Below are 144,179 nucleotides of genomic sequence, written 5' to 3'. Positions count from 1 at the left end.
TTTAAGTTTGAGAATAATTTTAGGGGACAAAATACAGCACCAAAAAGGTAAAACCCACATTGTCTGGCATCAAATAAAAAATTATCAGAAATGCAAGAAAACAGGAAAATAGGACCAGTAATGAGCAGAAAAGTCATTCAACAGAAACAGACCAGAAAATGGCATGTGATCAAATGATTAGACAAGAACATAATATCTATTATAACCATATTCCATATGTTCAAGTAACAAGAGGAAAGATTGAACATGTTAAGTAGACATATGAAAGATATAAAATAAATCAAACTCCTAGTAATGTAAATTACAGGTCTGAGATTAAAAATACACTGGATGGGCTATATAGTATATTAGACACTGCAGAAGAAAAGAACAGTGCTACAGGTTGAGCTGTGTTCCCCCTGAATCCATATGTTGAAGTTTTAACCACCATTACTTCAGAATATGACCTTATTTGGAAACAGGGTCACTGCAGATGTAATTAGGTAAGATGAAGACATTAGGGTGGATCCTAATGCAATATGACTGGTATCATTATAAAAAGGGGAAATTTTGACATAGAGGTACATACACAGGGAGAACAACAGGTGAAGATGAGGGCAGAGATTGGAATGATGATTTCACAAGCCAAGGAATGACAAAGATTGCCAGAAAATCACGAGAATCTAGTTGAGAGACATGGGATAGGTTCTCTCTCTCACAGTTCTCAGAAGGATCCAATGCTGCTAACATTCTGTTGTTTAAGCCATCCAATTTGTGGTACTTTGTTATGGCTGCCTTAGCAAACTAAAACTACCAGTAACCTTGAAGACATTGGAATAATAACTATCCAAATCAAATGCAAAAAGAAAACATTAATCAAAAGAAAGCTAGAGGGCTTCCGTGGTGGCGCAGTGGTTGAGAGTCCGCCTGCTGATGCAGGGAACGCGGGTTCAAGCCCTAGTCCGGGAGGATCCCACGTGCCGCGGAGCGGCTGGGCCCGTGCGTCCGGAGCCTGTGCTCCGCAGCGGGAGAGGCCATGGCAGTGAGAGGCCCGCGTACCGCAAAAAGAAAAAAGAAAGCTAGAATACCTACATTAATATCAGATATAGTAGGTTTCAGAGGCAAGAATATCACCAGGCAAAATGAGGAAAATTATAAACTGAAAAAGGGACATTCCACTAAGGGAACATAAAAGTTTAAATATTTAGGCAAGCAAAAAAGCAGAGCTTCAAAATCCACAATGTAAGAAATGACAAAACTGCAAGGAGAAATAGACAAACACATAATTATAGTCAGATATTCCAAGACCCTTCTTTCAATAATTGATAAAAGAGACAGGAAATCAACAAAATATACAGACTTGAACAAAAATATCAAACCACTAGATCTATTTGAATTTTATGAAACTTTCACCCCCAAAACAGCAGAACACAGTCTTTCCAAGTGCACACACAACACTTACCAAGATAGGACCATATACAGGATCATAAAATGAGTCTGAACAAAAATAAAATTATTCAAGTCATACAAAATATGTTCTCTGTACACCGCGGAATTAAATTAGGAGTCAATACCAGAAAAATGTCTAGGAAATTCCCAAATAATTCAATAGTAAATAACACACTTCTAAAGAGTACATGGGTCAAGAAAGTAATGAAAGGAAATTAAAAAGTATTTTGAACTGAATGAGAATGAAAATACAATCTTATCAAAATTTGGCAGATGGCTGCTTTAGCAATTTTTAGAGGTAAATTTATAGCACTAAAATTCCTATATTAGAAAAGAATTGTCTTAATGCAATGGCCTCAGCTTCTACATTTAGAAACTAAGATAAAAGAGCAAATTAAATTCAATCCAAAAAGAATAAAAGAAATAATAAAATAGAAAACAAAAAAAATTTTGAAAAATCAATTAAATGAAAGTTCTTTGAAAAGATCAATACAGGCATACCTCGGAGATATTGCAGGTTCAGTCTCAGAATACTGCAATAAAGTGAATATCTCAAAAAAGTGAGTCACACTAATTTTTTGCTTTCCCAGTGCATATAAAAGTCATATTTACACTATACTGTAGTCTATGAAGTGTGCAACAGCGTTATGCCTTTTTAAAAATACATACCTTGATTAAAAAGTACTTTACTGCTAAAAAATACTAATCATCATCTGAGTGTTCTGTGAGTCATAATAGTGACATCAAAGATCACTGATCACAGATCATCATAACAAATAGTGAAAAAGTTTGAAATGCTACAGTAATTACCAAAATGTGACACAGAGACACAAAGTGAGCAAATGCTGTTGGAAAAATGGCACCAATGGATGTGCTCAACGCAGGGTTGCCACAAACCTTCAATTTGTAAAAAGTGCAATCTCTGCAAAGAAAATAAAATGAGGTATGCCTGTTTAATTGATGAACCTCTAGCCAGACCAATCTAGAGAAAAACAGATATTTGGAGTGATGGAGATTGCATCACTAAAGGTTCTATGGATACCAAACAAATAATAATTGAATGTTATGAACAATATTTTGCCAGTAAACTCAGAAACTTAAATGAAATGATAAATACCTGCAAAACAGAAGCTATGAAAGCTCACGCAAAAATAAATAACCTGAATAGCACTATATCTATAAAAAGAAATGGGAGTGTTAGATAAAACCTTCATACAAAGAAAATTCCTGCAAAAGTCTTCTCATGGGAATTCTAACAAGTATCAAAAAAGTAAATAATACAAATTTTACACAAACGCATCCAGAAAATTTACAGGGAAAAAATGTTTCCTCATCATATAAGTCCAACATTGCCTTGATACAAAAACCAGACAACAGCATTACAAGAAAACTGCAGACCAATGTCCCTCACAAACATAAATTCAAAGTCCTAACCAATTTTCAAATAAATTATACAATATACAAAATACATAATATACCATGACCAGGTGAATTTTATGTAGTGTTGGGTGAACGTTAGAAAAATAATCAATGTTATTCACCAATTAATATACTATAAAAGATATGATCATTTCCATAGATGCAGAAAAAGCACTTGAAAAAACCCAACATCCACTCCTGATATTAGAACTAGAAAAGGACTTCCCCCATCTGATAAAAGACATCTATAAAAAAACTGAAACTAACATGAAAATGAGGAAATGCTTTCCCTCTAAAACAGGGAAAAGATAAAGATATTAAAGCTGACCACTTCTTTTCTACATTATATTAGAGGTTCTAGTCAATGTAATAAGGGAAGAAAAATAAATAAAAGCCATCCATAATGAAAAGGAAGGAGCAACACTGTTTTTTAACAGGCAGCAGTATCACCTAAGTAGAAAACATTTTAAAATCTACAAAAAACTTCTAGAATGAGTAAGTGAGCTTGGCAATGTTGTGGAATATAAGATCAATATACAATAATCAATGGTAGGGCTTCCCTGGTTGCGCAGTGGTTAAGAATCCACCTGCCAATGTAGGGGACACGGGTTCGAGCCCTGGTCCAGGAAGATCCCACATGCCGTGGAGCAACTAAGCCCATGCACCACAACCACTGAGCCTGCGCTCTAGAGCCCGCGAGCCACAACTACTGAAGCCCGCGTACCTACAGCCCGTGCTCCACAACAATAGAAGCCACCACAATGAGAAGCCCGCACACCACAACGAAGAGTAGCCCCCGCTCACCACAACTAGAGAAAGCCCACACACAGCAATGAAGACCCAACACAGCCAAAAAAATAAATTAAATAAAATTAATTAATTGTTAAAAATCAATGGTATTTCTATGTGTTAATAATGAAAATTAGAAACCAATAACACTAACATAAAAATATGAAATACATAGGAATAAACTTAAAAGATATACAAGAACTGTGTATGGTAGAAACAAAATATTGTGGAGAGAAATTAAAGAAAACTTAAATAAATTGAGATGCATATCATATGCATGGGTTGGAAGACTCAATATCGTTATGATTTCATTCCTCCCCAAAATTATCTACAGAGTCAGTGCAATCTCAATCAAAATCTCAGCAGTCTTTTTCAAAACAAACAAACAAGCTAATTCTAAAAGTTATATGAAAATTCAAAAGACCTAGAATATTCATTAAAACTTTTAAAAAGAAGACCAAAATTGGACAACTAACACTATCTGATTTACAGAGTTATTGTAAAGCTATGGTAACCAAGATGGTTTAGTATTGACATTAAGATATACACATACATCAGTGCGACAGAATATAGAGTCCAGAAATTGACCCACACAAAATGGTCAGTTGATTTTGACAAAGTCCCAAAGATAATCCAGTGGAGAAAGGATAGTCTTTTCAACAGATAACACTAGAAAAACTAGATATCCATATGCAAAACAATAATAATAGTCTATAATAAAGAACTGTAATCTATACCTTGCACCATGTACAAACATTTACTCAAAGTGGATCACAGACCTAGATGTAAAACATCCAACATAAAATTTCTGGAAGAAAGTGTAGGGGAACATCTTTGTGAATCTATTTTTGGCAAAGATTTCTTAAATATAACACAAAAGGCCTGAAATATAAAATAAAAAATCAATAACTTACACTTCATGGCAAAAAAATTTTTCTTCCAAAGTCACTGTTAAGAGAACAAAAAGGCAAGTAGCAGACTTGAGAAACTATTTGCAAAGATCCCAGAGAGTTCCCTCACTCCTTTGCCATGTGAAGACAGAGCAAAAAGGCACCAGCTATGAACCAGGAAGTGGGCCCTCACCAGCCACAACACCAGATCTGCTGGTGTCATGATCTTGAACTTCTCAGTCTTCAAATCTGTCAGAAAAAAATTTCTGTTGTGTATAAGCTACTCAGTCTATGGTATTTTGTGGGGTTTTTCTATCATTTTTTTTTGTTTTAAAGTTATTGATTTTTCAGAAAAAATGTCAGCACTTGGGCTAATACCATCATTTAATGACTACTTTTATAACTTTGCTATATAGCATATTTTCAAAATGCTTTTAAATTTTGTTATAGCAGCCTCAACAGACCACAACTCTGTAAATGTATTTTGTAGACATTATTAAACACCATAATCAGTTGGCTTCAAGTAAGGGAGATTATTTTAGATTATCTGGGTGGGAATGATTCAGCCAATTGCAAGGCCTTAATAGCAGAACTGATGCTTTCTTAAAGAAGGAAATTTGGGGCTTCCCTGGTGGCGCAGTGGTTGAGAGTCCGCTTGCCGATGCAGGGGACATAGGTTCATGCCCCGGTCCGGGAAGATCCCACATGCCGCTGAGCGGCTGGGCCCATGAGCCATGGCCGCTGAGCCTGCGCGTCCGGAGCCTGTGCTCTGCAACGGGAGAGGCCACAACACTGAGAGGCCCGCGTACCATGAAAAAAAAAGAAGGATATTTGCCTAAATAGTACCATCAACTCAACCCTGAGAGCTGCAGACTGACCTCCCTGATGGCTTGCCTTATGGATTTCGGATGTGCCTAGCAAGCCCCCAAAATCAAGCAAGCCAATTTCTTCTAATAAATTTCTTAGACTGATAGATTATAGATACATAGATAGATGACAGATATATAAATACATAGATACATAGACATATAGATGAATATAGATATATCCTATCCTACTAGTTCTGATTTTCTGGTTGAAACCTGACTTGTGCATTCAAAAGTAGGGTAGAGAAATAAAGAAATAGAAACTTAAAAAGAACTAAATAAAAATTCTGCAGATGAAAAGAACAATAACTGAAAATTTTTTAAATTACCAGAGGGGCTTAAAACAGATTTGAATTATTTACACTGGTTCCATATAAAAAGAAAATGTGAATAGAGCTATAAAAAAGGAAAGAGATTGAATTAGTAATCAAAAACCTTTCCACAAAGAAAAGCTCAAATACAGATGACTTCACTGATGAATTCTACCAAACTTTTAAGAAGAATTAACATCATTCTTAACAAACTTTTCCCAAAAATATGAGGATGAATTACATCCCAACTCATTCAGTAGGGCCAGTATTATCCTAAATCCAAAATCAGACAAAGCTCTCACAAGAAAATAAAACCACAGACCACTAACTCTCATGGATATACAAGCAAAAGTCCTTAACAAAATATTTTCAAACTAATACAGCAACATTTGAAAATGATTATACAATATGACCAAGTCAGATTTAACCAAGGAATGCAAGGTTGGTTTTCACATGTGAAAATTAATCAATGTAATATGCTATATTAACAGAATAAAGTTCCCAAACCACATCTCAATAGACACAGAAAAGGCATTTTGCAATCCAGTACCCCTTCATGATAAAAATACTCAAAGACTAAGACATTTTTCCAAAGAGGAAATGCAGATGACCAACAGGCACATGAAAAGATGCTCAACACTGCTAACTGTCAGAGAAATGCAAATCAAAACCGCAATGAGATATCCCCTCACACCTGTCAGAATGGTTATCATCCAAAAGAACACAAACAACAAATGTTAGTGATCATTCGGAGAAGACAGAACACTCGTACACTGTTGTAGGAATGTAAATTGGTACAGCCACTGTGGAAACAGTATGAAGTTTCCACAAAAAACTAAAAATAGAACTACCATATGACCCAGCAATTCCACTCCTGGGTATATATCCAAAAAAAACCAAAACACTAATTTGAAAAGATACATGCACCCCAATATTCATAGCTGCATTATTTACAATTGCCAAGATATGGAAACAACCTAAGTGTTCTTCAACAGATGAATGGATAAAGGAGATATATATATATATATATACACATACACATATATATGTATACACACACAATGGAATACTACTCAGCCATAAAAAAGAATAAAGTTTTGCCATTTGCAGCAACATAGATGGACCTGGAAGGCATTATGCTAAGTGAAATAAGTCAAACAGAGAAAGACAAATACTGTATGATATCACTTATATGTGGACTCTAAAAAATACAACAAACTAATTAATATAACAAAAAAGAAGCAGACTCACAGATATAGAGAACAAACTAGTGGTTACCAGTGGGGAGAAGGAAGTGCAGAGGGGCAATATAGCAGTAGGGGGTTAAGAGGTATAAACTATTATGTATAAAATAAGCTACAAGGATATATTGCACAACATGGGGAATATAGCCAATATTTTATAATAACTATAAATGGAGTATAACCTTTAAAAATTGTGAATCACTGTATTTTATACCTGTAACTTATATAATATTGTATATCAACTATACTTCTATTTTAAAAAATGAGTCTTTTGCATCCAGTATCTCATGGCTAGATTGTGTGAATATTTCCCTTAAGAAAGAATGGGGAGTGGGAAAGTGATGCAATAATTAAATATGTCCCATATATACAGTTATTATATATAATTATTGTTATGTTTTAATTTACTCTTTGATAAGCCTAAGATTCCACTCACTCCCCATCGGTTTACTTCTGAGTTACCAGTATACTGGATATTTGAATAGTTCTGATCTGTTTATTTAATATTAATCACTTCATTTAATGCAATATACTATATATATTCCTGCTGAATTTATGTCCAATTTTAACAATAATTTGTTCACTTCTTTATCATCAAGTAATCAATATTTTGAGAAAAACAGAATTAAGATATTTAAGTCAACTACTGGGACTAAGTATTCTAAGTATTTTAAGTGGATACTTTCATTCTCTCCAAAAAGAGTTTGTTCCAGAAATCACAACGACAAATAAACACAATTTTTTTTCATTTCTTCAATGTTGTACATTGCTGGCATTTATTTGATTCTCTTACAAAGAAATCATTGAGGGAAACTACCATACACTATTAAGTTATGTATATTTTTAACAGATAAATGTACCTATAGACTACATGGAGAGAAACAAACACCAAAAATACTCTAAAACAGTAAAATCTCCCCTCAGTAAAATGCATTCTTAGCATTAAAAAAACAAAAAATAAAAAAGAGCCCAAAAAAACCCCAAACAGAATGGATTTTTAAAATCCATGTAAATAAACTGTATCCTCCCTAATATCTTCACTTATACTGTAAGACTATGACAAGTAATTTCAAAATCTACAATACCATATTGTAAAGCAACTATACTCCAATAAAATTTTTTTAAATCTACATTACATTAAAGAAATCAAACAATTCAGCCTGTCTTTTTTTATCATCACTGTAAATATACTTACAAATAGATTTGAAGATACTTCCCAGATGTTTTTCATGTGATGCTTTTTTCAGACACAGAAAGCAAATGAGCATTTTCACAGAAAACTTGTTTTTTAATAAGTCGGTGGCTGATTGTGCAGGTGTCTGAATGAATTTCAAGAGGCTCCCAGCATTCCTCAGGGCTTGTCCTCCTTGGGATATATTGTAGGATACAAGCACAGGACTGGGGCCTCTGACTCCCATTTCAATACCAAAAATTGAAAGAGCCCCTCTGATTTTCCTAGGGCCAGACACACAAGGACTTAGGCTATAAAAAAAAATCCCAAATGATCCAACTGTGATTGCTATTTTTGTCAGAACCAGCACTCAGTAATGCTCAGAATGTTTTGTCCTCCAAATTTTAATAGGCAATGTTTCTCCTAGACAAAGCCTAAGAATACTTTTTATATAAAGCTTGCGTAGAGATTTATAAATTACCCACACAAAGCTGTTTCAATATTTTGGAAGATAATGATGTATTATAACAATTATATTGAATTCACAGTAATTTCTGAGTGATGGGGGGTCTTATCTCATTCATTCCAGTCACCACATTTTACAGATTTTACATCCCAGAAAAGAAATGACTTCAGGCAATTCATATGGCCAAATAGTGAGAGAACTAATAGTAGAAACCAGGTCTCCTGCCCACATTCCCACTAACCCCATATCCCTTGATCTTTCCACTATATCACTCCATCTACTGTTGAGTTCAAAGTAGAAAAAAATGGCTGAAACGTGCCCAAAATAGTTTCTTAATTTTTGAACTAATTATTCAATTTAAGCCTCGGAAGAGTATAAGAAGGGGGGCATTTTATTTTATAGTTAATAAACTAAAATATTTTTTCTTCTTAAGTAGAAAACAAGTTGACAAGTCTTGTGCACAGTATCATTTTCAAGCATATCCCTGACTGAAAAAAAAAAATTGAAAGGAACATAACACTGACAGTTACATGAAGCATATGACAAGTTGGTAAATGCTTTTGATCCTACCAGCAGGAAGGAAAATGGAGTAGATAACCTCCATAAAACTGTAGAATTATTCAGCCACACCCCTCCACCCCGGGAACCTGCTTTCTAGATGCAAACAGAAAAGGAAATCAAAATAAAGCAAGCAGTTCATCCATGTATAACTAAGCTGAAAATATATGGTATATGGTACTGTAGGTGAGTGTCAAGTGTGAAGTCAATCACCACAACAAGAGAGCCAGCTAACTAAATCAGGGAGAAAAATGGGATGAGGGAAAGGTCTTGAATAGCACTTTGGGCTATAATAGACTATGTGAGGTTATATACAAGTTCACAGAGACAAATATAATCTTCTCCACAGTGGAAAGCAGTGCCTTACTATAGTCCATTCAAATAAGACCTGGGGATTTTAGTTGACAGTTAATATGAATTGATTAGCAATTTAAGAAAAACTAATGTGATCTTAGGCACATACATTGAAATATGATATCCATAATAGGAGAAAGTCTAGTTCCACTCTGTTCAGCACAGTCTTGGGTAAATTCCTTAACTTCCATGTGCCTCGGTATCCTCACTGGCCAAATGAGGAAAAAAATGCTTAACTCCTAGTATTGTTGTAAGGATTAAATGAATTAATACATGTAAAATGCTTGGCATAGTACTTGATGCTCAATAAGGGTCACCTTCTATTATTATGAGCATCATTATATATTATTATTATTATTCAGTACATTCTAAAGTACTGAATTCAGTGACACATTTTTTTTAAAAAAAAGGTAAAAAAAGATAAACTAGGAATTGTTCAGTAAAAAGTAGTCAAGAAGGTGGAGGGAAAAAAACCTTACAACCACATCAAATAAGGATCATACGGGAACCAGCACGTTTAACGTGGAGAAAAAATGACTTGGAGTATTGTAGAAACTGTCACCACATATCAGAAAGGCTGGCATGTGGAAGAGGAAGCAAATTTGTTCTGAGTCTCAAGACAGTGGGTAGAAACTACAGGGAGACAAGATCTGGTTTAATACCAGAAAAACCGTTCTAATCAACACAACTGTCCACAGATGGAGCGGACCACCTCAAGAGGTAGAGTTCAAGCATTAGTTGTATGCTTGTTTGGCTAGGATTTTCAAGACAGAGTTTACATATCAGATGGTTAGGTAGGCCTAAACGACAGCTAAAATTCAGTTCTTTCCAGACAGGAGGTTCTGTTATTCCATGTCAGTTCTCCAGATATATTTTGGTGGACAAGCTAGTCCAGTGATATGCAGCCCAAAAATTCTCTGAGTGAAGAGGATTCCCACTATCATACCACTAGTAACACTCTACAATGCAACACTGAGACCGTGGTTAACCAGATGCTTAGAACTGCAGAATGTGATCATCCACATGGGGAAAAAACCATAAATATATGAAAAGCTGCTCGAGCTCTCCAAAGTCACAAAAATGCATATTTAAAACTGTTATTCAATTGTTAGTGTTATTAAAGTTTAATGATATTAAGGGCTGGCAATGGATATAGAGAAATAGGAACCCTCATGCACTGCTGGTGGGAATATAAATTGGTATCCCTCAGTATCTGTCTTATTAGAACACTCACAAAAAGCAAATATAGACAGGGTTGTGTATAGCAGCCTTGTTTGTCATAATGAAAAACTATAAGATATCCAGATATCCATCAAAATGTTATGGACTAATAAAATATGGTACACTGAGACCATGGACAAGTTTAAAAGAAGGAAGTAGATCTACATGCACTAACTTGGAAAATCTACAAGACTCATAGTTAAATGATAAAAGTAAGCTGCACAACAATGCATACCATATGAGACAATTTAAGTTCAAAATACCCAAAAAGACAAAAAGCAAATAAAATATTTCTATAGAAACATCCATATTTATGTAAATGCATAGAAAATTTCCTAAAGGATATACATTAAACTGATGGGAAAGGAAAAGGCATTAACTCAGTGGTCAAAGGTACTTTAGTTTAATATGTAATGCTTGGAATTTTTACAATGAGAATTTTTCATGGTTTGCTTATCTAATTAAAAATAAATATTTAAGTTGGAAAATAAGAGAAAACTAGGGCTGGTAACGACATTAGAACTCATTGATCTAGCTAATTCATTTTACAAATGAAGAAAATTGAGGCTTAGAGTTGCTAATCAATTTGTTCAAAGCCCTACAGGTATTTAATGGTAGAGTCAGAACTACAGAACATTCCTGTAATAAAAACACATAGGCTTTGAGTCAAGAAGTCTGGATCTGGGTCCTAACTCTACATATTAGGTATATGACCATGGGAAGCACACTTGATATGATTCTTAGTTTCCTCTGCTGTACACTGAGGGCTGTTTATTCAGGATTCATTCAGTTACAAGGAACAGAAGCCCAACTTAAACTAATGGAGACACAAGGGAAATAAGTCGTCTTGAAAAGAGAAGAGTGGGGCAGACCTCAGGCATCACTGCATTCAGGCACGCAAATAATGTCCTCAAGACCATTTGTATCCTTCTCCAGTCATTGCTATTCATGTGTTCATTTGTCCCCTCCCACTGCAGAGCCATGTGGTTCAGGTGAGATTGCCAATCGCAGTACCTTGCATCCCTCTGTGTATTAGGGAGGGGATATTTCCCCAAACAAAAAGAGTTGCTACAATGAAAAAAATGGGGAAGAAATTTGAATGGGTATAAACAAAAAAGATCAACTGCTTAATCACCTTATGGTATTGATGAAAGGAGCAAAAAAGAAAATTTAAGAGATGGTATTGCACACTGCATAGTGCTATGCAAACAAGGAAAATTATTGAACCATGTGTCTAAACTCCTGGCAGCCTATAATTTCCACCCTTCCATGTTGTATCTTTGTTTTAGAACTCTGGTAAAGTATCATTACTGATATGCTCACTATGGTCCTCTTTCTCCCCAGTGTTTCTGTCATATGTTCCCTACTTGGTCAACGTTCCATAATAGCCATTGTATTTCTATTAAAGTAGTTAGAAAATGTTCACTATAAAAATGTTCTTACTTCCAACTTTGGAAGTAGAGGAGCAAAGACTGCAAATTTTGTAGATATTAGCAACAACATTGAGAGAAGTTACCAGACTGCAGCTTTAGTTCTAAAATAACGACACCGAGGAAAATATTCTTAAAGCTGTACCTTCTCCTGTCTTTGCTGCTCCTGTGATTAGAGAGGCCATACTGTTTATAATCCCACTCCAGTATCACTATAGCTTCCACTATCTGGAGGGAATGTCACGAACAATTCTCATCATACACAATAAACACAAATGTCTTCAAACTTCTCCAAGAAGAAAGCCCATAAAAACCTAGGAGTCTTTTTTTTCTTCTTTCCATGTGTGCCCTGAACACTAGCAAAGTTTTTAGGCATTCATGTATATTTTCCAAGTCATTCCCATCTTACCTGATGTTCCTCAGCTCCCTACATTTTAAGGGAACACAAGGAAGGAGACAGAGCCCTAAACTAAAGTCTCTTTATAACCTTGACAGCTCTTGAACGTTTCAAACACTGTCACTTTCTCCAGGCACATTCTAGCATTTTAAACTGTTAGTGCCAGTCACTATTGGGATAGCATGTTGAAAATGCGACAAGAAATTGACGATAACTCAAAAGAAAGCAACCAGAATGATAGAAAGTTCAAAGCTAACATGTTAACTTTAATTTCTTAACCTCAGCCTCATTTCCCATTTTCTGATACTTCTTCCCCTCCCAATTTAAAAATAATTTTCTAGTGCTTACCTGGTCAGTCAACAATGGCTATAACAGGAATGAGAAAAAATTGTACTCCTGCACCGTACAAAGCTCTTATACCCCAACAGCTCACTGATTTTCATAGTAAGATTCAATGACTTAGTGAGGCAGGGAATATTGTTCCTATTTTGAGATGAGGAAGTTGAGGCTCATATAGATGAAGTGACTTGTGCAAAGTCACAGGGGTAGTAAATGCAAGGGCCATACCTTGGCTCCCGAACTAATACTATTCCTATGACATCATCATGCCATTCAACAAACATCTGAGCGTCCACTGTGCACAAAACATTGTGAAGAATAAATGGTATAGAATATATGACGAATTTCCATATATTCCTTAGCACCTAAGCAGACAGAGTTTAAATAATGGAATGTTCTGAAAAGTTAGCAAAGGAAACCTTGGTTTATCTTATTCACCACAGCATGTCCAGCACCTACAATATGCCTGACATACAGCAGGTGCTCAATAAATATTTACAAAGTATATGAATAAATTAATGAACAAGAAATCATATAAAGGTCAAAGTAACAATAAATATAAATTTACAGTGTCAAGCATATAAGTGCTTGGGAGACTGTCATTCTTCAAAATCTTCCTTAAAATAGACTATGCAGTATAACACTTAAAAAGATTAGACATGAGGTTCTAGAGAATGCCACTTAAGATCTGTGGGACCTTGGGAAAGTTATTTAATCTCTTGAAAAATTCATACCTTAATTCGGCAGATATTTACTGAGTCTATCATGTGACACACTGTCAGAGATTAATAATAATAGGCTCAAAGAGTTGTTATGCTGATAAAATGAAAGAAGACATAAAGTAACTAGCACATAGTAAGAACTAGATATATGGTAGATTTTACTTTTATTATCATATCTTCCAGTATTCACTTTTGGGAAATACCTTAGACAAACGCTGAGGTGACAGAATGAGAATACTGTGTTTTCCCAATTGCAGTGCAAAATAAACAAAAATCCATGATCAAAAAGCCAACATAGATTTGCACTTGGATCCAACAAACCAGTTATACTGGTATAGGCTGGGGGTTATCTGACCTGGCAACGGCCACCAGTATTGGAGGAGACGGAATTATTACAACAGCATGTTGTAGGTAAAAGGAATCAATCATTTCTAGGAGGAAAAGTTTGGCAGGAACTGGAGATATTTAGGTTGGAGAAGAGAAGACTGGAGTGTGGAAGTGGGGAGACAGTAGAGACCACAGAACAGATGGCATGTGAGCTGTTTCCAAGGGCATTAAGGGGGAAAGGACCTAAAGTTGTTCACGATTACCCCCAAGGAGGGCAGATCTAGGTGGCAGCTTCAGGGAGGGAAAGTTGGATTCATAAAATATGAAGTGACTGACTTTTAAGCAGACATATTAGGGAAAAGGCAGGCCACAAGGGAGATCAGAGTGGCCCACCAAGTCAATATAAAGGAGTCAGATGTCCTTTGTCTTAATTTGGAGTCAGTGGCTTGAGGTGGGGAGGAGGTGTGGAAAGTCCCTTGAAAGCAGCTTGAGTAGGAAATAGCTTAATGATGATACTCATGATGCCTCACACACACCGCAGTACACAGTTTTCTGCATATTTACATGTATCTTCTCATTCAGCCTATAGCAAAATAGCTACATTGTAAATACTGTTTAACATTAAATGTAATTGCTGCACAAATCTGCTTTTATAAGCAGCCCATAACAACGATTCAGTTATTCTCTTTCACTGATCCATTAATCCTTCACTTCTCCACCAGGAGAGCAGACAGGTAAAAGTTTTTTCTATGCATTGCTAAATCTTATCTGAGCATCTCTTTCCTTGGGACTAGGTGCATCAAAAAAGCACCTGTAGAAAATTAACAGCTTTAGAAAACTGTAGGGGAAATAAAATTTGAAGGAGAGATAAGATAAAGTCTCCTAATAATGAGGAGCATGTCATAAACAAGCTAAATCAATAATCCTCATTAATTAATGAGAAAGGGCAAATGCCAGTTTAAAACACAGCAGGAAAACTTGCTTTTAAAATGGCTGTCAAGCGTTATTTTACTTCAAAAGATGTTCATGATATCAAAAGAGCCATGGGCTATATATGACACTCAATGAGAAGCTAAGAACAATTTATTGAAAAGGTATTTTGGTGAAAAGAAAAATCTCAGATTACTCACATTCTAAAGGCATCTTTCCCAAAACTCTTTGATTCTACTGATATATAAAGAATTGACCTTGATAATAGTAACATTACATGTTAAATCCAAATAAGTCCTCAAGATTCCAACTTGGAATCTTATGCTAGAAATCACCATATCAAATGCATACATTATTCTTGAGTGTATTCTTTATAGGCAAAAATAAGACTAAAAAAATAAAACTGAATATGCAAATCTCCTGGCGTCAATAAAATGTCTTAAGATTATGAGATACTAAGGAAGTGGCCTTGTGCGTAGTACCACACATCATATAAAGATGAAGAATTCATGTGAACCTCCCTTGAGGAGTGCTCGTGTAATGTGAAACTGGCATATATTGACAACTGGTATATTACGGTGAGTTTCATAATAGAAGTACAGTGAACTTATATCTGTCAAATGCTACGTGAAGGTAAAGTCAAATTATGAACCAGTAATTGCAAAGATAAGTTGATGAAGATGTTGACAAGATACATTGTGCAAAGAAATATGGAATATCACATTAGCAAAGAAAAACCATATGTAGAGGTTAAAGTCAAGCATGAACACTTTTACATTTTAGCATTGACATCCCACTTACTTAAGGGAAATCAAGTGACTAACTTTCTTAAAAATTGTATCAACCATACAGTTGTTAGATTTGGAATATTTAAGAAGACAAATGTCACACAGTTGCTGGAATCTCTATTAAACACATTTCAAAAATATAAAATAGAATCCTCTTTGCTTTCAGTCATGGATCATTTGTCTAATGAGGATCATCATTAAAGATGGATGGTTGTCACATTACATGAACTACCAAGAGAACCAAAAGAACGCTTGAACAGTCCGAGAACAGATTCTGAAACAGAAACCTAAGATATAGCTACTGGCAGTTATTCAAAAGAATATCTTGTCATTTAAGCCTTATTTGATTTTTCTGGATGTAACTTTATTACTCTCAGTAACCATTATACCCATTTCACTTGAACCACGAGCGACTGTTGATGCGTAGTGCTTATGAGAATTGGCTTTGGAATCAACAATCTTAGGCTCCAGTCCAGACTCAGGTATCTATCACCTATGTGACCTGTGGAAAAAACACTAGTTCTCAGAGCTGCATCTCCTCATATTTGTTTTCTGGATGTTTTATAGTTTGTTTGTTCCTTAATTCCTCTCTTGCTGCCTTAGCTTGTGAATTGAATATTTTCCATAGTGGTATGCTTGGATTCCCTTCTAGTTATCTTTTGTGACTCTACTGTTGGGTTTTGCTTTGTGGTTACCATGTGGCTTAACCATAATTTCTCAAAGAGTAATAACAAGGAATGACTATGAACATCAGAATCTAAGCTGAGGGATGAGAATGGAGTGGCAAGGAAACTGGGGGGGGGGGGGGGGGGGGGTGTTACCTTAGGTAAAGTGATGAATTGCTAGATGTAAAACCGAAAGTACAACCCATAAAAGAAGAAAATTGATAGGTTGAATTTTATTAAAACTTAAAAGTTCTGCTTATGAAAGACACCTTAAGGGCATAAAAAGATAAACCACAAACTGGAAGAAAATATCTACAAAACGCCTACCTGATAATACATATTTGATAAAAAACTTTTATCCAAAATATATAGTGAACTCTTAAAACTCAAGGATAAGAAAACAAATAAGCTAATAATGAGCTAAATATCACAATGGATACCGCATCAAAAAAATAAGCATATGAAAAGATACTGAACACAATTTTTCATTAGGAAAATGTAAATTACAATAATGAAGTCCCACTACACACCTACTAGAATGGATAAAATCTAAACACTTACATTACCAGTTGCTGGAGAGGATATGGAGCAACAGGAACCGTCATACCTTGCTGATGTGAATGCAAAATGGTACTGTCACTTTGGAAGATAGTTTGGCAGTCGCTTACAAAGCTAAACATAATTTTACGATATGATCCAGTAATTGTGGCCCTAGATATTTACTCAATTGATTTGAAAACCTATGTTCACACAAAAACTTGAATGTGAATGTTCATAGCAGCTGTATTCATACTCACCCAAAACTGAAAACAAACATGATGTCCTTTAATCGGTAAATGGATAGAAAAAAAATACTATGGCATATTGATGCAATGAAATGCTATTCTGTAATAAAAAGAAATGAGCTACCAAGTCGTGAAAAGATACAGAAGAACCTTGAAAGCATACTGGTAAATGAAAGAAGCCAGTCAGAAAGGCTACATACTGTACGATTCAAATTATATGACATTCTGGGAAAGGCAAAATTATAGGGAAAGTAAAAAAATCTGTGGTTGCCAGAAGTTTGTGGGGGGGCAAAAGGGAAGGTTTAATGGCTGAAGCACAGGATTTTTTTAAGGGTGGTGAATCTATTCTGTATGATACTGTATTTATGAACACATGACACTATGCATTTGTGAAAACCCATGTAACTTTACAGCACAAAGAGTGTACACTAATGTATGCAAATTAAAAAAAAATCATTTATGAAACTGAGGGCTCCTAGGATGGAATGATGCAGACAGTGACAAAAAATCATCTAATTGTATTACAAGAGTATGAAACAACTTCACTGAAGGGGATGGGAGAAAAGATACTGACCTAAGTAACTTTGGAAATGAGTGGATACCGTATGACTAAAGGCAAAAGAAACTGTACATAAAAGTGCTGTACTTTAGTTGGTAAAGTCATTTCCCATGGGGGTACAGGTCAATAATGTGAAACCACCAAACATGTATACTGGAAATGAACAATTTTAGTAAATGTAATGTGGGGTCCAGGATGGGCTCCTGGAAAAGAAAAAGGACACTAAGTAACAAACAAAAAATCTGAATAAAGTATGGACTTTAGTTAGTAATAATGTATCAATATTGGCTCATTAATTGTAAAAACTGTACCATACTGTGGACAAAAAATGTCACCTGCCATTTCAGTAAACAAAGGATGTTGCCTGCCATTCCAGTAAACAACAAATATTGCCAGCCATCAAGCCATCAAGCCATCAGCTAGAGCAGGCCCCATCCACGGTACTCCCTGAGGGGAATTCAGGATGGAGAAAAACAGGATAGTTAAGGTGCATATCAAAGGAATGATTTCAATAAGCCCAGACTCTTGAGATGTCTGTTTTTGTGATTAGCAGTAATCTTTTGATGTTCGACTACAGGCCGTTTTTTTTTTTTCAGCTCCTATATATCCTGGCTCCTCCCTTACCTCTTTAGAACAGTCCCTCAGAGCTATCTGAGAGGCTGTATCCTGGGCTTAAGTCCTCCATAAGTCCACCAAATAAAACATAATTCTCAACTTTTAGGTCACGCATTTTTTTTCACTCGACAATACTAATCTCAAATGTTAATAAAAGGAAATGAAACTGGTTATGTGGAATATAAGAACTTGGTTATGTTGTCAGAGGTTTTCTGTTTATCTAAAATGATCCTAAAATTAAATATTTATATGAAAAAGATATCTGAGGTCTAGCCCAGACAACCTAATCAGAGTTTTCAGAGTGGGAATCTCCATGTTAACAGTCGCTCCTAGGTGAGTCTTATGCATACTGAAATTTGAGAACCACTACTCAAAATTTATACATAACTCCCAAGGATGATGGCGAACAACTGTAAATGAAAATACTACTTTTTTGTGGAGGAATTACTTGCACTAAGAGAAAAAGGAGAGAACTGGCTTGGTTGTCATTCCTGCAGGCAAGGGTCTGGGAACTTCACATGCCAAAAAGTCAGAAGTTTAAGCCAAAACCGTGGTACGGGACAAGAAGTCCGGAAATGTGATGTTCATAGAGCAGAAAGTACAGTGCACTGTGTTCAGTGTGTGCTAGAGCAAAGATAGTCTAGAACACTCCATTCTTGTGGACCTGTGGCACAAGCCCAGACAGTTGGCTTTCTGTTTTGTAATGCAAATGACTGACTTAAGCTTTGGTTGCTGAGGCATCCCTCCACTTCAAAGAGGCATCTCTTTCAAAGATACCTATATCAAATAAACACATTGCCCATTGCCACCCACATGACTAGATAAAGAGCCAGGCTGCCCTCATCCCCCAACACCCCTATTCCCTCAGCACACCACCCAACCTCCACAAGGCTCCTTTGTTTGAGAGATCTTGGTTGATTTAGATTAACTGACGATTTGGGTCTCTTGTTTTTTCTCTTCAGCTTTAAGTTCCCACTCTTATGTTTAAAACTCACCAATAAAGAGTGAGCCCAAGAAACTGCAGGCCCTCATCCTCAACCCCAATAAAAGCAGCACCCTAGGTTCACACTTTTTCTCTCTCCACTCCTGACCTCGCTGTGTGGCCCCAGGTGTGCCATGTAATTTCCAGGACCTGTAAGTTATAAGCCTTTTTTTTTTTTTCCAGTTTCCTGATGGTTACTGTTGAAGGCATCTTGCAATGATAATAAGAACTTCAAGGGCTGGTCCAGCAATGACAGCGGCTATCCATAGGCTGACACCAGCACACAACAGGGCCACATCTTTAGGGCAGGGCTATCACAGCCTAAACCAGAAGTTCTTAATCTGCAATTGTTACCAAACACAAGTTCATGTGCCCCATGCACGGTGAGGCCAAAGAAACCAAAACGTCAGAGCTTGGAGCAGAGAAAGGTTTATTTCAGGGCCAAGCAAGGAGAATGGGTGGCTCACACTCAATAACCCCAAACTCCCTGATGGTTTTGGGGAAGAAGTTTTATAGGCAAAATTTGGGGTGAGGGCTGTAGGGCATGTGACTTTCTTCTTAGTGGTGAGGTAACAGGGCGGTACTCCAGTAATCTTGTGCTCAGCCTGAAGTTAACCACCCTCCACCTGGGTGGGGCCTTAGTTCCTACAGAAGAACTCAAAGCTATTGTTATGTATATCCCTTGAGCAGGAACCAGGATCCTGCCTTAAGGGCTGCACTATTGTTTCTCGATTGCTCCTCTTTTGATTCTGCATTCCCTTACCTCCCTGATTAATAACTGTTTAAATCTGCCCTTTGGTACTCTGGGAAGGTCTAGGAGGCTGAAGCCTTTATCCTGAAAATAATAAATGGGGGACCCGGAAAAGCTTTTGTACCCAGGAGGGCTCCACGGGATCCTGCTCTGTTTTAGAGCCTACAAATATACTTCAGGAGGATCATCAATAACTTGAAAATTTCTGCAAATTTAACGTTTATGTCCATACACTGATTTTACTTAAGGACAAAGTCCTTACATTTCATCAGATCCTCAAAAAACCCCATTACTGTCACGATAGTTAAGAACCACTGGTCTATTGTGTGTCCTGAGTAGTGCAGTTAAGACAACATGAAGATCTTTAGTCAACAATAGGATGCATCCTCCTGCTATGTGCATTCTACCTTTGTGGAAACTCTAGGTAATATCTGAGACCATCAAATCTATACCAGACATTCCTCTGCCATTACAGGTATTTACTATGCATATAACAGAAATAAAAATAAATCAGACAGGAAAAACTATCTGTCAAAAATGTTCACTAAAAATGCAATACATTCTTTCGTTATGAAAAACCATTTAATGTTTCATTAATTTCCTTGGTCCTTATAAGCATAATGATCCTCACCTTCCCAGAAAGTTAATATAAATGATTATGAGGTTCTGGGCTTTGTTTTGCACTTTCAGAGCTAGACAATGGATACCACAGATGCTGGTGGGAATGTAAATCAACAAACCCTTTAAAAAACAATTTGACAGTATGTGTCAAGAACCTGAAAAAAAAAATGGTCTTCTCTGCTGGGCATCTATCCTAAGGGCTGGTTATGTTTATCACCAAATTATTGGCTACTATTTTTTAAAAAACAGAAAAAATAAAAGAAATAACTTCACTTAATAACAGAATATTTACAAAAACTGATAGATCCACTTGATGGAAACATATGCAGTCATTAAAATGTTTAAAAAGCATTTACAAGCATTAAGAAAAGAAAAAGGCAGATACAAATTTATATATAATACATCATTATAATTACGTAAGAATTATACATAATAAAAAGACTGGAAGGATATATACCAAGAATATTTATGAGTTGTCTTTTTAGTTTTTTGTACTTTCCAAAATGTTCTAGAGTCAGCATGTGATTATGGCTAAAGTTTAAATAGATTGACTGATTAACTGCCTTCCCTCAGGGCCACCACCACGATAATGGAGAGCCTAAGAGCTTACCAGGAGACTTGACTGAGGAAGTATTTTAGTGATACTGCTGATTGTATAAGACTTTTACGGACAAACCACCACTGAACCCCTTTTGTATCATGGGAACAATGTTGAGAACAATATTGGTTTGATTGTCTAGTTGCACTTTACTCTTATTGTTCCTGAATGTTAACTGGTTTAGCATTTTGTCAAGCAGGCTAACAGACTCTGCTGGTAAGGGACAATGGGCCCAGATAGATTGACAGAGTTTGTAATTTACCCAGACGGCAAAAGTAAGACCAACAGGGTGCCAGCTTCATGCATCAGTTGACTTACATGACAACACCAAATCAAAGACAACCACGTGAAAGACAACGTAACCAGTAGGTTGCTTGGTTGCTGAGGAGCCCATCCAGACTTCAGCTAAGCAGTCTTGTAGTCTGCAGCTGTGATTTAAGAAGAAGGGCATGAGGTGGAAAGTCCCATGCCTCCCAGCAGCCTCTCACAAGACAGGGAGTCAAATGAGAAATGCCAAGGCATTTCACCAAGATCTAGGCCAGTCTGTGTTTGAGTCTTGCCTATGTGGGCTATATGGAGCCATTCAAGGTTGTCAGAATGCCAGCATGGAACTACTGCCCTACATATTTGTCCTACCCTCTTTCACTCTTAAAAGTGCCCCTGGTTTAGACAATCACCACACAATTATACAATCACCACACATACCTAAAGAGGATAATCATCTACCTCTTTTCCACAAAACACAAAATATTGCACACATAAATACGCTTACTTATAGGCAGGGAGTAAGAAAAAATGGAAGAGTGAAAGCCCACCTCTAATTTATTTGTTAATGTGGTTTTTAGAACTTAACAAAAATGATTCTGAGGTTTACACACAATAACAGATGGACAAAGTTAGCTAAGCAAAGCAAAAAAAGGGACTCATATTAATATGTATTATAGAGACACAGTAATCAAACAGTTTAACACTGATAAAGGATTAGGTAGATAAACAATTGGAACAGAATGGAGAAATCAAGAGACAGAGCTACATTTCTATGTTTACACACGGGAGTATATATGAAACTGCACAACAAATAGGTACAGAATGATGGATTCCTTAAGTAAATGGTATTGAAACAATTGGCTAAGTGTTTGAAAAGAGAGGGATTAGGTCCCTGCCTCACACCAAATAGCAAAATCAATTTCAAGAAGATTAAAGAGATAAATGTAAAAAGAAAAATGATAAAAGAAGTATAAAAGATAAGTTGGGTAAGCACTTTTTTATCTGATCAGGCATGGTCCTGCAACCCATGAAATAAAGGCAACATCATAAAGGAAAAAAAACCTGAAAGGTGTGGCTATGTAAATATGAAAAAAAGTATGTCAGAATAATACTAATGGCCACTTCACAGCATTATTATTCCCATTTGTCAGATGAGAGAACTGAGACTCAGAAAGGTTAAATTACTACAACCCTAGTACCATGGCACCAATGTGAGGTATAGCAATATGTCTCTAAGTAAACAGCATGTCCTAATTTGTCCGTGAGTGCAGAGATCATATCTTCTCCAGGGGTCCCCAGGTATCTGAATTCATGCTTCTCCTACAACTCTATAAGAGAGCTTAGTTAATGACCTTAGGTGACTGAGGTCTTAATTAAAATTCCGGAAAGGTTTGCTACAGCCAAGATGTGTCCCATAGAGAATCTGTGGGAAAAAGAAGCAATAAACACATGCAGTTTTTTTTGTTGGCCTAAAGATGGGTTATGACCTAAACTCAAAGCAAAAGGTTTATTTCTAGTCTTGATCTTATGTTGCTGATCTCACTCATGTAGGTTAATGCTACTAATGTCATTACAAATTACAAGGAAAAAATTTAGCAGCAAAGAAATTACCCAGGACATTCTGGGAGGAAAGTTTACTTTTGTCAAGTTTAAGCGCATCATCTGATATTACTCCTTTGCAAAGACAAACAATTGAATCTCAAAGCAAAAGATTATGGCCTCGAAGAAATGACTAGGCTAACTTCAGGTGTATTCACAAAACACTTTCTTCTAAGCAGTGAAACCTGAGCAACTTGGAGATAAATACATAGAATATTATAATATTTTCTAACAAGAAAAACAAATTTGCAAGTGCAGGCTGTCTTTTTCATAAACTACAATGTCAAACTGCTTTTGAAAACTCTTAGGGGTCAGAGTCCTTCTCAACGAAATGGCTCTGGCTTCAAGACACTTAGAAGTATGAAGAATACAAGCTAGAAAGGCCTTTAAAGACCAGCTGATACAACTTTATTTTGCAAATAGAGATACTAAGGTCAAGATTTTGAAAACCAGTAAGAAAAAGATGAATACATCATTACAACATCATCAAAGAACATGAATAAGAAATTCCTCCAAAAATAAATAGTAATGCAAAATAAACAAGGTCTACAAACTCCCTATTTTCTAAGTAATCCAAGCTAAAATAATAGGCAATATTTAACATTTATTGAGCACTTTCTATCTGCTAGGCACTAATTGCTTATTTAATCCTCACAGTGACATATGAAATAGGTACTATTTTCATCCACATGTATACATGATCCTTGAGGTTGGCCTACTTGGCCTATGGGGAGACAAATAAGGTTGTCAGGGTCCAGTGTGGAGCTGCTTCACCACACAGTTGTTGTGCCTCTGTTCACTCTCCAAAATATCCTGGTTTGGATACTCACCACCCTTCTTATTCCAACCTCTAAGTGTAGGAGTGTCCTATGGTTTTAAATATCTTCATGTCTCAAATGTTACCCCCCAGAGAGAACTTTCCTGAATACCCAATATAAAGCAGGTCATCCTGTTATTGCTTATCAAAGTACCATACCTATTCTTTCATAGCATTAACCACATCCTACAATTAGTCATTTGTTTAATCATTTGTTATCTGTGCCCTGTTCCTCGTTGTGTGGTGAACTCTTTCACAGGATAGAAAACATCTCAGTTACCTATCATATCATATGTGGTGATATGACATACCTGTCACCACACACAGTGTGACAAACAATAGCAGCTTAAAATAACTTTTCTCAGATTTCAGTGCCTCCATGCTATTCAGTATGTCATGGATGGACAACAGGAGTTTGTATTTAAAAAAAAAAAAAAAGGATCCCAGTGACTCTGATGCAGGTGCTTTGCAAATTACCCTTTGAGAAACACAGGTATAAGAGATTGAATTTATTTAAATTAATACCTCTTTATTCATTCTAAATTTATTGCGGGTCTACAGTGTGCCAGACATTATGGTAGGTACTAAGCCAAAGAATCATTTGATAAGCCCTCATGAAGGCTGGAAAAGGAAATAAATCTTACTAATACAAAGGAAGAAAACACCATAAATCACATAAAGCAGAAAAGACAATGGGATAAAGAGCCCAGAAGGACACAGAAAAGTTTTCTAAGACTTTGGTTTTACTGGTAACATAATGTCTAGTCAAAAAGTGAGAAACCGCTTTAATATTTATATTTCACAGCAGGTTTCATGGACTTTCCTAAGTAATGATTATGTCTTGGGAGGCTTTATTTGGACACTGGGCGATTATAATACCATGTGTACTTCAAAATAAATGCTTTCAAACTCTACAGGATGCAGAAAAATCATGTTGATAAAAAGCAGCTTTTAAAATGTCCTATTTGGGCTTCCCTGGTGGCGCAGTGGTTGAGAGTCCGCCTGCCGATGCAGGGGACACGGGTTCGTGCCCCGGTCCGGGAGGATCCCACATGCCGCGGAGCGGCTGGGCCCGTGAGCCACACCTACTGAGCCTGCGCGTCTGGAGCCTGTGCTCCGCAGCAAGAAAGGCCGCGATAGTGAGAGGCCTGCGCACCGTGATGAAGAGTGGCCCCCCGCTTGCCACGACTAAAGAAAGCCCTCGCACAGAAACGAAGACCCAACCCAGCAAAAATAAATTAATTAATAAACTCCTACCCCCAACATCTAAAAAAAAAAAAAAAAAAAAAAAAAAAAATGTCCTATTTCAGTGGGTGATACCTTAGTGTCTTATCCTTTAGAATGCCCCCTCTTATTTCCTCACTCATTGGAGAGTGCAATTTTCCACACACGTGGTGTTCAATGTCTTTTTTTAGGTAAGGAAAACTCAAGAAACTATAAAATTTACACCCAAATTAAGGCCATTAAAACAAGTGGATTTGTAACATAAAAACTGTAAGGCATCACAGTCAGAAATAAGCAATTATAGGACTTGACTTTTATCCATGGTTCCCAACATGTTCTTCCTTTGAATTCTAAATAATCTTGAGAGGTTTTTTTTAAAATTATTATTTCTCATAACTTCCTCTTCTATGCAGTGCTATTTAGAGAAAAATGATAAAATTTTGAGCTATTAATATAATTTGGTCATTCATTCACTTATTCAACAAATACTCATGGAACCCCAAATATGCCCTGTCTTAGGAGCTAGGCATACAATAACAAACAAAACAGACAGAAATCCATACCCTCATGGAGTTTCCATTCAAGTGTATGGTAAGTAGGTACAGTAAGTAAAGCACAATTTGAGTGCTACAGAGAGAAGCAGGGAATGTGCACAGTATTGCAGGTAGTAGCATTCAAATTATAAAAAGGATGGTCAGGGAAGACATAACTGAGAGGTGACATTTGAGAAGATTCTTGAACGAGGTTAGGGAGACAGACATGCAGATGTCTGGGCAAGGGCCATTCCAGGCAAAATGAAGCAAATGCAAATACATCCTGGTGGGAGCATGTTTGGCAAATTCAAGGAAAAGCAAGGAGATCAGTGTAAGTGTAGTGGTGGGCCAAGGGGAGTCATAGGAGAAGTTAGGGAGGTGGGCAGGAGTAGATCATGAGGACCTTATGGTAAAGCTTTTACCCTGGTGGAGAGAGGAATCACTAGTTTTGAATAGGGAAATAGCATACTCCTTTAGAAATATCACTGTGGCTGCTGTGTGGGGAACAGAGTGCAGACAATCAAATGTGGAAGCAGGGAGTCAAGTTAAGAAGATCTTGCTATAATCCAGGCTAGAAATTGTATCTTGGACCGGAGTGGTAGTAATGGGAGTGATGAATAATGAATGCATACAGAGTCTAAGGACTGACCCCTAGAGTCGTTCAAAGTTCAGAATTGGGAAAGTGGAGGAGGGGTTCATCAAAGGACACTGAGAAGGAGAAACCAGTGAGCCATGAGGAAAATCAAGAGATTACAATATCCTTGAAACAAAGTGAAGATATTGTATCAAGGAGGAGGAGGTGATTAATTATATCAAATACTGCTTGTAAGTCAAGTTACACGAAGACTGAGAATGGGCTTTGAGATTTAGCAACATGGATGAGATTGGTAACTGTATTAGGCTGCTAGCGCTGCCATAACAAAATACCACTGACTGGGTGGCTTAAACAACAGAGATTTATTTGCTCACAGTTCTGGAGGCTACAGTCCATGATCAAGGTGCTGGCAGGTTTGGTTTCTTCTGAGGTCTCTCTCCTTGGCTTGCAGACTCTTGCTGTGTCCTCACATGGCCTTTCCTCTGTGAGCACGTGACCCTGTTGTCTCTCTCTGTGTTCTAATCTCCTTTTCTTATAAGGACACCAGTCCTATTGGATTAGGGCCCACCCTAATGAACTCATGTTAATTTAATTACCTCTGTAAAGCCCCTATCTCCAAATAAGGTCACATTCTGAGGTGTTGGGGTTTAGGACTTCAACATGTGAATTTGGGGAGACTATTCAGTCCACAACAGCAACCTTTATAAAAGCAATTGTGTACAGAGTGGTAGGATTGAAATCCTTAAGAACAAGTGGAGAAGAATAGAGGACAGCAAGTGTAGACTACTCTTTAAAGGGTTCTTGCTATAAAGGGGAAGGAGAAGTGGGGCAACAGCCAGAGAGGGAAATGAAATCAAGAGAGGTATTATGTTTTGTTCTATCAGAATGGGAGAAACATTAGTAGGTTATGTTTATGAGAACGATCCAGGGAAAAAACAATGATATGGGAAAGGAAGAAGAGAATTGCAAGAGGGATATCCTGGAGTTGGTGAGCAGGGGTGGGATTAAGTGCAATGGCTTTAGCTGTTCATCCATAGGAACAGGAATGAAGGCTGAGCGTATGGGTACAGAAGCTGGTTGATGGGAAAATGTGGTGATAGTAGCTTGAGGAAAATTTCTTTTGATTATCTTATCTCTATTTTCTCAGTTAAACAGGAAGCAAGTGGAGGGAGTGGACATTTCATTTTTGTAAAGGGAGAAGGCACAAAATAGTCATCTAGAGTGTTAATGGAACTGGCAAATGCAGCATAATTACCAGGCAGCTTCAAGGATCCACTTGAAGCTGGTGATCTTGAGTTTAAACTGAGACCACTCAGCAAGATTGCATGAGTTTCTCCAACCATGTTTGATTTAACAAGGCTTGGGATTTTATCAAATGAGTATGATTAACAAGAGAGAGGCAACATAATGGACTGTGGACACTAAGACACTAAGCCCAATGTGGATGGAAGTGAGAATATGTTCATGGCAGCAGTGGGGTGGGAGGTCCCAGTGGGATAAGATAGTTGTTGTTATCAGGATATCAGAGGGAACGAGTTGGTGGTCAAGTCGGATGCTTGACACTGACGTTATGGAGGGGTTGCAGTTATTGATAATAACAAGATAAGATATGGCCATAGGAACAAGTAGCTAAGTTGGTAAAGAAAATAAAACTTAAGAACAGGTCATGAAACTGAGAGGCCAGGTTGTGGGAAAGGTCACATACGTGAATACTGAAATCACCAAGGATTTAAACAATTGACAAGGGTGATAGTGTGTGATGAGGTAAAATGTCTTTAATGACTGAGAGGAGTAAACTGGAAGTCAGTAGATGACTATAATATAGAGGAGTGTATTAGCCAGGGTTCTCCAGAGAAATAGAACCAGGAGGATTTAAAGAAATTTATTATAAAGAATTGGATCACAAGATTATGAGGTTAACAAGTACCAAGACTTGGAGTCAGCAAACTAGGGGCCCAGAAGAGCCAATGGTGTAGTTCCAGTCTCAGTTTGGAGGCCTGAGAACCAGAAGATCTGATGATATGATTTTCAGTTCAAGTCCAAAGGCAGGGGGAAAAACAAACAAACAAAAAAACAATGTGCCAGCTCAAAGGCAGTTAGGCAGGAGGAATTCCCTCTTATTCGAGGAAAGTCAGCTTTTTGTTCTATTCAGGCCTTCAACTGATTGAATGAGACCCACCCAGATTAGGGAGAGCAATCTGCTTTACTCAGTCTATCAATTTTAATGCTAAACTCATCTAAAAGCACCTTCACAGACATAGCCAGAATAATGTTTGAACAAATATCTGGGCATCCTGTGACCCAGTCAAATTAACACATAAAATTAACCATCACAAGGTGTAACAGGAGATATCTAAAACAATGACATAAAATTCATAAGCTGGGAGAAGGAGGAAGAGAGAATATCAGCAAGGAGAAGCAATAAAAATACCTATCCTAACTCCAGGGTCAATAGTAATTGGGGTGTGTTAGAGAAAAAAAAACCTACCATTTAAAAAGGCTACAATGAGAGTCATTAGGGTAGAGCCAGATTTCATTTAGAAAAAGGAGGTAAAGGAAATATTAAGAGAAGTTACTGAAAATAAATAGGACTTTGCTGAACACTGACTCTGATTTCTAGAGTGAAAAGTAGATGTTTTTCAAGAGTTGAGAAATAGGTTTAAAAAAAAAAAAGATGTACACGGCAAATATGGAGATAGGGAGACCTGGGATACCTGTGGACCTGACATCAAAAGATAAAAGGACAAGCAGAGATTAGTCCTAATGGCTCCAAATGAAAATAGTGGAGGGACTCTGACCACTGCTGGCTGGAGAGGACGGGCGGTGGTTTTGTCTGAGAGCAGGGCTGTTCGGTTTTATTCTGCTCTTCATATTTTTCCCCCAGTATGGGGATTTCATCCCTTAATATTTATTTTTTTGCTATGGATTTTTATGAAAAAAATCCAGCATCTGATAAACTGTTATAATAGGCTCTTGCTTTATGCAATAAACTGTCATGCTGCTTAGAACATAATTTCTCTGAGGACAGAGTCTACACGGTGAACATTCACTTTAAAACTAGTTTATCCTATAGAATCTCTTAACTTTTCTATCAATGATTTTATGTTGGCTGGTTTGTGCCAATGGGGATAACCTGTTACACTGCTTCAATGTACCCCTTGTCTATTCAACTTATCATTAGACCTATCTATCTCTTCAGGCCTTTGAGAGAGCTCCAACAATTCCAGCTCCTCCAGGAAGCCACAACTGGGAAAAGGAAGGCAAATACCCTGGTCCAACTCAGTCTGACCACAGAAGTCCATTACCCACAGGCTGAACGGTACCCCCCTCAAATTCATGCCTATATTCTAATTCCTGGAAACTGTGAACATTACTTTATTTGTGAAAGAGGTATTTGCAGATGTAATCAAGCTAAGGGTCTTGAGATGAGGAGATCATTTTGGCTTATGGGAGCTATCCCTAAATCCAATGACAAGTGTCCTTGTAAGAGTGAGGCTGAGGGAGATTTGACAGACAGAAGAGGAGAAGGCAGAATGACTATAGAGGCAGCGATTAGAGTGATACAAGCCACTATAAGCTGGAAAAGAGAAAAACAACAGACTCTCTCCTTGAGCCTCTGATGAGAGCGCAGCCCTGCATACACCTTAATTTCAGACATCTGGACTCAAAAACTGTGAGGGAACAAATTTACGCTATTTTAAGTAACCAAGTTTGTAGTAATTTGTTTCAATAGCCACAAGAAACTTAGACACTCACCCTTCAAATGTCACCCCTCTCTTAAATATACTCACTCCTCTATTATATGTTTATTTGATGCATGTGATTATTCAAACAGAGTCATAGTGTGGTGGTGCCTTTGGGATCACGTAGAGCTGAGTTTGAATCCTGGCTCACAAAATCTGGGCAAGATTTTATATCTCACTGAACCTCAATTTCCTGTTAAATAAGAATAAAATTATTTTGAAAAATCGTGATAAAGGTTAGAGATCATGTTATGCATAATGTACACATTCAGAAATGTTATTATATTCAGTACTCCATGGGACCACATTAGTGATGTCTAACACTAAAATGTCCAAGGGATTGATAACCATATCTACATAAGCAAGTCCACCCAAGACCCAGGACACATCCCCCCTTCTTGCCAACTACTTCCATCTACACTCTCCTTTATCAATATTTCTTAACAAGAGCAAGAACCCAGGGATTCTAAATTCTAATCTTAATTTTGAGGCATGCTTGTGAGGGTAATTCTGGGAACTTCCAATGGTCTTTATCTTCCTCAATTTCAGTGTCTCCAAAAAGACTTACTATGCCTCCTGAGATACACAAAGATCTATAAGCAAATAAAAGACCATAAACATTTTCACCCTTGATGTGAACTGTGTCATCATAGGGCCATTAACAGCACTGACACTGGACATCATTCAGTTACTTTTTGCAAAAAAGAATCATGTATCCCAGGGATTTAAAAGCTACTTCAGCAGCAGTCAAATCATTGTGTCAGCAAAACCAAGGCCATATATTTTATGTCTTCTTTCCAGAGGTATCTCTGCAAGAGAAATTCTCCCATAGTGTATAGCCCGATGTACAGCCAGAAACGAAATGGGTTTCAGTATATTGTTATCTTTTTCAAGTACATCTGTAGGTGTTTTTAAAGTATCGAACTCATAATTGACAATGGCCTACCAGTCAATGATTTTGAGGAGTTTACTTACATCCTATGAGCATTTTTCAAATTCTATCTAGCAATACCTTGATAAAAGAAGATATCAAGATATTATTCTGAGATGACTACCATGGAGGGAATTTTCCAGTTTTATGTTAGCTTCAGAACTACATGTCCGTGAAACTGTCTTTCTCAGAGTCAGGGCTCTGGTATTGGTATTATTAGAGAAAGGGCAAAGTAAAGCTCAATAAATAGATACTCTCTTCCCTCTTCTCTCTTTAACTCCTAAAAATGTGTTGGCTGCCCTGCAACTGATCAAAACATTTCCCTCAGGTTTTCTGGAATAATCCAATTTAAGTGCTAAAGGAGTATAAGGGAAGGGCAAGATTGAGTCTGTTGTGTGTATGTATGTGTTCAAGGGAAGTAGGCTGAGACCTACTTCACTGAGGAAGTAAACATTTGAAACAAAGGACCAACTGCCATAGAGCAAAATGTCATGCAAATGCTAGATATTGAATAAATATTTCTATCACAATTTCCAATTGGAAATTTAAAAATTACTACCAACGATTTTTATGTTTTCCATGTGCAATTCTGCTAAAAGAAAGTTTAGAAACGACCAAAAATTAATATATACAATGCTTAAAAGACAAGAACACTTAAAGTAGTCTCTCAAATTCCATTGAGTCATTCGTATGTATGAGGGTAGCTACCGTCCCACAGGCAGTTATACCAAGCTCACCACAGAGTGGAATGTTGCATCCAGAATTCTTTTTATTGCACCTTTAGTAATTTTTGACCTAAATATGTATAGGCTGAGTGTACTCACACAAACTACTTTAACTGCTCCATGGCTGACTGAAAAGGGGGGAAGTATACAAAAAAAGAAAAGGACTTGGAAATAGGAGGTATATAAGAAGAAAAGCAACTTCACAATAGTCAACTACTGCATGTAGATAAACATGGCTCCTCTGCTGATATTTTTAAAAACCCTTATCTTTTTTCTCCAAAAGTGTCCTTTAACCTCAAACTTAAATCAGTGACATTTCCTGATTTCCCCAGGGTGGCAACATGAATCCAGTGTTTTCAATGATAATGAATTTTTTTTCAAATACACTTATATCTCCAACAGAGCATAAGACTTTAATGCTACCATTGACAATAAAGTGATATGGAACGCAGAAGCTGTGTACATCATTAGTAAACCTCAGAAACTTTTCTACTCCCAGTTGTCCTTGCTTACTACTTTTCTTCGGTAAATTAAATAAGGAGATAACGATGGCTCATAAGGTGCTGAAAACACTTTACAACAAGAGCTCCATGTCATCTTTCTTTCGCAGAAAGGCTTACTTTGCTTAGGGCATGCTCATTGCAGTCTCCCTCTTTGTTGTATTTATTAAAGTAATGATGTCTGAATTTTCTGATTTCCCTCAGCCTCTGATTATCTCATGCACCAACCTCTTTCACAATGCTTGTTTAAAGTCACTCATTCATTCACTCGTCCATTTATACAACAAATATTTGCTAGTGCTCAAGACTGTTCTAGGTACTAATGATACAGTGGAGAATGAGACAAGCAAGAACCATGCATGACCTCACAGAGCTTTCATTCTAAGAGGAGACGATAAAAAAATTACGTAAGTGATTCTTTTACAAATGCTCCAAGGGAAAAGTACAGCATAGTGAGAGTTTATAACAGAGTAAACTGGTGTTGTTCAGGAAGCAGAGGCATTAGCCATATAAGGCCACTCTGGGAAAATTACATTTAAGGTAAGATCAGAAGATTGTTGGAGTTAGCTAGATAAAGAGACGTGGGAAAAATTGTCCAAGGAAGAGAAACAGCACGTGGATGTCCTTCTGGAAGGAAAAATTTTGGCAGTCTTAAAATTAAAGAAAGTCATTCAAGCTGGAGCTCAGAGTGAAGAATAGAAAGGGAAAGATGAATTAAGAGAGGAGGTGGGGGGGAGTGCAGGCAGATTGTACACAGCCATGGCAAAGAGTTTGGATTTGACACAATATTCAAGGCACCCCTTGAATTAGATAAAATAAAGATAGTTGGGCTAACTAACTTGCTAGAACTCTTTGTACCCATTGATCTGAAGATAAATGCACATCAAAATGAAAATGCTTCGTATTGCCAAAATGTGTATGTTTATATCGATATACTATTGAGTTTATTGATTATAACATATTGAATTATATTATTTTACACTTATATTTTCCCATTCCTAGCTACTTTAATACAAGTACTCAAGTTTAAGGTACAAGAGATGATGCACCATGCTCATCCCTGGAATTTCGATACATTGTAGAAAGTATCTGACATCACATTAAATCTGTTCTTACAGATATTTGGAATTTTTGTTTGCTTTAGTTTTTCTTTTTAATAGGCCTATCTTCAAAATGGCTGATAACTTAAAGCCAATCTAATCTCTACATTAGGTAGGTATGTAAATGGAGGATATACTATAAATGAAAGCATGTTCCACAAATCATAATTACTCTGTATGCCGAAAGCCTATTTGAATTTTATGAATCAATGGTTAAGGTAGTCTTATCCCATGATGTCCTCTAAAGGATATGTGTGTCGGGGTGAGAGAGAGAGAGAGAGAGAGAGAGAGAGAGCGAGCAGGTGATTATCTAAATGGACATACACATATTACTGCCTTCCATCACCAAGGATTCTACTTGTAGTGAGACCCGGTAGTGTCACAGTATGACAAAAATAGATTCAAAACCAAATTTTTTTTCCCTACTGAACATACATGTAAATTAATTGTGAGTTAAAATGTTTGGCCAACTGTTGACATAAAGACAGTGAACTACATTTCAGGGAAGCACTATGGAATGAACAGAGTATATTATGAAAACAGTAGATCGAGTTTAAGTCCTTCTATGGCTCCTCACTAAATGTGTGGATTGGGCGAGCCACTTAATGCTTCTGTGCCTCAGTTTTCTAATCCATAAAATGAATATAACATATTCAGAAATTTGAAGTGAAGGTCAAACTATATAATATAAAAATACTTATTAAATATTTTATTAAACTATTAACTATTATCAAATATTAACTATAATTAACTATTAAACTTATAATAAACTATTTATTAAACAGAGTACTTTCAAATATCACCTATTTTTTGCCACTGGAGCATTCTGATGCACTAACTTTGCAGTGACTAATTCGTTCAAATAGATTTTTAATTGAAACTGTATATGAAAATCTTACTGTTACTTAAATTGTTCCAGAGTGCAGTAAAAGGAAAACTTTCATTTTGTTAATGAAGGAAGTATAATATTGATACATAAACCTGATAAAAACACAAATAGGAAAACTACAGACCAATCTCATGAATATCAATGAAAGATTTTGAATTATATTAGCAAGCAGATTCCAACTACACATTAAAAATAAAGAGATATAGGAATTTCCTGGCAGTCCAGTGGTTTGGACTTGGCGCTTACATTGCCAGGGGCCCAGGTTCAATCCCTGGTCAGGGAACTAAGATCCCACAAGCAGCATGGTGCAGCCAAAACCTTAAAAATAAAAATAAATAAATAAATAAAAATAAAGAGATATTATGACCAAATGGGATTTGTTCCAGAAATGCAGGGATTGTTTTATATTAAAAAATTCATTATCCACCATTTTAATAAATCTAAGTAAACCAAAACAAGATATTCTCCATAGATACTGAAAACAGGCTGTACAAAATTCAGCACTGCTATGTAACATCTCTCTCTCTCTCCCACTCTCTCTCACACATACACACACACACACACACACAACACAAATATATATGTTTTTATATATACGTGGATACAGAAACATTTAGGAACACTGTCACTAAGGAGAAGAACAAGGGAAGGATTTCCACTACCTTCAGTACAATTTCATGACAAGAGAAAATGATTGGAGGTATGAGAATTGGAAAAGAAGTTTTGCACATAATATAATATCTGGAAAACACAAAGAAAATCTACAGATAAACACAAGGTCACATGGAAATGTAGTATATGATAATCATATCACATAACTGAGAATAAGAGCCATTTGCAAGAAAAAATTAAATTGGATACATCAGACACCATAATAAACACCAAATACGAAAGAAATGTAAATGTTCAAAAACTGAATCCACAGAAATATTAAAAGAAAACATTGGGGGAGATTCCTGTATAACTGGATATGGGGAAAGAAAGTCTTCTAAATATAACTCAAAATCTAGAAGCAATAAAAGACTAATGATTCTGTCTACATAAGAATGCGAAATTTTGGAAAAAAATAAATAAATATCATGAAAAGGTAAAAGACAAATGAAAAACTGGAATAAAATCCATGTGACTTATAAACAAAGGGCTATTCCCCAAGTACATAAAGAGCTTTTAAATAATGAGAGAAGGGGCTTCCCTGGTGGCGCAGTTGTTGAGAGTACGTCTGCCGATGCAGGGGACGTGGGTTCGTGCCCCGGTCCGGGAGGATCCCACATGCCATGGAGCGGCTGGGCCCGTGAGCCATGGCCGCTGAGCCTGCACGTCCTGAGCCTGTGCTCCGCAACGGCAGAAGCTGCAACAGTGAGAGGCCCGTGTACCGAAAAAAAAAAAAGGAGAGAAAAAGGAGAAAAACAAGATAGAAAAAAATGGTCAAAATACATGAACAGATAATCTATAGAAAAGAGAAATTAAAACAGCCCTCAACATATAAAAAAATACGTCACTCATAATCAGAGATATACAAGTTAAAACTACACTGAGATACCATTAAAAAATATCTATCAGATAGTCAAAAATTCAAAATAGCCCTTATCCTGATAATGCTACAGGACAAGAGGCAGTCTCATCCATTTCTGGTGGGTGTGTAAAATGCCAAAAACATTTTGGGAGGGAATTTAGGAACATCTAACAGACTACATATGTTCTTACCCTATGATCTAGCAATCCTTTTCCTAGGCACCTACTGTAAAGGTATATCTCCACAAATATAAAACAAAATATGCACATTGTTATTAATGGTGAATCTTAATTTTGTAATAACAAAATATCTCCCGTACATAGGACCATACATAGGAGAATTCTGAATAACTACGGCAAATCCACAGAGTTAATTATGCTGCTGCACAAAAATGAGGAAGGTAACTCTGAGTTGACAGAGTTACTTCTGAATTTACAATTAAGTGAAAAAAGCAAGTGCAAAGCAATGGATGCAGAAAACTTCCTAACTTATTTTATGAGGCCTAACTTAGAAAACTTCCCAAGTCATTCTTAAACCAAAACCAGAAAAAGAGGTCACAAGAAAAAAATTACATGCCATTATTCCTGATGAGTATAGACAAAAATCCTCAACAAAATACTAGCAAACCAAACCTATCAACGTAAACAGGATTATATTACATGACCAAATGTGATTTTTTTCCAGGAAGGCAAGGTTGACTCAACATATAAAAATCAGTCAATATTAATAGAATAAAAGAAAAAAACAGAAACCACATGATCATCTCAATAAACACAGAGAGAGCACTTGACAAAATCCAACATCCTTTCAAGATAAAAAAACACTCAACAAACTAGGAGTAGAAGGCAGTTTTCTCAACTTGATAAAGGGCATCTATGAAAAGCCCACAGCTAACCTCATACTTAATAGTGAAAGAATGAAAGTGCTCCCTCTAAGATCAAGAAAAGGATGTCTGCTCATGACACTTCTATTCAGTATCGTACTAGAGGCTCTAGCCAGAGAAATAAAGCAAAAATGAATGAATGAAGGATAAAAAGAAAGAAAGACAAGAAATAAAATGCATCCAGATTGGAAAGGAAGAAGTAAAACTATCTATTTCTAGATGACATGATCTAGGATATAGGGAATCCTAAGCAATCCACAAAGCAAAATATTAGAGCTAATAAACAAGTACACCAAGGTTGTATTTGTATGATATCAATAAACAAAAATCAAGTGTACAATTGATCCTTGAACAATGCAAGAGTTGGGGGTTCAACCCCTAAGCAGTCGAAAATCCATTTATAACTTTATAGTTGGGCCTCTGTATGCATGGTTCCACACCCACAGACTCAACCAAGTTCAGATATTGTAGTACTGTAGTACATATTTACTGAAAACAATCCATGTATAAGTGGACCCATGCAGTTCAAACCCATGTTGTTCAAGGGTCAACTGTATTTCTATACACTAACAACAAGCAACCTGAAAAAAAATTTTTTTAATTCAATTTAGAATAATAGCAAAAAGAATAAGAAACTAAGAAATAAATTTAACAAAATAAATGGAAGACATATAATAAAAACAATAAAACATCACTGTAACATATTAAAGAAGACCTAAATAAATGGAAAGATATCCCATGTTCACTGAGTAGAAGACTTATTATTAAGATGACAATACACCCCAAATTAATACAGATTCAGTACAATCCCTATCAAACGCCAATTGTCTTTTTTGAAGAAATGCACAATCTGAGCCTAAGGTTCATACTAAAATGCAAGGGACCCAGGATAGCCAAAAACTGCTGAAAGAAAAAAGTTGGAGAACTCATGCTCTTCAATTTCAAAATTTACTACAAAACTACTATAATCAAGACAGTTTGATACTGGCACAAGTATAGATACATAGCTCAACAGAAAAGAATTGAGACTGCAGAAATAAATCTATACATCTATGGACAACTGATTTTTGATTAAGGGTGCCAAGACAATTCAATGGGGTTAAAATAATATTCCTTTCAACAAATGGTGCTGGGACACTGGAAAGCCACATGCAAAAGAATTAATTTAAACCACTACCTCACACCATATATAAACATTAACTCAAAATGGACCAAAGACCAAAATGAAACATCTAAAACTTAAAACTCTGAGAATGATGAAAACATAGAGGTAAAACATAAAAACCATGAAAACGTAGGTGTTAATTGTTGTGACTCTGGGTTAGGAAATGGTTTCTTAAATACAACACCAAAAGCACAACTAGCCAAAGAGAAAATATATAAATTGGACTTAATCAAAATTAAACACATTTGTTCATCAAAGGATACTATCCAAAAAGTGAAAAGGCAACCCATCAAATGGGAGAAAATATTTGTAAATCATACATCCAATAATAATTAGGTCTAGTATCTAGAATACATAAGGAACTCTTATAGCTCAACAATAAAAAGATAGCCCAATCATAACTCAATAAAAAGATAATTTTTAAAAAGAGTAATCCAGACATAAATGTTATGTTACGGAATTTAAGTACTTTCTGAAGATATGGGGATCACAGAAGGATTCTGAATAGAAAAAAGTGGCAAGGTTTATGTTTCAAAAAAGCAACACTAACAGCAATGAAAAGAGCAGATTAGAAGGAAGAGAGCCCATAAGAAGAAAAGTCATCTAGGAGTCCATTCAAATAAACCTGGCAAGCAACGAGGGTTTTACTAAGGAAATTACTGCCAAAAAGAAAGGGACACAATGAAGAGGTATTATAGGAATGACCTATTTCTAACTGCACTGACCAGACTTACTACTGAAATAATAGCTTGAGTATAGGTTGTTTTCATTGATAAAACAGAGTTTTATCATCAATTGTTTAGAAGAATTGAAGTAACATAACAGATTCACAAAACCAATTATGTTTATTTTATAACAAACTGTGAATAAGTTTATGGTTCCTACAACATGAATTACTGTTTCCAAAAGAGAACTATTTTATAATGGTACCAACAGTTGCTTTTCATTTTCACCAAAACCTATCCAGAATAAGTACTAATTCTATGTTTTAAATTACATTAGTACTCATTGTAATAAATCTGCACAATACAGAGTAAAAGAGCAAAAATTTTCTTTCATACTACTCCCGTCTAGGGTAAACATTGTTAAAATTTTGTCATTTATCTTTCTGTTCTTCTTGCCTTTTGTACATATATGTCGACACATACACACATGCATACACATATAGGTTTTAAAATATTTGTAAATATCATCATACTCTACATGTATTTATGAATTACTTTTATGCTTAACAATTCCTATTGGAACTTCCCCTCAAAAATACAAAGAAAATATTATTTTTACCTCTGTGAAGTAGCTCATATCAGGATGTACTTTATCATTGTTTAAGTCTATCTCCTTTGATGGACATTTAGGTTTTGGGGGGACTTTGGGGGGAGGTTGCTTTAAAAAAATGAGCAATCCCAGAATCTTTCTCAAATCTCATACTGTTTCCTGTAAGTACTCCAGCGTTTGTGCAAAATGGAGATAAAATTATAGAGGTTCAGAGTTGGAGTGGACAGTGACAGTTGCTCATTTTAAGGGCTACTTTGTTATTAAATGAGAAAAGAACCTGCAGAGTGGCCCACTAATGAAAATACTTCAGATTATAAATGAGGAAACAAAGGTCCATGGAAGATAGGCAACCTGAACAAGGCATTACTTCCAAAAGGCAGCATGAAACTGTAAAAAGAGCACTGGACTTGGGGTGAGAATTCTGGCCCAGATTCTGACATTTTTACCATGGACAGGTCCTGGAGCATCTCAGAGACTTAATATCCCAATTTGTAAAATGTAAATAAAAATATCTCTTCACTGAGTTGGCGTGAGTCCCAAATAAGAAACTGAATATGAAAGTGACTTTTAAAGTGTCAAATGCTGTTCACATGTCAATTAATTCTTAATATTCAACATTTTAATGTGTTGACCACACTTCCTCCTGACACTCCAAATCCCCCAATATCAGTGTCTTTCTACCAAAACCCACAACACTACCATAACAGCCAATCTTACACTCTTATTTTACTAAATAATATCTATTGAAGAAAAGAAGAATGGTGTTAACATTTATTGACTACCAGATAAGATACTAGGCAGTTTTTTCTTATACTAGTCCTAAGATATAATTATTCCCATGATATAGGTATAGAAGTTTAGAATCACAGAAGTCAAGTAAGCTGTCTGGGCTTCGCAGAGCAAATCTAAGGCAAAGCCACAACAGGGGCCACCAGCCTTTCTGATCCCCAACACATTCTCACTGAACTCAAACTTTGTGCAAGGAACAATCCGTTCTCAACTCACAACAAGCCGAACTTTCCATATGTGCTTTTCTATCTCTTCTAAGGCCCATTTTCTGATACTAATTTCACCCTCCTTACTTTTTATTCCAATGAACAACAGATTTTTTTCTTTTTTCCCATATACATATTGATGGGATCTCCTACATATGTGGTACCTCTTCTCCACAGATGACTAAAACCATTCCATTTTTCTTCTTGTTACACGGGGGATAAAAAGTTGTTCCAAAAATTGAGAATAAAATTGATCTTATTTTTTGAAACACACACACAGCTGTAGTGAGAAAGTATTCTAAGTCATTAATATTTCATTTTTTACTTTTCAGGTTCTTCCACCCCCAGAGTTGAATCTTATTCAATCCCTCTCAAAGGTTAGCTCAGCGCTTCTCAAGGATACAGATTATCCCAGGCGATTAAGACATCAGAACTACTGAGCAGCAGGGGCGAATACAGAAAGTACAGAACGCTGACTCTGAAAATAATGTCGGAAATCATCTAGGTACATTCAGGTACAGTGAAAACATGAGAGTGCTATTGAAATGTTTAAAAAAGGGAGTGGGGAGTCAGATCTGTCTCGTTTCAGGAAAATGGGAAGTATGCAATGTACAAGTCACTAACACTGAGTTATTTCTGCCAGAGAAAATGCTGTTGGGACTGGACTGAAAGAGACAAGAAAGGCTGACTTGTAACTTCTTTACTGAGGAAGAGCAGCATTACTAGGAAGGAAGCAAGATACTGAAAGGTTCCTAGAAGCACTTCCATAGGAGGGAAGGAACAGGAAAGAAAATGGCAAATAACACTCTCTAGCAAAATACTGCCAAGGAAGAGATGTGACTTATATCACCATCATATCATAACATAGCACATATCACCATCATATCATAATATCATAGCACACTGCCATCAACTTAAAAAAAATAAAGGATCCATAGCTGCACAACAAGAGAACAAATAAGAAATACGTGATTCAGGAATATGCACGAGTCAATAGAAGCTAAAGCATGAGCTGGCAGCACTTGGCAAAGAAGTGGGAAACAACAAACCTGTCACCAAACTGAAGCCAAACTAGAAACAACACGAAGAATGACAGATACTTCTGAAATCATTGTAAAGGACAGAGAGAACAGGATTGATAAAAGTAAAGAGAATAAAGTGGAAATGAAGAAAACATTAAGAAAAGTCTGAGAAAATTTAAAATACAGAGGCCAGGTAAAGGAGAGTCAACATAAATAAATATCAGTATATATTATACATATTTAAAGAAATGATTATGAAAACTTTGAAGAAGGGAATCAGGTCTCGAATCTACATGTTAAATGGTCACACCAGTTTCCACAAAAAAATGACAAAAAATGAATAACAATTAGATATACCCTGTTGAAATATAAAGAAAAAAATTCTCTGAGAAATCAACAAAAGTATCAAATCAGTTATGGATGAAAAATATTAGGATGGCCTCAGACTTCTACAAAATAACATTCAATGCTAAAAAGATAGTGGAGCAATGAAAGAAAAGAACCTCTACCCATAACAAAACTGTTATTCACCATCGAAACCTCAGACGATATATTTCCCAGGAGTTTTACGGGGATTTTTTTCCTTTTGAAGAAACAACTAAAAATGGAAAAAGAAACTAGCTAACAAACACTGAATGAAAATTGGACAAGGTAGTTATTATTAAATTCATTTGTCTGATATATTAAAATTGAAACACATGCAGGGATTATGTTCAGGGGGAAAAACATGTAACTGTTACAAACACTGACAACACAGAAACAATGTAACTTACAAAGCTGATAGGGAAATAGTATTAGTGTATATGTTGAGTTCCTCATCTTTCATGGCTGAGAGTCAAAATAGATCACTCGTATCTGAAAAATAATAGAGGTATATACACGATTTAAAGGTATAAACACTAAGAGAAAGAATATAACCAAATAAATTGGGGAGCACAGAAATGGGAGGATACTGGAAAAAATGGAAATATATTAAACATTTTCACAACAGCCTGAAATATCAATACCATAAAGAAAATAAAAAGACCAATGATAGACTGGGCATAAATATTTGCAACATAAGGGATTCCCTGGCAGTCCAGTGGTTAGGACTCCATGCTTCCACTGCAGGGGGTGCGGGTTCATCCCTGGTCTGGGAACTAAGACCCCACATGCCGTACGGCATGGCCAAAAAATTAAAATAAGTAAATATTTGCAATAAATATCACAGATCCCTAATACATAAAGAGCCTCTAGGGCTTCCCTGGTGGCGCAGTGGTTGAGGGTCCGCCTGCCGATGCAGAGGACGCGGGTTCGTGCCCCGGTCCGGGAAGATCCCACATGCCGCGGAGCGGCTGGGCCCGTGAGCCGTGGCCGCTGAGCCTGCGCGTCCGGAGCCTGTGCTCCGCAACGGGAGAGGCCACAACAGTGAGAGGCCCGCGTACCGCAAAAAAAAAAAAAAATCCGGAATATAGGAAATTCCATAGGACAAATGACCTGGTTTCCTCAACAAATAATTTGTAGGGGAAAAAGGATGGAGGGCAATTGTTTTTAGTTAAAAGAAGGTTTTAGAGATATATAAACCAAAAGCAGTGTGTCAACATTTTTGAAACCTAATTCAAACAAATAATTAAAAACACAATTTTAAGACACTGGGGATATTTGAATATGGATTGAGTATTAAATATTAAGGAGTCATCGTATTTTAGTACATACGATGATGATATTATGGATTGTTTTTAAAGCCTTATCTGTTAGAGAAACATACTGAAATATTAAAGGGTGAATTAATATGATATCTGGGATTTGCGTTTAAATATTCCATAAAAATTATAAGAAAGAAAAGGGATAGGTGAAGCAAAAATGTTGGTAAGTTTTGAACCTGGAGATGGGTCTATGAGGGCTCACTGTATTATTCTCCCTACTTATGAACATGTTAAAATTTTGTGTACATTCAAATGAGCAGCTCTAAAAGTCCTGTATGGCAGTGCAATTATCTGTGTCTAGAGAACAAATAAATCAGAAATATCCCAATTACTTCAGTTACCACTGAAATATAATTCCCTTTGATTTCTTTTACTGGTATGATTTTTTTTAAGTAACAATTTTAAATGAGGCATATAAACAGTCTTGTGACAGTTTTTTATCTTGAGCTGACTGGTTGACTCTGAACTGACTGGTCATTTGAACTGACTGTATAGGGACTTTGGCTAAAATAGAATTATATTATTGCAATTCTGTGCATGAAATCCTTTGTCATTTAGGGCAGGGGAAGAGAAGATACGAAAATATTGTGGAATAATCATAAGAAAAATTAATTTGTTATTGATCGTAGCTCAGATACCAGGAGGTACACAAATGTTGCAGCATCTCACCACCACTCCCCCACCCAACTAATCCGGGGCAGGGCTTTTGCTCCTCCAACAAATCTTGCTCTGCTGTTAATAAATACTTCAAGCAAGCTATTACCCATCACAGGCTAACTGCATTTTTTTTTAAGTCTCTGGACAATAGAATATTTGAAGATAAATGAACAAATCCTAACAGAGGCATTTCAGACAGGAGGGAAAAAAACGCAAGGGGGATGATCAGAAGTAAGAAGTAGGGGGTCACCAGCACTGTCGAAGGACACCAAACATAGTTGATTGTATCTACCTTTAGGACTAAGTGGGCATAAGACTGTAGGGAATATACTTGAACTACTGAGTAATGCAAACTACCAGACACTTTTAATGCTACTTTAGCAAAATTCATATTTCAAAGCAAATAATATATATACTTCATACAATTACCCCACGTTGATCATATATCAAAGAAAACATTCTCAGGACCTTGAATTGATACCCTTTTATTAGCTTTAAGTGCTTTAAGAACTTTAAAAATTGTTTAAATTCATTTGTTAAAAAATAAATATCCACTAATTTTAACAACACATCTCCCTCTACTTCCAAACTGCTGAGGTTTTCACTATGTTGTAATAGCAGAAAATAACCAAACACAATGTGCATCATGTACCTCTAGCTTAACATATCATCCGGCAAAACACAGCAACACAGAATTAATGGATGGCACTACTTACCTATTCAAGTGATTAGAGAAATCCAAACATACATTGGAAGATTTAATAGGATTAAATGATTATGACCTTCAATATGATTAATTTCATTTCATTAATAGCACAATTTCAGTGACCGTTTCAAGTCCAGTGTGATGGGAATTCAAGAGTCTGAAGTTCATATTTGCTATTTCAACATTTTCACCTACTTTTAATAGTTTTCATTTGAGTGGTGATTTTATCTTCAGATATGCTTATTTACTTCTCCAATTCTCTTCTGCTATGCCTTATGCCACTATCTCACTACCATGAATTCCTCCCGTGGTGGTAAAGCCCTTGCCACTATCTGTGCTTTTACTGCAGAATCTGCCAAGGTAGCCAGGTTCTTAACACTGTCCTTCCCTGCAGCTCACAGTATAAACCGCTCTTCCATGATACATGAAGGACATTAACACACACACACACGCACACACACACACACACACACACACACACACACACAGAGTCAGCTCAGGCATGTGCATACAAGCCCAGGACATGTACGTTTCAGATTCCAGAAGCTCCTGGCCTAGCTGTCATGAGTGCTACTCAGGTGCTGCATTGGCATCTTCACTGACCAGAAACCCCTTCCTTCTGCACAGAGCATGCACACACTTGGTTTGGTGGTGGGGAGTAGATCTCATCTATTCATGCCTTCAACTTTCACCTTGGAAAGGTCACTCTCAAATCTAATCACAGTCTAGATTCTCTTTCTGGACCTTACCTGTAGCAAGGTATCCCAATTCTGGCCCAAGGCACCATAAAAGCAACAAACTGGAATGACCATGAGGGCAAGAACCACTTTTCTTTGACCACCATATCTCTAACTCCTCTAAGTCTACCTGGACCACTGATTATTTCGAATGACTGATATTTGGTCTCAGGGGGTCTCACCTAGCTTTCAGCACTTGCCCACTACTTCCCCAGATCCACCCCCAGTATGGACCTCAACCTCCTTTGCTACATCATATCTACCCCTGTCCCACCCTCCAGAAACAACTTTCCTAGACTGGAAAAATGACTCCTGCTCTGGACTTTGCCTGTTCACTTAGTAAACCGGCTTTCTATCTGACTTCATGTCAGATCCCAAAGAGTAAATGAGGTCTTGTCATGCTCTCATTTCCACTCTTCCTGAGCCTGCTCTGCTCCTATTGACTCCTGACATTTTCCTAAGGCCAAGGTCATAGCAAGAGACCTGTTTCTGGAATGATGCTTCGGTTCCCAGGCCTGGGAGTAAGAGCCCATGTTTACTGAGTGCTCATCACGCAGCAGGGACAGTTCAAAATACCTCATGGGTGCAATCTCATTGAATCACACCTCTTGAAGTACCCGGTATGATGACCAGTATCTCATTTAACCCACAATGTGAGGTTTACGTCACAATACAAATAAAAGAATACCCAGACTCAAAAGGTCTTAATCAACAAGAAAATTTATTACCTAAATTAATTAGAGGTTCTAAGGTAGAGCTGGCTCCAGACGTGGTACAATAAAGACATGGGGGCAGATAGAGATAAGAATGAGAACTCGGAACCTCCCAAATGCTCCTGACAGCTCCTGGCTGGCAGAGATAGGCCCCACAAATCCCCTAACTGAGCTTCCCTGATTTAACATTTCAGTGACTTAACCTGGGGTAACTGCCTCACAAAGGTATGCAGATTCTTCTCAGCACTCACCCCACTCCCTTAGTGCCTCCGAGCAATCCAGGCCCACAAAGAAATCTCAGCATAGCTCAGATAGCAGTATAAGATCTAGTTCAGGAGATAGCCAGGCATATTGTCAATTTCTACAGGCAGGAATCTGGGGCACATAGATGGGTGGGGATTCTAAGGGTATCTGCCCAAGGAAGATGAAATGTTCAAATCAGGCTCCGTTTATTACGGGTGCATTTACCCAGGATCTAGGATTTAATGTTAGCTCAAGCACCTCAAAGGGGTATTAAAACAATGTGCTACGTTGTTAAATGAAGCCTGAACTCAACAGCACCCCACAGGCACTAAGGGTTAAGGGGCAGAACTTGCCGTGCTGAGGAAGAACCCAAAAGCTCAGGAAGACAGGAATATTGTGTGTCCTGATTTATGCCTGCTGTCCCAGTCTAATAATTAATAGTGTCCCCTTTAAGCTCTCTCAAAAGTGTCCCAGTTTGGGATGGTGCGCCACCTGCTCAGCCACTCCTTACACATGTCATCTTGGAAGCCCCAGAGGACACTCCCTTCACCAGGGCTGCAAGAAATGCTTTGGTGAGGGGAGTACCAGATTCCCCATAAAGCCCTATGTTAGCTGTCCTCTGTAGCCTACACATGACAGTGGGGAATACTGGGATTGAACTAGGTTCCCTGATATCAATGAGAATATGGGAGTCAGGGTGAGTAGCAGAGGCCAATGACAGCCCTTAACCATTAAAAGAGACTCTTTTTTCGTAGTGCTTGATATTTATTGAAAAGAATGCAAATGCTTTTTCCAGGTAGTACTGAGGAGCTGGGCTGAGTGCCTGCTTTTGTTTGTATTGTTTTGTTTTTAGTATTTTTGTCCAAATGCACACATCTGTGGGACTGCTGCAATTTTGAAAGATAAATGACAGTTGTGCAAAACTGGTGCATAGGAGAAATGTCAACAATTTGGCTGCCAGGCACAACAGGCTCCTGCAGCAATCTGGTGGGGCAGGAGAAGACCTTGGGCGTTAGCAGGGAACTAACCAGCTTGAAAGATTAGCCCCTTGGGGGAAGGTGGTGAGCAGTCCAAACCAGTGTCCCAGGAGGTGTAGCCAACTAAGGCATCTTCTAGGCTGCTACTTATCTCCAAAGGCCTGGTCTGTCGCTGTAATGTGGTGGAGGGTGCTTAGGTGGCAGCGTAGGTCTCTGGGCAAAATGTAGGCCTGACAGTTGGCAGGGCTGTGCGGCACAGCTGTGCGTCGTCCAGTTGGTAACAGGGGCCTGGCCTAGAGTTGGGGCTCAGAACACAGTTCAAGTCAGCAGGAGAGGGTCCTGGGGCTGGCCAAGTGGGAGGCAGCGCACTTCAGAGAGAGGCCCAGGCCTCAGCAGCCGGTAACTGGAGCACTATCCCCGGAACAAAGACAAGCACTACGGGGGGGAGGGGGGGAGGAGGAAGACAACCAGAGGCAGGGGTAGGGAAGGGGATCGGAGCGCTAGGGGAGCGCGGCGGCTCCGGGCGGGGCAAGGCGGGGAGGGGGGAGGTGGCGGCGTGCAGGGCCCTCCCCCTAGGCCCGAGGGTCTCCGGGCCTAGTAATCATCTACTTCATCTTCGTCGTCGTCTTCTTCGTCGTCATCCCAGCCAAAACACTGTTTCATCTCATCGAGGAAGGCCCGGTAATCACCTAGGATGGGGCTATCCATCTCAATGTAGGGCACCACCCACTCCTCGGCTTCCCCGATGAGCAGGCTGATTAGGAATGCCACCTTCATGGCGTCGTTGCAAAATCGGTTCTCGTTGACAAGCATGTAAGACGCCGTCTGCACGATAAACTCGGGGAGCCGGGAGCTCTCGCCGTCAAAAGTTTCGGGGAAGGGCACCGGACAGCTCGGCGGACGTACCTGGCGCAGTAGGGTGGCCCTCTCGCACACCAGCAGCCGCAGCTGTTCCATGAGCTGGCTGTTCTCGATGCTCAAGGCGCGGTGCCGCATCAGGAGCGCATGCAGCAGCAGCACCAGCTCGTCCACCATGGCGAACAGCTCGCAAGTGCAGGGCAGAGTTCAGCTCGGCTCGGCTCGCCTAAGGTGCGCACAGAGGCCTCGCAGGAAGTGCGTGTCCGTGGAGGCGCGCGGTGGCTAGGGGCGAGGGGCGGTGCGCGCAGGGGTCCCGGCGGCGACGCAAGCTCCGCCCACACAGCCGCTCTGACGGCCGGCGCGCCGGCGCCGCCCGGTTAGAGGGAGGCGGGCGCCCGGGAAGGCTGGGGGCGGGACCGGGGTGGCGCGGGTTGGGTCACGGGCTGCGAGCATGTAGGTCTCCAGGCCAGTGGATAAGGGCGGTGGGCAGAGACCCAGTCCTGGATGTGAGCCCGGCCTTAGCCAGGACTGAGCGAGCGCTAAAGACCCATCTCTGAGAGGCTCAACCTGCTCAAGTTTAAAGGATCAACCACCCTTCAACCCAGCCGACTCATACAATCCAGTGTTTTTGGTGGGTCTGTGGCCACCAGATTCCGTTTGCGTGGTTTTCACACATTTTTTGCTTATTTAAATCTCCCTCACCCAAAGAACTATTAGCAATGCTGGCTGCACCACGGGAGTCACATCCTTCAAGAGTTATGAAAGATCCTCAGGGGTCCTGTCCTTGTTTTTTTCCTTTAACATCTTTATTGGAGTATAATTGCTTTACAGTGTTAGATTCTGCTTTATAAAAAGTGAAGCAGCTGTATGTATACATATATCCCCATATCCCCTCCCTCTTGCATCTCCCTCCCACCCTCCCTATCCCACCCCTCTAGGTGGTCACAAAGCACCGAGCTGATCTCCCTGTGCTATGCGGCTGCTTCCCACTAGCTATCTATTTTACATTTGGTAGTGTATATATATCCATGCCACTCTCTCACTTCGTCCCAGCTTACCCTTCCCTCTCCCCGTGTCCTCAAGTCCATTCTCTGCATCTGCGTCTTTATTCCTGTCCTGCCCCTAGGTTCGTCAGAACCATTTTTTTGGGGGGGATTCCATATATGTAGGGGTCCTGTCTTTCATGACAAAACAATATTTAAACAGGGATTCCTCTTTAGTTGGAAAATAATATTGTGTACCTCTATCCTTTTGTTTAAAATTATTTTTGTAAATAGCAAAGTGTAAAAAGTTCTGCAAAATTTAGCATCCTATCTTTGACTCTATTTCCTGTCCTAATGTTAGTGTTCCTTGACTACTGGGTATTATTCTTTGCTTAACAATGAGCACTTGTGTTTTTAAAATGGTTTTATTTTTCTACTTTGAATGTTATTATTCAAATAGTTGACAAATGAGTCGGAATGAGAACCTTAGGGCCAACACATTCTGTTGGCTCTCCTTTTAAAATATATCCCGGGGCTTCCCTGGTGCCGCAGTGGTTGAGAGTCCGCCTGCCGATGCAGGGGACGCGGGTTCGTGCCCCGGCCCGGGAAGATCCCACATGCCGCGGAGCGGCTGGGCCCGTGAGCCGTGGCCGCTGAGCCTGCGCGTCCGGAGCCTGTGCTCCACAACCGGAGAGGCCACAACAGTGAGAGGCCTGCGTACCGCAAAAAAAAATAAAAATAATATAAAATAAAATATATCCCAGATTGAATCACTTCTTGTTACTTCTACCACTACCACCCTGCTCCCAGCCCTCCTTTCTGACAGACTGTTGCAACTAATCACTTGGCTTCCTCTCTTCTCTTCCTATAGTGTATATATTCCCCAGAGTAGGCGCAGGAATCCTTTAAAACAAAAGTTAGATCACTTCACTCCTCTACTCAAAACCCTCCAATAGTTTTCCCCTCTCACTCAAAATAAAAACCAAAGTCTTGGTAATGGCCTAGTAGGCCCTGCCTCATCTCCTATGCCTCCTCCCAGTTTCTGCTCTGCTCTAATCACATTGTCCTCCTTGCTGATTCTCACACACATCAAGTAGCTCTGTCCTCAGGATCTTTGTACTTTCTATCCTTTCTGCCTTGCAAGGCTCTCTCCTCATTTAACTTCCTGACTCCTTCTCCCACTGTTTTCCAAGAGGACTTTCCTAACGACCTCATCTATCAGAGCACCCCACTATCTGCCAGTAATCTCTAACCCCTTACCTTGCTTCATTCCTCTACATAGCATTTATCATACCAGCAGCCATCATACCATACAGCACTTTGTTTATTGGTCTGCCTCCACTTTAGAATGTAAGTCTATGTGGACAGAGACTTTGCTTTGTTGGTTGCTCTATCCCTAATGCAAGAAAAGTGCCTGGCCCATGGTAGAAGCTCCATAAATATTTGGTGGATGAAAGAATCTCACAGGGTACAGATGTTAAGGTAAAAATTAGAAGTGGTGGCTGCACAAAGTGTTCAGAAATATTCTTCAAATTGTCCAGTATGTTCTATCTCCGATCATGAATAGTTTCCATTGTAATAAATGGCAAAATAAAATTTTTTAACCCTACTCAGTTCTTTTACAATAGAATTGAATGGGCATCCATGGAAATGAGAAGCTGAGAAAGAGGAGAGAAACAAGGCCAAGGTCCAAGTAGGGAGAGGAGGGGGATCGCAGTGCTGGAGGGTGAGCAGGGCAAAGAACAGGTAGGAGGGAATATGAACCCTTGGACTATCCTGGGATATGAGCTCCCCCACTGGTTGAGAAGGCCCTAGAGGCCAAGCAGGGACCCTCTCTCATTCATCCTTTCATCTTCTACATCTGAAAGCACTTACTAGGTGCTCCATAAATGTTCAGTGGCTGGAATGAAGAAGGGACAGGAAATGTCAGAGGTAGGCTTCTGGCCATCCTGCTCATTCACAGCTCAGGGTAGAAGGTGGACTTGCCTGGGGCAGCGGTGCAAGTATCCATCTCTACTTACCAGGTCTAGACCCTAATCCAGGAGGAGATGTCCAGAGTTCTACTCCGAGGAACACACATTCTATGGCAGGCACTAGATCTGGCGATTGACGTGGGCTGCCTCATTGACCCTTGCACAAGGACCATATATGGGGATGGGCACTCTGGGAGCCTGAGACCCAGGAGTTAAAGGCTAGCCTAAACCCAGGAGAGCAATATGTTGGTGATACGTTAGATACCACAGTCTCAGCTTCTCTGACTCTGATGCCCATGCGTTTCCGTTGAAAATTATTATGCACTGTACTTCTGTGAATCAAGGTCTGATGGGGACCCAGAGATGATTAGGCCCGTGCTGCCCTAGTCCTCTTCATACAACCCCATGACAGAGGGAGTCAGGGAGGAAACCACAGGAAGCAACCACTAGTATTATCTCTGAGGGGCCTCTGAGTTCCTAGACAACAAGAAATGCCCAGGCCAGAACTGGCCACAGAGCTGAGCAGCGATTTTGTGAGGTGCTTCCCAACTTGGAGGGAGGGAAAAGAGACAGGCAGTTCATCAGTGACTCACAAGGGAAGCAGTCAGGAAGAGGTGAGCAGTATCACTATATAAATTATATAGAATTGCAATGTTCATGTTAACCAGCTTTGCAGTGCCCAGGAGGCTCTCCCACCAAGGTCTAGGCCTGCCAGCCCTTCCTTGCCCATTCACCCTGCTTATGACTGTATGTTGCCTTCCTTATTCCCCTTTCTCCTCTAAAGTGACCCTTGAATGTTCCTTTACAGCTGTGTGAAGATGCTGGCGGCAGAGATAAGTACACCATGTGACTTATCTCAGACTCAGAAACTTTATCAGAATAGCTCTGGCCCAGAACGTCCCGAGGGGGGCTTCAAACCCCACTCTTTGGCATGAGCACGGGCCCAAGGCCAAGGGAGTGATCCCTGGTGCCTATCACTTCTACCACCTTCCAAGCTCCAAATCCTGCCCTGGTATACACCTAGCAGCAAGACTGTAAGATTCCCTTGAAATAAACATGAAAACGTCCCTAGATTTTTCATCTTCCAGAGGAATGTGTACAGATTGCGAAAACCATCCTGACACTTGAATATGCAGCCAGGAGCAGAAAACAGCTTTGAAGGGGATGTTTGTGAGAGGGTCAGATGGATGTCACTACGATCTGGGCCTCTGCCCTAGACCCCGCCCCCTCCTTCTTCTTAAGCAGGTGCACCTGGGGCTATGTTTGACAGTAACCACATCTAGAGGGCTACGGAGACCTCTAGCCTGAAGAGAGAAATAAGAAGGTACAGCTTTCTTCCTCGTATATTCATCCTCTCCAGCTTACCGAAGTGCCCTGAAACATTTTTACATGTTTATTTAAGTACTGAAAAAAATATATTCTTATGTTAAAAGAAATTAAATAATACTGGCATGTTGAAATAAAAAGGAAACATCCCCAATAGCTTTCGTTCTCCCTACAGATCTCACTTAACAGGATTGTTGAAAATCCAAACTTTGGTTTGCCTCCTTCCATTGTATGTGTGTGTGTGCGTGTGTGTGGATATGTGTATATATATGTGTGTGTGTGTGTGTGTGTATACGTATACACACACACATAGTTTACAGAATCCTAACACACACACGCACACACACAGTGTTTACAGAACCCTAATACACATAGTTCTGCTAACAGATATATGTCAAACCCCCTTACCAGTCAGGAGACAGAGATAGGATGCACAGAGCTATGTCTTCTTAATAATTGCATAATAAATACTCCACCTAAATTTCCCAGGTACGCTCCTGCCTCAGAACTAAAGAGGCCCAACTTAGCTCAGTTTCTCAGATGATGCAGGATGAAGGATGGCACCAAATACACTCACAGTCCCTCAGATGTAGAACTGGAAAATCAGATTTCTGTAACTGAATGATGAGTTCTGTGAGTTAATGTCTTATTATTAAGTAGTTGGTATTCTTCATGTATGTTTTTATATTGCTGTAATACAGAAGTTATTGCCCACAGTATATTGCACTAGATTTTTGTTCTCATGTTTTCTCATTCCTAGTTATTTTAATATAATTAGTCACCTTGAACATACAAGAGCTTATACAGTTGGTTTGTTTCTGGCATTTTCATACATTTTAGAAAGTATCTGGCATTATTATAAATTTTTTGTTATAAATATTGAGTGTGGCCTGACATAATTTCTGTTTATTGTTTTAAATGTAGTTTAGATTTCTCTTTCAAATTGGCTAGTTACTTTGATTTAGACTAAATTTTTCTTGAGGCAGAATGGGTGTGGTGAATTGAAGATGACCATAAATTCTTTGCCACTTAACCTTTCAAAAGGTAGAAACAATTTCCTCTGCCCCTTTAATCTGGGCTGGCATTGTGACTTGATTTGACAAATAAATTGTGATAGAAGTGATTTATAACTTATGAGGCAAAGCCTTAAAGGTCTGAAGTTTCTGTCTGCCGCTTGGAATGCTCCCTACTGGGACCCAGCCACCATACAAGAGGTCTAACTACCCTGAGACTACCATGCTTTGAGGAAGCTCAAGCTAGCCACATGGAGAAAAAGAGGTTATTTGGAAGAGCAGTAAGGCAGCCAACAAACAGGAGAATGAAGCACCCCCTTCAACATCCAGCCCCACAGAGCCACCACCTGAATGCAGCTATGTGAATGACTCCAGCTGACTATAAAGAGAGCCAGAAAAACATCATGAATTCCAAAACTACATGAGCTCCAAGGCGACAGAATCATGAGCAAATAGAAAGGCAGTTGCTCTAAACCACAAAGTTTTGGGATGGTTTGTTTCATGGCAGTAGAGAACTGAAACATGGAGAAACTCAGGATATGCTGCAGATAAAAGCATGAACCCCACATCTAAGAACTGATACTATGCTATGAATGTACAGTCCTGTCCTATTTTCTTAATGCTGTATTTGTCTATTTGGTATTCATTAATTTCAGGGTCAAACTAACAGCCAAAGTTGTTTATGTCTCCCCTGAAGTCCAGACCTCATACTCTGAAACCATCCCCTTGATCTAACTCTCGCACACCAAATCAGTATTTCCCCTGACTTAAATCAACTCAGGGCCAGGTACCAGACAACTAGGGACAGTCCCTATTCCCCACAGCTCACTGGAATTGTTTAAACTAGCTAATCCTAAACTGTTTACCTAGCCTTGCCTAGCCTTTCCCATGAAAACCCCAGTAAAGTGTCTGGCCTAAGTCTTCGCCCTCACTCCTTTCTGCCTTTTGACTAAAATCTGGTGCTTCCCCATGTGTCCCTGCTTGACATGGCATGCCCCCTCTTCTCAACGGCATTGACCTCTCCATGTCCTCTTTCAGTCACCTCCATAAATTAAAATTCTGTGGGTACAATTGAGACAAGTCCAAAATAATCGTCTCCCGTAGGGAACTCCTAAGGGGAGTGCATGTGCATGTGCACATCTGTGTCATTGTGTGAGTGTCTGTATCCAAGTAGACATACACACATTGCTGCCCTCTACCACCCATGATGCTACTTGTAGTGAGAACTGGCAGTGTCACAGTATGACAAAGACAGAATCAAAACTGACCATGTTTTCTCCAAGGAATATGTATGCCTATGTAAAATCAGTGAAGCACAGTTCAGGGAAGCATTAGGAAAAGAACAGAAATTTTGAAATTTGGGTTCAAATCCTCATATTCTTGCTTACTAACTGTGCGGCTTCAGCAAGTCACTTAATTTTTCTGTCTCAGACTCCTTTTCAATAAATATGCATAATAATAGGATCTAAATCACAACGCTGTAGTGAAGATCAAATGATAAAATACAAAAGTATTTGTCGAAATACAAAGTGCTATATACAGATTACATATTATTTTTCACTGGAGAATTGCAATTTACTAGTCTTGAGGTGACTCTACTACCTGCATTTTAAATTTAATGTATTCACCTCTCTTAATTTAAATTTAATTTAAATTTAATAGTTCACCTCTCTTATTTTATCCTGGTGTCTATAAATTTAACTGTGATGTTTAAATTTTTAAAAATGTTTACTCTTGAATAAGAAGTAGTTGGAAGAATAAAATTAGGTTTCATTTTGGTCTTGCTTTCTGTCAGTTCAAAACATGCTGCTCTCATAATGATGAGACATAAGGTTTTAGTTTTTGTTTTTAGGGAAAACCAGTGTCCATTCTAACATTCTTAAAGCCAACCTGTAACATTTTCTATTTCCTCTCTCAATCTTGGGAGAACCTGTGCTACATCTGTGATGTGGATACATGATGCTCTCTCAGAGTAAAGAGGCAATTGTACTTCCAGAAACTTTCTTTCATCACTGTGCCACCATGGTGGTCACCCTGGGAGAGGCCAGCAGCCCCAGCGGCATCTGAGAGACAGGAAACAAGGTTTCTCTCAGCCCTTGGAGCATCTCTGGTCATCCTTCAGCTGAGTCCCAGAATCCTCTCCTCCCAGGTTCCCTAGGGATTCCTGCTAGCCTCCTTTAGGTCCCTTGTCTCCTCTTTATCCACTCAGTGACTATTTCTCTCAGTACAGAAAAATGGGTTCTTTGAGTAAAAAGTCCTCCCTAGGGAAGAGGAGGCACGTGATGTATAAGAGTAATCCCTGCATCTTTCTCAAATCATATACTGCTTCCTGCAAGTACACCAGTTGTGCAAAATGGCAGTGGAAATCACAGAAGTTCAGAGTTGGAGGGCACAGTGCCAATTTCTCAGTCTAAGGGTTCCAATGTTGTTAAGCGAGAGAAGAACCTGCAGAGTGGCCCACTAATAAAAATACTTCAGATTTCAAATGAGGAAATGAAGGTCCATGGGAGAGGAATAACACGCACAAGGCAAACATAAGATATTATCTTTAAAGGCAGTGTGGAATTGTACAAAGAAGACTAGATTAGGGGTGAGAATCCCTGGCTCAGCTTCTACATCTGACATGTTCTTTCAGACAAGCCCTTGAGCATCTCTAAAACCCAATTTCCTTATTTATAAAAAGTGGATACAAAATGCCCCCTCACAGAACAGGTGTGAGTCTCAAATGAGAAAATGAATATGAAAATAAGTTTTAAAGGGTAAAGTGTTTTTCACACATTAATTCTGAATATTCATTCTTTTTAAACTTGTTTTGAAATAATTTCAAACATACAAGAAACTTGTACGATTTTTACAAATCCCTACATATCCTTCCCCCAGGTGAAACAACTGTTAACATTTTACCATATTCGGCTTATCTTTTTCTCATAGTCAGTATGTGTGTGTACATGTGTGTGTTTGTATTATCTTTTTTCCTAAACCACTTGAGAGTTGCAAGCATGTAGCCTCGTTTGCACGTATTATTTCAGCATGCATTTGCTATAAATAAGCATACTGACCTACAAAACCTCAGCCTAACTATCAAAATTAAGGATATAATGCTATTATTTAATCCACTGATCATATATATTAAGATTTTCTCCAATTGTCCCCAAAATGAAATGTTTAGGTCCAGGATCCAATCCAGAATCATGTGCTACATTTAGTTGTCATGTCTCTTCAGTCTCCTTCTGTCTGGAACAGTTCTCCAGTCTCTCCTTGACAATGACCTTAGTTTTCGAGATTGCAGGCTTTCTAGTAACGTTGCAAAGTGTTCCTCAGTTCCTGATATTTCTCCATTATTAGACTCATAGTATGCCTTTGGGGCAGGAATACCGTGGAAGTGCCACTGTGTTTTTCTCAATGCATCATATCAGAAAGCACACAGTATCCTTTTGTGGTGGTAACTTTTAGCAATTGGTTAAGATGGTTTCTGCCAGGTTTCCCCACTCCAAAGTTAAGACAATTATCTTGTACTTATTAAGAAATATTTAATATTAGCTTACATTCTACTTTAAAGGAGATTTTTCCATCCTCTTTTATTCATGTTTATTTTATTGGATTCCTATTTTATTCCATAGATTATGACCCATTACTATCTTTATTCATGTCGACGCTCAAATTTCCAAGATTTGTCCAGTAGGAACAGTTTTAAGCTGGCTCCTATGCCCTTTTGACATGCTTACCTTATTCTTTGAGAACTTTCTTTCTTTCTTGGACAATAAGATATTCCAGGCTCATCTTGTACTTTTCTGGCCCCAGCTCTGGAAATAGCCATTTCTCCAAGGAACCCTCATTCCCTATAACAGAGAACGGTTTTCAGAAATAAAGATGTCAGGGTTAGAAATGAAAATTGTTATTTGTATTACAGATTTTTCGCTTCTGGAACAACTATATAGCCATATGGGAAAAAGATGAACCTCACGCCCTACTTCATTCCATAATTAAACATTAACCTAAGATAGATTATAGACCCAAAGTAAAAGTTAAAACTATGAAGCCTCTTTCCAGGAAAGAAAAACATTATAAATTGGACTTCATAAAAATGAAAAATATATTGTTTACCAAAAGACGCTGTTACAAATATGAAGAGACAAGCCACTGAACATATATACACACATATACACACCAAGAACCAATATACAAAATAGGTAAATAAATTGTAGAATATTTAAATAGAACATGTGTATCAAGAATATATAAATCACTCCTAAAAAACAACAATAAAAAGACAAACAACTCTTAGAAGACAGTTTTTCAGTTTCTTACGAAGCTGAACATACCATAAAATCCAGCAATTGCATTGCTTGGTATTTACTGAAATGAGTTGAAAATTTATGTCCAAACAAAAGTCTGCACATGAATATTTATAGCAGTTTTATTGCCAAAACTTAGAAGCAACCAAGATGCCCTTCAACAGGTGAGTGGATAAACTGTGGTATATCCAGACAATAGAATATTACTGAGCAATAAAAAGAAAATGAGCTATCAAACCAAAAAAAGACACGGTAGACTTTAAATGCATACTGCTAAGCGAAAGAAACAATCTAAAAAGGCTGCATACTGTATAATTCCAACTATATGACATTCTGGCAAAAGCAAGACTATGGAGGCAGTAAAAAGTTTAGTGGTTGCCAGAGGTAGGGTGAAGGGTAGGAATGAATAGGCAGAGCACAGAATATTTGTAGGGAGTGAAACTATTCTGTATAATAATATAATGATAGATACATGTCATTATACATTTCTCAATACCCATAGAATGTACAAAGAGCGAACTCTAATGTTAGCTACAGACTTTAATTAATAATAAGGTATCACTAGTGGCTCATCAATTGTGACAAATACACCACACTAATGCAAGATGTTAATAATAGGAGGAACTTGTGGGCGAGAAGCAGGGGGAATTTGGGAACTCTGTACTTTCTGATCAATTTTTCTGTACACCTAAAACTGCTCTAAAAATAAAGCTTATTCATTAAAAACAAAAGGCACACAACTCGATTTTTTTAATGGGCAAAAGTCTTGAATAAACTAATCTGCAAAAGAAGACATAGGAATGGCCGATAGGTATATGAAAAGGTGATTAACATCACTAGTATAAGGGAAATACAGTAAGGTACTATTTTATACTCATTTAGAATGGCTAAAATTTTTTTAAAAACTGATAATTCCAAATGATGTTGAGAGTGTGAAATGGCTGTAATACTCATACACTGCTGGTAGGAATGTAAAATGATACAGCCACTCTAGAGAACTGATTGGGATTTCTTGCAGTTACACATATATCAACACTATGACCCAGGGATTCTGTTCCTAGAATAAAAACATATGTTCACAAAAGTTTTCTACTAGAACGCTCATAAAGCATTGGAAACAACCCAAAGGTCTATCAACAGAAGAATGAACAGAACAAATTGTGGCACATCCCTATAATCAATACCACTCAGCAAATTACTAGCACACACAACACAAAGGTGAATCCCAAAAGCATTATTCTCAGTGAAGGAAGCCAGCCATACCTGCACGGTTCAATTTATATGGAATCCTAAAACAGGCACAACTACTCTTTGGCAATAGAAATCAGAACAAAGGTTGCCTGAGTCTGGATGTTCAAGGGGGACTGATTGCAAAGAGACACAAGGGAAATTTTGAGGGTGATGAAAGGGTTCTATATCTTAACTGTGGTGCTGGTTACATGGTTCTGTACAATTGTTAAAACTCATCCAACTGTTTCTAGGTTTTTTGATGATGGCCATTCTGACCGGTGTGAGACGATATCTCATTATAGTTTTGATTTGCATTTCTCTAATGGTTAATGATGTTCAGCATCCTTTCATGTGTTTGTTGGCAATCTGTATATCTTCTTTGGAGAAATGTCTATTTAGGTCTTCTGCCCATTTTTAGATTGGGTTGTTTGTTTTTTTGATATCGAGCTGCATGAGCTGCTTGTAAATTTTGGAGAGGGTGTGGAGAAAAGGGAACCCTCTTGCACTGTTGGTGAGAATGTAAATTGATACAGCCACTATGGAGAACAGTATGGAGGTTCCTTAAAAAACTAAAAATAGAACTACCATACGACCCAGCAATCCCACTACTGGGCATATACCCTGAGAAAACCATAATTCAAAAAGAGTCATGTACCAAAATGTTCATTGCGGCTCTATTTTCAATAGCCAGGACATGGAAGCAACCTAAGTGTCCATCAACAGATGAATGGATAAAGAAGATGTTGCACATATATACAATGGAATATTACTCAGCCATAAAAAGAAATGAAACTGAGTTGTTTGTAGTGACGTGGATGGACCTAGAGTTGTCATACAGAGTGAAGTAAGTCAGAAAGAGAAAGACAAATACCGTATGCTAACACATATATATGGAATCTAAGAAAAAAAAAGGTCATGAAGAACATAGGGGTAAGACGGGAATGAAGACACAGACCTACTAGAGCATGGACTTGAGGATATGGGGAGGGGGAAGGGTAAGCTGTGACAAAGAGAGAGAGTGGCATGGACATATATACACTACCAAACGTAAAATAGATAGCTAGTGGGAAGCAGCCGCATAGCACAGGGAGGTTAGCTCAGTGGTTTGTGACCACCTAGAGGGGTGGGATAGGGAGGGTGGGAGGGAGACACAAGGGGGAAGAGATATGGGAACATATGTATATGTATAACTGATTTCACTTTGTTATAAAGCAGAAACTAACACACCATTGTAAGGCAATTATCCTCCAATAAAGATGTTAAAAACAAAACTCATCCAACTGAACACTTAAGATCTATGCCTTCTAATTTATATAAATATACTTAATTTTTTTCAAAAAAGCGCTCTGCAGTATTATCTTCAAAGACCTTAACAAAAGAAAAGCTGACACAAAATTCCAAACATAACAAATCTGACATTCAATAATAAAGACAAAGAGTGTTTTTAGCACTTGGGAAGAAGTAATGAAGCATAACTCTCATGAGTCATTTTGGAAGATACTGCTAAAGCTCACATTTCAGCTCTATCTCTCAGGGTCCATTCAGGTAAACAGAAGACACTCTCTTTTTGTACAATTTGTATTTGTACAAATCTCAGTTACCATGTGTTGTCGCCTGAATTGTGTCCTCACCCCAAAATTCATTTGAAGTTCTAACCCCCAATATGTCAGAACGTGACCTTACACAGAGATAGGGAATTTACTGAGGTCATTAAGTTAAAATGAGTTCATTAGGGTGGGCCTTAATCCAATATGACTAGTGTCCTTTCACAAGGAGGAAATTTGGTCACAGACGTATACAGATGGGAGATGATGTAAAGACACATGGAAGAGGCAGCCATCTACAAGCCAAGGAGATAGGCCTGGAACACATCTTTTCCTCATGGCTCTCAGGAGGACCAACCCTACAGATACTTTGATCTTGGACTTCCAGCCTCCAGCAGAACTATGAGAAAATAAATTTCTGTTATTTAAGCTATAAATTTGTGGTACTTTGTTGTGGCAGCCCTAGCAAACTAGTACACTATGGTTAACCTTATTAACACCACTGCCCAAAAATATGGTTCAAATTTCAGTTACCACAGTATATCAGTTGAACAACTGCATAAAGTACAGATTTTGCTGCTAAACTCTTAAGTCCACATATCACTATGTAAATAACAAACATACATCATGATAAATGACCAGTCACATCACTTCTCACACAATCTGTCAGTGATTGGTCACTAAACATCTGATACCCAGTTCAGACACAGACAGCAGAGCATGCATGCTAAATGTGTTACATACTTTCCTGCCAGTGATAAAGCCATGTGGCATTTTACAAAAATGGATAATAGAAAAATGGAATTGGCCAACAAATGAAGGTGTAGCCAGGAAACAAAAAATAAAACCAAACATGAAACGGGAAAGTGGTTGTAATGGAAAGGAAGAAAATGTCACAGAAGAAATGACATGTTCAAAAACACTCACATTAAAGGAACCCAGAAAAATTTCACAGTACTGAAAATGCAAAGGAACTGATCCATACTTAGAAAGAAGTATGATAATTTGTCAAGGTATAGAAATGATGCTTGTTTCCTATCATATGTTACTTATATGCTGGGAAGCTGTTGTGATTTTCAAGGATCTCGAGGAAGCTCCCAATGTCTATCCCTGTCTGCCACTACAAAGCAGACGTCTCTCAAGAGCTTACTAGGAATCTCCTGAGAATCTCACATCTGCCTATGCATCTGGCTGCAGCTGCTGCCAGAGTATAATAGACTGCTCCACCCTCTAAATCTCATGCAAGTGCCTCTCATTGGCAAACTTTAATCCAGAACAATTTAGGAGAGGGGATTCTGGGAAACTATTGTCTGGCTTCTCTTCTGTGATGCAAAAATAAAACAAAACAGCAACAAAAAAACCCTTAAAATATTTTGACAGTTGTAGTAGGAAGAATAATGGCCACCCAAAGATGTCCAATCCCTGGAATCTGTGGATGTTACCTTACAAGTGAAAAGGAACCTTGTGGATAAAACTGTGCACTTTTTTTTTCTTTCTTTTTTTTGTGGACCACAGGCCTCTCACTGCTGTGGCCTCTCCCGTTGCGGAGCACAGGCTCCGGACGCTCAGGCTCAGCGGCCACGGCTCACGGACCCAGCCGTTCCGCGGCATGTGGGATCTTCCCAGACCGGGGCACAAACCCGTGTCCCCTGCATCGGCAGGCAGACTCTCAACCACTGCGCCACCAGGGAAGTACCAAACTGTACACTTTTAAAGGGTGAATTGTAAGTATGAAAATCATCTCAATAAATTTTATATATATATATATATATATATATATATATATATATATGAAGAAGCACTCACGGTTACACACTAAGAAGCTTAGTGTAGGGTTACACTGTATTGTAGTCCATGCACATTGTCACTGAGAATCAGGCTTGTAGCCCCACCTTGGCTCCTGCTGGACCTTCACCTTCAGTTTCTCTAACTTCTGGATGAGATGTGTTCAGCTTCCTAATGAAAGACATTGGCTTCTCTTGCAGTGCATCTGCATCATCAAAGAGGTGGCGGGGCTTCCCTGGTGGCGCAGTGGTTGAGAGTCCGCCTGCCGATGCAGGGGACGCGGGTTCGTGCCCTGGTCCGGGAGGATCCCACGTGCCGCGGAGCGGCTGGGCCCGTGAGCCATGGCCGCTGAGCCTGCGTGTCCGGAGCCTGTGCTCCGCAACGGGAGAGGCCACAGCAGTGAGAGCCCCGCATACAGCAAAAAATAAAAGAGGTGGCGCAGGAGACTGATGTGGGTATTAGCTTATTCTTGTAGATTCCTGTTTGTCCATTCTCCCCTCCATCTTACACACACTTTACTTCTCCACGTTGCCAAACTACATGGAAATTCTTCCAGCTTTTATCTTATGACAATAGTCTCTCAAAGCAACAGATCGTGCCTTAGCTGCTCCCTTAAAACCACATTTTGCCACTTCCAGTCTCCACCACAAGCAAGTGATATGAAAATTATACTTATTATTTTATTGAATTAATGTGCATTATTGGGGATCATTTTTTGTATGCTAGTTATTCTCTGCTCTGTCTTATAAGTTCTCCCAATCTATGAACTTCTTCATTTGAAACGAGAATTTTTTATACCAATTGATTTTCATTAAAAGGCACTAGACTATGTTCTGAGTCAGAGTAGAGGTGGGGGAATATTAGTGTCCACACTTATAGATTTTCACACCAGTGGAAACCTGATATTTCTCTGCTAGTTTTGGATAGATTTATTTTGGCAGCCTTGTAGGGAAACTTAGAAATAATCAACACAAGCCTTAGACATGGAAGAAAGTAGAGATAATGCCCTGGGGTTTAAGCTAATATCCTGTGAGATATGCTTTTTCTTTTCATTTAAGATCTGCTATTTTCCTTGGCCTCAAAGACAAAAGAAAAATCATACATTGGAGGAAGAAATGACCAAAATAAGGCCAAAGGCACTTAGTTCCTCTGTATTAAAAAGCCCGGTCTTACTCCAAAAAGAACGGCCAATAAACCTTTGAGATAGCTGGCCCCATTTTGTGAGCAAAGTAAAACAAAACTGCAATGTTGAGAATTTAGCGCTACTTGTTCATATAACAAATTGAATGAGATATGCACATTATTTCAGTGAACAACAGCCTTAAGTGATTCTTCAGGGGAGATGTTCATTATAACCAAAGAGATAAAATATGAAAGTAGTAGAAACTGATAATGATTTTTCAAAGTAACACTAACTCTTATCAGACTCTCAGAAGAAACCACTGCAGTAAATCATAACTTTGCAATAGCAGGTCCCTAGGCTTGCAGAGAAAATAGGATGGATGCATTGAAGGTAAAATTAAAGTTTGCATTACCATTAACTTGTAATTAATCAATTCTATACCTACCTCTGAAAACATAATAGCACTCTCTGGAAGCCCATTTTTGATGGACAGTTTCAAGACAAAACCTCTATGTTACTTCTGTTGTGATGAGACCTGCTATCTCATTATAGCGGCTCACTGGCAAAAGGAGCTTTGTGACTGATCTAGAATATTAGTAAGAACTGAGGACAAAGGAATTTAAGGTAGCACTGTGTTTCACAAGGGTTCTAATGAAAAAGTGCTCTCAGGCATTCGAATGGTTTGGAAATGTATTGCCTCATTATCTCATGGAAGTTTATAGTTTTTTTTTAATATATTTGACACAACATTGTATAAATTTAAGGTATACAACATGTTAATTTGATATATTTATATATTGTAATATGCTTGCTATTATAGTGATCGTTAGCCCCTCAATGGCATCACATAATTATCATTTTTTTGTAGTGGGAATAATTAACATCTAGACTCTTAGCAAGTTGGATGATTATAATACAGTATTGTCTATATTCATTGTACAGTGCTCCGGGACTTATTTGTCAGCTAGTTGCACGTTTGTATCCTTAAACAAGATCTCTCCTATTCCCCTACCCCTCAGACCCTGGTGAGTTTGGCTTATTTAGATTCCACATATAAGTGATATCACACAATCTAAGTGCCCATAAATGGATGAATGGATAAAAAATATGTGAATATTTTCAACCATGAGAAAGAAGGAAATCCTGCCATTTGAGATAGCACAAATGGATCTCGCAGATATTATTTTAAATAAAATATTATAAATCAGACAGAGAAAGACAAATACTGAGAATCTATATTTTTAGATCTGGAAGGGACCTTGGAGGTCACTGAGTCCAAGGTCTAGAGTTTGTAGACTTGTTCCATTAACAAATGTAGAGGGTGAAAATTACTAACAGAGTAAGGAGCTGTGAGGAGATAACCACAGGACCAAGTGAAGGTGATTGGAAGATGGCTTTGAATTTCAGTCTGAATTTCAGGTCAGTCTTTCTGACCTTGCTGCCATATACCAGGAAAAGTATAGAGTTGCTTTATGCACCTGGAGCTAGGCCATAAACATTATGATCACCCCTCTTCCAATCTGCTCAAGACCTATGTGAAAAGAACTTCAGAATGAAATGGGGGACTGTTCTGTGCAAGGTTCTTATTTTATATGTGGGCCTTCTCACCCTATCCTTATCTATTCAAATCAGAAAACTACTTGAGATATGATTTTTTTCCTGACCCTTTCTTTTAGTTTGCTTTTATTTTTCTTTCCCTTTAGTTTTAGTAAAATTATTAATTTTGAAAATCCCAGTTTGTCATACCTTGGTGAAAAGGAACAAAAAGGAAAGATAGTTCAAAAAATTTGTTGTTGTTTATTCTTTAGCTAGAAAGAAAGCAGGTATAGATTTCTCTTGACATGAGGTTTAATAAGAAAAGTTGGAAGAGAGAAATGCCAAGGAGAAGACACAAACTCAGAGTAAAAGATGGGTGGGGGGCCCTGCCCAACCTCTCCCATGGGCTTGGAGAAATTGTTTCAGGAGCAGCTCAGGTGGCAACAACAGAGTAATGGTAAGAACACTGGGAATAATAATGAACAGATTTAAGAGCGTGGGCTGTGCCATGTGATTTTAGGTAAGTCACCTGACATCTCTACTATAGCTTCCCCTACAGAAAAATGTACTGCCAAATTTTAAAAATTATCATGTATATTAAATCAGATAATGGATATTAGTAGTTCATAGATAATAGGCATTCAATGGATGTTTATTATTATTGTCTCTATTTGAGTGTGAGTTAAATAGAGTGTTTTTCCAAACATGTTATGTAGTTTCTTAAGCAGATCACTCTTGACACAGAAATGTTTGGGTGTTTGGGGCTTCATATTCTTTTAAATATCAGTTTTGGACATTGGCCTTCCATCTGAATTTTGTCATAATGGAAGTCCCCTTCAACAGAAATTGTAATGCTCTGTGTTCATTATAATTTGTGGCTATTCTAGAAATATTCACGGTGTAAATGATATGTTTATTGCCCAAGAGAAATACAATCTGAACTACCCAGTTGAGCCAGAACTAAATCAACTTTTCCAAGAATGAATCATAATGCTCACGAATACACTTTGACTGCTGTTCAATATGCATGTAATTGTGGCTGATACATTTATTGAAACAGTCCCGTCTAACTGGACTCTCTGAACCAGCTAGCATATGATGGATACCCCGTCTCTATCAAATCTTTTGATATTGAGCAAGAGTAAGGAACTAAATGCCAAGAAAGTTCTAGGCTATGTAACTCATGTTTTTTTGGTGTGTGTAAACCGTGAGAGAAAATTCTCTCATAAGAGGAAAAAGGATATTGTCCATCATTTTTGAAAGTTAATAGACTTTATATTTTAGAGAAGTTTTAGGCTTACAGAAAAACTGAGCAGACTACTTCTCTCTTTTTTCTATGTTGTGAAAACTTGATGTTGAGCCATTTCAGGTGAGCAGTTTATTGTCTGCTCCTTTCACTCCTGAAGAATTTAATTTTAATATCAAATCTGCTCCAAAATGAAATGGCATTCAATAATCACATATTACTTCCCATTATGAGCTCATCAAAAGTGTAACTTTCTGGGCTTCCCTGGTGGCGCAGTGGTTGTGAGTCCGCCTGCCGATGCAGGGGACACGGGTTCGTGCCCCGGTCCGGGAAGATCCCACGTACCGCGGAGCGGCTGGGCCTGTGAGCCATGGCCACTGGGCCTGCACGTCCGGAGCCTGTTCTCTGCAACGGGAGAGGCCACAACAGTGAGAGGCCCGCGTACAGCAAAAAAACCAAAACTAAAAAACGACTCTACTTTGGGCTTCCCTGGTGGCGCAGTGGTTGAGGGCCCGCCTGCCCATGCAGGAGACACGGGTTGGTGCCCTGGTCTGGGAAGATCCCACATGCCGCGGAGTGGCTGGGCCCGTGAGCCATGGCCGCTGAGCCTGTGCGTCTGTAGCCTGTGCTCCGCAACGGGAGAGGCCACAACAGTGAGAGGCCCACGTACCGCAAAAAAAAAAAGTGTAACTTTCTGCTACTGATAACCATTTGCAAAGAAGAAAAGGAATGAAAAATGTAGGATTTGCAGTTCTGAATAAGAAAAATATCCAAGAAAGATTTTCATGCAATCTTCCTGCGCCAATAAAAACACCAACCTCAGTTCAGGAAACATAACTGGCTCTGTGAGCTCAAAGAGTCACTTTACTTGGCTAAGTCCCTCTTTCCTTAGCTGCAGAATGAAGGAGTGGAACCAGCTCAGTGGTTCTCAACCTTGGCTGCTGCATATTGTAACCTTCTGAGATGTTTTTCAATCTCCCTGAGGCTGGGCCTCAAGAACAGTTTGTATAATACAGGGATGATCTCTTCCTTAAAGGTTTGGCAGAACTTGACTGTAAAACTGCCTGGGTGGGATGTGTGCATATGGGTTTACGTGTGGGTGTTGTTGTAGTTTACACAGGCAGATTTTAATCTACTGATTAAATTTCTTTAGTGGTTATATGTTTATTCAGATTTTCAATGTTCTTGTGAAACACTTGAGAATTTTTTTTCTTCTAGGAAATTATCCATTTCATACATGTTTAAATGATACTGGCAAAAAGTCATTCACAGTACTCTCTTATGTTTTTAAATCTCCTCTAGCGGCAGTTATGTTCATATTTTCACACTTAATATTATTTGACCCTTTTGTTTTTCTTTTTGATCCATATTTCCAGTTCTATTATATTTTACTTACAAAAAGACAACTTTTTGTTTCTCTTCTTTGCTTCCTGTTTTCTTTTTCCTTTATTTCTGCTTTTAAACTTATTTCCTTCTTTTTTATTTTCTTTGTGTTTTATTCTGCTGTTTTTTTTCTAGTTTCTTGTGTTGCACATTTTGATCATGAATTCTAAGCCCTTCCTCTTTTCTTATATATGTGTTTGAGCCTACAAATTTCTCTCTCATTACTGCTCTGGCTACATCTCACAACTTTTGATATGAAGTGCTTTCATTGTAATTCGGTTCAAAATATTATTTGATTCCATTATAGCTTTGTATTTGCTCCAAGCATTATTAGAAATATATTTTAATATTTCTAAATATATTGGAAGTTAGTTATCTTTTAGTTATTTCTGCCATATCATTTCATATTAAACAAAAATACTGTCTGGTCTGTATGATATTGTCTGATATTGTTAACATTTACTTTCTAGGCTAAACCACGGTTCATGTTTTTTCTTGACAGAATCTCATTAATTAATTAATTAATTTTTTTTTTTTTGGCGGTACGCGGGCCTCTCACTGTTGTGGCCTCTCCCGTTGCAGAGCACAGGCTCTGGACGCGCAGGCTCAGCGGCCATGGCTCATGGGCCCAGCCGCTCCACAGCATGTGGGATCTTCCCGGACTGGGGCATGAACCCATGTCCCCTGCATCAGCAGGTGGACTCTCAACCACTGCGCCACCAGGGAAGCCCTCATTAATTTATTTTTACACAATATGGTTTTTACCATTTTTATTGAGGTATAAATTGACAAATAAACATTGTATATATTTAAGGTATACAATGCGATGATTTGATATACATATACATTGTGAAATAATTGCAAGAGTCAGGTCAATTAACATATCCACAACCTCACAAAGTTATCGTGTATTTTTTTTAACATGGATGAGCTAATGTACAGCATGGTGATTATAGTTAATAATACTGTATTATATCCTTGAAATTCATTAACAGAATAGATTTTAAGTGTTATCACAAAAGATGTATCTACTTTTTATAATGTTCCATTTGTACTCTGAAAAACATAATTTATTCTGTAATAACTGAGTGTGAAATTCTCTATATGTCCATTAGAATAGGCTTGCTAATTTTGCCATACAAATATCCTATAGTCTTAATACTTTTACTGCTTGATCCATTAGTTTCTGAGAGATAAGTATGAAAATATTCTACCATGATCATGGATTTATGATTTTTCTTTGTACAAGTTCTGATCTTTTTGGTGTTATGTGTTTTGATTCTATGTGTTAGGTGATTATAAATCATCAATAATATATCTTTAATGTAACTTTTAGCATTATCTTATCCCTAATAATCCTTTTATTGCCTTAACATCTATTTCATTTGATACTGATATATCCATGGCATATTAATCCTGATGTATTCTCTTTCATTACTTTATCTTTAGCATCACTAGGTCTTTGCATTTCAGGCATATCTTATAAACAACATATGGCTAAATGTGCATTATGTGCAATATAAGAACCTTGCTTTTAAATGACAATTATAGACATTTATATTCATTGTGATTACAGATATATTTGGATTTATTTGTATTATTTTATTTTGCTTTTTTCTTTTCTATATCCATTCTTTGTTTTAGTTTACTTTTCCTCCTCGCCTGAATTCTATTAGTATCCACTCTTCTTTCTTTACCTTTTCCCTTCCTATGGGTATAAAAAATATGCATTTTATTTCTGTTGTTATAGTTGTTAGCCTTAAGATTTTAAATAACTGACTTAAAATTGAAATTTTAGCAGTATCTCTACCCTCCTTTGGAATAATTCAAAACTTCAGAAAAGTTTTATAGAGATCATTTTCTTTCATTCTAAAAAATCTAGCATTTTAATTCCATTTTTAAAAAAATTTTTAAATTTTATTTATTTTTTTATACAGCAGGTTCTTATTAGTCATCAATTTTATATACATCAGTGTATACATGTCAATCCGAATCTCCCAATTCATCACACCACCACCACCCACACCCTTGCTTTTCCCCCCTTGGTGTCCATAGTTTTGTTCTCTACATCTGTGTCTCAATTTCTGCTCTGAAAACTGGTTCATCTGTACCATTTTTCTAGGTTCCACATATATGCGTTAATATACGATACTTGTTTTCCTCTTTCTGAGGTACTTCACACTGTATGACAGTCTCTAGGTCCATACACATCTCTACAAAGGACCCAATTTCGTTCCTTTTTATGGTTGAGTAATATTCCATTGTATATATGTAAGACATCTTCTTTATCCATTCGTCTGTTGATGGACATTTAGGTTGCTTCCATGACCTGGCTATTCTAAATAGTGCTGCAATGAACATTGGGGTGCATGTGTCTTTTTTTTTTTTTTTTTCTTTTTTTTTTTGCGGTACGCGGGCTTCTCACTGTTGTGACCTCTCCCGTCGCGGAGCACAGGCTCCGGACACGCAGGCTCAGCGGCCATGGCTCACGAGCCTAGCCACTCCGCGGCACGTGGGATCCTCCCGGACTGGGGCACGAGCCCGTGTCCCCTGCATGGGCAGGCGGACTCTCAACCACTGCGCCACCAGGGAAGCCCCCGCATGTGTCTTTTTGAATTATGGTTTTCTCTGGGTATATGCCCAGTAGTGGGATTGCTGGATCATATGGTAATCCTATTTTTAGTTTTTTAAGGAACCTCCATACTGTTCTCCATAGTGGCTGTATCAATTTACATTCCCACCAACAGAGCAAGAGGGTTCCCTTTTCTCCACACCCGCTCCAGCATTTGTTGTTTGTAGATTTTCTGATGATGCCCATTCTAGCTGGTGTGAGGTGACACCTCATCGTAGTTTTGATTTGCATTTCACTAATAATTAGTGATGTTGAGCAGCTTTTCATGTACTTCTTGGCCATCTGTATGCCTTCTTTGGAAAAATGTCTATTTAGGTTTTCTGCCCATTTTTGTATTGTGTTGTTTTCTTAATATTGAGCTGCATGAGCTCTTTATATATTTTGGAGATTAATCCTTTGTCCGTTGATTCATTTGTAAATATTTTTCCCATTCTGAGGGTTGTCTTTTCGTCTTATTTATGGTTTCCTTTGCTGGGAAAAAGTTTTAAGTTTCATTAGGTCCCATTTGTTTATTTTTGTTTTTATTTCCATTACTCTAGGAGGTGGGTCAAAAAAGACATTGCTGTGATTTATTTCATTGAGTGTTCTGCCTATGTTTTCCTCTAAGAGTTTTATAGTGTCTGGTCTTACATTCAGGTCTCTAATCCATTTTGAGTTTATACTTGTGTATGGTGTTAGGGAGTGCTCTAATTTCATTCTTTTACATTAGCTGGCCAGTTTTCCCAGCACCACTTATTGAAGAGACTCTCGTTTCTCCATTGTATATCCTTGCCTCCTTTGTCATAGATTAGGTGACCATAGGTGCATGGGTTTATCTCTGGGCTTTCTATCTTGCTCCATTGATCTATATTTCTGTTTTTGTGCCGGTACCATATTGTCTTGATTACTGTAGCTTTTTAATATAGTCTGAAGTCAGGGAGTCTGATTCCTCCAGCTCTGTTTTTTGCCTCAAGACTGCTTTGGCTATTCGGGGTCTTTTGTGTCTCCATACTAATTTTAAGAGTTTTTTGTTCTAGTTCTGTAAAAAATGACATTGGTAATTTGATAGGGATTACATTGAATCTGCAGATTGCTTTGGGTAGTATATTCATGTTCTCAATATTGATTGTTCTAATCCAAGAACATGATATATCTCTCAATCTGTTGGTATCATCTTTAATTTCTTTCATCAGAGTCTTATAGTTTTCTGCATACAGGTCTTTTGTCTCCCTAGGGAGGTTTATTCCTAGGTATTTTATTCTTTTTGTTGCAATGGTAAATGGGAGTGTTGCCTTAATTTCTCTTTCAGATACTTCATCATTAGTGTATAAGAATGCAAGAGATTTCTGTGCAATAATTTTGTATCCTGCAACTTTACCAAATTCATTGATTAGCTCTAGTAGTTTTCTGGTGGCATCTTTAGGATCCTCTATGTATAGTATCATGTCATGTGCACACAGTGACAGCTTTACTTCTTCTTTTCCAATTTGTATTCCTTTTTCTTCTCTGATTGCCGTGGCTAGGACTTCCAAAACTATGTTGAATAATAGGGCTGAGAGTGGACATCCTTGTCTTCTTCCTGATCTTAGAGGAAATGCTTTGAGTTTTTCACTATTGAGAATGATGTTTGCTGTGGGTTTGTCGTATATGGCCTCTATTACGTTGAGATAGGTACCCTCTATCCTCACTTTCTGGAGAGTTTTTATCATAAATGGGTGTTGAATTTTGTCAAAAGCTTCTTCTGCATCTATTGAGATGATCATATGGTTTTTATTCTTCAATTTGTTAATATGGTGTATCACATTGATTGATTTGCATATATTGAAGAATCCTTGCATCTGGGGGATAAATCCCACTTGATCATGCTGTATGATCCTTTTAATGTGTTGTTGGATTCTGTTTGCTAGTATCTTGTTGAGGATTTTTGCATCTATATTCATCAGTGATATTGGTCTGTAATTTTCTTTTTTTAGTATCTTTGTCTGGTTTTGGTATCAGGGTGATGGTGGCCTGATAGAATGAGTTTGGCAGTTTTCCTTCCTCCGCAAAGTTTTGGAAGAGTTTGAGAAGGATGGCTGTTAGCTCTTCTCTAAATGTTTCATAGAATTCACCTCTGAAGCCATCTGGTCTTGGACTTTTGTTTGTTGGAAGATTTTTAATCACAGTTTCAATTTCATTACTTGTGATTGGTCTGTTCATATTTTCTATTTCTTCCTGGTTCAGTCTTGGAAGGTTATACCTTTCTAAGAATTTGTCCACTTCTTCCAGTGTGTCCATTTTATTGGCATACAATTGCTTGTAGTAGTCTCTTAGGATGCTTTGTATTTCTGCAAAGTGTGTCTGTTGTAACTTCTCCTTTTTCATTTCTAATTTTATTGATTTGAGTCCTCTCCCTCTTTTTCTTGATGAGTCTGGCTAATGGTTTATCAATTTTGTTTATCTTCTCAAAGAACCACCTTTTAGTTTTATTGATCTTTGCTATTGTTTTCTTTGTTTCTGTTTCATTTATTTCTGCTCTGATCTTTATGATTTCTTTCCTTCTGCTAACTTTGGGATTTGTTTGTTCTTCTTTCTCTAGTTCCTTTAGGTGTAAGGTTAGATTGTTTATTTGAGATTTTTCTTGTTTCTTGAGGTAGGCTTGCATAGCTATAAAATTCCTTCTTAGAACTGCTTTTGCTGCATCCCATAGGTTTTGGATCATCGTGTTTTCATTGTCATTTGTCTCTAGGTATTTTTTTATTTCCTCTTTGATTTCTTCAGTGATCTGTTGGTTATTTAGTAACGTATTGTTTAGCCTCCATGTGTTGGTGTTTTTAATGTTTTTTCCCCTGTAATTCATTTCTAATCTCATAGCATTGTGGTCACAAAAGATGCTTGGTATGATTTCAATTTTCTTAAATTTGCCAAGGCTTGATTTGTGACCCATGATGTGATCTATCCTGGAGAATGTTCCATGCGCACTTGAGAAGAAAGTGTAATCTGCTGTTTTTGGATGGAATGCCCTATTAATATCAATTAAATCTATCTGGTCTATTGTGTCATTTAAAGCTTGTGTTTCCTTATTAACTTTCTGTCTGGATGATCTGTCCATTGGTGTAAGTGAGGTGTTAAAGTCTCCCACTATTACTGTGTTACTGTCGATTTCCTCTTTTATACCTGTTAGCAGTTGCCTTATGTATTGAGGTGCTCCGATGTTGGGTGCATATATATTTCTAATTGTTATATCTTCTTCTTGGATTGATCCCTTGATCATTATGCAGTGTCCTTCCTTGTCTCTTGTAACATTCTTTATTTTAAAGTCTATTTCATCTGATATGAGTATTGCTACTCCAGCTTTCTTTTGATTTCCGTTTGCATGGAATATCTTTTTCCATCCCCTCACTTTCAGTCTGTATGTGTCCCTAGGTCGGAAATGGGTCTCTTGTAGACAGCATATATATGGGTCTTGTTTTTGTATCCATTCAGCAAGCCTGTGTCTTCTGCTTGGAGCATTTAATCCATTGACGTTTAAGGTAATTATCAATATGTATGTTCCTATGACCACTTTCTTAATTGTTTTGGGTTTGTTTTTGTAGGCCCTTTTTTCTCTTGTGTTTCCCAGTTAGAGAAGTTCCTCTAGCATTTGTTGTAGAGCTGGTTCGGTGGTGCTGAATTCTCTTTGCTTTTGCTTGTCTGTAATGCTTTTGATTTCTCCATCAAATCTGAATGAGATCCTTGCCGGGTAGAGTAATCTTGGTTGTAGGTTCTTCCCTTTCATCACTTTAAGGAGATCATGCCACTCCCTTCTGGCTTGTAGAGTTTCTGCTGAGAAATCAGCTGTTAACCTTATGGGAGTTCCCTTGTATGTTATTTATCATTTTTGCCTTGCTGCTTTCAATAATTTTTCTTTGTCTTTAATTTATGCCAATTTGATTACTATGTGCCTCAGTGTGTTTCTCCTTGGGTTTATCCTATGTGGGACTCGCTGTACTTCCTGGACTTGGGTGGCTCTTTCCTTTCCCATGTTAGGGAACTTTTCGACTATAATCTCTTCAAGTATTTTCTTGGGTCCTTTCTCTCTCTCTTCTCCTTCTGGGACCCCTATAATGTGAATATTGTTGCATTTAATGTTGTCCCAGAGGTCTCTTAGGCTGTCTTCATATCTTTTCATTCTTTTTTCTTTATTCTGTTCCACAGCAGTGAATTGCACCATTCTGTCTTCCGGGTCACTTATCCGTTCTTCTGCCTCAGTTATTCTGCTATTGATTCCTTCTAGTGTAGTTTTCATTTCAGTTATTGTATTGTTCATCTCTGTTTGTTCTTTAATTCTTCTAGGTCTTTGTTAAACATTTCTTGCATCTCCTCAATTTTTGCCTCCATTCTTTTTTTTTTTTTTTTTTTTTGCGGTATGCGGGCCTCTCACTGCTGTGGCCTCTCCTGTTGCTGAGCACAGGCTGTGGACGCGCAGGCTCAGCGGCCATGGCTCACGCGCCCAGCCGCTCCACAGCGTGTGGGATCTTCTTGGACCAGGGCACGAACTCATGTCCCCTGCATCGGCAGGCAGACTCTCAACCACTGCACCACCAGGGAAGCCCTTGCCTCCATTCTTTTTCCGAGGTCCTGGATCATCTTCACTATCATTATTCTGAATTCTTTTTCTGGAAGGTTGCCTATCTCCACTTCATTTAGCTGTTTATCTGAGGTTTTATCTTGTTCCTTCATCTGGTACATAGCCCTCTGCCTTTTCATCTTGTCTATCTTTCTGTGAATGTGGTTTTTAATCCACAGGCTGCAGGACTGTAGTTCTTCTTGCTTCTGCTGTCTGCCCTATGGTGGGTGAGGCTATCTAAGAGGCTTGTGCAAGTTTCCTGATGGGAGGGACTGGTGGTGGGTAGAGCTGGCTGCTGCTCTGGTTGGCAGAGCTCAGTAGAACTTTAATCCACTTGACTGCTGATGGGTGGGGCCAGGTTCCCTCCCTGTTGGTTATTTGGTCTGAGGCAACCCAACACTGGAGCCTACCTGGTCTTTTTGGTGGGGCTAATAGACTCTGGGAGGGCTCACACCAAGGAGTACTTCCCAGAACTTCTGCTGCCAGTGTTCTTGTCCCCATGGTGAGCCACAGCCACCCCTCGCCTCTGCAGGAGACCCTCCAACACTGGCAGGTAGGTCTGGTTCAGTCTCTCCTGGGGTCACTGCTCCTTCCTCTGGGTCCCAGTGCACACACTACTTTGTGTGTGCCCTTCAAGAGTGGAGTCTCTGTTCCCCCCAGTCCTGTCGAAGTCCTGCAATCAAATCCCACTAGCCTTCAAAGTGTGATTCTCTAGGAATTCCTCCTCCCATTGCCGGCCCCCCAGGTTGGGAAGCCTGACGTGGGGCTCAGAACCTTCACTCCAGTGGGTGGACTTCTGTGGTATAAGTGTTCTCCAGTCTGTGAGTCGTCCATCCAGCATTTATGGGATTTGATTTTACTGTGATTGCGCCTCTCCTACCATCTCATTGTGGCTTCTCCTTTGTCTTTGGATGTGGGGTATCCTTTTTGGTGAGTTCCAGTGTCTTCCTTTCGAAGATTGTCCAGCAGCTAGTTGTGAATCTGGTGTTCTCACAAGAGGGAGTGAGAGCACATCCTTGTACTCTGCCATCTTGGTTCAGCAGTTGGGGCCTTTCAGATGTAACTATCAGCCTAGGTATGGAGGTCAGAGTCTGAAATCAAGGTGTTAGTGGGGTTGAATCCTTCTGGAGTCTGCTCCATTTGGTTTTATACACCTCTGAAATTAGCCACAATTATGGTTTTATGCAGCCCATGCCTAAATTCCTTGCATATTTATAACTTTGTTAGTTACCATTGCTTTATTTTTTATAATTTTATTTATTTATTTATTGGCTATGTTGGGTCTTCATTGCTGTGCGCCAGCTTTCTCTAGTTGCGGCTAGTGGGGGCTACTCTTCATTTTGGTGTGTGCTCTTCTCATTGTAGTGGCTTCTCTTGTTGTGGAGCAGGGGCTCTAGGCACGTGGACTTCAGTAGTTGTGGCATGTGGGCTCAGTAGTTGTGGCTTATGGGCTCTAGAGCGCAGTCTCAATAGTTGTAGCGAACAGGCTTAGTTGCTTCGTGGCATGTGGACTCAGTAGTTGTGGCTTATGGGCTCTAGAGCGCAGTCTCAGTAGTTGTGGCACACAGGCTTAGTTGCTCCTTGGCATGTGGGATCTTCCCGGACCAGGGATGGAACCCTTGTTCCCTGCACTGGCAAGTGGATTCTTAACCACTGCACCACCAGGGAAGTCCCACTATTCCTTTTTAAATCTCACTCCTTTCTTCTGAGTTCAATTTCTATCATTTTGAAGTAGTTCCATTAATAGTTGTTTCAGTGAATTTCTATGGCTAGTGAACTCTCAGTCTTTATTTATTTGAAAAATGTTCATCTTTACCTTACAAATTAGCTATAGAACACTAGATTGACAATTGTGTTGTTCCATTATCTGAGGTAATGATTTTATTGTTTTCTGGCTTCTATCACTGCTTTTGAGAAGCTTTAGCCTGTCTAATGGTCTGTAATTTCTTTACAGGCAGTCTTCCCTTCTCTGGTTACAAGATGTTTCCTTTGTTGTTAGTCTGCAATTTCCTATTATATGTCTACAAGTAGTCTCAGTTTTATCTATCTTCTGGTGATTCATTATACTTCCAGTGACTGAGGATTCATATTCATAAATTCTAGAAAAATATTTGACTATTGCCTCATTCCTATTCTATTTTCTCTTTCTGGAACTTCTATTGTATATTGAAATGTCTCATTCTATCCTCCATGTCTCCTGATATCTCTTTCACATTTTCTACTTCTTTATCTCTCTGAAATGAACTCTGGATAATATTTAAAAATCTTCTAGTTCACACATTCTATATAGATTATATACAGTTGTGCCCAATATTGTGATTTTAAGCTCAAAGACCATAGTATTTATTTCTGGAAGTGCTACTTGGTTCTTTCAGATATACTCATTCATTTTCTTTTTTATTTGTCTTGTTATCTCATGAGTTTTATTCCAACTAGATCTTTAATTATCATAAACATTTATTTTATAGTCTATCAGATTATTTTAAGATGTACTGAGTGGAATGAGGGAAGGGTGTGAAGCTTCCATTTTGCTGTGTCTGCTGTTCTCACTCATGATGGATCATTTCCTTCTGTGTTTTTAAATTTTGGATTGTGAGTTATTTTCTGTACAACTGTGTATGAAGGAATTGTGGATCATCTGGCCTGGAGGCATATCTCTTCAGGATGATTTTGTGTTTGCCAATGTCCAGGGAGAATAGGAGCTTATCCCCAATCTTATACTGATTTCTTGGCTTGGAACTTCTTGCATCACACAGGTGGAGGGGACCTGTTAACCCAAATCCACATGTGTTGCAGACCTAGCATTTTGAATTGTTAAGAGAGATATTTTGAAAATTTTCTACCCAGAGACATAGAGACAAAAATTCTTCCTGGGCTTTGGGAATCTTGATTTGTTTTGTGTCTTTTTTTCCCCCATAATTCATCCTTTAGCCCAAACTGTAGCTTTTCCATGGTCCTATCTTTAGATCACCATCTTAACTTCAAATTGTTTCCCTTGTGTGAGCCCAAGGCCTAATCTCCTCTCCTTAGATAAATGTTAAAAACGCTAACCCTTAGATTATTGACACTCATAACCCCTTATCATTCCTATCCCTATAATAGTTACAGCATTAAGTCATGTACTTTCTGCTCTGGTTATCAGGTTTCTCTTCATTTCTGATACCAGAAACTATGATCTCAACTATGTACATAAAAGAATTCTGTTATATCCAATTAAGCATTACTAGGTGTTCATTACAGGAGTATTTTCATTTCTCTTTACCATTCTGCTGCAATCAGAAGAGTAATTGTTTATTTTGGCTGTCTGTCTTTCACAGTAGACGGAGAGTTTCTCTACGATACAACTAGAGTCAAGACCTCATGGAATCTGTGTCAGGGGCATTCATGGAATGATAAGAGAATGTTCAAAAGCATGGAATTTAAAAGTCTAAGCTGTTTTCTGAGAATAGTCCAGTGTGGTTTATACTTTGGTTATGTGAGGATAGGTGTAAGAAGCTATGACAGGTGACAATGATGATGTTCATTTCATTCCATAATAAAAAATTTGAATTTCTCTACCAATAAAATTGAAGCCAGTAAACAGGTTTAAACAGTGAAATGTCATAAGCTTATTTGTTACAGGCTGATCACTTTAATTTCTCTGGGGCTGGATTGAGTGTGAGAAAAAGTGGATGTGGAGAGACCAATGAGATTACCACCATAGTCCAGGAAAGAGTGAATTTTTAATCAGCCAATTTTCAGTACCACAGTTTGATCTCTAGGTTTCTGGAGAATAGAAGAGGTACTTCATAGAAATGTATTGTGCACACATATACCACCGTTTCCGCCAAACTTTAAATAAAACTTGGAATGTTTATGCGCTCAGTAAGTCATTAATTAATGCCTAATTGATTTGACAAAACAGTGTACTATTCCATAGCCTCACCCTAGCTACAACATTGTCTTTATGAATCATATTAATCTTCCCAATGACATGAAAAGAAACTGACGTTTAAAATAAATAAAAAATAATGAAATCCTTAAGATAGCCTAAGTCAGAAAAGTGGTTATGTGTTTGTCTGTGGGAATGGTACTCTCTCTTTTCTGGCGACTTTCAGCTAAGCTGCAGAGCTATTTTGGCATACTGTGTCACTAAATCAATTGCCTGTGTGGACAGTTAACACCGTCTATCAGTGAATTAACAAGGGTGTGAGAGTTCTCCCCCCTATTAAATTACCCTAAGACCTAAAATAAAATCCCCCCTTATATAAAACTTACTGTCTTCCCTAAGTAACCCACGATGAGTGACTTCTGTAGGAGAGAGGTTGGCTGTCGAGATAAGTCTGTTTTCTGAAATGCCTATCTACCCTCCAGTGAATACCTTTTAGCACACACTCAGGTTTGACTTTCTCAACCAATTCCCTAGATTGTCTGATGGCATGGAGATCTAGTGGTGTCTAACCTGTTTTAGTCTCTTCAAACAGCTACTGAAGACAGGTGGAGTTCACATCAGTAGGCTCAGAAGGAACAAAGATATATAAAAATATACCCAGGTGGGCACAACATAACATTTTCTTTCAAATATTCTGCACTTGTGGCCTGCCAAACATTTCAAGAATATTTTTCTACCGTCTTTGGACAAAGTTCTTCTGAGTAAATGAGCCTCATACAAAACAATGAATAGGATAAGAGAATGATAAGATATTAAGAATTATATGAGTAAGCAGGCTACTCATACACTATAATATATAAATCACATACTGTTGCTTCAACTAAGAGTAGTGTGATGATTTTTTAAAATTTTCTGAGAAGAAAAATACCCTTTCCATCTCATCCTTATTTATCCCTTTCATTATTTTTAAGGTTCATGAACAATGCATTTTTCTTTTTCTGATTTACAATGGTGGCCTTGTTACTTTCAAATAAGGATACTATGCCAGGAACAGAAAGGTTTCCTTAAGAATACTCTGCTAGTAATGTAAGCAGTGCTTCCAGGAAAGAAGAATATGGAACACCCAGCTAGTTGCGACGATCATGGAGAAAAATCAGGTGTCTATGGGTCACCTTTGTGTTTTTAGTGGGTGCAGAGTCATTGCCTACTGGCACAGGGGTCTTTTTAGCCTCTCTTGACAGGTTGTCTTCCATAAGTGCCATCCACTGAGCCTACATGTGCCCTATCCTCTGTGCATTCATTTAGAAAACCTGTATTGCAGTCTTAACATTTATCTTGCTCCAGAGGCAGTACAATTTGTTGGTTTGGAGCAAGAGCTCTGGAGCTGGGCAGTCAGGCTAGGTTCAAATTCTGGCTCAAGCAATTATTCTTTGTGATCTTGGGCAATTTGCTTAATCTCTGTGCCTTGATCTTTTCATCTGTAAATTGGGGAGTAATATTACCTGTTCAAGTGATTTGTTAGGATTAATCACTTAATATATAGTCAGTGCTTAGAAAAGTACACAAACACTAAAACACTGCTTATTATTTCCAGACACTGTGTTAATCACTGAGGATATGGCTCTCAGGTTCCCTGTTCTCAGGAACCTCGAAATCCACTTACGGAAACAAATACCTAAACTGACATAAAAATCAATTATGGCAAACGTTTGACATGGAAGTTCAGGGGGTTATGGGAACCCCTATGAGGGGGATCTAACACATTCTCAGATGAATCACTGCTCATAAGTGTCATTGGAATGAATGAAAAAGCCCTGAGGCAGAAGTGTGCCTTGCATAGTAGTATGAAAACTAAGTAAAAGAGAAGGCAATAAGCTAGGAGGGGTAGTAGGAGATGAAACTCAGAGATAACAAGGGGCTGTGGGACCTTTGTAAGCCATTGTAATGCTTTGAAGATATGCTTTGAAGACATGAAGAACCTTTGAAGGGTTTTGAATATAGGAATGATTCAATCTGACTACATTTCAGCAGTCATCCTGACTACAGTGTTAAGAATAGATGGTGTAAAGGCATGTAGCAGGGAAAACAGTGAGAAGACTATTGCAATAATTCAGATGAGACCTGAGGGTAGCTTTGAACTGGGTGGAAGCAGTATTAGACAGGCCCACACCTAAAATATGTGGTGCTAAGAAAAAAGTTTAAATAGAAGCCCACATATGTTAAACACGATATATTTTACCTCGGTATTTTACCTTCATGTTGAGAATTTTTTTAATGTATAAAATATATGCTTTTTATACTACTAAAAGCAGGGAAAATATCAAATGTGACAGAATTAATATATTATTATACATGGCCGGATGTTCTGTTGGTGGGCTGACAATATATGCATGATTAATAATATAAAATAATTTATAGTTTATTGTATATCTGTTCTATAATTTTTTTTGCCTTTATTTCAGTGAAATTATTGTTATTATAGTCAAGATTTTCACATAATACTTATCCTATTCATGATAATGCCAGGCTGGATATCCCTTCTTTTCTTTGTTTTTCAGGTTTTATTGAATATTTTGCTCCCTATACAGTGGCTTTTATCTTTTTTTAATTTTTTAAACATCTTTATTGGAGTATAATTGCTTTACAAGGGTGTGTTAGTTTCTGCTTTATGACAAAGTGAATCAGCTACACATACACAAATATCCCCATATATCCCCCCTTTTGTGTCTCCCTCCCACTCTCCCTATCCCACCCCTCTAGGTGGTCACAAAGCACCGAGCTGGTCTCGCTGTGCCATGTGGCTGCCTCCCACTAGCTATCTATTTTACATTTGGTAGTGTATATATATCCATGCCACTCTCTCACTTCATCCCAGCTTACCCTTACCCCTCCCCGTGTCCTCAAGTCCATTCTCTACGTCTGCGTCTTTATTCCTGTCCTGCCCCTAGGTTCTTCAAAACAATTTTTTTTTAGATTCCATATATATGTGTTAGCATACGGTATTTGTTTTTCTCTTTCTGACTTACTTCACTAAGTATGACAGTCTCTAGGTCCATCCACGTCACTAGAAATAACTCAATTTCACTTCTTTATATGGCTGAGCAATACTCTGTTGTACACATGTGCTACATCTTCTCTATCCATTCCTCTGTCAATTCATCTTAGGCTGCTTCCATGTCCTGGGTATTGTAAATAGAGCTGCAATGAATATTGTGGTACATGACTCTATTTGAATTATGGTTTTCTCAGGGTATATGCCCAGTAGTGGGATTGCTGGGTCATATGGTAATTCTATTTTTAGATTTTTAAGAAGCCTCCATACTGTTCTCCATAGTGGCTGTATCAAGTTACATTCCCACCAACAGTGCAAGAGGGTTCACTTTTCTCCACACCCTCTCCAGCATTTACAGTTTGTAGATTTTTTGATGATGGCCATTCTGACTGGAGTGAGGTGATACCTCATTGTAGTTTTGATATACATTTCTCTAATGATTAGTGATGTTGAGCCTCCTTTCATATGTTTGTTGGCAATCTGTTTATCTTCTTTGGGGAAATGTCTATTTAGGTCTTCTGCCCATTTTTGGATTGGGTTGTTTGTTTTTTTGTTATTAAGCTGCATGAGATGCTTGTAAATTTTGGAGATTAATCTTTGTCAGTTGCTTCGTTGGCAAATATTTTCTCCCATTCTGAGGGTTGTCTTTTCATCTTGTTTATGGTTTTCTTTGCTGTGCAAAAGCTTTTAAGTTTCATTAGGTCCCATTTGTTTATTTTTGTTTTTATTTCCATTTCTCTAGGAAGTGGGTCAAAAAGGATCTTGCTGTGATTTATGTCATAGACTGTTCTGCCTATGTTTCCTCTAAGAGATTTATAGTGTCTGGTCTTACATTTAGGTCTTTAATACACTTTGAATTTATTTTTGTGTATGGTGTTAGGAAGTGTTCAAATTTCATTATTTTACATGTAGCTGTCCAGTATTACCAGCACCACTTCTTGATGGGGCTGTCTTTCCTCCATTGTATATTCTAGCCTCTTTTATCAAACAAAAGGTAAGCTTATGTGCATGGGTATATCTTTGGGCTTTCTATCCTGTTCCATTGATCTACATTTCTCTTTTTCTGCCAGTACCATACTGTCTTGATTACTGTAACTTTGTAGTATAGTCTGAAGTCAGGGAGCCTGATTCCTCCAGCTCCATTTTTCTTTCTCAAGATTGTTTTCGCTATTCAGGGTCTGTTGTGTTTCCATACAAATTGTGCAATTTTTTTGTTCTATGTCTGTGAAAAATGCCATTGGTAGTTCGATACGGATTCTACTGAATCTGTAGATTGCTTTGGGTAGTAGAGTCATTTTCATAATGTTGATTCTTCCAATCCAAGAACATGGTATATCTCTCCATCTGTTTGTATCATCCTTAATTTCTTTCATCAGTTTCTTATAGTTTTCTGCATACAGGTCTTTTGTCTCCTTAGGTAGGTTTATTCCTAGGTATTTTATTCTTTTTGTTACAATGGTAAATGGGAGTGTTTCCTTAATTTCTCTTTCAGATTTTTCATCATTAGTGTATAGGAATGCAAGAGATTTCTGTGCATTAATTTTGTATCCTGCAACTTTACCAAATTCATTGATTAGCTCTAGTGGTTTTCTGGTAGCATCTTTAGGATTCTCCATGTATAGTATCATGTCATCTGCAAACAGTGACAGCTTTACTTCTTCTTTTCAGATTTGGATTCCTTTTCTTTCTTTTACTTCTCCTATTGCTGTGGCTAAAACTTCCAAGACTATGTTGAATAAGAGTGGTGAGAGTGGACAACCTTGTCTGGTTCCTGATCTTAAAGGAAATGGTTTCAGGTTTTCACCATTGAGAACGATGTTGGCTGTGGGTTTGTAATATATGGCCTTTATTATGTTGAGGTAAGTTCCCTCTATGCCTACTTTCTGGAGGTTTTTATCATAAATGGGTGTTGAATTTTGTTGAACGCTTTTTCTGCATCTATTGAGATGATCATATGGTTTTTCTCCTTCAGTTTGTTAATATGGTGTATCACATTGATTGATTTGCATATATTGAAGAATCCTTGCATTCCTGGGATAAACCCCACTTGATCATGGTGTATGATCCTTTTAATGTGCTGTTAGATTCTGTTCACTAGTATTTCGTTGAGGATTTTTGCATGTATGTTCATCAGTGATATTGGCCTGTAGTTTTCTTTCTTTGTGACATCTTTGTCTGGTTTTGGTATCAGGGTGATGGTGGCCTCATAGAATGAGTTTGGGAGTGTTCCTCTCTCTGATATATTTTGGAAGAGTTTGAGAAGGATAGGTGTTATCTCTTCTCTAAATGTTTGATAGAATTCACCTGGGAAGCCATCTGGTCCTGGGCTTTTGTTTGCTGGAAGATTTCTAATCACAGTCTCAATTTCAGTGCATGTGATTGGTCTGTTTATATTTTCTATTTCTTCCTGGTTCAGTATTGGAAGGTTGTGCTTTTCTAAGAATTTGTCCATTTTTTCCAGGTTGTCCATTTTATTGGGATATATTTACTTGTAGTAATTTCTTAAGATCCTTTGTATTTCTACAGTGTCATTTGTTACTTCTCCATTTTCATTTCTATTCTATTGATTTGAGTCTTCTCCCTTTTTTTCTTGATGAGTCTGGCAATGGTTTATCAATTTTGTTTATCTTCCCAAAGAACTAGCTTTTATTTTTATTGAACTTTGCTACTGTTTCCTTCATTTCTTTTTCATTTATTTCTGATCTGACCATTATGATTTCTTTCCTTCTGCTAACTTGAGGGTCTTTTTGTTCTTCTTTATCTAATTGCTTTAGGTGTAAGGTTAGGTTGCTTATTTGAGATGTTTCTTGTTTCTTGAGGTAGGACTGTATTGCTATAAACTTCCCCCTTAGAACTATTTAGGCTGCACCCCATAGGTTTTGGGTCATCGTGTTTTCATTGTCATTTGTTGTTAAGTAATTTTTGGTTTTCTTTTTGACTTCTTCAGGGATCTCTTGGCTATTAAGTAGTGTATGGTTTAGTCTCCATGTGTGTGTATTTTTTACACATTTTTCCCTGTAATTTATATCTAGTCTTATAGCATTGTGGTCGGAAAAGATACTTGATACGATTTCAATTTTCTTAAATTTACCAAGGCTTGATTTGTGACCCAAGATATTATCTATCCTGGAGAATGTTCCATGAGCACTTGAGAAGACAGTATATTCTGTTGTTTTTGGATGGAATGTCCTATAAATATCAATATAAGTCCGTCTTGTTTAATGTATCTTTTAAAGCTTGTGTTTTCTTATTTATTTTCATTTTGGATGATCTGTCCATTGGTGAAAGTGGGGTGTTAAAGTCCCCTACTATGACTGTGTTACTGTCGATTTCCCCTTTTATGGCTGTTAGCATTTGCCTTACGTATTGAAGTGCTCCTATGTTGGGTGCATAAATATTTACAATTGTTATATCTTTTTCTTGGATTGATCCCTTGATCATTATGTAGTGTCCTTCTTTGCCTCTTGTAATAGTGTTTATTTTAAAGTCTATTTTGTCTGATATGAGAATTGCTACTCCAGTTTTCTTTCGATTTCCATTTACATGGCATATCTTTTTCCATCACCTCACTTTCAGTCTGTATGTGTCCCTAGGTCTGAAGTGAGTCTCTTGTACACAACATATATACGGGTCTTTTTTTTGTATCCATTCAGCCACTCTATGTCTTGTGGTGGGAACATTTAATCCATTTATATTTAAGGTAATTATCGATATGTATGTTCCTATTCCCATTTTATTAATTGTTTTGGTTTTTGTTATTGTAGGTCTTTTCCTTCTCTTGTGTTTCCTGCTTAGAGAAGTTCCTTTAGCATTTGTTGTAAAGCTGGTTTGGTGGAGCTGAATTCTCTTAGCATTTGCTTGTCTGTAAAGGTTTTAATTTCTCCATCGAAACTGAATGAGATCCTTGCTGGGTAGAGTAATCTTGGTTGTAGGCTTTTCCCTTTCATCACTTTAAATATGTCTTGCCACTTCCTTCTGGCTTGCAGAGTTTCTGCTGAAAAACCACCTCTTATCCTTATGGTGATTCCCTTGTATGTTATTTGTTGTTTTTCCCTTGCTGCTTATTAATATGTTTTCTTTGTATTTAATTTTTGATAGTTTAATTAATATGTTTCTTGGTGTGTTTCTCCTTGGATTTATCCTGTATGGGACTCTCTGTGCTTCCTGGACTTGATTGACTATTTCCTTTCCCATATCAGGGAAGCTTTCAACTATAATCTCTTCAAATATTTTCTCAGTCCCCTTCTTTTTCTCTTCTTCTTCTGGCACCCCTATAATTCTAATGTTGGTGTGTTTAATGTTGTCCCAGAGGTCTCTGAGACTGTCCTCAATTCTTTTCATTCTTTTTTCTTTATTGTCCTCTGCAGTAGTTTTTTCCACTATTTTATCTTCCAGGTCACTTATCTGTTCTTCTGACTCAGGTATTCTGCTATTGATTCCTTCTAGAGAATTTTTAATTTCATTAATTGTGCTGTTCATCGTTTGTTTGCTCTTTAGTTGTTCTAGGTCCTTGTTAAAAGTTTCTTGTATATTGTCCATTCTATATCCAAGATTTTGAATCATCTCTACTATCATTACTCTGAATTCATTTCCAGGTAGACTGCTTATATCCTCTTCATTTGTTTGGTTTGGTGGGGTTTTACCTTGTTACGTCATCTGCTGTGTCTTTCTCTGTCTTCTCATTTTGCTTAACTTACTGTGTTTGGGGTCTCCTTTTCGCAGGCTGCTGGTTCGTAGTTCCCGTTGTTTTTGGTGTCTGCCCCCAGTGGCTAAGGTTGGTTCAGTGGGTTGTGTAGGCTTCCTGGTGGAGGGAACTAGTGCCTGTGTTCTGGTGGATGAGGCTAGATATTGTCTTTCTGGTGGGAAGGACTTCATCCGGTGGTGTGTTTTGGGGTGTCTGTGACCTTATTATGATTTTAGGCAGCCTCTCTGCTAATGGGTGTGGTTCTGTTCCTGTCTTCCTAGTTGTTTGGCATAGGGTGTACAGCACTGTAGCTTGCTGGTCATTGATTGGAGCTGGGTCTTAGCGTTGAGATGGAGATCTCTGGGAGAGCTTTTACCGTTTGATATTACATGGAGCCAGGAGGTCTCTGGTGGACCAGTGTCCCGAATTGTGCTCTCCCACCTCAGAGGCACCCATCCTCTGTGTGGGAATCTCTCCACCCTGCCCTCTGCACCCCTGTTTCTGTGCTCTCCTCCATAGCTCTCAAGCTTCCCCTCCACCAACCCCCCATCTCTGCCAGTGAAGGGTCTTCCTAGTGTATGGAAACTTTTCCTCCTTCACAGCTCCCTCCCAGAGGTGCAGATCCCGTCCCTATTTTTTGTCTCTGTTTTTTCTTTTTCTTTTGCCCTACCCAGGTACATGGGGGTGTTTCTTGCCTTTTGGGAAGTCTGAGGTCTTCTGCCAGCGTTCAGTAGATGTTCTGTAGGAGTTGTTCCACATGTAGCTGTATTTATGATGTATTTATGGGAAGGAAGATGATCTCCACGTCTTACTCCTCTGCCATTTTGAAGGTCTCTCTGGATTGATTTCTTTATTACCAATTCTTACTCTACAGAAAATTAAAGTGTGAGTTACCCTCCAACATGTGTGAAAACAAAAGAAAAATATTATCCTCAATATGTCTTAAATGTTATTGGATTGATTGTTCTTTCCCAGCTGCATGGTGAGCATATTAGGGGTGACATTTCTGTGTTTATACAATATACTTCAAATCCCCATTTGGAATGCAGTGACAGTCCTAGTGCTATAAAAGTATTATACTACTAAATAATTAACTAAGAAATTATGAAAAACAAAATGGAGAATAAAAGACAACCGCAGAGCATCTATCACAACAAAATAGTTGTCTTTTATAGTTGATTCTGTTTATTTTTTTGTGACTGAAGAACAAATATCAGTTGTGGGCAGATGGCCATTAGCATAATCCATAATGCCAGAAGACAAAACAATGCTTTGTATCTATCACCTTTGATTAGTAGCATAATGTTTTATTAGGCTCTGTAAAAATAACACAGAGTAACAGAATATGTGCTTTGACAAAGCAACAGTTTGTTTTCAATAGCAGCATCTCTGTTAGGAAATAAAAGAAATGAAGAAAATATCATCCAAATCTTCAAACATGGATCAAAGTGTGGGATGTTCCTGATTTGCTCAAAGCCAGGGTACAAACTCAGTATATAGCAATCAGTTAATGATTAACATTTCCATGACAATCTTCTTTAACAAGATAAAACAATTTGGGCTTTCTAACATAAAAACAAATGGCTTAAGTAACATATCTATATTCTAAGTGTTTGAGTGAAAGTTTACAGTTTCAAACTTGGTGAGCTTTGGGATTCCTATCTTAGATTTCACCTAATGGGCCTTTGACAGCCTCTACTCTATGAGGTTTCTTTAACCTTCAGTGCCCTCCGATCTATTTCCACCAGGAGGGAAAGAAATCAAAGGCCACAGACAACAAAACCTAAGGAGCCTCCATCCCCAGGATTTAAGATGCTCCCATGCTTAGATTGGCTGACTTACAGCTAATAGCAAATTCAGGTGAACATCTTTCCTAAATAAAATCTCTGTAGGAAGAGTGGGCAAAGGCTATAAAGGATGAGACTGAAAGTTATTTAATTCTACTCAAGTACAAAAGTTACAACCACTTTTATAACCTGCATGAAATAGAGTAAAGTACCAGTGAACCTGCAAAGGGACCAATTTTAAATGGAACTATGTTAGCTAAGGGGATGACTTATGGTAGAAAAAGCAGAAGAGGATCTCTAGGGGGGAACAGACTCTCAGTAATGGAGGAAAGTCTTCTAGGCAGTGCTCAGCAAAGATTGCTTCTTTTCTCTACCTATATCCAATGAGATAGCCATTTTGCCACAGATGTGTTTTGCAGATGGCACTGGCAGAGCCAGTTTGCACTAAAGGAGAGTTGCAATGCCAGCATTCCACAAAGCTACGAAGATAGTAACTAGCGTCATAGAAATATAAAGACAGGATATTGTGCAACTTCCATTATATTAAAAACTCTTTGCAGTTAATATTTTGGAATTTAATGACTAGAACTTGCAGACCAAGTAAGAAGCTCCTCTCGCTGTCTGGTAGCAGTACCCCTAAAAAACCTCTATCTTGCTCTTAATAACATTTATGGTTTTATTCTGATCACAAGAACTATATTTGCTCATTATGTAAATGGTAAAATACCTAAAAATATAAAGAAAAGGAAAAATTCTATCATTGCATGATTATACAGTCTCTATATTGATATATATTCACCTCGGATTTTTTTTTCATTTTGAATTTCATTTTGAATGTGATAGTGTATGTGCCTGTGTGTATGTGTCTCTGTGTGTGTCTGTGTCTTAAAACTAGATCATATTCCAAAAACAATTCTGTATTTTTTTAAATTAATGTGTGACTAGTATTTCCCATGTCATTAAGTATTCTCCAATAAGGTCATTTTTAATGGCTGCATAGTATTCAGGTGATCTCTAAAACTATTGAGCATTAGTATAAAAAATATTTTCCTCTATCTGTTTGGAGTAGTAGGTAATGAAATAAGATAGCAAAGTTAAATATGTGGTATACATTTTAGAACGTGAGACAAAATTAATATTATTTAAGACGCTATAATTGTATACCTAGAAAATCCAAAATCTTACTTGGGTAAATCAACTATTAGGATAAGAAAATTTAGGAAGTTGGCTAGAAATAAGATAAGTTTTGTTTTATGCTAACAGTATACAATTAGAACTTGAAATTCAAGAAAGAAAAAGAAAATCTACTCAAAATTGCTGTAAAATCTATAAAATACCAAGGAATAAGTGTTATAATGAAAAAATGTAAGAACTGATCAAAGCCATATAAAACTACCTGAATATATGGATAGATATACCATGATTCTTGGAAATGAAGACAATACTTTAAACTTGTAATAAATTTCTAAATCCCAATTTTAAGTTTCTGTTGTTTGGATTGGATTCTGAAAAATATCACAGAGGATATTTAATACGGCATGAGATAAAATGTAGGCCATGTGGCTTAGAGGAAACTTATTTTGGAGGGTTCAGGGGCTTACCTCCAGGAATAAAGCAAGTGTCCTCCACAGCAGTTGGCACAAGCACAAGATAGCCATGTGAGTACTCATCAGTAATGACATGTAGGAGGCTACAGATACAGAAAACATACGAGCAGCAAATCACAGGATCAGACATCATGAATTGCAAATTTTGATTTGCAATCAAGATGATTTTCCCACCTGAATAGCAGTCTCTATGGTTAAAGAGCTAAGATTTATTTATTTAATGTTAGTTGATAATAGCAATGCTGAGCAACAGAGCTAGTTAGCATATTAACTTATTTTCAATCAAAATTTAAGTGAACTTTTTTGCAATTATAAAAAATTTAAAATTCTTATGATAGAAGAAATGTACAAGTGCCAAGACATTTTTGAAGAATAATATGGGAGGACTTGACCTATCAGATCTCAAAATATATTGTAAAGCCACTGTAATCAAAGGACTACGGTATTGACAAAAGAACAGACAAATGGACAAGTGGAACAGAAAAGAGAGTCAAGGGACAGATCCGTGTATATATAGAAATGAAACATATTAAAATGGGGGCAATCAGAGAGGTGAGGGAACAAAGGATTATTCAGTAAATCTAATTAAATCCATTGGAATACACACCTTTGGAAGAAAATTAATTTAGATTCTTACCTACATATATTTTAGAATGATTAAAAATTAAACTGGAAAAAAACCAGAGGTAGTAAGAGGATAATATTTTGTAAATTTAGTATGGGTAAGGATTTCCCATCAAGATAAAAAATCTATAAGGGATAAAATAAAAAACGTGATCATTTTAACCACATAAATATTAAAATTTTCTATGCATCAAAAGATTCTATAAATAAATTCAGGTGACAATAAAGAGGATAAATCATTTAAAAATATAATAACAAGCAAAACATTCACTTCTAATACACAAAAACCCTGCAAACAATAATTATTTATTATAGACAATATAATTATACAAAACAAAATAGGCAAAGCATGTGAATATAATGTTCACAGAATTAAAAAATAATAAACATACTAAAATATGTGCAACCTCAGTAGTTGTCAAGGAAATGAAAATTGAAATATCAAAGGGATATGATTTTTTGAAAATTAGAGTGGAAAAATGAGAAGATCTAATGATAGCTACTGCTAGAGAGGGTACAGGAAAAGGGCAATAGCTCAACGATGTTGGCAGGAGTATAAATTTGCTCTAACCATTTTGGAAAGTAATTTGGCAGTAACTATGAACTTTTTAAGAGTGCATACCTTTTGATCTATCAATTTTATTTGTAGAAATCTACCTCAACAGTATAAATGGATATATGTACACGGATGTTCATTATGGCACCCCTGAGTTTCCTAGACATTGCAAGGATTATTCGTTGTCCCAAAACCCTTGAAATAATTTGCCTTTCTGAGCCAATAATTGACCTGTAACGTTTTACTGAAAAAGCAGGCATCCAAACAATGCTATCAGAGTTGCATATTCAACTTATTTGACCAAGGCAATTAATCGTTTTGTAAAATTTATTGAAGTGCACTGAACTTCATAGAAACACTTTCTTAAAATCCCAGCAGTAGACATGGGCTTTAGGGGTAGACAAAAAATGTTCAGTCTGGTCTGTACTATTGTTAGGTCTTTTATCCAGCTTCATCCTTTTAATTCTCTCCCTATGTATATATCTTTAGATGTGGAATCAAAATCTATGATACTGCATGATATAGTGTGATTCTGGTCTTCCACCAATTTTCTTACTGCCCAGTTAACAAAGATGTAAGATGAGCTCAACTATTAAAGAAGTTCTGTTTTGTAATGCTTTTAATAAGTTAGTTTGGATAATTATTTATATCATAATATCACTAGTATAAATTAGACCCTTGATAAATATTGATTGAAAGAATGGAAAATATCTTTTATTGTGGGGAGGAAAATGTGGAACATGAGAAGGGGAAAGACATAAATCATACATGCAAGTATTTGCTATATGTCTTAAATTCTTATTTTTCTCCAAATACTTATGAAGCGCCCTTTGTGTTAGACACCATTCATTTATACAACAAATCTTTCTTGAGCACCTATGATAAGCTAGTGCTGCTCCAGGAACTGAGGACCTAACAATGAATAATATAGTTGACGGAGCTTGCACTGTATCAGAAAATTTCTTAGCCCTTATACACACACTGCCTACCTAAACATTTTTACAGCATGCTTCAGAAAATAAAAAACAAAATAAAACAAAATACAAAAACCTCCCAATAGGGACTTCCTTAAAGCTGAAAGCTGTTTTGTATTTTATTCATTCATTCAATTCAATTAGCACATATTTTCTGAATGCCTACTACTATGAGAGAGGCACTGCTCTAGGCACTGGGAAAATATGAGTAAATGAGAAAGACAAAGTCTGCCCTCAAGAGGACTGTGTTCTAAATACAGACAAGATAACTTCAGATATTAATAAGTGGCATGAATAAAATAATGGGGGGGTGGCTAAAAGCTAGGGTGGTTTGTACAGGTGACATCAGGGCTGAGACCTAAATGACCAGAAGGAGCTAGCCATGGAAAGATATAGACGAAGAGCTAGAGCTAGATCTCCAGAGAGAATAGCTTCTGCCAGAATTAATGAACTCGAGGTATTCTAGGAAAAAAGAGGAGCAAAATGATCAACGGAGGGAGTGGTAAGTGATTATTTCAGAGAGATGTCAGGAGACCAGATCATGTTGGACCTTGTAGGCTAAGAGATAAGGAGCATGATTTTTACTCTACTATAGGGTAGAAAGTCACTGGAAGGTATTCAATGGCAGAGTGATGGAATAAGATTTACATTTTTTGAAGATCACTCTGGCTGCTTTTTAGAAAACTGGCTATATGGAAGTAAGGGTGGAATCACTGTTGCATTATCCCAAACTAGAGATAATGATAGTTTGGACTGGAGTGGGAGCAGCAAAGATGGTATGAAGTAGCTGAATTCTGGATATATTTTGCAGGTAGAGTGTTTCAGGAACCCCAAGACCACCTTCAAGTTTGTTAATTCACTACAAGGACTCACAAAACTCAATAGCTTAATCCGAATGATAAGGTTTATTGCAGCAAAGGATACACAGCAAAAGCAATAGGCAAAGATATTCATTGGGCAAAGTCCAAGAGGCTAAACACAGGCTTCCATGTCCTTTCCCATCTGGGGCCACACAGTGCATGCTATGTGTCTAGAAGCAAACTATGGGGACATGTGTGGAATGTATCCGTCCAGGAAAGCACATCTGAGTCTCTGGGCCTGAGGCTATAATTAAGAGCTGGTCACATAGGCACATCATACTACATAACTAACCATGGCAATGGAAACTCGGGATTCCGACAATACAACCAGGTGCACATCATTGAACTTCATGCTTATGCAAAGCAAACTGTCAAGCTGGTACAGCAGAGTCCACTTCTCCAGGTGAACAAAAACACAATAAAATCATAAATCACTGACATAAATAACATTCTGAGGGTCACATTTCCAAGGGTTGACCAAGGGTCAATGATGGTTCCAGTTTCCTTCGACATGCAAGGTATAAGCAACCAGATCTTCTGTGTTAATTCTTTCCTCACACAGAACAAGAAGATTTCCTAAGGAATAGGATGTGGCGTGTGTGATAAAAAGAGGAGTCAAGGCGGTTTGTGGCCTAAGTAACTGGAATAATTGAGTTGGCATTTCTGATATAGAGGAGAATATGAGAGGCAGATTTACTAGGGATGGGGAAGATCAGAAGTTCAGTTTTGGACATGTTAAGCTTGAGATGCTTATTAGACATCTAAGTAGTGATGGCGAGTAAACAGATCCACAAGCTCAAAGGAATGGTCAGAAATGGGGACATAAGTTTGAGAGCCCTTGCCATACAGTAGTTATCAGACCCATGGTTCTCAGTGAGACTACCTAGGGAGATTGTATAGATGGAGATGGTTATCCAGAACCAAGTTAGCAGAGGAGCAGGAGCCAGCAAAGGCTGAAAAGGAGAACCCATAAGGTAGGAGGAAAAGAGAAGCAAAGAAAAAAATATGTTATTCTAGAAAGAAGTGATCACATGAGACAAATGTTGCTAAGAGGTCAAGTCTTTGAAGACAAAAACATTGACTCTTGGTTTTTGCAAGTGGTAGGTCACAGTAACCTTGCTAAGAGTATTTCAGTTGAATGATATAAATAAAAGCCTGATATAAAGGGGTTATAAAGATGATGGAAGGTGAGGAATTAAAGTGAGTACATACAAATCTTTTAAGACATTTCGGTGTGAAGGGGAACCAAGAAATGAGGAGTTTTCTGGAATGTGTCATATGTCAAGGAAGTTTTTTGGTCTTAAGGTTGAAGATACTACAGCATATTTACATGCTGATGGGAATGACCTAGTAAATATTCAAGAAAGAAGGAAATATATATAGGTCCTTGAGAAGGGAACAGGGACTAAGATACAGAACTCAAGTGGAGTGTGAACCTTAAATAAGAGCATGGTAATTAAAACCGTATGGTACTGGCATAAAAACAGACACATAGATCAATGGAACAGAATAGACAGCCCAGAAGTAAACCTACACATATATGGTTAATTAATTTACAACAAAGGAGCCAAGAGTATACAATGCAGAAAGTATACCTTCTTCAATAAAAGGTGTTGGAAAAACTGCACAGCCACATGGAGAATAATGAAACTGGATGACTGTTTTACATCATACACATAAATTAACTCAAAATGGATTAAAGACTGAACATAAAACCTGAAACCATAAAACTCCTAGGAGAAAACATAGGCAATAAGCTCCTTGACATAGGTCTTGGTGATGATTTTTAAAATATGACACCAAAAGCAAAAGCAACAAAAGCAAAAATAAGTAAGTGAGACTACATCATACTTAAAAGCTTTTGCACAGCAAGGGAAACCATCAACAAAACAAAAGGCAACCAACTGAATGGGATAAAATATTTGCAAATCATATATCTGCTAAGGGGCTATTTCCAAAATAAATAAAGAACTCACACAACTCAATAGCACAAAAGCAAACAATCTGATTTAAAAATGGGCAGAAGATCTGAATAGACATTTTTCCAAAGAGGACATGCAGATGGCTACCAGGTACATGAAAAAATGCTCAACATCACTAATCATCAGGGAAATGTAGATCAGAACCAAATTGAGATATCACATCACACATTCTAATGGCTACTATAAAAAAGACGAGACAGCAAGTGTTGGTGAGGCTGCAGAGAAAAGGGAACCTTTGTGTGCGGTTTGTGGGAATGTAAACTGGTGCAGCCACTATCGAAAAAAAAATAAAGTTTCCTCAAAAAGTTAAAAACAGAAGTACTATATGATCCAGCAATTCCACTTGTAGGTATTTATTCGAAGAAAACAAAAACACTAACAAAAAGATATAAGCACCACTATGTTCCTTGCAGCATTGTTTACAATAACCAAGACATGGAAACAACCTAAGTGTCCATAGATGGATGAATGGATAAAGAAATTGTGATATATACATACATATACATACAATGCAATATTATTCAGCCATAAGAAAGAATGAAATCTTTCCATTGTATATAGATAAGAAAGAACATAAAATTAGTGAAATGTGGATTGTCAGACAATGTGGAAAGGTAAGGGAGTTTCCATCAGATTTTTACAAATACCTTGCAGGCAGTATAAAAGGAGATATAGATGGTGGTTAAAACCATGTGCTTTGGAGTTAGACAGCCTTGGGTTCAAATCCAAGCTCCACCTCTTACTGTGTGAACTTGGACACATTACTTCATATCTCTGGGCCTCGCCTTTCTCATCTGTAGCAACAAGGCTATTTTGAAGACTAAATTATATTAATGCAAAACATTTTTTTCTACAGTGCCTATCACCTTGCTGGAACTAAATAGATGGTCATTTTAAACATTATTATATGTTTTCTCCCAACTCTGATATCCAGCACTATACCTTGGCATATAGCAAATGTTTAGTAATTATTGAATGAATGAATGAAGTGATTGAATGTATGTCAAGGTGGAAATCTTGTGGCCAGAAATTGGGGTTTGTGAAGCATGACTGAGTAAGGACCTTCAGTTAAAACCTAAGGTCCCTAAGATGTAAAGCACAAAGTGAGATTACTAATATTCTAAAACAGGGCAGATGGGGGAGAAAAACTAAAGCCAGTGAGCTCCTCCCATTTTTCTTGCTAGTAGCATCGTGTCCCTACCTGATAAGGGATTTGGCAGAAGTTCCTGGTGCCCACTAAATACTCTCATTTATTCATCTGATCCAATGCTAAAGAATAAAGTAGATAAAGCTGTTATCAAAGATCATATTGACGGTGGACCCTTTTGTAGTGTTAGTTCTTGGTGGGACTGGGACAAAGAATCAGATTTTCAAGTGTTGGAAAGGACCTCAGAGCATACCTCATGTAATCTTCCAAACAACACAGGAATTACCTCCACAGCATCATTGAGAAGCATTTATTGAATCTCTAACTGATAGCCCAGCACTTCCATGAGTTGTTCTGGAATGGCCTCAGGCAGTGTTTCAAGACTAGAAACAAGGACTCTAACCAGGAGACTTTTGAGGATGATAGAAGATGAGGGCCTCAACTCAGAACTTTTTAGTAGAAATAGAAAAGAGGTAATCGATTTGAAATTTGGTGATATGAGGCTAAGAACGAGGAATGACTGGAGCATGATTCCCATATCTCTGGTTGGGTGATGAGATGGCTAGTAGTGCCTTTCCTGAGAAACAAAGGAAGAGTATATTTGGGGGAATCTTTTACTCAGTGAGTTTGTAGTATGGGAGGACCGCACAAGGGTCTGGGGAGAATTCTGAGTGAGAGATACTTACACACACATGACACACTCACATACTTGTAAATACTCATTCACAAACACCTTCACACACTCATACACATACACACACATCATCACACTCACACACACTGACAAATACACACTCTCTCTGGCACACTAACTCACATATTCTGTCACATATATCTTTGCAGGTCTCACACACATACACACTTTCCCACGCTCAAACATTCACTCAAAAAATCTCTTACAAGTTGTCTAACACTAACCTTCACACATTCTCACTCTCATCCACTACTACATATACTCACACAATCACACTCACACATAATCTCACACTGATACAGCCACACATTCACACAGACACACAGTCACACACATGACAGACATCCGTCATCATTGTTGCCATGCAGTGTTCTAGACTGAAGGATATATGAAGAAAATTACAAAGACCCTTTGGAGTTTATATTCTACTGGATAGCAATAGATAACCAAACAAATCATATAAAATCAAGTAGTGATATATATTATGACAAGTTGAGTAGAGTAAAGGAATAAAGTGCAGGAGTGGTATTTTAAGTACAGTGGCTTGGGAGGTTTTCAGAACATTTGAGCAGAGATGTGATATGATCATATTTATATTTTAAAAATAAATATATGATAAGAAGAACACAGTTAGATGATAATCATAGAAGCAATTTTCTGGGCAAGAAATGATGGTGACTTGGACTAGGTAGATAGCAGTGGAAGCTCTAAGAAATGGTTATATTTTAGATATATTTTGGAGATAGAGGGAATAGAACTTGCTGATAGATTAGAAATGAAGGATTAGGGCTTCCCTGGTGGCGCAGTGGTTGAGAATCCACCTGCCGATGCAGGGGACACGGGTTTGTGCCCCGGTCCGGGAAGATCCCACATGCCGTGGAGCGGCTGGGCCCGTGAGCCATGGCCGCTGAGCCTGCGCATCCAGAGCCTGTGCTCCGCAACAGGAGGGGCCACAACAGTGAGAGGCCCGCATACCGCAAAAAAAAAAAAAAAAAAAAAAAAAGAAATGAAGGATTAGAAAAAGAAAGTACCTAAGGATGATTCTAAAGTTGTTGGTTAGAGCAACTGGAAAGATGGAGTTACCATTTACTAAAATGAAAAATACAAAGAGAAGCTGATTTGTCGTTGAGAGGACGGAGGTACAGTGGGAACCAAGGGTTTAGTTTGGACATGATAGGTTTAAGTTGTCTATTGGTCATACAAGCAGAAATGAAGATTAGGACATAGCACACATGAGTCTGGAATTTAGGGAAACTTATTTATTGAGTGTTCATTAATTCATTCAACTAAGAATTATTGAGCACCTCCACTTTGCAAGGCTCTGGAGATTCAAAGCCAAACTCAAGTCCCTGCCTTCACAGAGCTTGCATTTTGGCAGGGGAAAGTAGACTATATACAAAGAAATATATTGTATAATACAATGGTAGTAATAAGTGTTATGGATTAAAACAAACAAACATGTGCTTGAAACTATAGTAAGTACCTTGCGTTCATTACCTCATTTAAATCCACATAACAGGCCTGAGAATGAGCTATTGGTATTATTCCCAATTTAAAATTGGTGAAAGCAAGCCTCCCACAGGCTACTTAGTAAGTCGAGGTTTAATGAATAAATTAGTGAATAACTATTTTAATGTATCTGACTGTACAAGAACACCAAGGCTTCGTTGAGTACTGGCATGGATCATTCTATTTTGTTCTCAAGCCACCACGCCTACCTACCCATCTGTCTTGATTCTGAAAAGTAGCCACACCACAGCAAATGGGCACTAAAATATCATGAACACCTGAGGTCCTAAAAGTGTATCAGGTTGGAAATGCAACAAATGAAACCATGAAAAGGAAAATTTCAATAGCCCTTCGCATTTGAATGGATTTACAGCTTACAGAGCTTTTGCACTCATGTACAAATTTGCCTGATTTACATAGCTCAGGGTTTAAAATAGGGGTACATTCAGCAAAGGAAACCATTGACAAGATGAAAAGACTACCTACTGAATGGGAGAAGATATTTGCAAATGATATAATATATAATATTATATATAATATATATAATAAGGGATTAATATCCAACATATATAAACAGCTCATACAACTCAACATCAAAAAACAAGCAACCCGATTAAAAAATGGGCACAAAAACCGAATAGACATTTTTCCAAAGAGGAAATGCAGATGGCCAACAGGCGTATGAAAAGATGCTCAACATCACTAATCATCAAGGAAATGCAAATCAAAACCACAATGAGACTGTCAGAATAGCTATCATCAAAAAGAACACAAATAACAAATGTTGCCGAAGATGTGGAGAAAAGGGAATCCTCATACACTGTTGGTGGGAATGTAAATGGGTGCAGCCACTGTGGAAAACAGTATGGAGGTTCCTCAAAAAACTAAAAATAGAACTATCATATGACCCGGCAATTCCACTCCTGGTTATATATATATATGTGTGTGTGTGTGTGTGTGTGTGTGTGTGTGTGTGTGTGTGTGTGTGTATATATATATATAAACACAAACACTAATTTGAAAAGATAAGTGCACCCCAATGTCCACAGCAGCATTATTTACAATTGCCAAGATAAGGAAACAACCTAAGTGTCCATCAACAGATGAACGGATAAAGAAGATGCAGTGTATATATATACAATGGAATACTACTCAACCATAAAAAAGAATGAAATTTTGCCATTTGCATCAACACAGATGAACTTAGAGGGCATTATGCTAAATGAAATGTCAGACAAAGAAAGACAAATACTGTATGATGTCACATATATGGAATGTAAAAAAATAAATCAAACTAGTGAATATAACAAAAAAGAAGCAGACTCAAAGATATAGAGAAAAGACTAGTGGTTACCAGTGTGGGGGGACATTACAGGGGTGGGGTAGTGGGAAGTACAAAATATTAGGTGTAAGATAGGCTCAGAGATGCATTGTACAAAACAGGGAATATAGCCAATATTTTGTAATAACGTTAAATGGAAAGTAACTTTGAATATGGTATAAAAAGTAAAAGAAAAACTAAAGTTCAAAAAAATTTTTAATAAAATAAAATAGGGGTGCATGCATCATTTCATTGGTCCTTGTAATACTAGCCTCTGAAAATTGCCAACTAAGCATGGCCTCTTCTCCTGAACTAGAAAGCCCTACACTGAGTACTACTTCATCCACAGATCACACCCACATTTGGAGGAACCCACTACCATTTCCATGGGGGCTGCATTCTCCCCCAGAAACAACTGGTGAGATCAATGTACTGGAGCTTTCAATGTGCCACAGCTGCAGAGTTCTGTGGAAAAATGGAGAAGATCACCTCTCTACCTTTCTACACTGTAATTAGTTAGAGAAGTCCCAGAGCAATACTTCTTGAGTCCCAATATATTACAGGCTCTTTAATGAAATACCCATGCCAGTTTTTGCTCCCAATTCTCTATTTCTTTTGGACACAGATATAAATCTGTTGGCAGGAGTGGAGGTGGAGTGATGTTCTTTCCCATGGTATCATGTTCCTAAATGGGGGGACATACACTGGAGTAATACCACTGGCCTTTCTCCCCAGGAGGAAGACAGTCTTCACTCAGCTTAACACTTCTTGCTTCTCCCTTTTGGACAGGCCTGCCGTCAGGAAGCTAATAGTCTTAGTTCTGCACACCATGAGTTTTAGAGATGCAGGGCCCCATTGGATGGGGTGTGCTGCATTTGTTGAGTGCTTCCTTTGACTAGGTAACTCTAGCTCATTCTGGGGTGCAGAATTAGGAGGTTCATTCTTGCTGCACACCTAAACTATGTTCTCTAAATCCAGCTGTTTTTAGGAATGAAGATGATATTGTTGATCTCCATCTGTCTGAATCTTTTAGTTCCAAACTGGGGTAGAAAAGAGGTATTACATTTACTGCGCCTCACCAAATCCCACAAAGTCTATGGGAACCAAGCTGGAGAGAGTTTTGAGTGACAGACTTTCCTTAAAACTACTGCTCTTTTTTGATATTGAGCTGTATGAGCTGTTTGCGTATTTTGGAAATTAATCCCTTGTCAGTTGCATTGTTCGCAAATATCTTCTCCCAGTCCGTGGGTTGTCTTTTGGGTTTGTTTATGGTTTCCTTTACTTTTTCCTTTGCAAAATATTTTAAATTTAACTAGGTCCCATTTGTTTATTTTTGGGTTTATTTCTATTACTCCAGGACATAGATCCAAAAAGATATTGTTGAGACTTATGTCAAGTTCTACCTATGTTTTCCTTTAGGAGTTTTATAGTATCTGGCCTTACGTTTAGGTATTTAATCCATTTTGAGTTTATTTTTGTATATGGTGTTAGAGAATGTTCCAATTTCATTCTTTTATATGTGGCTGCCCAGTTTTCCCAGCACTACTTATTGAAGAGACTGTCTTTTCCCCATTGTATAGTCTTGCCTCCTTTGTCGTAGATTAATTGACCATAGGTGCGTGGGTTTATTTCTGGGCTTTCTATCCTGTTCCATTGATCTATATGTCGGGTTTTGTGCCAGTACCATACTGTTTTGATTACTGTAGCTTTGTAGTATAGTCTGAAGTCAGTGAATCTGATTCCTCCAGCTCCATTTTTCTTTCTTAAGATTGCTTTGGCTATTTGGAGTCTTTTGTGTTTCCATACAAACTGTAAACTATTTTGTTCTAGTTCTGTGAAAAATGTCGTTGGTAATTTGATAGAGGTTGCATTGAATCTGTAGTTTGCCTTAGGTGGTATAGTTATTTTGACAATATTGATTTTTCCAATCCCAAAATACAGTATATCTTTCCATCTGTTTGTGTCATCTTCAGTTTCTTTCAACAGTGTCTTATAGTTTTCAAAGTACAGGTCTTTTGCCTCCTTAGGTAGGTTTATTCCTAGGCCTTTTATCCTTTTTCATGTGATGGTAAATAGGATTGTTTCCTTAATTTCTCTTTCTGATCTTTCATTGTTAGTGTATAGAAATGCAATAGATTTCCGTGTATTAATCAAAAAATGGGCAGAAGAACTAAATAGATATTTCTCCAAAGAAGACATACAGATGGCCAACAGGCGCATGAAAAAATGCTCAACATTGCTAATTATTAGAGAAATGCAACCAAAACTAAAATGAGGTATCACCTCACTCCAGTCAGAATGGCCATCATCAAAAAGTATACAAATAATAAATGTTGGAGAGGGTGTAGGGAAAGAGGAACCCTCCTACAGTATTGGTGGGAATGTAAATTGGTACAGCCACTATGGAGAACAGTATGGAGGTTCCTTAAAGAACTAAAAATGGAGCTACCATATGATCCTGGAATCCCTCTCCTGGGCATACAGTAAGTCCCCCACATACAAACCTTCAAGTTGTGAACTTTCAAAAGATGTGAACGTGTGCTCCATCAATGTCAGGCATGAGTGAAATTGCAGCTTGCCTTCTATCTCCTATTGCTGATGATCCTTCACCTCTACCACCTCCCACCTCCTTTCCCTCCTCCAGTCAGTAACTCTTCTTACCTGTTCACTCGATGCCACCCCCTATATGCCAGCTGTTGTACTATACTACTGTACTTTTCAAGATGCTATACTGTAAGATCAAAAATGTTTTCTTGGGCTTCCCTGGTGGCGCAGTGGTTGAGAGTCCGCCTGCCAATGCAGGTGACGCAGGTTTGTGCCCCGGTCCGGGAGGATCCCGCATGCCGTGGAGCGGCTGGGCCCGTGAGCCATGGGCACTGAGCCTGCGCGTCCGGAGCCTGTGCTCTGCAACGGGAGGGGCCACAGCAGTAAGAGGCCCACGTAATGCAAAAAAAAAAAAAAAAAAAGTTTTATTTTTTGTGTTTGTTTTTTATGTATTTTTTGTGTGAAAAGTATTATAAACTTATTACAGTACAGTACTATATAGCCGATTGTGTTAGTTGGGTACCTAGGCTAACTTGGTTGGACTTATGAACAAATTGGACTTATGAATGTGCTCTCAGAATGGAACTCATTCATATGTATGGGACTTACTGTATATCCGGAGAAAACCATAATTCGAAAAGTTACATGCACCCCAATGTTCACCGCAGCACTATTCACAATAGCCAAGGCATGGAAGAAATAAATGCCCATTGACAGATGGATGAAGAAGATGTGGTATATTTATACAATGGAATGCTACTCAGCTATAGAAATGAATGAAATAATGCCATTTGTGGCAACATGGATGGATCTAGAGATTATAATACTAAGTGAAGTAAGCCAGACAAAGACAAATATCATATGTATCACTTATATGTAGAATCTAAAAAAAAAGGTACAAGTGAACTTATATACAAAACAGAAATAGACCCACACAAATAGAAGACAAACTTATGCTACCAAAGGGGAAAGGGGGGGGAGTGATAAATTAGGAGTTTGGGATTAACATATACACACTACTATATATAAAATAACCAACAAGGACCTACTGTATAGCACAGGGAACTATACTTGATATTTAGTAATGACTTATAAGGGAAAAGAATCTGGAAAAAGTATATATATACATATATATATATATACATACACATATATGTATATATATATATATAACTGAATCACTGTGCTGCACACCTGAAACTAACATGACACTGTAAATCAACTATGTTTCAATAAAAATAAACAAACAAAAAAACTACTGTTCCTCTCTTGTCACTGAATTCTGTTTACTGGGCTGATCAGCTGCCTATAACTCCTTAGAGGAATTAAAGTTTAATGATATTTGCAATGTTTGTTGAGCTCTTCATTTCTTTCTTCCTCCTTTCCTTCAGTAATATTTTATTAAATGCATGTTTTGTTTCAGGCTCTGTCCAGAGCTCTGACAATTCAACAGTGAACAAGAGAGACATAGCACCTGCCCTCATGAAGCTTACAGCCTAGCAGTCCAACAGATGTTAATGAAATGATCCCCCAAGTCTTATAATGTATAATATCAACAAAATAAGTGCTACGAGTCCTCTGAACCCTGATATAGTCTGAGGAATCAAGGAAGGCTTCCTCTTGGAAATGGCTCTTTAGTTGAGATCTGAAGGATGAGCTGGAGACAACAAGACAGACACAGGGTGAGAGAAAGAGCGTATCTTAGACAAAGGTAAGAAACAACCAAAGGTCCTATGGTGGTAGGGAGTTACTGTGTTACTATGTGCCAAGGTTTGTACAAATCTGTTGTTTTAATTCACTCAACAATCATTTCTGCAAAATAGCTAAGCCCCCATTTTACAAATGAGAATATTGAAGCACAGGGGTTTAGTAGCTGCATGACATTGAGTAAGTGAATTTAAAGCCAGTATTGAGTGCCTCTAAGGCAGTGGTTCTCAGTCGGACCCCTACCACACTAGAGCACATTTGGCAATATCTGGAAGCAATTTTAGTTGTCACAACTTTGAGGGGGGCTGGGGCGCACTACTAGGTCGAGGCCAGAGATGCTGCCACGCATCCTACAATGAACAGGACAGCCATCACAATAAACAATTATCTGACCCAAAATTTTAATAGCGCCCAGGATGAGGAACCCTGGCACTACTGAAATTTGGGTTAAACCCAAGCTCTTAACCCTTCCACAGATGTGCCTCTCTCCCTGGAGGCTTCTCAGTCCTTTGTGCAAATAGACTTCTGGTCAGTCAGTTCCAATAAGCCGTACATGCCCAGTAGTGGACATGGATTAGACTTAAGCAGGGACCTCTGCTACTTGGCAATTCTTTCAATGATCCACACCAGCTTTGTACTGTCAGTTCCATCTCATAGATGAAGAAACAGAGGTTAAATAACATGCCTTGAGTCTCAGAAGTCACAGTGACAGAGCAACTGGGTCCAGCGCTTTTGAAAATGAATCTGTTATCATTTTCCTTCATAAGGCAGCCCTTCAAAGGACAAATGCTTAATCTCGGCCTCCTCACGTAAAACTGGCAAAGGCTGGAGATACAGGTCTGGATCTGGGCTGCAGGGGCGCTACAAAGAGTTTGTCAAATTTAGTGCCTGAATTATTTTTTTAGGAGCTTGAAAATCAGCCCAGTGTTATTCAGCTTGAATTCTTCTCTTGGTAGGCTCAAACTCACACCAGACACACAATCTGCTGTTTGTGTAGAGGATGTATCAGGAGAGAAAAGAATAGCACCCACATGTGAGCATCTGTTCGAAAAATCCATTTCACCATTAACCATACAATTGAGTGAGAAAAACATAAAAACATCTGTGCCTGCTATTGCAGATGTAATCATAAAGCCCAAATGTAGCAATGGAACAAACTGGAAGAGGGGCAGAGGACAAGAAAAGGGAGAAACACATAGCTTTGTTGTCAGAAAGGGATGGGTCTGTGGCTGGGCTCCTGCACTGAATACTCTTGTCTTCACCTTTCAGACACCATCTATAGGAAACAGCAAGATCCTAAGCAGGCAAATTATGCAACACAGCTCTAAGGAAGCAATAAACAAGGCAGAGGAATCCCAGAGACTGCAAATCGACAGCAAAAAATATATCTAAATAGATGCTGGTGGCATTTCAATGTTAAGGCAGTGGACAGAATCGTGGAACAAGAGACCGTAGAAAATGTCAAATCTGAAGGGCCCTCAGAGATCAACTGGTTCAATCCCCAGTCTTACTCATGAGGAAACTGAGGTGCAGAGAGGGATGTGACTGCCCAAGATCACACAGCTAGTTAGTGGCAGATGATTCTAGGCAGTTCTGGGGAAACAATTCTTTTTTCAGACCGGCAAGAGAGAAATATTTTACAAAACTTTATAAATAACTGAGAACATCAGCTTGAAAGCACAACTCTGCTACAGCTATATAAATTTATGCCTTGATTCAGGGGGCCAAAAGCCAACGCTGATCTTCGCCCAAAGTGCTAAGGTGTAATTCTGCCACAGGGTGAAACAGAAACACCTACTAGATCTCAGCAACTAACACTGGCTCTACTTCTGCTGGACTGCCAGTTTTAAAGAACCACACAACTTTAATCTGAAGGTGGAAAGAAAGGGAAACCAACAAGGTCCACGGCACCCCAGGCCACACTCCTTTCATCGGCCCATGAAGAATCTGCACCCAGGAAGTCAGGACGCTAGGCTTTGCCTTTGGTTCTGCCTACAACCAGCTGTATGACCTTAGGACAAATACAGACCACTGAACTTGAGCCCTCCAAAAGCTTTTCTCCTCAGGACAAGAGGATAATAAGAAGCAAAAGGAAAGGAGAAAATAGAGAAATGTATGGGAAGAGGTGGTGGGAAGAAGCAGGGTTGCCCTCTCTCCCTGCCCATCCCCTCAAATGCCAGCCTAACTGTTATGGAGTCCATACAACACCCCTCCTAAATTCAGCCTAGCTTGTATCATTCATTCGATGGCTATTCATGGCCATCTTCTTTCATGAAATATCTGTTCAAATCTTTTGCCCATTTTTATTGGTTGTTTTCTCACTAAGGAGTTGTAAAAGGCATTTATATATTCTGGATATAAGTATTTTGTCTGATGTAAGTGCTGTGTGTATTTTCTTCTATTCCAAGGTTTGACTTTTCATTTTCTCCACAATAGCTTTCAAAGAGCAAAAGTTTTTAATTTTGATAACATTAAATTTATCATTTTTTAAATACTTTTGTGCTTTTTGTATTCTATCTACGAACTTTTACCTACCCCAAAGTCACAAAGATTTTCTCCTATGTTGTCTTCTAAACACTTTAGAGTTTGGGGCTTTATATTTAGTTCCATTTAGAATCCACTTACATTTATTATCCATTTCGAGGTGATTTTTGTGTATGGCACAAGGGAAAATTTCATGTTCACTTTTCCCTGTATTGATACCTGGTTGATCCAGCACTATTTGTTGAAAAGACTATTTTCCCTCCACTGAATTGCTCTGACACCTTTGGTCAACTGGCCATATATGCATGGTATCTTTCACTTTTTAGCAGACCTATCCTTCAAGGACAGTACAAAGGAGGACACGAGTCTACATGTACATTTGCACTAATTCCAACTCAGTGGGACTCAACTCATGAGGTCAGACTGTTTAGGACTTCACAGTTCTGCCCATGGCGAAAGGTGGAAGGACAGAAGACCACTTAACGATAGGAATTATAACAGATGCGCATGATTGGGACAACCCTCTTTTGCATTTCATATGCATCACATAATTGATCCTTCAAAACAGCCCTGTGAAAAAGCAATTAATATGATCCTCACGATTTAAAGTGAAGCTCTGAGAGTTAACTGACTTGTCTAAGGTCACACAGAGCTGGACTCTGAACCTAGACTCTACGATGCCAGAGCTATGTTTTCAATCACTGTTTCTATTGCTTCTTTTAGCTCCATTACTCTTATCTCCATAATTCGATGTGATGGTTCTCACCTGAAACACCCTCTTACGGTTCCCATCCATCCCAGATGTTGAGGGCTAACTAATAAAGTAGTTAATATTTGTTGAATACCAAGGATTCAGTCTCTTTGTATATACACATTTTTTAGTGTATAGACATGTACCATTTTATTACAAAGATTCTCACAAAAATGAAAACAGCATCTCAAAAAGGAAACTAGACTAACAATCTTCACCTGCAGAATTGTGGGAGGACAGAGAGGGCAGGCAGTGTGAGTTTCTTGGCTTACTGGGGGCCAGTAGAAAGGTATGAGAACAGAACCAATCTAAAAATGGCTGATGTTACCTTAAGGAGCCTGAAAAGACCAGGGAGTCCCTGAAGATCCAGTCACGCCTTCTAAAATGCTCAATAAGGGCACCTTTTCAAAGCTACTAAGCAGGCACTTCAAGATTTTGTCCTATGGGTGCTTAAGTGTATCCCTTCTAGCCAGACCTGGCACCCGTTATGGTTCAAAATTAAGAATTCAGGAGGAATGGGTGGTGAGGCAGCTACTAGAAAAGCTTCACCTAACACATGTGCCCTGAGCTCGGGGCCCTGGTTCCTGTCTAGTCCCTGGGGATATTTATATTTAATATATTTTTATATAAATACACAGAGAAATAGAAAATATAAAATCCGAGGGGGTGCAAGATAAAGGTGGGGAACTTGGCAAGAAGCCAGAACCGGAGAGGTCTGCTCAGACCCTCTTGGCTTCTTGCTTCTCCTCCTTGGTTTTCTCCTCTTCTGTGACTTCTTTCTTTTCTTCTGGGTCTTTCTCTTTCTCATATTCCGTTTTGACTCTCTTGGCTTTTTTGAAGTTGGAAGAGTTCTTGCGACCTCCTTTTCCCTCCCCATCAGAGTCGGAGAACTCTTCCTCACAGGCAATTTGTCTGTCCGAGGAACACAGTGAGATGTGCTTGTCAGGGTCTTCTTCGTCCTCATCACCACTCTCCTCGGGAATGGCATCCTCAGGAATGGCCTGCATTTGGACTCCAGGTATGCGGGTCAGCATTCTCCGGTTCTCAAACAGTCGCTGTTTGAGCTTTTCCAGATACTCATTAGTGCTCTGGTTAGGCATATTGAAAAGACTGATGTGAAATTTGAAATCTGGTCCGAAGTATTCAAAGTAGTCGTTGTATGAAAGCTCATTAGGGATCTCCACATCCAGGGCCACAGCTGTTTCATAATTCCAGCACCGGGAGACATTATAATGGTGTAGCCACCTCCTCCCAGCATCAGCATAGGCAGGTTAAAGCTCTTCACAAATTCCACACACTTGGCTTGCCCTTTGATGGTCGAATCGAAGCAATCTAACTGATCCCCAGACAGGAAATCAGAGCCACAGTGTACGACGACTGCACTGAGCTGGAACATCTCCATTACTTTGGACATGACTGGCTTGAAAATGGCCTCATAGAACTCGTCATCAATCCCATCTCGGAGCGGGTAGTTAACAGCATAATACTTGCCTTTGCCAACCCTAATATCCCGTAGGTCCCAAGTTCCTGGGAAGTACTCTCCATATTTATGAAAGGCCACAGTCACTACTCGGTCTGTGGTATAGAAGGCCTCTTCCACGCCATCGCCATGGTGAATATCAATGTCAATATACAGCACTCTCTGGTGATACTTCAGCAGTTCCAGGATAGCCAAGACGATATCATTGACATTGACGTAACAGAAGCCAGATGCCTCGGACTTCTTTGCATGGTGTAAGCCCCCAGCCCAATTCACAGCGATGTCCGTCTGCTGTTTATTTTCAGGGCACTTGCCACAGAGCCACCAGGAGATAGCTGACAGAATTCAAACAGGCCATCAAATACCGGACAGTCCTCACCAACGTAGAATCTCTGCATCTGCTTGCGAGGGTGATACATTTCCATCTTTCGGTCGAGGCCATAGTTAAGGGGCAAATTGTGAGTCATGCAGATTCAGTGAGGCTTCATTGGGTGGCCTTGTCCATAATATACAACATAATTGGAAACTACATCCAATGTAATTTCCAACATCCCCTCACTATATCTCCAGGGAATTCACTCCCACAACAGAAAAATAACCATCACTACTCAGAATTATTGTAAGTCACAGCTCACCTCTTGCACGTCATTACACTTTATGGTGTCAGAGCACATTCACATTCATTTTCTTACTGGATTCTCACAAAAACCCATCGTAGTAGTAACAGACTTTCCCCCTGAGTCTGCGCCATCTTGCTCCCCTCCGTAGGTCCCTCTGCCCTCCTGCCAGCGGCTCTGCTCAGCCTCTTTACATATATTAACTCATTCAATCCTCCCAACATCCCTAAATGAGTTGTATACTACTGTCATGTCCATTTTAATGGAACCTGGAACCTCAGGCTCAGTGAGTTTATGTAACTTACTCTCGATCACACAGCTATTAAATAGCAGAGCCAGGATCTAAAGCAATTATTTACCTTCCCTTACATCTCTTGCTCTTGGCCATTACAATATACCACCCTCTAGACTTCAGGTAGATTGTCCATATAAGATAACACAGGGTAAGGACACTAGCCAGTCGTTAATGTGCTATCAAGGCCCACAACACATTGAAAAAAAAAAAAAACATAAGTCACCTTGGCCCTGTCAGCACACAATGGCTACTGTGTTTGCCAATTCTGCCTTGTATCTGCCTCTTTTATCACCCAAAGCCATGGGAGGATATGAGCATTTGGGATGCTCCCACAGCAGATTTAGAGTTTCTATGGAAATAACTACCTTCAGAAGATCAAAGGTTTCCATATTATAAAGGGACATGATTTGCTCTATTCTTCTTTGAACTTCAAGAAGAACAGTATATACAAAACAATTCACTTTGATAAGCTGATATGACCTAACCTAACAACATAAAAATTAGTCAGGATTTTCCTAATAATCCTTTTATGTTTAATCATTATGGTCTTTAAAAGCTTCCACCAGTGCTCTTTTATTTGGTTTTTCTCAACCTTGCAAGATAAGCAGAGGAGATCATATTATCTCCAATTTACTGATAAAGAAACTGAGAATCACGTGGAGATAAGTGACTTGTCCAAGTACACAAAGCTAACATGCAGTGGAGCTAAGACTGAACCCTAGGTCCTCTAATAGCCTGCTACTAAGTTTCAAATTAAAACACACTAATATTATAATCATTGTTTCTTAATATTATGTCTCAGGATGTTCAGAGGGAACATATAACATCACCAAGGTCTCTAAATATTTTCTTTAATAATTCTTTCCTCAAATTATGAGTGTCCCAGTATCACTCTCTGGACACGAGGATAAAGACAGCTGCTCCCATGACCTTTCAAGTGATGTCACGTTAGCAGGCTTTTAAAAGACTGGGCCAAAGAAAAAGATTCCTGAGAGGAAGAACATGTTACCTTGAAGAGTAATCAGTTATGCGAATGGTTTCATTGCCTGTTATACCATGGACTATGCTTTCATTTTTCATATTAATGTTCTTTATGTTTTTCAATTAGTCACGGCAAATTACCTGTCCTTCGCCTTGGCAAGGACAGCTCAGTGGGGCTCGGTGGAGTATTTTCCAAGTTCTGTCTGGTGAATTCTTGCTCACATTCTTCTTGAGGCATTAAGATGTAATTTTTTGAATGAACGAATGTGCTTCATTTGACACCATCTCATTCATGTAGGAAATTACCTATTGAATAAGGAATTGGAAATTTTTTCCTTTCTTTTTCTGTAATGGTGCATTGCAAAAAATTAATTTTAGTTAAATATTAAAAAAGAATTGGAACATTAAAGAAAATTAAAATTCATTCAGCATTTCTTAGTCATTCTAACAGAGAGGACTTGTGGCACAGAGCATACAAAATAGCAAATTCTCCAAAATCCATGCCTACCTCCATTTCCCCCTGCCCAGTCCTGGCAAAGTGCTTGCCCCTCCTCTGTACTCCATCCCACTGTCCCCATATTTCCCATATGGCAATACCTGACTAGCTGCATTTTAATCACCCGTTTACTAGTCAGTCCCCACCCCTTACCCAAGCGTGTAAGACCTTCTAGGACAGGAATAATGTCTTAATCAGGACTGAATCCCTAGCTCTTAACACACTGCACAACACAGAAGTACTTAGTAAGTAATGGGTGAATGAAGCCATTCGCCTTTGGAAAACATGAATATATCCTTGTTAGCTATAGCCTTATCTCACAAATTAGGCTTTGTTCAGTCTATAATTTAACCATTATGTTGCATTCCCATAATCCTCTATGGGGAGGGAAACCAAATAACTTCTCTGCCCTTGAAGATCTCACAGTCTAGCCAAGCTCTGCCAAATGTTAACTTTCTAAAGACCACATGGTAGCCTCCCTTTAGAGTACTTTGGCAAAAAGCTGCCATTTTCCTTTCCTTTGATGTGTGCCATGGTCCTTAAGATTAGCAAGCTCCTTCAAACACTGCTAGGATGGTGTCTCAGAGGTCAAATACTTTGTTCCCACAGGCTGGTCAAGTCTTTTGAAAGACATCTGCGTATGGTGGAGATGAGGGGAGGCCTCTTTTTCCTTAAACAGACTGGTTTTATTATATTTTTTTTGGTTGGTGGGGGCACTGTAGAAACTCCAGCCCAAGGCCTACCCACAGTTACATCTCTGCTCTTCGTCAGAGGATAGTTTAAATTTCTTTACACTCCACTTCTTTTGCTACTGTCATTTTATGACTTTGGAGAAGGGAGGGGAGAGCCTCTGTGGACTCCCTGAGTCTCTTTAAAGAACTCTGAGTTATTATTAAACCAATACCTTCACTATTGAAATACCTTGGTGCTATTAATAATTATTGCAATCCCCAGGGTGGAGAGCCATAAAAGAAAATGCTATTATTTGTTCAAACTTCAGGCTAATTAAGCCCAACACGTGATATATAAATAGATCCAAAAGTATCTCTAATTTTTATGCATTGTACAAATAAGTGAATATCCAGTGAGGAAATGTTTACTCGACTTGAGAGACAACTAAACTACAAAAGATCTGGAAAAGAGCCTACAAGGTCTCTCTTTCCAGAGAAGTCTTTAAGTGATACTTGCCGCTAATGGAGTAGCATTTGGAAATCATCAGGAATAACAGAGTTGAAGAGCTGTAAAAAAGTCTGAGAAAATTTCTGTTTTCCTCAACTTTGGTACGGTGTAGGATCAGTACAGTTTGGTACAGTGTAGGATTATTTGCCCTTCTCTAGAGCTCTCTAGGAAGCAGAAATGCCACTTACCCTCAGTTACCCATTCTTCCAACTTAACATACCAACAAGCAAAAAAGTTCCTTCCTATGACTAAGGAACAATTTTCCTGCTTAGATGTAAATTCAGTTCCTTGTATCGTGATGTTCTGCTGCAAAAAGAACAACTAATCCCAATTCCTTTCGGAGAAATTGTTCATGCCCTTTAAAACCTTAAAAAGATGGCTCCGATCCTCATATCTCCAGACCAGACAAAACCTAGTTCACTCCATTCTCAGTCTCTTTAATTTTTCTTCCTTTAACCCTGTTTAAGGATCAAAACAGGAACAGCTCCAGAATCTACAATACTTTCTCTATTCCTGGTTCTTAGAACTACTTGGAGACTGATACAAACTGAATTCTCCACCCACAAAGTCATTATATCATGCCCACAATTGCACATAGGTAAACTGCCTGGTTAAAAACAAAACAAAACAGATACACAAAGAATCCTGGAGAGAGGCAGGCTGCATATGTGCATGTGTGTGTGAGAGTGTGTGTGTGTGTGTGTGTGTGTGTGTGTGTGTGTGTGTGTGTGTTTCGTTGAGGGTTAGAATTGAGCAGACATGCAAATTTTGTGGCATTAACTCTGAAGTAGACAATTTCAAAAATGAATGACAAGAAATTAAAGGCAGCTCATTAGACATACAAATTTTATGTCAAAAAAGTAGGGTTTTCAAATTCCTAGAGAAAGGCAAATCACTATGAATCAAAATTTCTACCAGACAGAAAGTTCAACAGTATAATGCAGATGTGGTAGAGTAGGAAAGAGGAAATTAAGGTTCATATTTTGTTTGATGTTGGTTGTCTCTTAACCTCTATCATCCTATAGTAAACACCTCTTGGAATGGTGCCCCAGCTTACAATTCTCCTTTCTCTGGGAATGGCCCCTATATGCAGAGGCGATAGGCCAACAGTGGTCATGTTAATTCTATGAGATCCTAATCCCTTGGCCACAGTTGTTGATCCAGGGGTGAGCACAGGATCCACACCAAGTAAATAAGATTCATTCTTTCTTTCAGGAATTGAAAATCTTGAATAGAAAACACAGTGCACTGCATGCAGTTTCATTCTGTCTAGCCCATCCGAAATGAGTCCTTTACATGTTTTTCACTTGACATTCATTTCCTTCAGGGCAGGATCTTTGTCATTTATCCCTCTATGGAATAACAGAGAGAACATTTTATGTTGATGTAAATATTAATTATCTTGATTATGGCGATGATTTCAGGAATGTATACATATGTCAAAAATCATCCACTTTTACACTTTACACATGTACAGAATATTGTATGTCAGTTAAACCTCAATTAACTTATCTTAAAATGTTATGGAAGCCCATAGGAAGGAGCAATTAATCTTGACTGGTGTGAATATGGGAAATATTGGTTTCAGATAAGAAAGTGTTATGGCTTTTCAGTTAGCTCTGAGTACTTTGTGCCAATATTGTCACTCTCGTTGTCCTCTTCTAAGGGAAACTGCTCTTTCCATAGCTCCTGCTAATGAAATCATCGCTGGGCGGCTGCTTGACCAGGGGATAGCGCTTCCTGTATCACAAGTGGACCACCTGATTCAAGGAGGGCTAACCCCACCAGGTAATTAGCTAGACCAATCAAACTCTTTCCTGCTAGTAATTGATTGGATAATAAGATAACCTTCTTGTTGGTAGCAGAAGAAAATATTTGTAATTGAAGAGAAAGAAGTCAAGATCCCATGAGAGAGAGAGAGCCCTGTATCAACAGTGACACTTTGGTGGCCCAGAGAAACAGAGCCCCAGAGCAGGGTTACTATGGTAACTTATAATAACTCCATGATTTAGGGTAACCTGTGTGAGACTAACTTTCAATCAAAACACCTAAATTATCCCAATGTGGCATTACACTGTCAAGATGCCCACTTGGGTCAGGAGCAGTATGGTATCTGATTAGACTTCTCTCTCTTGCCATTCCCATTTCTTGCCAAATAAGAACATTTCTTTAGCAGCAGCAAACTTACTGGTGGCATGCAGCGTTAAAGCAATCTGCCCCGGGCTTCCCTGGTGGCGCAGTGGTTGAGAGTCCGCCTGCCGATGCAGGGGACACGGGTTCGTGCCCTGGTCTGGGAAGATCCCACATGCCGCGGAGCAACTAAGCCTGTGAGCCATGGCTGCTGAGCCTGCGCGTCCGGAGCCTGTGCTCCGCAACGGGAGAGGCCACAACCGTGAGAGGTCCGCGTACCACAATAATAATAATAATAATAATGTAAAAAGATAGTTATAAATGAAAACCATGACATGAGTAATTATTTTTCTTAAAATCCAAGAGGAAAATTAATTCAAATATTACTCTACTTAAAGTGCACAATTAGCAAAGTTTTGGAATGGCCCCAAGTGACAATTTCAATCTTAGCTCTTCAAATAAAAGCTGACGTATTTTTAGACAGTAAAACTGACTAAGATGCAAGTGGCTCGCAGTTAAAGTAATTGCATATCTGGTGGTGGTAAGTGAATTACAGAAGTGACAAATGCTGCACTTAAATAATTTGAAGCAAACAACATCTCCCTTCTGCACAGAGCAGATTCAAAAGAGCAGAAGTCAGGAAAACATCTGCCTCATTTATTCTGTTCTTGCATACATGGCTGAGGCCCAGTTCCTAGTTTTAGCTGGAGTTATCCAAGCACACAGTACCTGCAGCAGTGCTGTCCAACCAGCAACCTGAAAACAGCAGATATGTCAAGACTGATTTCTAGTAGCAGTCAGCTTACTTTTTATAAAATGAAAAAGTGATGAAAGTATCTCTAAATGTACATTTAACCTTGACAAAAACCTTTTTTCCAGTTTCAATGAAAAAGGACTCTGCTGTTCAAGAAATGTGAAGAATACCACTCTGCCTGGAATGCCTGTCATTGCCAGCTATTGGAGTCAGCAACCTTTCTAACCTTCAAGGCCCACTCAAATTTTACCTTTTCTTTCAGCCCCTCTCACAAGCATCCTCTATGTTCTATAACCCTGGTTTATATGCTACTGCTTATCATTCTGTGTTCTATTAGCTATGCAAGCATCCGTCTTCCTAAATAATTTGCTAAAGTATAAGGTCCTGGAAGACAGGTAACAAGATCACAATACCACCTCCAATATCTAAAATAGTTTTTGGCACATAGTAGTATAATAGAGGCTTGCTGAATTAGATACCAGAAGTTAAAACTTTCTTTAAGCCAATCACTTGAGATTTTTGACGTAATACCCTGAAAACTGACTGCATCAACATGTGTAGTGAAGAAACTATTCCTGAACCATTCAACTGACCCTCTTAGTCAGAAATCAATCAGCCTTGGTCCAAGTATGGTCTACATCCCTGAGTCTCTGTCAATCATGTTCTTCTAGAAGGTCCCCAGCTGCTATGTTTGACAAATCCATGGTTGGATAGGTTTGGGGATAGTTCTGCTGCCCATCTGGTAAACAGAGTTTCTGTGTTAATATCTGGAGACTTTTTCTGGGGGGAGGGGGAGGATTAAAAAACAAAAATTGCAGAAGAAAAATTCTGTTATTTATCTCTTTTTAAGTTCACAAATATCTATTTACTTTGAAAATACCAGCCTAAATAGCACTAATTTACTCTTCAGAATAAACTAAGAATATAAATTCGTTTGATATGTATTTTTTGATTATCACAGTCATTGCACTGGTTCCCTTAAAATATGCAAGCTGATTATTGATTAAACTTTTTATGCATTCAGCTAAGCTAATAACTTATGTGGCTTCATCATCTATTCTGCAGCTGGATCTCTGAAACATGAAATTGGATCAGCATGATATAACTTTTTTGTTAATAAAATATCCAGAAAAGGTAGCAAAGCATACATCCTGAGTATTAAGCTTGTAGAGTCAATCAGCATAAAAGTATGATTATGCAAGTAGAGGGAAGAATAAATGGTGTGCCACACAAGCCATGCATTGTGCGTCATTATTCTCAAATGACACCCCTTTGTCACTAGGTCTATCTAGCACCCTACAAAATTGAATTATAAACAGGAAAAGATACCTGCCCATGTGACTTTCATGGGTCTTCCAGAAGAGGAAGTTCTTTCAATCTTATTTCTTTCCTCTTGAGCTTTTACTTGGCAAAATACTGACACTTAGTGAGATTACCAAAGTTGTATCTAAATATACACACAATTTAGCTGGAATTAGACATCAATTTTTAAAAACTGATTTCATAACACCATTTTTTGGTTCCCTGCTCCTTTTTACATGAACACAGATATTTGTAACTAATGTCTCCCTATTTGTATAGGTTACTATAAAAGGGAACTAAAACTACCCTAAATATTTCACCTAACATGTTATTGTAGACTAATAATTTATTTTATAAAATCAACACTAGAAATCACCTCTCCCATTCTTATATGAGAGGTTCTTATACCTCTATGTTCTTATGTTAACATGTGTTATTTATTTTAAAGTTCGTAACAGCTTTTTCATAACACCATTTTTTTTTTTTTTTTTGCGGTACACGGGCCTCTCACTGCTGTGGCCTTTCCCATTGCAGAGCACAGGCTCCGGACGCGCAGGCTCAGCGGCCATGGCTCACGGGCCCAGCCGCTCCGCGGCACATGGGATCCTCCCGTACCGGGGCACGAACCCTTGTCCCCTGCATCGGCAGGCGGACTCTCAACCACTGCGCCACCAGGGAAGCCCATATAACACCATTTTTAAACCTTCTTTTTGATCAAAGGAGGTAGGAGCTTTTCACCACTCCACCCACATAAAGAATTTTTTGATGGTTACTCTGTCAACCAGAGGCTTTAGTCTGACAAACTATTCTTAAATATGTAATAGATTGTTTTCCTTGAGATTAAGTGATGCAGTGGGGCCATACTACCTTAACATAGGTATTGATCTTATTTATTCATGGAATAAACTTGGGAACAATGGAAGCAGAATTCTTTCCCTCTTTCATTAAAGATATAACTCTCTCTTTGACTTCTACCTTGCACATCACTCAGATAACACACAATTGGATGGAAAATTAGATATGTTACCCCAGCCTGAGGAAATTTAGGAGTACAAATAAATTACAGATATCTAGCATTTTCTCCAGCCTAGACCATCATATTATAACATTCTTATCCTAGGATTCACATTTTCCTTTTATTTACTTACACATTTTATAGATTCATTGAGATATATTTGACATATTACATTGTGTAAATTTAAGGTGTAAGACATGTTGATTTGATACATTAATATATTGCAAGATGATTACCTACCACCATAGCATTAACTAATACCTCCATCCTATTATGCAATTACCATTTCTTTTTTGTGGGGAGAACATTTAAGATCTACTGTCTTAGCAACTTTCAAGTATATAATGCATTAGTAATTAGCTATGATCGTCATGCTGTACATTAGATCCTCAGAACCTGCCAATCTTACAACTAGAAGCTTGTACCCTTTGAACAATATCTCCACATTTCCTACATTCCCCAGGCCCTGGTAACCACCACTCTACTCTCCTTTTTAATGGGCTGGGCTTTTATTGGATTCCACATTTAAGTGACATCAATTTGCTTTTCTCTGCCTGACTTATTTCACTTAGCATAATGCCCTCAAGTTTTACCCAAATTGTCACAAATGGCTGTACGTATATCTATAACACTTTCTTTAACCATTCATCAACTCGTGGACAAGGTTATTTCCATATCTTGGCTATTGTGAATAGAACATGGGGGCACAGACATCTTTTTGAGATCCTGTTTTCACTTCCTTTGCATATATAACCAGAAATGGGATTGCTGGATCAAATGGTAGTTTGTTGTTGTTGTTTTTTTTTTTTGAGGAAACTCCATACTGTTTTCCATAGTGGCTGCACCAATTTACATTTTCCACATCCTCCTCAACACTTGTTATTTCTTGTCTTTTTTGATGATAGTTTTCTAACAGGTGTGAGGTGATTATTTCATTGTGATTTCGACTTGTATTTCCCTGATGGTTAGTGATGTCGAGCATCTTTTCATATGCCTGTTGGCCATGGGTATGTCTTCTTTGGAAAAATGTCTATTCTGTTCCTCTGCCATTTTTTAATCAGGTTTTTGTTTGTGTGTTTGTTTTTTCTATTGAGTTGTATGAATTCTTTACATATTTTTGGATATTAATGCTTTATCAGATATATGATTTGCAAATATTTTCTCCTGTTTTGTAGGTTACTTTTTCATTTTGTTGTTTCTTTTGCTGTGCAAAAGCTTGTTAGTTTGATGTAGTCCCATGTATTTATTTTTGCTCTTGTTACTTGTGCTTTTGGTGTCATATCCAGAAAATCACTGTCAAGACCAAAGTCAAGAAACTTTTTCCTATAATTTCTTCTAGAAGTTTTATTTTCAAGTCTTTAATCCATTTTGAGATAATTTCTGTGAGTGGTGTAAGATAGGGTCCAATTTCATTATCCTGCATGTGGTTATCCAGTTTTCCCAACACCATTTATTGAAAGAGAGTATTGTTTCCAACTGAGTATCCTGAGCCCCATGTCAAATGTTAGTTGACCGAATATACAATGGTTTATTTCTGGGTTCTCTAGTCTGTTCCATTGGTCTATGTGTCTGTTTTATGCCAATACCATACTCTTTTGATTACTATAGCTTTGTAGTATAGTTTGAAACCAGGAAGTATGATGCCTCCAGCTTTGTTCTTTCTCCAGCTTGCTTTTGCTATTCATAGTTTTTTGTGACTTCATACTAACTTTAGGATTGTTTTTTCTATTTCTATGAAAAATGCTCTTGAAATTTTGATAGAGATTTTATTGAACCTATAGATGGCTTTAGGTAGTACTGACATTTTAACAGTACTATTCTTTTGATCCATGAATACCAGATATCCTTCCATTTGTTTGTGTCTTATTAAATTTCTTTCATCAAAGCCTTATAGTTTTTAATGTACAGATATTTCACCTCCTTGATTAAATTTATTTCTAAGTATTTTACTTTTTTGATGCTACTGTGAATGGGATTGTTTTATTCATTTTTCAAATGTTTTGTTGTTAATGTATATAAATACAACTAATTTTGTGTATGTTGATTTTGTACCATGCAACTATACTGAATGTGTTGATTAGTTCGAATGGTTTTCGGTTGAGTCTTTAGAATTTATATATATAAATATCAACTACAAAAAACACAATTTTACTTTTTCCTTTCATATTTGGATGTCTTTTATTTCTAATAATTGCCTAACTGTTCTGGTTAGTATTTCCAGTACTATTTTAAACAGGAGTGGTGAGAGTGGGCACTCTTGTCTTGTTCCTGATCGTAGAGGAAAAGCTTTCAAACTTTCACCATGGAGTACAATTTTGGCTGTGAGTTTGTCATATATGGCCTTTGTTATATTGAGGTATGTTCCTTCTATACCCAATTTATTGCACATTTTTTCATGAAAGGATGTTGTAATTTGTCAAATGCTTTTTCTGCACCTATTGAGATGGTCATATGATTTCTTTCATTCTATTAATGTGGTGTATCACATTTATTGATTTGTATATGTTGAAGCATCCTTGCTTCATAGATAAGTCCCAATTAGTTGTGGTTTATAATCCTTTTAATGTGCTGTTGAATTCATTTTGCTAATATTTTGTTGAGAATTTTTGCACCTACATTCATTAGAGATATTGGTCTGTAGTTTTATTGCAGTGTTCATATCTGGATTTGGTATCAGGATAATGCTCACCTTATAAAATAAGTTTGAGAGTGGTCCCTTCTCTTCCATTTTTTGGGAGGAATTTGTGAAGGATTGGTGTTAGTTCTTCCATAATATTTGGTAGAAGTCACCAGTGAAACCATCTGGTCCTGGGCTTTTCTGTGTTGGGAGGTTTTGATTAGTGATTCAATCACCTCCCATTGGTCTGTTCAGATTTTCTACTTCTTCATGATAGAAAAAACTCTTACTGAGTTAGTATGTTTCTAGGAACTTATTTCTTCTAGGTTATTCAATTCATTGGTGTATAACTGTTCATAGTGATCTCTTCAGATCCTTTGTAATTCTGTGTATCAGTTGTAATGTCACCCATTTTATTTCTGATTTTATTTGAGTATTCTCTTTTTTCAGAGTTAATCTAGCTAAAGGTGTGTCAATTTTGTTTATTCTTTCAAAAAAACAGCTCTTTGTTTTGTTGATCTTTTCTATTGCTTTTGTGCTCTCTCATTTATTTATGTTTTGATCTTTGTTATTTCCTTCCTTCTGCTAACTTTGGACTTTGTTCTTTTTTCTAGTTCCTTGAGGTGTAAAGTTAGGTTGTTTATTTGAGGTCTTCCTTAATGTAGGCATTTATTGCTATAAAATCCCCTCTTAGAATTGCTTATGCAGCATTCCATAGGTTTTGATGTGCTGTGCTTCTATTTTAATTTGTTTCAAGATATTTCTTCATTTCCCTTTTGATTTCATCTTTGGCCCTTTGGTTGTTCAGTTGTGTGTTGTTTAATTTCCACATATTTGTGAATTTTTCAGCTTTCCTCCTATTATTGATTTCTAGTTTAATACCAGTGTGATTGGAAAAGATACCTGGTATGATTTCAATCTTCTTAAACTTGCTAAGTCATGTTTTGTGACCTTTCATTGATCTCTCCAGGAATGTTCCATGGGCACTAAGAAGGATGTGTATTCTGCTGCTGTTGGATGCAATGTTCTGTATATATCTGTTCCATTTGGTCTAAAGTATAGTTCATATCCAATGTTCCTTTGTTGACTTTCTTTCTGGATGACCTATCCATTGTTGAAAGTTGGGTATTGTGGTACCTCACTATTACTGTATACTGTCTATTTCTCCCTTCAGATCTGTTAATATTTTCTTTTCTTTATTATTTAGGTTCTCCAATGTTGGGTGCATGTATAATTGCAATTATTATTTACTCTTGATGGATTAAACTAGGTTTTTTTCCTCCAGATTGAGAGTAATTATTCTGTATAGGTGTGGTATTCTCCCCTAGCTAAAAAGAATGCTGAATAAAGAGAGGAAAAGCTCTACTAATCATTTGTTGTCCTGAGATATAGTTTTTAAGGAATAAATACATTGCTAGATATAGGAATCTGTGCCTACAATGGCAATGTTGCTATAACATCATGGTGTAGAACCCCAATGAATTCCATTTTGGATTTTTATGTATTAGCACTTAATCTATGCTCTGTTATACTTCAATTTCTTTTAGCTATTTTTTTCTTTGTCTCCCCATTGGATTGGATACATGCATTTCTACTGGTACCTGAATAACACCAGCCTTCTGAACAGTCTTATACAAAGATTAATTGAAAAATATGTGTATATTTCCTGTTCTACTCCTCACTGCCCTGCTTGGATGGCCTGACCCAGGGTGATGATAGTCATGGAGAGCAGACTAAACTTTGTGACCTCCATGCAGTGTATCAGGAGAGTGAGCTTCTCTTTTCCTAGTTCAAGTTCTCTAGTTTCTCGAGTTTCTTCCCAAGTAGTGGTGCCAGAGTAGGCCAGTGACACAATGTGGATATATAATCGTATAATTTTTACCTCACACGGATTCTAGCAAAATCAGAGAGAGAAGCAACAGTCCCCTAAGTATGTGGATGTCCTCTCAGAAGCATAAGCCCAGGTAAACTCTTTAAGTACCTACTCATGATACCATTTTTCTTTGCCTTATGTACCTCTCCAAAACTCCCTTCTCCTACTTCCCTCCAGGAGGAGTTAGCTAGGATATGTCACTCTAGCCCCAATTATTGTTTACTTTGTTTACTTGTAGTTTTTTTATGATTTTTCCATTTGATTTCCATTCTGATCATTATTTTTTCCTTCCTTCTACTGACTTTGGGCTTTATTCTTCCTTTTCTAATTCCTTTATATGGTAGGTTAGGTTGTTTATTTGAGATTTTCCTTCTTTCTTGAGGTAGGCCTGTACTGCTATAAATTTCCCTCAATATTATTATATTGAGAATGGTTCAATATTAAGAAATTTCTTAGTTTATTTTATACCAGTAATAGGTCAAAGGATAAAACCCATATCATCATCTCAATAGATGCCAATATGATAAAAATTCAAATATTTGATAAAATCTAACATCCCTTCCTGATAAAAAATATCTGTTCATATGTAGTAAAGAAAGACAATTTCTTACCATATTTTTCTTAAAAATACCTATGTCAAACATACACCTAACTTCACACTGAGTGATCAAACAGTTGAGAGATTCCTATTAAAGTTATGATGAGAAAAGACCATCACTATCTCTATTTCTATTTATTACTGGTGTGGAAGTTGGAGGAAGAAGTCAACCAACACCATGGTCTTGGTTCCTTGATTCCAGTAATCTTTACCTTTACTTCACACTCTAGACTTTGTCATCATCTGGAAAAGGTCCACTGCTGACATCGTAAGTTCAAATATGTGATTCTCTAACCATTACTTTCTACCACTCCTACTCTCTTATTCCAATGCTCCCTTTCCACTCGTTCTTTAACTTCATTTCCTCCATTCCTTACCCTCTTCTATTTCCTCCAGTGCTTTTATCTCTTCCCTCATCACACTTCTTTCACTATCTAACTTACCTAGACCCTTCTGTGTATCACTTAAACCACTATTTGCTAGCATACTCCACTCTATTTCTTTGTGCTGGTACTGTGCCTATTCAGCAAACCTCCAATCCAAACCAATTCAACCACCTGCCCTCTTTGCCCCTACACACACAAACCCTGCACTTTACAGTTAGGTGCCACCACAAACCCATGGTCTCCAACCTTAGCTGGCCACCAACACTACTTGGAAGCATGTCCCTGATCAGATCTCTCAGTATCATTGTCTACCTTTCTTTCTCAACAAATAACCTTATTTACTTCACTGATTAACTGGAAGTAATTAGTCATCAGACATAAGAAGTCCTAAACTTAGAATTCCTTCTTCTAGTCCAAGATAAATTCCTGCACCTGAGATATTCTGCCTTTAAAGTGTATCATTAATAATAACTAACAATTATTAAGTACTTATTGTGTGCCAAGCACTGTGCTAAATGCTTAACGTTTATTAATCTATTTAATCCTTCCTTCCAGCAACCCTATGGCTTAAGAACTATTATTATCTCCAAGTTACAGGTAAGGAAAATGAATCCTAAAATGAGTAAAGTTGCCCAGGTCACAGAGTTAAGAAGCAGTGGAGACAGGAATTAAGCCTTAAGTCTGATGTATTCCCATGTCTATGCTTTTCTATAACCACTCTATCATTTATCAATGATAAACTTTCTTCTTTGTCTTTAACATTTTCCCTATATTGGCACTTTACTTTTAATATATAAATACACTGAATTCCTTCATATATAAAAATGCTTTCCTACATTGATCCTACATTTCACTCTCTTCACTGTATCCACATCCTTGCTTACTTTTATTCCTAGCCCAATTTTTATCTGCCTAGATCAGCACTGTCCAATAGAATTATAATGTGAACCATACGTGGGCCACACGTGTACTTTTTTAATTGAGGTATAACTAATTTACATTGTGTTAGTTTCTGGAGTACAGCGAAGTGATTGTTATATATTGGGCTGGCCAAAAAGTTCGTTCAGGTTTTTCTCTAAGATCTTATGGAAAAACCTGGATGAACTTTTCAGCCAACCCAACGTGTGTGTGTGTGTATGTGTGTGCATGTGTGTGTGTGTATTCTTTTTCATATTCTTTTCCATTATAAGTTATTGCAAGCTATTGAATATAGTCCCCTGTGCTATACAGTAGGTTCCTCTTGTTCATCTATTTTATATATGGTAGTTTGTGGGACTTTCCTGGTGGTCCAGTGGTTAAGACTCCAAGCTCCCAGTGCAGGAGCACAGGTTCAATCCCTGGTCAGGGAACTAAGATCCCACATGCTGCATGGTGCAGCCAAAAAATATAGATTATATATACTAATTTGTATCTGCTAATCCCAAACTCCTCATTTATCCCTCCCCCTGCCCACCTTCCCCTTTGGTAACCATAAATTTGTTTTCTATGTCGTGAGTCTGTTTCTATTTTGTAAATGAGTTCATTTGTGGCATATTTTAGATTCCACATATAAGTGATATCATATGATATTTGTCTTTCTCTGACTTCATTCAGTATAATAACCTCTAGATCCATCCATTTTACTGCAAATTGCATTATTTCATTCTTTTTTATGGCTCAGTAGTATTCAATTGTATATATACCACATCTTCTTTATCCATTCGTCTGTCCATGGACCCTTAGGTTGTTCCCATGTCTTGGCTATTGTGAATAGTGCTGTGATGAACATTGGGGTGCATGCATCTTTTTGAATTATGGTTTTCTCCGGGTATATGCCCAGGAGTGGGATTGCTGGGTCATATGATATTTCTACTTTTAGTTTTATAAGGAACCTCCATACTGTTCTCCATAGTGGCTGTATCAATTTACATGCCCACCAACAGTGCAAGAGGGTTCCCTTTTCTCCATACCCTCTCCAGCATTTATTATTTGTAGTATTTTTTTAATGATGGCCATTCTGACCAGTGTGAGGTGATACCTCATTGTAGTTTTGATTTATATTTCTCTAATAATTAGTGATGTGGAACATTTTTTTCATGTGCCTATTGGCCACCTGGATGTCTTCTTTGGAGAAATGTTTATTTAGGTATTCTGTCCATTTTTTGATTGGTTTGCTTGTTTTTGTTGTTGTTGCTGTTGTTGTTATTGAGTTGTATGAGCTGTTTGTGTATTTTGGACATTAAGCCCTTGTTGGTTACATTGTTTGCAAATATTTTTTCCCAGTCCGTAGGTTGTCTTTTCATTTTGTTTATGGTTTTCTTTGCTATGCAAAAGATTGTAAGTTTGATTAGGTCCCACCTGTTTATTTTATTTCTATTCCCTTGGGAGACTGATCTAAGAAAATATTGCTATGATTTATGTCAGAGAATCTTTCGCCTGTGTTCTCTTCTAGGAATTTTATGGTGTCATGTCTTATATTTAAGTCTTTAAGCCATTTTAAGTTTATTTATGTGTATGGTGTGAGGGTGTGTTCTAACTTCATTGATATACATGCTGCTGTCCAGCTTTCCCAACACCACTTGCTGAATAGACCATCTTTTCTCCATTGTATGTTCTTTCCACCTCTGTCAAAGATTAATTGACTGTAGGTGTGTGGGTTTGTTTCTGGGCTCACTATTCTTTACCGTTGATCCATACGTCTGTTTTTGTGCCAATACCATGCTGTTTTGATTACTGTAGCTTTGTAGTGTTGTCTGAAGTCTGGGAGGGTTATATCTCCAATATTGTTCTTCTTCCTCAGCATTGCTTTGGCAATTCTGGGTCTTTTATGGTTCCATACAATTTTAGGAATATTTGTTCTTGTTCTGTGAAAAAAATTTCATGGGTAAGTTGTTAGGGATCACATTAAATCCATAGATTGCTTTGGGTAGTATGGCCATTTTTAAAATTTCTAATAGCCACATTAAAATAATAAGAAGAAACAAGTATAATTACGGTTAATATATGTTAATCCAATATATCAAAAATATTGTCATTTTAGCATGTAATCAGCATCAAAATTACCAGAGAGATATTGTACTGGGCAGCACAGGCTAAGAGCACTCCACAGTAACTGTGTTTGAGGTGGTCAACACTGATTACTTACATGCTAAATCCAGTGAGCATATTTTTTTTAGGCCACACTGTGTGGCTTGTGTGATCTTAGTTCCCTGACCAGGGATTGAACCCAGGCCCTCAGCAGTGAAAGCATAGAGTCCTAACCACTGGATACCAGGGAATTCTCCAGTGAGCGTTTTTAATATTCTTACTTTACTGAATGTTATAGAACAGTTAAGACCGTTAACTACTTCCTTCTTGAAACTCTCTGCCTTTAGCTTCTAAAACACCAGTCCTTTTTGGTTTTTCTTCTACCTGTTTACTGCTTCTTAATGTCTTTTCCTTCATCTCAAACCTTACATTTTAGTCTTCCTTGGGGTTCTGTCCTTATGCAAAGGTCTACCACTGGTGGATCTTAGGCTAAAACTTTCTGAGGACTTCTAAAGTCTACCTCTGTGCTTTACTGCCTTGTTATTCCCAAGTGGGTTCTCAGCACAGACAGCATCAGAATCACCTGGGATCTTGTTAGAAATCCACAAACTCAGGCCCTGCCTCAGACCCACTGACTCAGAATCAGCTTTTTGATAAGCTCCACAGGTAATTCATGTGCATGTTAAAGTTTAAGAAGCACAGATCTCTTGGGCTATTCCATCTACTATGCCTTCCCTATTATGTCTTCCTGACAATTGTCTTGTTATTCTCTACAATTTAGATCAGTTTTCATTTCTTCTGTGAAGTCTTTTTTTTGTTTGTTTGTTTGTTTGTTTTTGCGGTACGCGGGCCTCTCACTGCTGTGGCCCCTCCCGTTGCGGAGCACAGGCTCCGGGCGTGCAGGCCCAGCGGCCACGGCTCATGGACCCAGCCGCTCCGTGGCACACAGGATCTTCCTGGACCAGGGCACGAACCCGTGTCCCCTGCATCAGCAGGCGGACTCTCAACCACTGCGCCACCAGGGAAGCCCCTGTGAAGTCTTTTTAAAGATCCCTCTACTTTCCCTCAAATATAGAGCTAAGTACTCCCAGTTCTCTTTGCTCCCTGTATATTATATCTCTATTATAGCATCTTTGTATTGCAATTACTTTTCTACTGGTATCTTTCCCAATAGAAGATGATGTCTTTGAGGACAAGCATTTTAAGCATGTTGTCTAGGCTTTTTGGAGTCGTTCATCTTCATTTCTGCATATCACAGTTTCTTATATTAGAGGCTCAAAAACATTTGTTGAATAAATTAACTGTGGGGCCAGGGCAAATAGCTCACCCTCTGTGAGCTTCAGTTTCCTCAACTTTAAAATGGAAAAATAATGAGAGCTACCTTAATCACAACAGGTTGCTGTGAATATTAAATTAGAATATTAGCTTCCTGTTTCCTAAGTAAGGAAAATTACCTCTAAAGTCAGTAAATAGACAACTCAAGTCAATCTAAATAAGGATCTCAAAATACTTGCATATTAGTTGGTTCTTACAGATATATTCGCATTCCAACTCTTTCTGTGACAGTTATTAGGCCAAAATGCAACTCTGTTGAAATTCTGGAGTTCTTTACTTCCAACCCCTTCCCAAAATATCCTGAATTTCTTGACTGGAAATAAATATATTTTGATTTATTAAATTTTGTCACTATAAAAATATCTGGTGATGAAGAACATGATCATGACCAGTAATCTTGGACTGAGTTCCTTTCCTTAGAAGCACTGCTATATCCTTCCCCTGCTTAAAAAAGTCATATTCAGCCACAATATTTTCAAGAATTTCACAAAGAACCATGTCATATTTTGTTATCAGCTCCCTCTGAAACTTTCAGAAAATGAATAGTGAAGATTTTCCTCTGATTTTCTAGCACCTTTGTACTGCAAATTGCTCAATTATTTCTTAGAAATTTGTTTTGCACATTAATGTTTTCTTTTGTTTTCTCCTCCTGGATTTAGAGATTTGCATCATTTTCCATAAGTTGTAACTTTATTCCATCTATATTTTGTAGTGGAATAGTTTACCTCTTATTGGTCTTTTCATTTTCCGTTGATGAGTTTGTATTATATGTCTTCCTGGCTTTGTCTGCTATGAAACAGAAGGGAGCTAATGATCAGACTGGGCAAACATCCTGATCTCTAAAGGGGTTATGCATGCTGGACACTAGTGTTGCCAAGGCCAACCTGACTCTTTCTTTGTCCAATGACAATCATGATACAGAATGTTTTTCTTCTTGAGGAGAGACTGTGAGTGCATTGTAAAAGCTTTCTTTTCTAAAAGTTTAAATTGTTTTTATTTGATAACATAAGAAGCAAACATGCTTATCCAACACTGCAAACAGGTTGCCTAGCAATCTGTGAGAACAATGAGCAGATTAAAAAAAAAAAAAAGGATATAAGTCTTCCAGGGCCTGAACCAAAATGGCAGAGCAGAAGGATGTGCTCTCACTTCCTCTTGTGAGAACACCAGAATCACAACTAGCTGCTAGACAATCATCAACAGGAAGACACTGGAACTCACCAAAAAAGATACCCCACATCCAAAGACAAAGGAGAAGCCAAAATGAGATGGTAGGAGAGGCTCAATCACAGTAAAATCAAATCCCGTAACAGCTGGGTGGGTGACTCACAGACTGGAGAACACTTATACCACAGAAGTCCACCCACTGGAGTGAAGGTTCTGAGCCCCACGTCAGGCTTCCCAACCTGGGGGTCGGGAAAGGGAGGAGGAATTCCTAGAGAATCACACTTTGAAGGCTAGTGGGATTTGATTGCAGGACTTCGACAGGACTAGGGGGAACAGAGACTCCACTCTTGGAGGGCACATACAAAGTAGTGTGAGCATCGGGACCCTGGGAAAGGAGCAGTGAACCCAGGGGAGACTGAACCAGACTTAACTGCTAGTGTTGGAGGGTCTCCTGCAGAGGCAGGGGGTGGCTGTGGCTCACTGTGGGGGCAAGAACACTGGAAGCAGAAGTTCTGGGAAGTACTCCTTGGCGTGAGCCCTCCCAGAGTCTGCCATTAGCCCCAACAAAGAGCCCAGGTAAGCTCCAGTGTTGGGTTGCCTCAGGCCAAACAACCAAAAGGGAGGTAACCAGGCCCCACCCATTAGCAGTCAAGTGGATTAAAGTTTTACTAAGCCCTGCCCACCAGAGCAACAGTCAGCTCTACCCACCACCAGTCCCTCCCATCAGGAAACTTGCACAAGCCTCTTAGATAGCCTCATCCACCAGAGGAGACAACAGAAGCAAGAACTGCAATCTTGCAGCCTGTGGAACAAAAACCACATTCACAGAAAGATACACAAGATGAAATGGCAGAGGGCTATGTACCAGATAAAGGAACAAGATAAAAGCCCAGAAAAACAACTAAATGAAGTGGAGATAGGCAAACTTCCAGAAAAAGAATTCAAAATAACGATAGTGACGATGATCCAGGACCTCGGAAAAAGAATGGAGGCAAAGATCGAGAAGATGCAAGAAATGTTTAACAAAGACCTAGAAGAATTAAAGAACAAACAGAGTTAAACAATACATTAACTGAAAAGAAAACTAAACTAGGAGGAATCAATAGCAGAATAACTGAAGCAGAAGAACAGATAAGTGACCTGGAAGACAGAATGGTGGAATTCACTGCTGTGGAACAGAATAAAGAAAAAAAAAATGAAAAGAAATGAAGACAGCCTAAGAGACTTCTGAAACAACATTAAACGCAACAACATTTGCATTATAGGGGTCCCAGAAGGAGAAGAGAGAGAGAAAGGACCAGAGAAAATATTTGAAGAGATTATAGTCGAAAACTTCTCTAACATGGGAAAGGAAATAGCTTCCTAAGTCCAGGAAGTGCAGCGAGTCCCATACAGGATAAACCCAAGGAGAAACATGCCGAGACACACAGTAATCACATTGACAAAAATTAAAAACAGAGAATAATTATTGAAAGAAGCAACGGTAAAATGACAAATAACATACAAGGGAACTCCCATAAGATTAACAGCTGATTTATCAGCAGAAACTCTACAAGCCAGAAGGGAGTGGCATGATACACTTAAAGTGAAGAAAGGGAAGTACCTACAACCAAGATTACTCTACCCGGCAAGGATCTCATTCAGATTTGATGGAGAAATCAAAAACTTTACAGACAAGCAAAAGCTATGAGAATTCAGGACCACCAAACCAGCTCTACAACAAATGCAGAAGGAACTTCTCTAAACAGGAAACACAAGAGAAGAAAAGGAACTACAAAAAAAAAAACTTAAAACAATTAAGAAAACAGTCATAGGAACATACATATTGATAATTACCTTAAATGTGAATGGATTAAATGCTCCAAGCAAAAGACACAGGCTTGCTGAATGGATACAAAAACAAGACCCATATATATGCTGTCTACAAGAGACCCATTTCAGACCTAGGGACACATACAGACTAAAAGTGACTGGATGGAGATGGAAAAAGATATTCCACACAAATGGAAATCAAAAGAAAGCTGGAGTAGCAATTCTCATAACAGAAAAAATAGACTTTAAAATAAAAACTATTATAAGAGAAAAATAAGGACACTGCATAATGATCAAGGGGTCAATCCAAGAAGAAGATATAACAATTGTAAATATTTACACACCCAACATAGGAACACCTCAATACATATGGCAAATGCTAACAGCCATAAAAGGGGAAATCGACAGTAACACTAGTGGGGGACTTTAACACCTCACTTACACCAATGGACAGATCATCCACACAAAAAATTAACAAGGAAATACAAGCTTTAAATGACACAATAGACCACATAGTTTTAATTGATATTTATAGGACAGTCCATCCAAAAACAGCAGATTACACTTTCTTCTCAAGTGCACATGGAACATTCTCCAGGACAGATCACATCTTGGGTCACAAATCATGCCTCAGTAAATTTAAGAAAATTGAAACCATATCAAGTATCTTGTCTGACGACAATGCTATGAGATTAGAAATGAATTACAGGGAAGAAAACGCAAAAAACACAAATACATGGAGGCTAAAAAATATGTTACTAAGTAAACAACAGATCACTAAAGAAATGAAAGAGAAAATTAAAAAATACCTAGAGACAAATGAAAACACGACAATCCAAAACCTATGGGAGGCAGCAAAAGAAGTTCTAAGAGGGAATTTTATAGCTATACAAGCCTACCTCAAGAAAAAAGAAAAATCTCAAATAAACAATCTAAACTTACACCTAAAGGAACTAGAGAAAGAAGAACAAACAAATCCCAAAGTTAGCAGAAAGGAAAGAAGTCATAAAGATCAGAGCAGAAATAAATGAAATAGAAACAAAGAAAACAATAGCAAAGATCAATAAAACTAAAAGCTGGTTCTTTGAGAAGATAAACAAAATTGATAAACCATTAGCCAGACTCATCAAGAAAAAGAGGGAGAGGACTCAAATCAATAAAATTAGAAATGAAAAAGGAGAAGTTACAACAGACACACTTTGCAGAAATACAAAGCATCCTAAGAGACTACTACAAGCAATTGTATGCCAATAAAAGGGACAACCTGGAAGAAATGGACAAATTCTTAGAAAGGTATAACCTTCCAAGACTGAACCAGGAAGAAGTAGAAAATATAAACAGACCAATCACAAGTAATGAAATTGAAACTGTGATTAAAAATCTTCCAACAAACAAAAGTCCAAGACCAGATGGCTTCACAGGTGAATTCTATGAAACATTTAGAGAAGAGCTAACATCCATCCTTCTCAAACTCTTCCAAAAAATTGCAGAGGAAGAAACACTCCCAAACACATTCTATGAGGCCACCATCACCCTGATACCAAAACCAGACAGATACTACAAAAAAAGAAAATTACAGACCAATATCACTAATGAATATAGATGCAAAAAATCCTCAACAAAATACTAGCAAACAATCCATCAACACATTAAAAGGATCATACATCATGATCAAGTGGGATTTATCCCAGGGATGCAAGGATTCTTCAATATATGCATATCAATCAATGTGATATGCCATATTAAGAAATTGAAGAAGAAAAACCATATGATCATCTCAATAGATGCAGAAAAAGCTTTTGAGAAAATTCAACACCAATTTATGATAAAAACTCTCCAGAAAGTGGGCGTAGAAGGAACCTACCTCAACATAATAAAGGCCATATGGGACAAACCCACAGCAAACATCATTCTCAATGGTGAAAAACTGAAAGCATTTCCTCTAAGATCAGGAACAAGACAAGGATGTCCACTCTCACCACTATTATTCAACATAGTTTTGGAAGTCCTAGCCATGGCAATCAGAGAAGAAAAAGAAATAAAATGAATACAAATTGGAAAAGAAGAAGTAAAACTGTCACTGTTTGCAGATGACATGATACTATACATAGAGAACCCTAAAGATGCCACCAGAAAGCTACTAGAGAAAATCAATGAATTTGGTAAAGTTGCAGGGTACAAACTTAATGCACAGAAATCTCTTGCATTCCTATACACTAATGATGAAAAATCTAAAAGAGAAATTAAGGAAAAACTCCCATTTACCATTGCAACAAAAATAATAAAATACCTAGGAATAAACCTACCTAAGGAGGTAAAAGACCTGTACTCAGAAAACTATAAGACACTGATGAAAAAGTGAAACATGATACCAACAGATGGAGAAATATACCATGCTTTTGGATTGGAAGAATCAATATTGTGAAAATGACTATACTACCCAAAGCAATCTACAGATTCAATGCAATCCCTATCAAATAACCAATGGCATTTTTTACAGAGCTAGAACAAAAAATCTTAAAATTTGTATGCAGACACAAAAGACCCCAAATTGCCAAAGCAGTCTTGAGGGAAAAAAATGGAGCTGGAGGAATCAGACTCCCTGACTTCAGATTATACTACAAAGCTACAGTAATCAAGACAATATGGTACTGGCACAGAAACAGAAACATAGATCAATGGAACAAGATAGAACACCCAGAGATAAACCCACACACCTATGCTCAACTAATCTATGACAAAGAAGGCAAGGGTATACATTGGAGAAAAGATAGGCTCTTAAATAAGTGGTGCTGGGAAAACTGGACAACTACATGTAAAATAATGAAATTAGGACACTCCCTAACACCATACACAAAAATAAACTCAAAATGGATTAGAGACCTAAATGTAAGACCAGACACTATAAAACTCTTAGAGGAAAACATAGGAAGAACACTCTATGACAGAAATCACAGCAAGATATTTTTTGATCCACCTCCTAGAGTAATGGAAATAAAAACAAAAATAAACAAATGGGACCTAATGAAACTTAAAAGCTTTTGCACAGCAAAGAAAATCATAAACAAGATGAAAAGACAACCCTCAGAATGGTAGAAAATATTTGCAAACGAATCAATGGACAAAGGATTAATCTCCAAAATATATAAACATCACATGCAGCTCAATATTAGAAAAACAAACAACCCAATCCAAAAATGGGCAGAAGACCTAAATAGACATTTCTCCAAAGAAGACACACAGTCAGCCATGAAGCACATGAAAAGCTGCTCAACATCACTAATTATTAGAGAAATGCAAATCAGAACTACAATGAGTTATCACCTCACACCAGTTAGAATGGGCATCATCAGAAAATCTACAAACAACAAACGCTGGAGAAAGTGTGGAGAAATGGGAACCCTCTTGCACTGTTGGTGGGAATGTACATTGATACAGCCACTATGGAGAACAGTATGGAGTTTCCTTTAAAAAGCTAAAAATAGAATTACCATACGATCCAGCAATCCCACTACTGGGCATATACCCTGAGAAAACCATAATTCAAAGAGACACATGCACCCCAATGTTCACTGCAGCACTGTTTACAATAGCCAGGTCATGGAATCAACCTAAATACCCATCGACAGACGAATGGATAAAGAAGATGTGGTAGATATATACAATGGAATATTACTCAGCCATACAAAGGGACAAAATTGGGTCATTTGTTGAGACATGGATGGATCTAGAGACAGTCATACAGAGTGAAGTAAGTCAGAAAGAAAAACAAATAGCGTATATTAACGCATGTATGTGGAACCTAGAAAAATGGTACAGATGAACTTTGCAGGGCAGAAGCCGAGACACAGATGTAGAGAACAAACGTATGGACACCAAGGCGGCAAAGCCGCAGGGGGGTGGGGGTGTGATGAATTGGGCGATTGGGACTGACATGTATACACTGATGTGTATAAAAATGATGACTAAGAGCCTGCTGTATAAAAAATAAATAAAATTCAAAAAATTTTTAAAAAAAGATAAAACAAAAAAGAACAAAAGAAAAAATACAAGTCATGTAATATGATGTGACCTCTTCTTTGGGTCTTAAAGTCTAGACTTGAATTATTTACTCAGTGGGAAAGAGGTAAAAGCTTATTTCAGTTCTTCATTAAAAGTAATCTAGGAGTTTGTTAATTTTTAAAAAACATACATCACACTCACTTCAGTGCGAGGTAAAGAAAGAACTCAAAATCAAACCTTTATTCTTAAGTTCTGAGTAGTTCTTAGGAACACTGACTATAAAAATCTTTTCCTCTTCTTCTTTTTTAATTAGACAAACTCAATCAATTTTCACCTATGCAGTTTACTAGGTATATGAGTGTGGCCAGTTAATTCATTCTCTGTACCTGAGTTTCCTCCTGAGTAAAATACAGAAAGCAAGAAAACCTTTAGGATTTTCATGAGGATAAAACTAATGTTTTAATATTTTATAACCTGGGGAGCTATACACGTTTTATTAGTAATAGAAAGCCCTCATGGAGGAGGTAGCAGTTGAATTAGAAATTAACGGATGGGCTAGATGAGCAGGATGAGGGTAACAATGTTTGAGAACATTCACATAATGCCTGCTATGTGTCAGATGCCATGTCAGACACCTTCCCATGTCACATTTTCAAAAATTTTGAACAAAAGCAAGGAGGCTGAATTTTTAGAAAGGGTCACTGAGTAAAAGAGATTAAGGGAATAGCGCTAGAAATGTAGGCTGGAGCCAACTAGCTATGGTCACAAGTACCAAGCTCAGGACTTCCATTTTTATCCTGACAGGCAACAAGAACCATATCACTGACACTTGGCTCAGGGCACTGGCTCACCACTATAGTTGACTCTTTAACAACAGGGGTTTGAACTGCACAGGTCCACTTATATGACAGATTTTTTTTCAGTTTTCAATACTACAGTACTACACAATCCGTGATTGGTTGAATCCACAGATATGAAAATATGGATATGAGGGAACCATGGATTCGGATGGCTGACTCTAAATTATTCTCGGATTTTCCATTGCATGGAAAGGTGGCACCCCTAACCCCGCCGTTGTTCAAGGGTCAACTATACCACTAGTGGTGTTGATGAAGGCGAATTTGCTTGCTAGGGGATGGGGAGAGTCAGGGGAAACTGGTACATATGGGAGGCTCTTGCATTAGCCCAGGACTGAAGTAGCTTGGCAATCCTTTAAGATAAACAAACAAACCAGAACATTGAGTGTAAGGTAGAATTACTTTAGTTTTAATTAGAAATAAAACCTTGTATTTTTCTTTACACAGACTGCTTCTTAAAACTCTGTGGAAATGTCATCATGTGAAGTCTACTTAGACTAGCAATCAGTTGGGCCTGGTTCCAGACTTGACATCTATGCCGAGAGAATTCAGGATGCACGCTTAACCTCGCATTTCTGTATTGTTCCTCATCTCTTATTGTCTGGACCCCTGGCTTTGTCATGTATGGAACAAGAAAATGGCAGTTTCTGGGAGGAATGATCTTTGAACAGCATTTAAGGAAGGGAATGAAGATTCTAAGTTGGCATGGATAAGTTTTATTCATTCTTCACCTGTTCCACCTAAAGCTCTGTTTACGGGTTGAGAATTGTCACCTTTGCAAATAGGCCACATTTGAAAAGCTCATCTGGGAATCTGTAGAGTCTTTTCACAGTCCTCAAGTGAACATCTTGACAGGCCATGAGGAAGCAACAGGACAGAGAGTCACGCCTCAGCAGTATACTTGGTCCAGTGTGACCAGAAGTCCCTCAGACACAGTCAAGTAGCAGAAGCACAGTACTCCAATCAGCAAGATGATCAGCCATCATGTAGCTGCCTCCTCACACCACATCCAAAAATGTACCTAACAGATGGCTGGTTACCATATAGAGACGGGTACACCTGCCTTCCTGAGCTGCACATAGGAACATGTGCTACTGAATATGCAGAACATTTCAGAGCCAGCCTGCTCCAGGGCCCAGCAGTTGCTTACGGCATGCAAATTTGAAAGGGAGATTCCAAGAAAGAAACCTTTCATTTCATTAGTGCCGACAAAGATTCTCCCTGATGGTTCTCTTTATTAATTTTGTATCCCATGCCCTCACCAAGATGCGGAGACTTCGGCACCACTAGTAGAGAAATGTCCACTTACAAAGCAAAGCACTATTTGAAGCCCAAATGCCTCCCTGAGAGCTGCTTTGCATTGACCCTGAGAAAGTGGAATGGATGACTTGTTTTTTACTTTAAGAAGATTTTATACACTTTTGCCAAGGTCTTTAATGAGTGGCAGTTGGTCTTTGCTTTAATGGAAGATCAGTGGAAAGTCTTTGTGTCGTGAATATCAGCACTTATATTTTGGATTTTGAGACTGAAAAATTGCTTTACCAAACTTCTCTGTCCTGCCACTCAAGGCAGTGGCAAGGGCAGGCAGTGTGTGTGGGGAGGGGTGAAAACTACTATATTTAAAATAGTATACTATTTTACTATACTTATAGATAACCAACAAGGACCTACTGTATAGCACAGGGAGCTCTGCTCAATATTCTATAATAACCTAAATGGGAAAAGAATTTGAAAACAAATAGATACTTGTATATGTATAACTGAATCACTTTGCTGTACACCTGAAACTAACTTAACATTGTAAATCAACTATATTCCAATATAAAATTAAAATTTTAAAAATAAAAAAAAATTGTAATAAAATAAAATAAATGTCAGCCCCAGAGAGATAAGGATTCATGTTGATTTTTCAGATCATAAAACCAGCTATAAAACCAAATTTGATAAAACATGCAGCATTCTCCACATAAGAACACAAATAGACTTAGCATGGTGCTTCTTCCTTCTCCTATTAAGGGCAAAGGGAAGACCTATTTAGATGTTCTAAAAGGAATCAATAAAAATGAATGAGCAAGGGAAAACATAGCACACAGTCTAAGCACACACAATTTGCCGAAATCCAGCTCAAGGTAATTACATGAAGCCCTTTTCTTCTCTACATCACCCCCTAATGATAACACATTAAAGCCAGGCCTCTCACACTTATATGCCTAGACATGGCCCTCAAACATATACATGGAGTAACTTCCTAGAATGTTACATTAACTTGAAGATTTGGATTGGAAAGGCATTATTGTATTAAAATAAAAATAGACATAATGTGAGATAGAATTTTTAAATCATGTATTTTTTAAAATAATGAAAATCTTCAAAAAGCTTGGGGCTTACATCTGCTGCATCAGGTCATATGTAAGTCCAGCCAAGGTACACATTCTCATTCCTCTGTGTGGAAGAATTTTCAAATCACTGCAATGAATATAATTCCCCAGTCCCTGGGGATTCTCTTGCATCTTTAAGCCATACAAATGTTTTTCTGATCTAACCTTTATCAGACTACCATTGGAAAAAAGCCTTCTCTAAAATGGGGTTCAAACTGGAGAACTTGGAGTCTGAAAACAAAATTCTCTTTAAGCATGTATAGCAGTTATTTACTCATTATTCTAATTTTATAGATGAGAAAACAGAGGCTTATAGATATCAAATGACTTACTCAGCTAGTAAGCAAAAGAACTGTGACTCAAACCTACGTTGTTTCCCGGAAAGGTGTGCCCACAGCATTCTGCTCCACAGGGAATGTGCTGCCTCATGTCAAGGTCACAGCTAGTCAGGAACCCTTTCAAAAACTCCATTTTTTTTAACATCTTTATTGAGGTATAATTGCTTTACAATGTTGTGTTAGTTTCTGCTTTATAACAAAGTGAATCAGCTATACGTATACATAGATCCCCATATCCTTTCCCTCTTGCGTCCCCCTCCCACCCTCCCTATCCCACCCCTCTAGGTGGTCACAAAGCACCGAGCTGATCTCCCTGTGCTATGCGGCTGCGTCCCACTAGCTATCTATTTTACATTTGGTGGTGTATATATGTCCATGCCACTCTCTCACTTCGTCCCAGCTTACCCTTCCCCCTCCCCATGTCCTCAAGTCCATTCTCTACATCTGCGTCTTTATTCCTGTCCTGCCCCTAGGTTCTTCAGAACACTATTTTTTTTTTTAGATTCCATATATATGTGTTAGCATATGGTACTTGCAAAAACTCCATTTTAATCCTGAAGTGATATGTCACGATGCTGCTTCTGACAACAGACTGACCTGAAGGACATAGAGATTGTCTCTGAAGCAAGTATCTCCTCAAAGTTTCATCTTATCCTTGGAGAGTCAGTACAAAGATAAGACGGCAAAGAAAATTCCTTTGCCCAGTAGTTAAAAGTTTTACCCTAGCTTCACTCAAAGCTTTTGCCTCTAGTTTCTCATTTAAAAAAAATTAAGTTGGGGCTTCCCTGGTGGCGCAGTGGTTGAGAGTCCGCCTGCCGATGCAGGGGACACGGGTTCGTGCCCCGGTCTGGGAAGATCCCACATGCCACGGAGTGGCTGGGCCTGTGAGCCATGGCTGCTGGGCCTGCGCGTCCGGAGCCTGTGCTCCACGGCGGGAGAGGCCGCAGCAGTGAGAGGCCTGCATACCGCAAAAACAAAAACAAAAACAAAAAAAAAAGAACAAAAAAATAAAGTTGAAAATAACCACAGCTGATACTATGATTGGATAATAATAATGCTTGCCTTTATGTTCTAAATATAGAACAGGTTTTGTGCTAAGTGCTAACTAAGCCTAGAAAATTCAGGAGGGGCTTCCTGGAGGAAGTGACATTAGATTTGTGTCTTAAAGTAAACAAAAGGATTTGATATAGAAAAAGGAAAAACACTCCAGACCAATGAAATAGCATGGTATACTGGGAGAAGTTCAGTGTTGAAAAGGTTAGAAAGGTAGGCTAGAATCAGTTTGTGAAAGGTCCTGCTCACTGGGTAAGGATTTTGGATTTCATCCTGAAGAAAACAGAGAATGATGAATTTTATGCAGGTTGGTGCCATGTTCAGTTTTGCTAGTTCAGAGCAGCACTCCATGAGTGAGATGGAAAATGAAATGGAAGGGTACGAGAACATGGAGATAGAGGAGCAACTGGAGGCAGGTAATCAGACTGAAGGCTACTATAAGTAAAACACTCATAATAATATAAGTAATGATTACACCAATATTTACTTGAACTCTAGCTATATGCCACTTGCTATGCTAGGGAAACAGCAATAAACAAAGCAGACCTTTTGAATGGAATCTCCAGGACTGAGTTCCTGATAACTGAGGATTTTAATGTTTCCTGGGTAATTTCTGATCCATAGCTAAGTTTGAGAAACACTGGATGAGGGCACTGCCTGCTAAATCTCATCTGTGAGTAGCAGATATTAATTCATTTAATAAATATTTATTGAGTACCTATTATGTAACATCTAGCAGAAACTGATTCCTGGAAATAATGGCTCAGGGCATGCGGCATGGTGTGGGAAGTACTCTAGATCTGGTGACTGGTGACTTCTGAAAGGAGGTAACATTTGATCTAAAAAGAGAGCTGAATGGCAGGAAGGCATGATCGAAAGGCAGTCACATTTTTTAGCTCTTTGTAAGCATATCTTCATAAAGTGTTATGTTTTACATGCATGCTTATTTATTTGCAAATGCATGCTTCTCCCAAAATCAAACTTAATGTGTGACTATACATGTGGGCATACAGGAGTACAAATGCACATGCATGCAAGCACATTCACAGACACACACACACACAATCATCTCATACTCATAAATTTAAGGTAGCCAAAACTGATTTCTTATGGAAGTATAATTTTGGAAAATTTTTAATAATTAAAGTTAATTTTTCTAAACTAGATTATTTCTACAAATAGTCTGGTAAACTAATGCCATTGTTAGTATAGACTTTGTAGAACAGACTACTACTCATAAACTTCAGGAAACATATAGCCATGTTATAAAGTTTTAGGGTATTATAGAAGAGTCAGATAATCATAACTGTCATTAGTAGTGAAAAACTTAAAATTATTTGCCATGCTAAAATATGTAATAATTTTACCATTTAAATTATGCATGAGTTATGTTAAAAGAGAAACCCAAGTGAAGTTCTGTGATTAATATGGAACCTTCAAAATTAAAACACAAGCCTTGGGGGGGACCTTGAAGATGGCGGAAGAGTAAGACGCGGAGATCGCCTTCCTCCCCACGGATACACCAGAAATACATCCACACGTGGAACAACTCCTACAGAACTCCTACTGAAGGCTGGCAGAAGACCTCAGAGCTCCCAAAAGGCAAGAAACTCCCCACGTACCTGGGTAGGGCAAAAGAAAAAAGAAAAAACAGAGACAAAAGAATAAGGACGGCACCTGCACCAGTGGGAGGGAGCTGTGAAGGAAGAAAAGTTTCCACACACTAGGAAGCCCCTCCGCGGGCGGAGACTGCGGGAGGCGGAGGGGGGAGTTTCGGGACCGCGGAGTAGTGCACAGCGACGGTGTGGAGGGCAAAGCGGGGAGATTCCTGCACAGACGATCGGTGCCGACCAGCACTCACCAGCCCGAGTGGCTTGTCTGCTCACACGCCGGGGCGGGCGGGGCTGCGAGCTGAGGCTCGGGTTTTGGTTTTGGACGGAGCTCAGGGAGAGGACTGGGGTTGGCGGCTTGAACATAGCCTGAAGGGGTTAGTGCACCACGACTAGCCGGGAGGGAGTTCGGGGGAAAAGCCTGCACCGGCCGAAGAGGCAAGAGACTTTTTCTTCCCTCTTTGTTTCCTGGTGCGCGAGGAGAGGGGTTTAAGAGCGCTGCTTAAAGGAACTCCAGAGACGGGCGCGAGCCGCGGCTAAAAGCGCGAACCCCAGAGACGGGCGCGAGCCGCGGCTGAGGGCGCGAGCCCCCCGAGACGGGCGCGAGCCGCGGCTAAAACCGCGGACCCCAGAGACGGGCGGGAGACGCTAAGGCTGCTGCTGCCGCCACCAAGGGGCCTGTGTGCGAGCACAGGTCACTCTCCACACCCCTCTTCCGCGGAGCCTGTGCAGCCCGCCACTGCCAGGTTCCCGGGATCCAGGGACAACTTCCCCGGGAGTACGCACGGCGGGTCTCAGGCTGGTGCAACATCACGCCGGCCTCTGCCGCAACGTCACGCTGCCTCTGCAGCCGCAGGCCCGCCCCGCACGTAGTGCCCCTCCTACCCCCATCCCCCAACCCCCGGCCTGAGTGAGCCGGAGGCCCCGAATCAGCGGCTCCTTTAACCCCGTCCTGTCTGAGCGAAAAAACAGACGCCCTCCAGCGACCTACACGCAGAGGCAGGGCCAAATCCAAAGCTGAGCTCCTGTGAGCTGTGAGAACAAAGAAGAGAAAGGGAAATCTCTCCCAGCAGCCACAGAAGCAGCGGATTAAAGCTCCACAATCAACTTGATATACCCTGCATCTGTGGAATACCTGAATAGACAAGGAATGATCCCAAATTGAAGAGGTGGAATTTAGGAGCGAGATCTATGATTTTTTTCCCTTTTCCTCTTTTTGTGAATGTGTACGTGTATGCTTCTGTGTGAGATTCTGTCTGTATACTCTTGCTTCCACCATTTGTCCTAGGGCTCTATCCGTCCATGACTTTTTTTTAAAAATTCTTTTTCTTAATAATTAAGTTTAATTGTAATAACTTTATTATACTTTACCTTCGTTCTTTCTTTCTTTCCTTCCTTCCTTCCCTCCTTTAGACAACGAATCACCCCAAATTGAGGAGGTGGTCTCAGGGAGCAGGATTTATGATTTTTCCCCCTTTACCTCTTTTTGTGAAGGTGTATGTGTATGCTTCTGTGTAAGATTTTTTCTCTATAGCTTTGCTTCCAACATTTGTCCTAAGGTTCTATCCGTCCCTTTTTTTTTTTTTCCTAAATATTTTTTAATTCAATAACTATATTATACTTTATTTTATTTTTACTGTATCATCTTTCTTTCTGTCTTTTTTCCTTCTTTCCCTCCTTCCTTCCTTCCTCCCTCCCTCCCTCCCTCCTTTCTTTCCTTCTTTGCTTCTTCCTTCCTTCCTTCCTTTCCTCCTTTTCTTCTTTCTTTACTCATACTTCTACTAATTCTCCCTACTTTTTCTCCCTTTTATTCTGAGCTGTGTGGATGAAAGGCTCTTGGTGCTCCAGCCAGGAGTCAGGGCTCTGCCTCTGAGGTAGGAGAGCCAACTTCAGGACACTGGTCAACAAGAGACCTCCCAGCTCCACATAATATTAAACGGTGGAAATATCCCAGAGACCTCCATCTTAACACCAGCACCCAGCTTCACTCAACGACCAGCAAGCCACAGTGCTGGACAACCTATGCCAAACAACTAGCAAAACAGGAACACAACCCCACCCATTAGCAGAGAGGCTGCCTAAAATAATAATAAGGCCACAGACACCCCAAAACACACCACCAGACGTGAACCTGCCCACTAGAGAGACAAGATCCAGCCTCATCCAGCACAACACAGGCACTAGTCCCCTCCACCAGGAAGCCTACACAACCCACTGAAACAACCTTAGCCACTGGAGACAGACATCAAAAACAACGGGAACTACGAAAGTGCAGCCTGCAAAAAGGAGACCCCAAACACAGTAAGATAAGCAAAATGAGAAGACAGAAAAACACACAGCAGATGAAGGAGCAAGATAAAAACCCACCAGACCTAACAAATGAAGAGGAAATAGGCAATCTACCTGAAAAAGAATTCAGAATAATAATAGTAAGGATGATCCGAAATCTTGGAAGTAGAATGGACAAAATGCAAGAAACAGTTAACAAGGACCTACAAGAACTAAAGATGAAACAAGCAACGATGAACAATGCAATAAATGAAATTAAAACCACTCTAGATAGGATCAATAGCAGAATAACTGAGGCAGAAGAACGGATAAGTGACCTGGAAGATAAAGTAGTGGAAATAACTACTGCAGAGCAGAATAAAGAAAAAAGAATGAAAAGAACTGAGGACAGTCTCAGAGACCTCTGGGACAACATGAAACGCACCAACATTCGAATTATAGGGGTTCCAGAAGAAGAAGAAAGAAAGAAAGGGACTGAGAAAATATTTGAAGAGATTATAGTTGAAAACTTCCCTAATATGGGAAAGGAAATAGTTAATCAAGTCCAGGAAGCACAGAGGGTCCCATACAGGATAAATACAAGGAGAAACACGCCAAGACACATATTAATCAAACTGTCAAAAATTAAATACAAAGAAAGCATATTAAAACCAGCAAGGGAAAAACAACAAATAACACACAAGGGAATCCCCATAAGGTTAACAGCTGATCTCTCAGCAGAAACCCTACAAGCCAGAAGGGAGTGGCAGGACATACTGAAAGTGATGAAGGAGAATAGCCTGCAACCAAGACTACTCTACCCAGCAAGGATCTCATTCACATTTGATGGAGAAATTAAAACCTTTACAGACAAGCAAAAGCTGAGAGAGTTCAGCACCACCAAACCAGCTTTACAACAAATGCTAAAGGAACTTCTCTAGACACGAAACACAAGAGAAGGAAATGACCTATAGTAGCGAACCCAAAACAATATATAAAATGGAAATAGGAACATACATATCGATAATTACCTTAAATGTAAATGGACTAAACGCTCCCACCAAAAGACACAGATTGGCTGAATGGATACAAAAACAAGACCCTTATATATGCTGTCTATAAGAGACCCACTTCAGAACTAGAGACACATACAGACTGAAAGTAAGGGGATGGAAAAAGATATTCCATGCAAATGGAAACCAAAAGAAAGCTGGAGTAGCAATTCTCATATCAGACAAAATAGACTTTAAGGACTATTAAAAGGGACAAAGAAGGACACTACATAATGATCAAGGGATCGATCCAAGAAGAAGATATAACAATTGTAAATATTTATGCACCCAACATAGGAGCACCTCAATACATAAGGCAAATACTAACAACCATAAAAGGGGAGATCAACAGTAACACATTCATAGTAGGGGACTTTAACACCCCACTTTCACCCATGGACAGATCATCCAAAATGAAAATAAATAAGGAAACACAAGCTTTAAATGATACATTAAACAAGATGGACTTAATTGATATTTATAGGACACTCCATCCAAAAACAACAGAATACACATTTTTCTCAAGTGCTCATGGAACATTCTCCAGGATAGATCATATCTTGGGTCACAAATCAAGCCTTGGTAAATTTAAGAAAACTGAAATTGTATCAAGTATCTTTTCCGACCACAATGCCATGAGACTAGATATCAATTACAGGAAAAGATCTGTAAAAAATACAAACACATGGAGGCTAAACAATACACTACTTAATAATGAAGTGATCACTGAAGAAATCAAAGAGGAAATAAAAAAATACCTAGAAACAAATGACAATGGAGACACAACGACCCAAAACCTATGGGATGCAGCAAAAGCAGGTCTAAGGGGGAAGTTTATAGCAATACAAGCCCACCTTAAGAAGCAGGAAACATCTCGAATAAACAACCTAACCTTGCACCTCAAGCAATTAGAGAAAGAAGAACAAAAAAACCCCAAAGCTAGCAGAAGGAAAGAAATCATAAAAATCAGATCAGAAATAAATGAAAAAGAAATGAAGGAAACAATAGCAAAGATCAATAAAACTAAAAGCTGGTTCTTTGAGAAGATAAACAAAATAGATAAACCACTAGCCAGACTCATCAAGAAAAAAAGGGAGAAGACTCAAATCAATAGAATTAGAAATGAAAAAGGAGAAGTAACAACTGACACTGCAGAAATAAAAAAAATCATGAGAGATTACTACAAGCAACTCTATGCCAATAAAATGGA

At 38.3% G+C, this 144,179-nt stretch overlaps 1 protein-coding gene and 1 pseudogene across 1 annotated transcript; both read right to left on the bottom strand.

Annotated features, from left to right (window-relative positions):
* Positions 1 to 46,494: 46,494 nt before the first annotated feature.
* On the bottom strand, positions 46,495 to 47,922 carry LDOC1 (LDOC1 regulator of NFKB signaling). The gene has a single exon (XM_032620973.1). The coding sequence runs from the start codon at positions 47,753 to 47,755 to the stop codon at positions 47,315 to 47,317; it is 441 nt and encodes a 146-aa protein (XP_032476864.1). The 5' UTR covers positions 47,756 to 47,922; the 3' UTR covers positions 46,495 to 47,314.
* On the bottom strand, positions 47,861 to 108,599 carry LOC116747212 (annotated as a pseudogene).
* Between the last annotated feature and the right edge of the window lie 35,580 nt (positions 108,600 to 144,179).

The sequence above is a fragment of the Phocoena sinus genome, chromosome X, assembly GCF_008692025.1.
Source record: "Phocoena sinus isolate mPhoSin1 chromosome X, mPhoSin1.pri, whole genome shotgun sequence".
In the NCBI taxonomy this organism is placed as follows: Eukaryota; Metazoa; Chordata; class Mammalia; order Artiodactyla; family Phocoenidae; genus Phocoena; species Phocoena sinus.
This window is presented reverse-complemented; position numbering and strand designations above follow the sequence as displayed.

Bases quoted from the DNA above. Each gene is read 5' to 3' on its own strand.
- LDOC1 (XM_032620973.1), bottom strand. From the start codon at position 47,755: ATGGTGGACGAGCTGGTGCTGCTGCTGCATGCGCTCCTGATGCGGCAC.